Raw genomic sequence first — 125,846 nt, forward strand, 5'->3', positions numbered from 1 at the left:
GCATTTATCAAACTCCAGTTGCTCCTCAGCTAGTGGTGAGATTTTGTGCCCACTTCCCCACGCCCCTGGTGAGATTTTGTCCGGCTTGACTTTACACCGATTTTGTGCATACTGTCACAACTGCTGTGACTTCCTGTGTGCATCCAAAACAACAACAAAACACCATCTCCTTGATGCTGACAGGGTTTCTCTGTGTAGCTTTGGAACCTGTCCTGGATCTCGCTCTGTAGACCAGGCTGGCCTTGAACTCACAGAGTTCTGCCTGCCTCTTGAGTGCTGGGATTGAAGGCCTGCGCCACCGCCGCCTGGCTGACGCTATCTAGTACTTTTGGAAACCTTTCTGTCTCCTCTTTCACAAAGATCCCTGAGGCTCTCCAGGAGGGGTAGGATATGTATGAACCATTTAGGCCTGGCCTTCCACTCTCTTATTCTCTGTGGATCGGCCAGTTGAGAGTCTCTGTGTTAACTACCATCTACTACAAGGAGAAGCGTCTCTCATGAGGGGTGAGAGACGCCCTATTCTGGAGTCCTGAGTTGAACTCCACCACTCTTGGTTTTGGTGTGGTCTTAATTTTATTTAATGTGTATGAGTGTTTTGCCTGCCTGTATGTCAGGGCACCATTTACACGTCTGGTGCTTACGGAGGTCAGAAGAGGACAGCTGATCCCCTGGAACTGGAGTTACAGACAGTTGTGAACCACCATGCTGGTGCTTGGAATCGAACCCAGGGGTTCTGCAAGAGCAGAAACTGCTGACCCCTCTCTCCTGCACCCACTCTTTTTTTTTTTAAAACCAGAAAGTTTGCCCAACTGTAAGCCACATACCAAGCTCAGAAATGTGAAAATCAGAATACACACATCCTAGAATCAACCAGCTGATTGTGTACTTTATTCCCAATTCTGTGAACAGTTGAGCTCATCCCTCAAACAGATACCTAAATTGTTTTTATTGTGTGTATTCACTGTACATGGTTCTGTGTTTCATGAAGAGGATGCTTATCTAATCACTTACCTTTGTGTATATTTGCATGTCCTTGTGTGCACACACACATGTTCTGCAGATTGAACCCAGGGGCTCATGCGTTCTATACACACACTTTATCATTGAGTTACCTACCCACTCTCAGGAAGCACCTTCACAAAGTTCTGGGAACAGGGACTGGAGAGAAGACGCAGCAGTTAAGAATGTTTACTGCTCTTGCGGAGGACCTGGGTTCAATTCCCAGAATCCACGTGGTTTTGGTTTCCAGCACCCATGTTGAGTAGCTCACCATAACTGCCTTTAACTCTAGTTCTAGGGCGTTAGACACCCTCTTCTGGCTCACACTCGTGTGACACACACTCTCACAGACACACTTATACACATAATTAAAAATAACATTTTGAAGTTTGGGGAACAGATTTTTCTTCTTGGAAGTAATACTTTCTATACAATATAAACTTTGATATGTTTGGAAATGTACTGTTTTCTCAGTATTCATACCAACAGCACAATAAAGTAAGCATCACTGTGTGTTAACTAAAAATCACACTGTAGCCCTTACTCTAAAACTGGGGGCACAAATGTGAAGTATTTAGTAATAGTAATTGATTGTTCCCCTACATTTACTTAACTAAATGTCTTACCCATAGCCTCCGATTTGTACAAATAAGGGTCTTTCTATGTCCTATGTCTTACAAAATCCTTAAACTTGTTTTTCAGAATATTTTTATTTTTTAAAAATTTATTTTATGGGGTCTGGAGAGATGGCTCAGCAGTTAAGAGCATAGGCTGCTCTTCCAGAGGACTGGGTTCAACTCCTAGCACCCACATGGCAGTTCACAGCTGTTTGTAGTTCCAGTTCTTGGGGATCCAACGTCCTCACACAGACATGCAGACAGGCAAAAAAACCAAAGCATATAAAATAAAAATAAATAAATCATTCAAAATTCTTTTCAAAATTCACTCTATGCTTTAGTTAGCATATAAAGCAGCAAGTTTCCTTATAATGTTATAATGTTGCCACACACGCTCAGTTCAGCTGATGTTCTTTAGACCTTCTTTTTAAGTTCTCTCATCTCCTCTGAGAGGTCTGTGTCCTTAGTAGCCTCCGTTATTATCCACCCCCACCATTGCTGCAGGCTAAGAACGTCGTTACAGACCGGGTTATTAAAGTCGACCTGAAAGAGCAATGTGTTCTAAGCGACTGTCCCTGGATCTGCAACGGAACCCTGTAAATACCCTTCATTACTCGGGCTGGGCTGTATCACATTTCCTCCATGCTACTTTTGTGGCCGGCACAAGTCAGGCTGTGAGAGGCGAGCTTTAGATGATCCTAGTTGATTGATATGGGGATGGCACCTCTCCTGATGCAGGTAAGGGCGACTTTCCTGTATAGAATCATGTTCATAAACGGGTGTTCTGTTTAGCTTTGAGAAAGGATTGTTAAGGCCCGGAGAGATGGCTCGGCGGTTAAGAGAAAGAATTGTTAAAAGCTCTTATAACTAAATGAGTTTGGAATTGATGATTTTTAGATTTTTTTTCCCTCCAGGTTAATGCTTTTAGGGTGAAAAAGAAACTTCTTCAGAATTCTATCGTATTTCTCAATTATATCAGAGGGTTGTACAGAGGTTTATGCTCCACCACTTAGCTTTTGTTTGGAATGGTCAAGAACTTGTCTCTGGGGTGAATATTGTTTTCATTACAAAAAAAACCTGGAGGATGAATTTATGTCATTGGTCTTTAAATATGATGCCAGAGGGGGAAACTTAGTATAAAATCATCAACTGTCAGCCAAAGTTATTAAAACTTTGGTATGTGGAGGCAGTTCCTTTTAGACAGTAGAGTTTATGGCAATATAGAAAAAAGCAACTCAAAATGGTATATGAATCTCCTGGTACGGAGACTCACGTCTCTCCTCCAAGTGAGGACAGATTCCTTGGCATCCCTGTGGCTCATCTCAGTGTGCCTAAGCTGTGTTAAAGGAACAGCTGAAAGCAAGCTGAGAATCAGCTCAAAACACAGTAACATAGGAAGCTGGTCTGCACTGCTTTGTGAGGAAGGCTTAAGACATGTAACTTACATTTGCTTGTTGCTAGTAAGTTAATCTATGACTATGTTAGGTTTTTAAAAGCTTTAAGAATCTTTCTACACATCAACAAACTCTGGTTAAAAAAAAAACCTAAGAGGTCTGTGGTGTAATATTTGCTTAATTATTACTGATAAGCCAGGGAAGGACTAAGACAAAATCTAGAAAAAGAGCTTGAGATAGGATAAGCAAAACACTCATCTCATAATTGCTGAATAATACCTACATACCTAATACTTAGCTTTTTTAAAGAGCCTAAAAATGTGTTCAGTATTTGTTTTTGAAAATGTCAAAGAGAGAGAGAGCAGAGATTCTTAGTTTCTTCTGTAATTCTTTCATATTTTGAACAGATTCTAATATTTGATATGTATTTGATAAATATTCTAATATTTGATAGGTATTCCTAGTTTCACTATCTTACAGATGCTGGTCCATCTTTGAGTGTGGGACTCCTCCCAACTCAGTAGTTTATGCATAGAAAAGGGTAAGATACAGGCCTGTCGTGGCAGTTTTCAGGGAAGTTAACATGTTCAGTATGGTTCCTATAAACATTTCCCCTCGGTACACCAATTTGTGGTACACTTTTTAGCTCCTCAATATAGAAGTTCCACTTTCCCATGTCTGCACCTAAGGCCCAGCAACATGGGAACTGACTGATTATGGCTTAAGATTTAGTCGGGATGGTGGAGGAAGGTCTTCGTTTCTTTTGCTGATGCTGAGGATTGAGCCCAGGGCCCTGTGAATGCTGGGTAAGTGCTGTGACGTTAACCTGCACACCTCACCCCAAACCCACTTTGCCGTCGTTGCTTTTCAAGAGAGGGTCTTGAATTCACAGCAATCCTCCGGCACCAAGTGCTAAGAGTGTCCAAGAGGGGTTGTGGTGGCGCACGCCTTTAATCCCAGCACTCGGGAGGCAGAGGCAGGCGGATCTCTGTGAGTTCGAGGCCAGCCTGGGCTACAGAGTGAGTGCCAGGACAGCCAGGGCTACACAAAGAAACCCTGTCTCAAAAACAAAACTAACCAAACAAACAAACAAACAAATAAAAGAATGTGTTACTACACATAGCAACATCCTCTTTTTAAATAAAAAGAAATTGCTGGAGCATCCACATAAACAGAAAATGTAGAAACAAAATTGGGTAACCTTTTCTTTTTTAAAATGTAACCCAGGCTAGCCTTCAATTTATAATCCTCCTGCCTCAGCCTCGGGAGTGGTAGGATTACATGTGTGTGCCACCATGATAGGACAGAGTTAAATAGTCTTGATGGTCAGTGAGCGATTGGGAAGGATAATAGATAAATGTGATAAGGAAGTGGAATGGGAGTCTCTGGGGATGGAAGGGTTTAGGGAGGGATGGGGTAGCAGAGAGATGGGGGAGAGGAGCAGGGTGAAGGAGAGGACCAACCAAAGTGAAGTGGGTGGTAAAATGCCATGCAGAAGTCTGTTCCTTTAGATGCCAATATTTTAATCCCACTAGAAATTTCTAAAAGCAATCTAACCAGGTAACTGGGCTCTTTCTGTGTTCCTTTCTCTCTGAAATAATAGTTCTTTTCCTCCCCCCATAAGACCTGGTAACAAAAGATAACAGCGACACCTCTGACGTGACCACAATAAACAAATTCCGTCTCTAGCCAGTGTGCCACAGAAAGTCTCAAGATGGCTGAAGAGAATGAAGATCTCTTAGTAAGTTCCCCGAGGACAGGAAGATGTGTGCATTTTGCACACTTCTTTATGCATACTGGACGACACAGGACACATGATGAGAATTAAGTAAATATTTATTGAATGAATGGATGTAAGGAAACTTGTCAACAGTTGTGTGATTTCTCAACAGAACTAACATTTTAACGGATCTACTTCATGTCCCAAGATCTGAAAACAATCCTTGAGAAAATAATTCCTGCCTTTAATCCCAGCACTTGGGAGGCAGAGGCAGGTGGCTCTCTGAGTTCAAGGCCAGCCTGGTCTCCATTGTGAGTTCCAGGACAGCCAGGGCTACACAGAGGGAAAAGGGGGGGAAGAGTTGGGGGAGGGGAAGGAAGGAAGAAACAAAAATTCCTGGCATTCAAGACTGAATTTCAGAAAGTAATCTTCTGACCAGACAGTAGTATCAAGCCACCACTTAATCTGTACTAAAGGAGCTAATGTTTTTCAAGACTCATATTCTAAAAGTACATGAAATTAACATCAAAGAACCTATACTCCCCCCCCCCCCCCCCGAGACAGGGTTTCTCTGTTTAGTCCTTGCTGTCCTGGAACTCACTCTGTAGCCCAGGCTGGCCTCGAACTCAGAGATCCACTTGCCTCTGCCTCCTGAGTGCTGGGATTAAAGGAGTGCACCACCACCAGGTTAAGGATTTTTTTTTTTTCTTTTTCTTACTGATTGGTAATGCATGTGAGTACAGTACTGGAGGAAGGCATAGGCATCTCCTTAGAGTTGGTGTTACAGGCAGTTGTGAGCTTCCTGACCTGGGTTTTAGGAACCAAATTTAGGTCTTCGATAAGAGCAGTCCATGCTCTCAACTATGAACCATCCTTCTAGTTCCCCTTTTAAAAGAACATTTTTTGAACGTCGAAGTTATATTTATCTCTGTGTGTATTGTGTGTGCATGTGTGTGTGTGTGTGTGTGTGTGTGTGTGTGTGTGTGTGTGTGTATACACACACAAAAATTCACTTTCTTTTCACCGTTGGTCCCAGGTCATCAGCTTGGTGGCAAAAAGCTTTACCCACTGAGCCATCTTGCTAAAACCTCATTTTAACTTTTAAGCTTATCCAATTTGTGGGGATTTATTTATTTATTTATTTATTTATTTATTTTCTTTTGGTTTTTTGAGGCAAGGTTTCTCTGTGTAGCTTTGGAGCCCATCCCAGAACTCACTCTGTAGTCCAGGCTGGCCTTGAACTCACAGAGATCTGCCCGGCTCTGCCTCCCAAGTGCTGGGATAAAAGGTGTGCGCCGCCACCACATGGTGGTTTTTCTAATTAATTAATTTTTACAGGGTCTTACTATGTAGCCTTGGCAAGCCTGGAACTAGGTAGACCAGGCTAGCCTGGCACTCAAGAAATCCACTTCCCTCTGCCTCCTGAGAGCTAAGAATAAAGGCGTGTGCCACCACATCTGACCTAACTTGTCTTTTGTGAAGACGGTCGTTCACATGTATTTGTTCTCAAGTTAGTGGAGTTTTCCTCTGTTTCTTTGTGCTTTGGAATTAGCTCCCGGTAGACAGTTTTAAGAAGCTCTTGGCTTCAAGTTATTAATTTCAGCTCCGTATTTCCTTTCCACAGACAGATTTCCTCAGTATCTTAGCAGTAAAATGGGAGTAAGTTTTCCTTTGATTAAAATGAAAGATGCCAGACATCAATGAGATGGTTCAGAGGGTAGAGGAGCTGCTGAGAAGAGTGAAATCTGAGGTTGATCCCTGTGTCCCGTATGGTGGAAGAAGACAGCGAGCCCCTGAAAGCTGTCCTTTTATCTCCACTCACACCCCGGGGTGCCCGTGTGGACCCCCCACACACACACATACACACACACACACACACATACACACGTGCACTCGTGCACCACACACACAAACTCACAAAGATAAATTATCTGTTTTTTTTTAATTAATAACAGTAAAAATGTCAAATTCTGATACTCTTTTAAAGTAATGCCATTGTCTTTGACGGGTGGAGTGTGATATAGTTCATTTACTACTAATTCAAAACATCAATCAATAAACACCTTGGGCTTCCAGCTGTAAATGAAATTCCGTAGGTAGAAAAATGCCACTGACCCCAGCTCCGGTAGGTGCTGTCCCGCAATGGAATCCCTTTGCTCAGTTTTCTCCTGTCCAATCAGGTGGAATGTTTCACAGGCACATGGTTTATACAGCTCAAAATAACTTGGGACCTGTGAGCCGACAAATGCTCTTGGCCGCGGTGGTGACAGGTTGCCCGGCTTCCAACAGCCCTCTTCTCCGAAACTAAGGTTAACTCGGCGTTCTCTATGGGCGGCCACTCTCTCCTTCCAAGGGCGTGAAGAAATTCCCCTTCTTCCCGTGTTTTCGTCGAAAACTTCTCCTCGGATAATCGTCATCTCAGAAGAAGCCTGCCTGGATCGGACATCCTCATCTGGGTCACCTAAAAAAAAAGAAAGGTAATATTCAGACTGAGGCTCGGAAAGTGTGTTCCGATAGTGGGTTGCGGACGGTGGGGAAAGGGGTATTTCAGGGAGCTAATTACTGTTCCTTAGAGTGAAAGCTAGGGTAGCGTTTTAATTATGTATGAAGAGATACACAATTAAATGGAAAAGAAGGCTTTCTAGTCCAAAGCTTTTGGAATGGGGGATGAGACTCGCGGAGATGGTATCCTACTTGAGTCCGTCTGAGTTCTAAGGAAAAGTGCTTTGACGGAGGAAGCCGTGACAAATAGTACTGACATTTTCGTCATACTCACCGATCACACTAATGTTGTTTATATGGCAAATGTGTGTGCAATGCCTATTTCCCTCTTAAAGGAAATCAAATCTAAAACAATGTGACTCCATGGTTGAAGACTTTCATTTAAAACTTTTTTTTTATCCTGTAAAAGGATCTGCTTGCTATATTTAGTGTTGGGAGATCTGCTCCCTGGATTAATGTACACAACAGCTGCAGAGAGCCTGCTCAGGAACACCTCTCTCTCTCTCTCTCTCTCTCTCTCTCTCTCTCTCTCTCTCTCTCTCTCTCTTTCTCCTCTCTCCTCTTTCCCCTCTCTTTTTACTTATCTCTCCCCTGTCTCTCTCTCTCTCCTTTCTTCCTCTCCCTCTTTCTCTCTCTCTCCTTTCTTCTCCTCTCTCTCTCTCTCTCTCTCTCTCTCTCTCTCAGATACTTGACGGTCACTGGCAAATGTTTGGCCCAGCACACTGTACTCTTAGCTCTTAGCAGCAATTAGATGCACATCTTGAATATTTTTAAAACTATACAAGCAAAGAGAAAAGGTAGATTACTCAGTGTCTCCAGTCAAAAGAAGTGAATGATGGGAAGAAATGGTCTCATCTTACCAACAAATTTTCATGTACTTAGTAAAGTTACTCCCATCACTCAATTTGAGAGAGATGAAATAGCTGTATAGCCTTTTCTCTCTCTCAAATCATTAAGGTAATTTAATCACTTTTATGTTAGTAATAATTTAATAATGAGAAAATGAATTTTATAGGCTATGAATTAAAATTTGTCATAACTTCTCAATTTCTCCTTATATATATAACACTCTCAGATTCATTTAAAAATCTAAAGTATTTTTTTCTAGGAAGTCAAGGGCCTACAGTTATAGAGACTGTCTCTGACATTCTGTTTGGTAACAAGCAAAACATTTAAAACCAGGGCCACCACAGGAAATCTGAGATGCCTGGAAATTACACTTTCAGAAATTGAGAGAGTAGGTAGACTATGAAACAAACAGTTGGACACTCTCCAAATTGTGGAATGTTGTCTATCTCCCCGCTGATACTATGTAGCTAATGATAATTACAATTCTGTGGACCACCACCTCCTTCACGGCCTGTAATTTACGGCAAAGGCTCTTCACGTATTTCTGTTACAACAGCAGTAACAACACACACTCACTGGGACAGTGAGACGGTGTGATGTGTAAGAGACGTGCTGCCAACTGTCCGACCTGAGGCCGATCCCCAAGACCTGTCTCCTGTAAGGAGAGAACAGACTCCCAAAAGTTTTCCTCTGACCTCCACACCATGTGGTGACACACACATACAATAATAATAACAACAGTGTTTTTAAAAAGTATCCACTCAGAACTACAATTTACGAGCACAATAAATTTAGAGGATTATTATACAAGCCAGTTTTGGAATTCACTGAGATAGCTTTTACAAATTAAGTTTTGAAAAGAAATGACCCAGAAAGGTGTTTTGTTTGTTCTGTTTTAAACAGCCTTTTCCCTTTGCTTGGAGATTAAAAACTGAGGCACTACAGGCATGTTTTCATGAGTTTCTACGATTGCCCACAGGACGCTTTTAAAATTTCTAGAATGTCACACATTTGCTTCAAGGGAACAAGCTGTGTGTATTTGTGTCACATGGTCACAAGGTCAGAAGACAGACAGCATTAGAGCCCCTGGAACTGGAGTGCTCAGGGTTAAACCTGGGTCACTGCAAGAGCAACAAGGCCTCTTGTTTTTTTGTTTTGTTTTTTTCTCGACATAGGGTTTCTCTGTGTAACAGCCCTGGCTGTCCTAGAACTCAATTTGTAGACCAGGCTGGCCTCGAACTCACAGAGATCCGCCTGCCTCTGCCTCCCGAGTGAGTGCTGGGATTAAAGGCGTGCGCCTCCAAGCCTGGTGCAACAAGTGCTCTTAGCCGCTAGGCCAGCTTTTCGGTTCAAGGGCATATTTTGGATAGGTAAATATTTTTGGTGCCAATGAATGTTAGTGTGGCTATACCTGTGGACACTAGAGAATTCCCAGAGCTCACACAGAACGAGTCACCTTGGCAAGCTCTGCACAGGCGGCCTGGCTCATTGCCTTCCCCTGGAGTCTCACTGCACCCCCTCCTCAACAGAGCCTCCAGACCCCACTTCATCTAGAACGAGATCTTGAGACCGCAAGCTCACCTGGGGCACTTACCTCCCAACCTTGTAAACATGTGCCAGTTTAATTAGGGAATTTACTGCTTTTCAAAGTCTTAATTATCTGATATACAAAGAACTGATAAAAATAGAGGTTGAAGAACATAAGGGGGTCCTTTTTCTCCTTACTTTTCTTAATTAAAAAAAAAAGTAAGTTTCAGTTTATAAGAATTGACAGAAATTTTACATTTATGATTCTCTATATCAGTAGTTCTTAACCTATTGGTTATGGCTCTTTAGAGAGTCAAAAAACCCTTTCCCAGGGGTCGCCTAAGACCATCAGAAAGCACATGTATTTACATTATGATTCAACACACTAGCAAAATGACAGTTATAAAGTAGAAATGAGAATAATTTTATAGTTGGGGTTACTACAACATGAAGAACTGTATTAAAGAGTTGCAGCATTAGGAAGGTTGAGGACCACTGCTCTATATACTAGCTCTGTGCTTCTATACCTGTCATTGGGACTACCATCAACCTCTCCATACTCTACATATTCTGTGTGTGTGTGTGTGTGTGTGTGTGTGTGTGTGTGTGTGTGTGTGTCTCCCTCTCTCTCCCTGTCCCTCATGCTGAGGCTAAAACTCAGGGCTTTGTATATGCTAGGTAGATGGTTGTACCATGAAACTACTTCAGCCTTCAAATGCCTTTCTAACCATAGATCCCTTCCATTGGCCTTTTGAAAGGCCCTGGGATTTTCTGATTATCAATTATTTACTGTGTTTCAGATTCGGTAATAACTGGGCTCTGGCACAGGTAACTCTTATATTAATCTCTTACAGTTTCTCGTTGGTCCTCTTCTGTGTACAAAATACACATGCTGTATTGTAAAACCAATCTCTCTCCCTTGAACATCAGTGAAATCTTTCTTTCCTATTTACTGGCCTTTATCAATTTTATGAAAACACCGAGAGAGTGGCCAGCCTGGCCTTGCCCGATGTTCTCAAAGTCCCTTCACTGTCCGACTCCGGCCTTCGGGGAGAAGTCTAAGTAAGAGACTCTCACTAATTCTCCTGTGCATGGTCTCAGCTTTGCCTCTGTCCCAACACATTCTTTTCATCTTTAAACAAACAACTTTTTAAAGCCCAGGGTCTTGCTGTGTAGCCCAGGCTGGTCTCAAACTCACAACCCTCCTCCCTCAGTCTTCTAGGTGCTGGGATTACATGTGTGTGCCTCGGGGTTCACCCCCAACATATTCTCTTACTGCGTCTGTTGTCTGGATTTATCTTTGTCTACTGTTTTTCTTCCTCCAGACTAGAAGTTCTTTAAGAGAATGAGTCATATTATTTCCTGACCTTTGGCCCTTTCCCATATCTCATCCCCACGTCTGTCTATATTAATACATTAAATTACCAATGCCATTCACAGTACAAATAGACTAGAAGTAACACAAAGGTCAAGATGATCAAGATGTAGTATTGAGGGACAGGCATTATAATGGTGCACAAAGTACGTCTCACTTGCAACACTCAGAAAGCTAAGGCAGGAGGATTGAGAGAGGCTTGTCTGAGATACATAGGGAAATTCAGTCTTAAGGGGAAAAAAAAAGTAGGGCCAGTGAGATGGTTTAATAGGTAAAGGTGTCTGCTGCCAAGCCTAATGGCCTGAGTTCAATTCCTGAGACCTACATGGTAGGAGAGTGCCGACTCCCACAGGTTGCCCTCTGATCTCCACATATAAACAATGGTGGTATGTTCTCTCTCAATGAAGAAAATGTAATTTTTATTTTATTTTTATTTATTTATGTACTTATTGGCTTTTTGAGACAGGGTTTCTCTGAGCAGCTTTGGAGCCTTTCCTAGAACTCACTCTGTAGCCCAGGCTGGCCTCGAACTCAGAGAGTGCTGGGATCAAAGGCATGTTCCACCGCCGCCACCGCCCAGCGAAAATGTAATTTTTTTTAAAAGCACCACTCAAGAGGTAGAGGCAGGAGGATCACAGTTTCAAGGTTACTCTCAACTACAAGTCTAATTTGAGAGTAGCGTGAGCCACAAAAGAACCTGTCACAAAGACACAAACAAAATCCCAAAGAGAACACTATCTTATTGTTCCCTAATGAAAATGTAATGACTAGGTGTAGTCATTACATATTGGCAGAAAATAATTATCTTAGATGTGCACAACACTCTATTTTTAAAGCCTAGGCAGTAAGCATGGGATTTGTGTGTGTGTGTGTGTGTGTGTGTGTGTGTGTGTGTGTATGTGTGTGTGTGTGTGTATGTGTGTGTATGTATGTGTGTGTGTGTGTGTGTGTGTGTGTGTGTGTGTGTGTGGCTGCAGTTGAAGGTAAGTTGCTTAAACATGACTAACTTTTCCTGTCCCAGCATCCTTCATCAACAGCTATTAAATATTGGGCTGTTTTTGTGTCGTCCTAGAAACTAGATTTGGGTTTTATGAGTTTGCTTTGTTTTTGTTGTGGTTTTATGAATGTGTTCCCCACACTGCAGTGAGTGGCCAGCAGTGTTTAAAGAGCTGTGTATAAAAGATGTTTCCTGTTTTACAGCTTTACTAAGGTTAATTGACAAGAGTTGTGCTTGTTGATGGTAATACCATAATGTTTTGCTTTATATATATATATATATATATATATATATATATATATATATATTACAGTGATTGAGTCAAGCTAATTAATATGCCTCACATACTTATACTTTGGCATACGCTGTTGTATTGGTTGTAGTTACCATATCTCTTCTGTCTAATTGAGATTCTGGCCTCTTGAACAACCTCTCCTCACCTCCAGTCTCTGTGGTTGTTTTTTTCTTTTTTGTTTTCAATTAAATATATTATAATGATAGTTGACATGTTTAGCATGTGCAAGGCTCTAAGTTCAGCCCCTAGCACCAAAAATAATAATGAAATAATAAACAATTATTGATATTTCATAGTCAGAAAATTCTAGCACTTATGTTTAAATTTGAGTTGTTGGGCTTTGCCAGTTCTCTGGGCAATACCACAGTTTTGTTTGTTTGTGTGATGCAGGAGATCCAACCCAGGGCCTCCTGTATAGGAGGCAAATGCACTACCACTGAACTAAATTCCCAAAGTCCTGACATAAATAGTCACCTTACAAGTGAAAGATTTATAGTGTGTGATCTTTGCAACAACAGGGTCTTTTTAGAGCCCGAAGAAGAATAGTACTGAGTTATAATGAGTCAAGAAATATGTCCCATTGGCTGGAGATAGAGCTTAGTAATAGACACTTGCCCAGCATGCCAGAAGTCCAGGGTTCAACCCCAAGCACCAGAGGGAGGAAGGAAGCAAGCAGAGTAGCATACACCTTTAAACCCAGCACTCCAGGACAAAGGTGGGTCTTTATGAGTTTGAGTCCATCCTGGTCTACATAGTGAATTCCAGGTCAGCTAGGATTACACAGTGAGACCCTGTGCCAATGGAGAAAGAGAGACAGAGACAGAGACAAACAGAGAGAGAGAGAGAGAGAGAGAGAGAGAGAGAGAGAGAGAGAGAGAGAACTCAAGGCATTAGCATCTAGTTTTGTTTTTTTGAAGCCTATAAGTTCTCAGGGCAGATTCTCCTCAGGAAAAGTCATAGAGGAAAGAAAACACAAAGAAATTCAGCTGAGTAAGTTCTCTGTGTGGCCACTCTGACTTAGGACAATAGCCAAGTCTATCCAGAGGATTGATGGGGATGCTTCATTTTCAGCATGGTCCAGTTCACAAATACCATAATGTCCTCTCGAGAGCAATTACTCCTCTTATTTTGAAAGTGGCATAAAGCTACATTTCAATTTACAAGGGACAGGCATGAGAATACGGCCAAATGTCCCAGAACACCCCAGTTGAAATGTCTAAGAGAACACTCATGGTCTCCTTTCCCCAAACCCGATTCTGCCAGCCACCCAGTTGCTCAGGTCATAAATACCCTGGTCTTTCTCTTGTCTCTCATTCTCAACCTATGAGCAAATCATTGGCCTCTGCTTTCAAAAGAGAGCTCAAATCCAACCATTCCTTACCACCTCCTGCTGCTATCACTCACTGGCCCACACCCCTGACACTTGCATAACACATCACAACTGATTCCTATTAATCTTCTCCATTCATAAGGTTAAAAAAAAAAAAAATTGAAGTCCTTCCCATGTCCTGCAAGGCCTAATATGATCTGACCTTCTACCTTTTTCTTCCTTCCTTCCTTCCTTCCTTCCTTCCTTCCTTCCTTCCTTCCTTTCTTTTTCTTGTTTTTAATTTTATTACTTATTTATTTATTTTTGAGACAGGGTCTTACTCTGTAGTTCAGACTGTTCTGGAACTCACTATGTAGTCCAGACTGACCTGGGACCCATGGCGATGCACCTGCCTCAGCCTTCCAAGCGCTGGGATTACAGGCATGAGCCACCACACCCAGTCTAGGCCTTGTACATTTCCAACCTCAGGGCTTACATTCTTCTTTTTCACTCGCTGGTGCCTAGGGTTTGACCCGACACACCCAACACGGATCCTTTCTGACCTTGACATTTCTTCCTTGGTAAAGAATAGTCTCCCCAGTTGGTCAGATTGCTGATGTCTCCAGAATAGATTTTCCTGTCCTTCCCAGCGAAAGTAACTCACCCTTCTTGACCACCCTCCCTGCTTTAGGGTGGACCACAACGCTTCCAGAAGTTAGACTTTCTCAACTCAATACATCCAGGAAGCATCAGCTGTTGAGTGCCTAGCACCCATCCTGGAGCATACAGCATTAAGCTGCTACGTAAATCCTTTATTTTTGAATACTTGGAAGTTTTATTATTGGAATAGTTTTTATTTTTATTTATTTATTTGTTTGTTTGTTTATTTTTGGGGGGGTTTTCGAGACAGGGTTTCTCTGTAGCTTTGGAGCCTGTCCTGGACTAGCTCTGTAGACCAGGCTGGCCTCAAACTCACAGAGATCCACCTGCCTCTGCCTCCCGAGTGCTGGGATTACAGGCATGCGCCACCACCGCCCAGCCAGAATAGTTTTTATAACCATAGACATAAAAACAAAAAAACAAGCACACATATCTCAGTTGGCTTCTACACACACACACACACACACACACACACAAAGAACCAAAAAAAAAAAAAAAAACTAGATAGAGAAATCAGTGACTATTCTTTTTTTTCCACTTCCACCCTATATATAAACTTTCTGGAATGTCGTCAACATTAATGTTTGTGCTGTTTTAGAAAGAAAAAGAAACGTCCATTTCTTTTTAAAATAATAATGCCAATGGTATCCTCACGGCCATAGGCCACGTGTGAAGGGCTTCACCTTCTGGAAGTTGTCGCTCCTACCTCCCAAAGAAAGAGATGGCATGGAATTAAAGATAAGGAAAACAAACCCAGAGAAGTCATTCAATGTCTCAGTCACCTGCTGAGAGAGGAAGCCATACTTTGAACTCTGCTTTCTCTAATTCTAAGGTCACTGCTTGCTCCTGGTTGGCTCAAGATCTAAGCCAACGCAACACACGGAGCTAAAGACAAAGTCGCATCATGACGTAGTAAACATTAGCAGCCCTCAGACGGAAAAGCATCTTGCTTTCTGAGGCAGCGTTAACTTTTCACCCTCACATTTCAGTGATTTGGAAACTCCAACTAGGCTAAAGAAGTAGTTGATAACAATTGGGTTTATGACAGCAATTGGTTTATGAATTCCTGATGATAGTATATTAAATAAGCTTTCAAATAGCATTTTTGAGCCTTACTTCATACATCTGTTCTTCCACAGAGTTCACGCACAAATGAAAATTTTCAGCTGAGATATTAGTTTTGCTTTCTCGTGCTACTCTGTATATTATCATTCTACAAAATTTAAAACTATCCTAGTAAATGAGCATATCGTAATTTGCTTAACTCAATCTTACTGGACATAGTTCCAGTTTTCATATTATGGTCCATACCGTAATGGCCATCTTTCTAGATTAAAGTGATGGTTTCATCCAACACCCCTGAATTTTAAATTCATCCCCTTGGAAAGCACAATAGACTTCATTGAAATAAACAACTCCAGTCAGAACCATGCCAGGCTCTGCTGGCAAGAGTGTGAAAAACATTTCACTGCCAGCCATCCTTCCCGAGCTATCTCTAACTGCCCTCTCAAGGTGACTGCCGACCTTGCCAACTGAGAGGTTAGTTTGGGATAGCACTGTGGAAGTTTGGGAGCCAGGGAAGTTCCCAGGAAGCCTTCGGTGTGATGTGAGTGAGAGGCTGCTGCGTCAGGCAGATGATGGCCGCCGCCGGGTCAGGCAGAGGAGGACAGATGGACTGGAACAGGCTTTGTCATGAGTCTTAAGGACAACTGAGAGTTAGGGTATTCCTTTCTTCCCCATCTTCCCAGGACAAGGCCAATACCTAGTAGCAAAGAATGGCCAATCGTCTTCATTCAGTCACCAGATCTGAGGGTGGGTGGAGCTAAAGGGTGGGGTGCTAAGCAAGTCAAGGTCAATGGGAAGGTTCTAGCCACCCCTGAGCACCTGTTCAGGATAGGAGAGAATTAACAGCCTGGGAGTTACAAGTTTGCTCTCCCTCTAGTAAGTGGCTGAATCAACACATGGGTGACATCACCAGTACAAATCACATTATGCTATTGTCCTTTCTGTCTGTCTGTCCGTCTTTATTTATTTTTAATTTTTTTTTTAGATTTTTAAATTTTATTCATATGAGTGCTTTGCCTGTGTGTATGTGTGTGCCTACACGTGTACCTGGTGCCTGTGGAAGTGGTGAGCATCCATGTGGGTGCTAGGGATCAAACCCGGGTCCTTTGAAAGAACAAGTGCTCTCTTAACCATTGAGCCAATTCTCCAGCCCCATACTATTTTCTTATGGTTTTAAAAAATACTCATTTTTGCCGGGCGGTGGTGGCACACACCTTTAATCCCAGCACTCGGGAGGTATGCCAGGCAGATCTCTGTGAGTTCGAGGCCAGCCTGGCCTACAGAGTGAGTTCCAGGACAGCCAGGGCTGTTACACATAAAAACCCTGTCTCCAAAAACGAAACAAAATATTTATTTTCAAAAGCTGATATATTCATTTATTCACAATTTACAAACTAAGACTGGCACTCAGGTATGTGAAGTCCCCTGCCAAGCGCTGCATTCAGCGACCTCTCATGTCTTCTCTTAACCAACGTTAATTTAAGATCCTCTTAAAAACCTCGACTTGGGGCTGGAAAGATGGCTCGGCCATTAAGAAAAGCCCACGCTGCTCTTGCAGAAGACCCAGATTTATTCTCAGCAGCCACATTGGGAGTTGACACCTCTGGTCTCCTTGATCCCTGGCACTTGTGTATATACTTTGCACAGACATACAGATTTTTTTTTTATTTTAAATCTAAACAAACAAACAAAACACAAAGCCCCACAGCTTAGACTCAGCATGAAGGCCAAATTATCTTAGCTTTCAAGAATAGACTGAGCCCAGCACCAACACTAAATTTAAACAGCTTGACTATAGTCCAACAACATAAACATCCTTTATTTTTCACGAGCCATATATATAAAGACTACATTTTTCAGTAAATTAAAGGAGAACATGCTGTCAATGTCTTTTATTTTTCTATAATTCTATTATCATCAAGTTAACAAAATTGGCAAGAATGAGGAAAGGATGCAGAACAGATCTGTTTTGAATATGAAAACACATCCTAACCGAGAAGACCATTGCAACTGTTAACAAAATCAGGTGTAGATTGGTTGAGATGGGTAAAGGCGCTGGCAGCCAAGCTCAAGTGTGATCCCTAGACCTACATGGTGGAAGAAAGAACCTCCATGACCCATGTGTGCCTTACACAACAATGAATGAATGAATGAATGAATGAATGAATGAATGAACAAAAGAAAGAAAAAACATAATTTTATAAATTAGGCTTAGACATTTTTCACATTTTAGGGAAGCGTTCTCCCACGGAGTTCCACCCTCAGCCCTGACACTGTATAAAATAGCCATGGTTATCTCGTAGCTTGTACAATTGAATTTAATGTAAAGAAAGTACTGAAATAGTAATCCCCAGGTGTTTTTTGTTTGTTTGTTTTGGATTTTTGAGACAGGGCATCTCTATATAGCCCTGGTTGTCCTGGAACTGACTATGCCGATCAGGCTGGCCCAGAACTCACAGAGATCCACCTGCCTCTGCCTCCTAAGTGCTGGGATTAAGGGCATTTGCCACCATACCCAGCAGGATTTTATTTTTAATTTCAGAGAAACTTAATTGCGTTTCATTTCCTTTTTACAATGAGGAGTCATTGTTAAGTCTTTCGCTTTTATGAAAGTGCCAACGTTAGGTGATTTAAGCATTTCTTACATAACTGACGTCTGTGCTATAGTAAATACAGGCTTGTTATTCCGTGGCAGTGATCTGAATTTTTTTTTTCTATGCCCATCACTTTATTACAGCATGCAAGACGACAGCATAGAAGCGTCCACTTCCATCTCTCAGCTTCTGAGAGAAAGCTACCTGGCGGAAACCAGACATCGTGGGGACAATGAGCGAAGTCGAGCGGAGCCTTCCTCCTCCAACCCTTTCCACTTCGGCAGTCCTTCCGGGGCTGCAGAAGGCGGGGGCCCAGAGGACCTTCCGGATCTTTCCGCCTTCCTGAGCCAAGAAGAGTTAGACGAGAGTGTCAACCTGGCGAGGCTGGCCATCAACCACGACCCCTTGGAGAGAGTGGATGAAGCGCAAGCTCGGAAACGCCTGTCTTCCGACCAGACGAAGAAGCTTTCGCCCAAACCAACCTTCGAGCCTGCCTTCTGCCAGGACAGCCCTCGAGGTCCTGCCCGCTCTACAGACAGTCCCCCGGAGACAAAGAGGCCGCAGTACAGTTCTGAAACCCAGTCCAAGAAAGTCTTCCTGAACAAGGCCGCCGATTTCATCGAAGAGCTGTCCTCCCTCTTCAAGGCTCACAGCTCCAAGAGGATCAGACCTCGGGCCTGCAAAAACCACAAGAGCAAAACGGAGTCCCAAAACAAAGCCCTGCAGGAAAACAGCCCCACCTTCTCGGATCTGACAGAGAGGCGAGAAAGAGCCTCGGTACCCATCCCCATCCCCGCAGACAGCAGGGACAACGAGCTGAACCACGCGATCGAACAGCGGGAAGCCAAGAGGCGGGAAGCCGAGCTGGCTGCGGGCGGCGAGGCCGCTGCGGGCGACAGCACCCCAGGGTCCTCGCCTTCGTCCCTGTACTACGAAGAACCTCTGGGGCAGCCTCCCCGCTTCACACAGAAGCTACGGAGCCGAGAAGTCCCGGAAGGAAGCCGAGTCCAGTTGGATTGCATAGTGGTAGGAATTCCACCGCCCCAAGTAAGGTAAAAACAGCCAGCGCGGGGTGGTTAGCAATGCTATCTGTCTGCCGTGATTGTTGTTCCGGAAAATTCCATACCGCCTTTGAGGAAAGGAGCTAGGATGAAAGGGAGGAAGCTAACATTTGCTCCGTAAGTGATTCAAATTGTTCTGCGGCTGTGGCTGTAGTTGGCTTGGTGATAGAAGAGGACTTTGCTCAGCCTGTGTGAGGGCCTGAGATCAACCCCTCACTCAGCACTGCAATAAATAAAACGTCTGGGGCTGGTAGAATGCTTGTCTAGCTAGCACGCTGGAAGCCCTAGATTCCATCAACACCCCAGAAAAGCAAATGTGGTGGCACAAGCCTGTAGTCCCGCAGTCAGGAGGGAGAGGCAAAGAGGATCAGGAGTTTAAGGGCATCTTTGACTACATATAGAGTTCAAGACCATCTGGGCTACATAAGACCCTGTCTCAATTTTTTTTTTCTTCTAAAAGCCACATATTTTTAAGATTTTAAAAAATGTATGTATATGCATATGTGTGTGGATGCTGATGGAAGCCGGGTTGGAGTTCTAGGCCAATCTCAGCTACATGGTGAGTTCAGGGCCAGCTTGGACCACGTGTGACCTTGTCTCAAATAATGAAAACAAATGAAGAGGCAAGCAGTAATATAGCTTTTAAGACAGAATAACATGGTGGGTAAGGTCAGTTTTTAAAAATTCATTCCATGTATATAAAACACTATTCTCCCGAATTCTCAAGTCTTTCCCTAATAGTGGAGGGGATGTTTCTCATGTGTGTGTGTGTGTGTGTGTGTGTGTGTGTGTGTGTGTGTGTGTGTGTGCATCAGCAGGTCCTTGCATTTCCGGGAGCTCTCTGCCTTCACCTCCCATCTTACCCACGGAGCCCTGGAAGAACAGACAGACACTACCATGTCTGGCTTTTACAAATTTAGACTCTCATGCTTGCTAGTCAAGCTCTTGACCACTGTTCCATCTCCCCAGCCCAGAAGACACTCATCTTTGCTGTGCCTACCACAGTCAGCTGTTCGAGGCACACAGGCAAAAGCTTCAGGACTTACATACGCCATACCTAACTGCATGTCCGAACATTAGTCTATACTTTTAAATATTACCATCTCTGTGGTCCCATGGAACCTGTAACCAACCTTAGCTTCCCAGGTGACATTTGTACCCTCTCTTATTACCATATGGTAACATGTGAATAGTGCCACTAAATAGATTGGTTTTGTGGAGAATTACTAGTATTCAGAGTCCTGTAAGAGTTACTATGCTTCCCTAATCACCTAATCACTGCTAGAATATGACACTATCACCACGTGACCTTTATTCTCTGTAAGTCAACAGCATTTCATCTTTTTCTTTCATAATATTCATACTATAAAGCAATCGTATTAATATGAACAATTACATTTTATATACGCATACTGATGGAAGGTATTCTGGCCCAAAGACGTACTCATATATCAAATTTTGCTTTCAAGGGTAACATAAAGCATATCCAATATTATTTTCACAGTGATGTAGATGGTTGACTATCAGGTTACCCACCTGACCTTCAAAGCAGGATTTGGATGGTTTTGAGTCTTGAGCATCCAGCATCACTTCTGACCCATGCTGGTCACTAAGGAATGTTGAGTGAATCAATGAATAAATAGTAGGTGGGGAGACTATACTTTCAGGGACATTCTCCTAGTTAGTGACTGGAGAAGTCCCTTGGGGTGTGAAGAGTATTGAGAACCCTGAGGAGAGGGCACAGAGTGAAGCTGGTTCCTAGTGTGGTTTCCTTGCACTTGGCATGAGTGATTGATCTTGGTTCTCCTCATTTGGGGGAGTAGAAGGCAGAGGACGCCATCTGAGTGTTACAAACAAACAAACAAAACCAGAAAAGCAAGAGATTTGCCTTACATTTAAACCATGAGTTAGACAGCTGGCCAAAGACGCTGGAGGGCGTGGGAACGGCGGAGTTCAGCCTTCTCCTTTAACTGTGACGGATGACACTGCCTGGGCTCTGGTCAGTAAAGCTTGTGAGGTGTTATTCCAGCAGCATGACACGTGTCCCTCCATGGCTTCTGGTCAGTCTAAGTAAGCCGACGAGACCTTAGATTACAGAACACACACCTCAGAGAGGTCCAGTCCAAGTCACTGGTTTCTGGACACAGACCGGTTTCTTAAGAAAAAAGACCAAATCCCTCAAGGAGTCGTTCTTCCCTTTGCTCAGTGGTGACAGCCTCGGCTTTAAGGACCAATTCAGTACACCACCCCAAAAAATCAACCAGGATGATAAAGTACCCCAATCAACGTAATCCAGTAGCCACCCAAAACTGGTTAATCAGCCAGGCAAAAATGTGCAGATCTATACATTTCCAAGCCAGAGAGGTAGTTCTGTGGATTATAGTACAGATATGAGGGTCAGAGTTCAGCTCCCCAGAACCCACGTGAATGCAGGATTCGCAGGCATACTGATTAGCTAGACTAGACGGAATGGGCGAGCTCCGTGTTCAGAACAGACCTCGCCTCAGTAAATAAAGTGGAGCGCAATAGAGGAAGGCATCTGATGTGACTTCAACCTCCCCCTGACCCCATGCATGAACATGAACTCACACACATATGTGAACACGCATACACTCATGCTCACACACAAAGCATGTATGCGCACACCAAGTGAGAGTCGTGTATGTGGCTTCTATGAAGCAATACTAAATTCACCAGGGAAGAATTCCTCTACTGATAGAGTTCCTGTCTATACCAACAATTGTTCTGAGGCCAGGAGACCCGTGGGAATTCATTACATTCGTTTCTGAATGAACTTGTACTGAATTCCCAGACTGCAATTGCGTGAAGAAAACTATAATTTTCCTGGTCGGCTATCAGCTATCGCTGTTTCATTCATACAGAGTTTATACAAGTCTACTCAGAAAGCAGTATTTGTTTAGTTTTTAATTTGCTCACACCATTGTCAATGCAAATATACAAATAATATAAATGCCACCGGGCGGTGGTGGCGCACGCTTTTAATCCCAGCACTCGGGAGGCAGAGGCAGGTGGATCTGTGTGAGTTCCAGGCCAGCCTGGTCTACAAAGCGAGTTCCAGGAAAGGCGCAAAGCTACACAGAGAAACCCTGTCTCAAACACACACACACACACACACACACACACACACACACACACACACACATTTGCATACCTATGCCTTCCGGGAGGCTGAAACCCAATTAAAGCAGTCATCCTAATTTCTATAGTAATGACCCATATGTTTCAGGCTGAGAACCAGGAAAGCTGAAGAAGGCTGTGGTAGAGGCATTGTAGTTGTTGAACTTGGAAGACCAAACAGGAGCTACTTTGAAATGGACTTGCTCATCATTCGACAAACACCTAGTGAGTCACTAAAGCTGATCCCCAGGAGTTCAAAGCAGTGAGCTATGGGAGGCCAGTGACCTTGTTTTAAAACCACATCTAAACCATCGTGAGAGGGCACAACTCATAATCGAGTACAGAAATCAGACGTGTAATCAGAACGCTGCCGTATCATATAATAAGGGCTGTATAAGGAGTAGGGCTGGGGACGCCTGAGTCTGGTCCCCAGCCCCACATGAAACCAGACATGGTGACACACGCCTATAATCAGTACTTGGAAGCTAGAAGGGTCAGAAGTTCAAGGTCAGCCTTAGCTACATAGCAAGTTTGAGTCTAGACTAGGCTCCATGAGATTACCTTAAAAAAAAAAAATGATGCAGTCGTAGCTCAAAGGAGACATCAGTAAGCCTGTCTGGAGTGCAGGATAAAGCAAGCATTGGACCCTGGAGTGGGAGCGGGGGTGGGGGTGAGGGGTGGGGGTGGGCTAGAAAAAGCCCAGAGGCAACTGCAAAGGATGAAATCCTGCCCCACCAAGGAGGCCTGTTCACAGGCCACAGATGCGGGCATTGTAATATTTTTATCTGACAGGGAGGAGACTGACCTACCCAGAAAGGAGAATGGAGCCAGATGATTCTGAAGGGCCTGGAAAGCAAAGTCTAGAACACTGGAAACCGTCTAAGGTTGTGTGTGCAAGATCAAAGGGGCCATTTCGGGGTGGGGGTGGGAGGCTGATTCCAGAAGGCTAGATTAGATCAGGAAAGGGTGGAGTGCTGAGTCTGCTGGGGAAGCCGTGGAGGGTGTCCCAGGCACCAGATACTCCAGGGGGGTGGGTGCATGCCAGGAGAAGGAGAAGAGAGGGTGCCAGAGACCAGTGTTGGGAGGAAGCTGAACCCCGTGACGACAAGATGGGAGGGATGATTTCAGAAACTACTCCATATGAAAAGCCTGGGCAATATTGTACTGGGGAGGCAGGAAGCTGCTCCTGGGGGCTCCCTGGTGGATAGTAGGGTGCTTAGGCTCCAGTAACCGGCTCTGCACCCGTGCGCAGAAAGGCAGCACAGGTAGATTCAGGGAGAGTTGAAAAGAGATCATGAAGTCGGGAGGGAGGTAAGGCAGAGAAGGTGGTCTGGATGGAGTCTGGAGGGAAATGGGAGGCCTTATATGACCAAAACACATTGAATGAAAATCTAAAAAGTAAACTGGAAGTGAGAGAGAGGGAGAGAGAGAGAGAGAGAGAGAGAGAGAGAGAGAGAGAGAGAGAGAGAAACTAAGGAATGATACCTGATGTCAACCTCTGGCTTCCACAAGTGTGTATATGTATACCTGCATACACACACACACACACACACACACACACACACACACACACACACACACATACACACTGACTAAATTCTTCCACAAGTTGCCTGGAAAACAAAACAAAAGTCATCATGGGCCGGGACTGGCCAAGTGGAAGAAACAGTGGGTTTGTAGAGGACGTTGATGAGCTTTGAGTCTGAGGGGCTGGGCAGGGCACAGTCCTCAGTCCGAAATGCAGACAGAGTGAGGCCTGTGGTGTTGAACCCCTGTCCCAGCACTCCAGAGGTGGAGGCAGGAGGATGGGGATTTCATGGGCCAGCCTTAGCTACACATGTATTGAGACCCTGTCTCAAAGGAATTAGAACATCCAGAGTTAGCCTGGACATTGGGAAAAGTCTGCCGCGGCGCCCCTGTGCCCTATATAAAGCTAAGTTGACCTAACCTAAAAGGACGGAGGGAGTGATGTGTTTCCCTGGTGTTATAAAGGGACTGGTCACACAGTGAAGGAACCCAGGGCTAGAAATGAAAATAGTCTCCAACTTTCCCCAACAGCAGCTCCCCCAGAAAAAAATTCCCCCAAAATCCACTCCCCTCTGTCTCACTCTGTCTTTCTCTGTCTCTGTCTCTGTCTCTGTCTCTGTGTCTCTGTTTCTCTCTTTCTCTCTCTCTCTCTCTCTCTCTCTCTCTCTCTCTCTCTCACACACACACACACACACACACTTTTAAGATAAAATCAGTATGGTTAGTCTTAAAGGAGTTGGGCAGAGAGCGCCTGAAACCTGCTTGTTGCAGCAACTGAAGTCCCTGGAACATCTCAAAGGGCCCAGCAACACAGATTTCTGATCCATAGGGTCCTTCTAACAACACATCACAGTTGAGCTGGGGATGTACCTCGGCTGATAGAGTGCTAGTCTAACAGATGTCAGGCCCCAGGTTCAATCCATAGCAGAGCATAAACCAGGCATGGGCGGTGCAGACCTGTAATCCCAGAACTTTGGAGGTAGAGGCGAGAATGATCAAATGTTCATCCTTCCGGTCAAAATAATGAGTTCCAGGGCAGCCTAAGACTTTGTCTAAAAAAAAAAAAAAAAGGTAAGACAATAAGTCATTTCAGCTTGTAAAATAGGAGTATCATAGTCAGAAAGGAAACAGTGTGCTGGGCAGCTGTCTCCGGGCTTCTGTGTGTAATCAGTATTTTACCCACGTTCATGTCACTTAAGCTTAGCAAGCTGAAAACACATCTGTGCTTATATTCTTGGTTTCCAAGTTAATGGTGCTGAGATCTCTCAGCAGAAGCGAGATCCCATCTCGCTGAAACTAGCATTTCTGGAAAGCCTGTTAAGCTTGGGCAGAGATTCATTTGGGGTCTTAGAAAAATGGCATCTACTGGGGCAGTAGCTGCGGATGGACAAGTCTGCAGGAATTCATGGCAGGTGGTCCTGATGCCTTCCTGTGTCCCGACTGCAGAGTCTTTGCCCAGGAATGTACAGCTGGGTCCTTCCGTGTACACAGACTTCTAAGGCCGCACGTGTTTACTTCTCTATATCTATCCGTTCCTGCTATGGTTGTTAGGTTTCCTTATTGCTATTCCTGGACATTGCTTAAAAGTAGCATGCCCCCGGGCGGTGGTGGAGCACGCCTTTAATCCCAGCACTCGGGAGGCAGAGGCAGGTGGATCTCTGAGTTTGAGGTCAGCCTGGTCTGCAGAGTGAGATCCAGGAAAGGCACAAAGCTACACAGAGAAACCCTGTCTCGGAAAACAAAAACAAAACAACAAAAAGACTGGACAAACTGACAGAGCCAAAACATGGGGAGTGGAGAGTAAGATGGTTTTGAAGTCAGAGAGGACAGCTTCAGGGAGCTTCTACAGCAGGCAGAGTGGCTCGCTGGACCAGCAGCAGGAGCGTCACCCAGGACCAAACAGGCAGGCAACTTCCTAGGCTATATCTACCCAGGAGCTCCCGAGTCTGGGTCTTCAGATGAGGCCAGAAACTGTATTTTAACAAGCTGCTGATAACGTGTTGATAATTAATGACGTCTAGCAATGTGTGTGGGTCTACTCTGTCTATAATTAAAAAAAGAAAAAAAAAAGTTAGGGGTCAGCGAGATGGCTGGGCAGGTGAAGGTGCTTGCCACCAAGGCTGACCACCTGAATTTGATCCGCAGTGCGCACAGGGTGGAGGGAGAGAGCTGAACTCCTGCAGGCTGTCCTCCAGCCTCCACACGCACACCATGGCATGTGCATACCTCCCCCGCCCCTGCCCCCATGTGTAAGTATTAACTTTTAAAAAAATTAAGTGTGTAGTAAGTCGGTCGTGTAAAAAATTTAGATGAATGTGCCAGGTGGCAGTGGCACACGTCTTTAATCCAAGCACTCGGGAGGCAGAGCCAGGCAGATCTCTGTGAGTTCGAGGCCAGCCTGGGCTACAGAGCGAGATCCAGGACAAGCACCGAAACCAGATGAATGCAATGAGACTGTCGATATTCTTTTGCTCCGTGACTTTGCTTCCTTAAGTATCTATAACTGTTCACTCATTTCCATTGCTGTGCAGCATGTTATCGCATGGCTAGATTGCTGTGTTACCCGTGTACATCGGGTTTGTTCAGTGTTTTTTTTTTTTTTTTTTCCCACACGAATAATGGTATATACTTCCAGTCTATCCCATGAATGAGTTTTACCTGTTAGGTTAGTGTGGGTAGGGATGGGACTGTAGGCAGTGCACGCATAACTGCAACTTCATAATAGCAGCAAATTATTTTCCCAAAGAATTGTCCTGGTTTATGTTCTCACTAAAATAATGTAAGGATTTTGGTTATTCTGCATCGTTGCCAATACTGATGCTACCAGTTTAACCATTATAATGGGGATGAAGGTGCTGTCTCATATTATTTAGTCGTTTCATTTTTTTTTTTTTTTTTTTTTTTTTTTTTTTTTTTTGGTTTTTCTAGACAGGGTTTCTCTGTGTACCTTTGCGCCTTTCCTGGAACTCGCTTTGGAGACCAGGCTGGCCTTGAACTCACAGAGATCCACCTGGCTCTGCCTCCAGAGTGCTGGGATTAAAGGCGTGCGCCACCACCGCCTGGCTAGTTGTTTCATTTTTAACTTTATTTATTTACTTTGTGTATTCCTACGCCATGGTGTCAATATGGAGGTCAGAGGATAACTTGCAGGAGTCAGTTCTCTCCTCCCACTGTGTGGGTTCCTGGGACAGAGTTCAGGCCTTCAGGCTTGTCAGCGAACGCTTTTAGCCGGAGCCATCTTGCTGGCCCTAGGTGTTCTTATTGTTCTATGGAATTGCTTAGTCTTTTCTTTTTTGTAAGATTTTTTTAAAAGTAGTCTGGACATTAGCTGAGCTTGGCGGAGCAGGCCTGTCATCCCAGCTACGTGGGAGGGTGAAGCCGAAGGACCAGGAAGGACCACCAGTTCCAGATCCCCCTGAGCCACAGAGTAGCTTCAGGTCAGTCTGGGCTATGTGGTTAAACCCTGTCTCAGAAAAGAAAAGCTTTAATGTCAGAGACACAGTGTATTTTTCCATTTCCTTAGGTATCCTTTAACAAATTTGTTTTGTTTGGTTTGGACTTTAGGTTTTTTGGAACAGGGTTTTGCAGTTCCCACTGGCCCGGAACTCCCAGGCTGACCTTCTCATGAGCTCCTCCCCCTCCCCGTGTCTCTTGAGTGCAAGGATTACAGGAGAGACTGTGTTACTGGGAATGGAACCTGAGCCGTGTGCTAGGCAATCACTCCACTGAGCTGCCTCCCGGGCCTGTGACAGTTATCTCAGTGAAGATTTCAAGTCATTTCTGTCGGTCTTACCAAATCTCTGGTAACCTTTATTCACAGGTATTTCTTTCTTTCTTTTTTCCTCTTTCTTTCTTTTTTTTCTTTTTTTTTTCTTTTCTTTTTTCTTTTTCTTTTTTTTTTTTTTGACATAAGGTTTTTCTGTGTAACAGTCCTGGCTGTCCTGGAACTCACTCTGTAGACCAGGCTGACCTCGAACTCACTGAGATTCTCCTGCCTCTGCCTCCCAAGTGCTGGGATGAAAGGCATGTGCCCCCGCTGCCCGGCTGAGTTTCATTTTTTTTAATGCAACTATAAATGGTATCATTAAAAAAAAATGGCATGTTGTATTTGTCGTGTGTAGAAATACAATTGACTTTCACAGCCTTGCTGAATTCACAAAATGTTCTCATTTGGGAGACTTCCCTCATTCCCCAACTGCTGAAATGATGAAAGTTTAGCTATGGGTTTGTTCACATGGTCTTTCTTTCTGCCTCTGTCCTGTCGTTCCTTGCTTACCTGTTGATCAGAATGGTGACCGTTACGTAGAAATCCCGTTTAGAAGACAGATGCCAGTTTTGTGAGTCTTTATGTGTACACACACACACACACACACACACACACACACACACACACACAAACCGGAGGTATCCTCTTTAAGATAAATAACGCTACCTCCTAAATATACAGTAATGAGGCCTCGGAAGGGTCTCGAGGAAACCTGAAGCTTCACTGACATATTAGGCAGAACCCTGACTGGCAAGGAAACAACATATCCAAATCATAGGAAAGATGGCCTAGGTACTAGGGTCTCTTCTGGGCATGCTCCAGACCCAGAGGGGAAAGACCCAGTGACGAGGAGAGGACTCAGGCAGTCAGCGTGATTAACCTGGGACTACACTTAGTGCAGCTGTGCGGGTCAGGGCTTCCCACTTTCTGTGCTTGGGCTGAGCACCAAGCGCAGCCCTGAATCCAGGGGCCAAGGCAGCGAGCGTTCTGGAGGGACCGGGCAGTGGCCCAGATGGCTAACAATAGTCAGGAGGATTGAGGCACTTCTGGTACACAGTGTCTGCCTAGCTGAAATCTCCACGGCCTTTCCCCGGCAATCACCAGAAACCATTGTCTCCTGTAATCAGAGCCGAGAGTCCTGAGCAGGCCAGGATTTCAAACAACTCGGGAAAATCAAGTCGGAGACGGCTCCCCCGGGGAGCAAACACAAGAGTTCATTCTAGAAGATGTAACCTAGCAGGGGCCAGGGACAGCCCATTTGGTAAAATGTTTCCTAAGCCTGAGGGCTTGAGTTTGGCTCCTCGGCGTGCATGTAATAACCTAGGCACGGTAGTATGCTGTGGTCCCAGAGCCCGGAAGACGGAACAGGGTGACCTCTGGTGCATGCTAGCCAGCCACACCACCCGCATCAAGTCTGTGAGCGCCAGGCCAATGGGAAACCCTGCCCTGAATAAACAAATAAACAAACAAACAAATAAATAACTATGTAGGCAGAGGGGAACTGGGGAAGACACCTACTGTTTGACCTCTGGCCTCTACCTGTGCAAGCACAGAAGCATGTATACACTCTCTCCTCACTCCACCCCACCCCCAAAAAATCATAGTGGACAAACAAAGGAATAAATTATACTTTTAAACATGTGACGCAGGAAGACTCCAGTACACCAAATTAATGAAAGCAAAAACCTGAAAATCTGTCTGTTTGCTCTTTCAATAACAATTACTATGTATCAGGAAATGTTTCAGGGTCACTGGAGTCCCTTAAGGAAAGGGACGTTCTCTGAAATACCACATTCTGTGAAGGAGAAGAGATAATAAATGATAACTTTAATAAATAAGCAAATTGTGTAGTAATTTAGACATAAAAGCAAGGGGTTGAAGAAAAGAAAGTTTCTAGAAAGAAGCAATTAAAGTTTGGGGCAGGTGAGCCCTCACCACAGTAATTTAGTCTTTAAAATGTATTATTTTAGGGGATGGAATTCAGCTGGTAGAGCTCTGCCTGGTAGGCACAAAGCCCTGGCTCTGATCCCCAGCAGTAGATAAACTCAAAAAGGGGGAGGCAGGAGGGTCAGACACACAAGGTCATCCTCAGCTCCGGAGGGAGTTAGAGGCCAGCCTGGGATATACGAAACCCTGTCTCAAAAAAATAAAAAATACTGGGAGCCAGCTATGGTGAGCACGATCATAATCCCAGCACTGGGGAGGAGAAGATGGGGAATCCAAGGTCAGCCCAGGCTCAGGAATTGCGTTCCTCCTCCTTTTTCAGTCTCCTTTGTTCTCGGTAAATGTAGCTAAGTGGCAAGAGGTGGGCTCAGTGTCTTCAAATGATACATCAGCTTAACGCGATACATTGTGCTTCCCTTGTGTTGCCAACCAGCTCCCACCTGGAAGAAGTCACACAGAATTCTATTCTTTCTTGCTTCTTTTTTCAAGACAATGTTTCTCTGTGTAGCCCTGGCTTTCCTGGAACTCACTGTGTAGACCAGTCCCTCCTCAAACTCAGAGCTCTGACTGTCTCTGCCCCTTGAACTGCGGGGATTAAAGATGCACGACCCCACACCCAGCTAAACTGACACATTTTCAGTAACCTTAAAGCTTGGTCTTTCCTCCCACAGACACGCTGCCTTCTCATGAGTGGAAGTCCCCCCCCCCCAACTGCAGTCAGTGGATAAGGGAGACTGAAACTTATTAATTTAGGAGTAAACAGTAAACATTGAAAACAAGTTATGTCACAAATCGAGTACAAGGCTAGGAAGATAGCTTAGTCAGCAAGGTGCTCACCACGCAAGCCTGAGAGCCTGAGTTCCTTTTCTAGAGTCTGCATTAAAAACGCTAGGCATGCTGGGGCTTTGTAACCCCAGTGCTGAGACGGTGGGGAGACATGGTGTCCCCAAGACTCCCTGACCAGCCAGTCTGGCCTAATTGGTGAACTCCAGGACAGTGAGAAACCCTGTCTCAAAGGAGGTGGATGACATTCCCGTAGGTGATACCCAAGGGGTTGGGTTGCCCTCTGACTTTCACACATACGCATGCATGCAAACTCACATACACATAGAATTTTAAAGTGAGAACATAGTGCAACCCTTTAATCCCAGCACTTGGTTTTTTTTTTTTTTTTCCGGTGTTAAGGACCGAACCCAGGGCCTTGTGCTTGCTAGGCAAGCGCTCTACCACTGAGCTAAATCCCCAACCCGTTAATCCCAGCACTTGGGAGGCAGAGGCAGGCGGATCTCTGTGAGTTCGAGGCCAGCCTGGTCTACAGAGTGAATTCCAGGATAGGCTCCAAAGCCACAGAGAAACCCTGTCTTGAAAAAACCTAAAAAGAAAGGGGGTGGTGGTGGTGGTGGAGAATGTAAACTGTTTGAAAATACAACATAGCTTCTAGTCCTTGATAGCTCTTGTGGTTTTCACATCCAGCTAAGGAAAGAGACGTTAAACACATGAACCTTCAAATAAATATGGAACTATACATCATCTGTAGGTCCCAGGAAGGAAAAGGAACAGGCTAATGAAATAACAGAAGGTGAGATGGGGACTTTGGAAGGACTAGGGCAAGGGTAAAAGAGGACTCTGAGCAATCGCTCCCATAACCAGCGCTATTACTGGTGAGTCAGAGCAGCACATTCAAATTATACTTAGAACTTGTTAACGTGCTAAAATGACAAGTCACAATATTTACCCAAGGCATGCTTTAGCTGCACTAGTAATCTAACAGTAGAGTGGCAATTGGTAATGATAGGCAGCCAAGAGACAGCTAGAGACAGAGAGACAGAAAGAGAGAGTTAAATCTGGAAAACTTATTTCTTGAGTGCCTCCCTTCCCTGGCTTGGTAGCTGGCCGAATCAGCAGGCTTGGCAGGTGACTGCATTATGTAGAAGGTAGGTTTGGATCTGCCCTGTTTCCCCAACCCAGTGACTCATTTCTTCTGAGTCATGAATCACGCTGGGCACCTCCTGCCATTCTGTGACTGTATTAGGATTGGCATTCTGAAAACCGGGGGTGACTGAGAGCGTCTCTACCAAAGCGTTCACTAACATAGGCAGTTTCCAGGTCAGACCTCTCTCTCCCACCCTCCGATGGCTGCAGGGTAGCTGGGTATGTTACCAGCAGCCTTTCGGGAGGCAGCCTGAGCACTCTGGTTTCTGAGTGGATCTCGATGTTAAAGTCAGAGATAAAGGGACTGGTCTTTGGCCCTGGACGTCTGAGTAAGGATGACAATGCTCTGACAAAGGGCTCAGGCATTCGAACCCACCCCACTTAACTCCCTCTGGCTATCGAATTACTGGACATGATCCCACTCTCCTTTGGTAAGGAGAAATCTTACCTAAAGAATTGAGACAATCCTATAATGTTTATGTAAAGGAAGGCATTTATTTGTTTGAAAACAACTACTTTGTTTTAGAAAACAACAACAAAAAAAAAACCCCAGAAACCCTGATGCATTGCTTAAAAATTCAAATGCAGACACTAGAGAGATAGTTAAGTGGCCAGGAGCACTGTGTGCTCTGCCAGAAGACCCGGGCTAAATTCCCAACACTCGCATAGCAGCTTACAGCCCTCTGTAACTCCAGTCTCAGGAGATCCATCCCCCTCCATGAGTACCAGGCATACACATGGTACACAGATATGATAGATTGCGCTCAGGGGGGACCCCGGGGCCAGGGTGTCCCACGCTTGGGGGAAAACATGCTGTGCAGGCGAGGCATGGCATGTGGGCACGGCGGTGGTGCTGGCTGCAGGGGCGACGGCGGGTGGACATTCATTCACAACCCACGTGGAAATGAGTTTATTATAATAGAGAGATGAAGAGAAAGAGAGGGAAAGAGGGAAAGACAGAAAGAGGAGAGAGGAAAAAAGGGAGGGGGAGATGGGTCGAGGGTGCACATCTCATGGGAATGGAGAGGGGGAGGGGCGGGTTTTCCTTTTAAAGTGGACTTTACATCAGGATGCTGAGCAGGTCTCCAAGGGACGGATCAGAAGTCAGAATACTAGCTGGGCGGTGGTGGTGCACGCCTTTAATCCCAGCACTCGGGAAGCAGAGGCAGGAGGATCTCTGTGAATTTGAGGCCAGCCTGGGCTACAGAGTGAGTTCCAGGCTCAAAGCTACACAGAGAAACTCTGTAGGGGGGTGGGGGGGAGTCAGAATACTAACAAGATATACGTGCAACCAAAACACCAATACACATAAAATGTAACTGTGAAAATTGAAATACTGCTCAGGGTGTGGTGGCATGACCCCAGTGGCAGAGGCGGGTGGTTGTGAGTCTGAGGCCAGCCTGGTTTACAAATTGAGTTCCATGCTATCCAGGGCCATTCAGTGAGAAACTACCTGAAAAAAGAAAAAAAATGCAAATATAGCACAGACTGCTTTCAGTTCTCCTTGGAGTTTCCTGTTAGTTTCTCACAGTATACCAGTGCTTCTCAATCTTATTGTTATAATGCCCTTTATAATTTTTTTTGTTTTGTTTTTTTTAAGACAGGGTTTCTCTGTGCAGTTTTGTGCCTTTCCTGGAACTCACTTGGTAGCCCAGGCTGGCCTCGAACTCACAGAGATCCACCTGCCTCTGCCTCCCGAGTGCTGGGACTAAAGGTGTGCGCCGCCGCCACCACCACCCGGCGCCCTTTATAATCTTAAAGATCACTGAGGTCTAGAAGGAGGGGTTTTGTTGTCTCTTTCCCCTCCTTCCTCTTCTTCCTCCTCCTCCCTCCTTCCCCCCCACACTCCTCATACCCCTCCCCTCCCCCTCCCTTTCCCCTTTCTGTGCAGGAATTGAACTTGGGTTATCAAACACGCTAAACAAGCACTCTGTCTCCGGACCTACGGCCTCCAGTCTAGAAGTTTTGTTTTTGTGAGTGATAATTACATCTCATGTTTGAAATTAAAGCGACAGAGTGTTTCCAATATTCATTCATTTTAAAATAACAATGCTAATAAATATGTCACTCTAAACAATTTGAGGAAGAATAACTATTTCCCCAAAAAAAAGGTTAGGCTAGAAGAGCGCCATCGCTTTAGTTTGTGTTTGTATGGTTTGTATGCGTGATACACATGTGCTACCCAGCCCTGCTGCACGTATTTTTACAATTCTCGAATTCGCTTTTGCACTGGCCTTACTGTAATGTAATGCACTGTTTGGGCTGAAGTCAGCGAGGCTCTGACTGACAGGGAGTCGGAAACTGAAGTGTTCCGCAGCGGTTTCCGACTTCAGCTTCCTAAAGGTTAGCCGCAGTGGGAAATCCGAGCCCCGCCAAAGAACTTTTGTCCTGCGATGGATTAAAACCCAGTGGACTGCCGGGCGGTGGTGGCACACGCCTTTAATCCCAGCACTCGGGAGGCAGAGGCAGGTGGATGGATCTCTGTGAGTTCGAGGCCAGCCTGGTCTATAAAGTGAGTTCCAGGAAAGGCACAAAACTATACGGAGAAACCCTGTCTCGAAAAACCAAACAAAAAACAAAAAACAAAAACCCAAAAAACACCAACACCAACAAAAAAAAAAAAAACCCCAGTGGACCATTTTGAACTCTGCAGGGACAATATCTTCCATCTGTTCTTTGGAAAATGAGTACAGATCTTCCAAAAAGTAACATATTTCTCATCTGTCATTAAAAAAAAGCAAAACTCGGGGTTTGGGGATTTAGCTCAGTGGTAGAGCGCTTGCCTAGCAAGCGCAAAGCCCTGGGTTCGGTCCTCAGCTTGGGGGGCATGGGGCGGGGCATGAGACAAAAATAACAAAAAAAAAAGCAAAACTCAGGCAGGCAGGGGTGGCGCACACCTTTAATCCCAGGAGGCAGAGCCAGGTGGATCTCTGTGAGTTCGAGGCCAGCCTGGGCTACAGAGGGAGTTCCAGGACAGGCGCAAAGCTACACAGAGAAACCCTGTCTCGAAAAAATAAAAACAAAAAAAAGCAACACTCTTTTGTTAAGTCATTAATTTCAGTAAAAACAAAAACTAAAAAATCTTTAAGATAGTTAAGAAACCTAAAGTCACTGTGGGAGACACAAAAGTTTTCTAATTTCTCCTGGAAAACACATTTTTTTTTTTCACCCATTAGCAACAAATGCCGTCCGTTATTTTTACTTAAGATGACAAGTTTGCTTCCTTTGATTTGTAAGAAAAATGTCTGTGAATACCCACGTCTGAGCCTCCATAACCTGTCTATCAGTCTTCCTTCCAAGTTAAAATACCACTTCATGCATCAAACAGTTTAACCTTCAATTCAAGCCCAGCACAAGGACCTTCCCACACGCAGCAGAAACGCCCTATACCACGTCCCATTCCATCACCCAGAATACTAAAAAACACGCACTCAAGGTTAATAAAAAGTCGCTGGCACACAACTTTCATTCCAGCAGCTGGAAGGCAGAGGCTAAGCTGGTCCACGTGGTGAGTTCTAGGCCAGCCCAGACTATAGTGAGACTGGGAGGGGGGGCGGAAAGAGCTGATAAAATTTAGTCATGATTTCTGTTGCTTTGACTGAGCTTGCTCTTTGTGGGTGTGGGGGGCCCAGCACCACAGTCAGCTCTGTGACATGCTTCAGCTCACGTGGCTCAGCCACTCTGAGCTCTCTTTACTTTTGCCTCATCAGTAGAACCTCGAACACAAAGGGCAAATAATCTCGCTTTTGTTCTCACAGAAAGTGAGAGACGCCGGCTCGTCGATGTGCTGACCATGACATTGCTTGCTTAGTACTCTACTTAGTACTTTACTTAGTACTCTACTTAGTACTCTGGTGTAAGCTGTTCTCTACTGACTTCCTTGTCTGTTGACGGTAACTTAGCACCTGGATGTTACTTGTTATGTTTCTCAATGTATTGCCACGTTGTTCTACCAAAAAATATTCAGTGCTTCTTTGCTTGTTACTGGGAAATTGTCCTTGACTCCCCCTTGCAGGGAGAAGAGTTTTTCTTTGTTTACCCAGCACCCCACTGTTACCAGGGAAGTCCCCTGTGGAAATCAACATCTATGATGCTCAAGTCCCCTATATAAAACTATGTGTTTTATTTATTGTTGGCACATGATTGATGCATATTGTCCCATATATACCTTTTTCGCTTTAGGGTCGTGGTGTTTGGGGCCAAGGTCTCATGTGTGGTAGGCAGTCACCTGGCCACGGAGCTATGACCCCAAGCCTTCCTGTGTGCTTTAAAATACATCTAGATGATGTGAGAGGGGAGGGTTGCATCTTTCAGGCTGGAGGGAAAGAGAGGCTAACAGAACAGGTGTGACCTGACAGGAGGTGTGGGGACAGCTGTCTGGGAGAAGAAAGAGAGAGCTGCAGAGGGAGATGAGGGGTGGCATGGCGGAAGCACACATCAGACAAGGGACGATGTCACATGGGTGTGACAAGGCCACAGTGAAACCAGCGACTCTGGTTGCTAGCTTAAGAATAAATTTTAGCCGAGCAGCCGTGGCGCACACCTTTGATCCCAGCATTTGGGAGGCAGAGCCAGGTGGATGTCTATAAGTTCGAGGTCAGCCTTTTCTACAGAGTGAATTCCAAGACAGCCAAGACTGTTACAGAGAAAAATCCTGTCTTGAAACACTAAATAAATAAATAAAAATTTAAAGGCTAGGCATGGTCGCACATATTTTAATCCTAAATCTTGGGAGGCAGAGTCAGGTGGATCTCTGTGAGTCTGAACCCAGTCTGGTCTATACAGTGAATTAGAGGCTAGCTGGGAATACACAGTGAGGCCCTGTGTTTTAAAAAAAAATTAAATAGAAAGCTGTGTGTGTGTGTGTGTGTGTGTGTGTGTGTGTGTGTGTGTGTGTACAGACAGCAAGAGGGCTTAGCTGAGATAAGTGTACTTGCTACAAAATTTATCCCGGGGGCCCCACATGATGGAAGAAAAGAACCAAATCCCACAAGTTGTCCTCTGGCCCCCACACATGCTACAGTACACACCCAAAAATAAATAAATGTAATAAAAAGTTAAATGCATAAGTGAGAGGATGCCTGACATAGTAAATGCTATGATGATGGTTGCTGTTGTATACTGTTGGGAAAACACTAACCCACAAAGTCTGCGCATCTCCATGCAAATATGATTCCCGCCCCTGCATTCATGGATTCCAAGCCCGCAGCTCCAGAGGACAAGACGTGTTGTTCGTTTAACATAATCTATTCTTGGCCTGGCTCTTGGTGGTGGTGATTTTGCCCTTTCTTGTTTGAATGTGAAACAAATTTGTCTGAATTCTACCATCAGTCTGTGAAATTTCAAGTCTGTGGGGTTAAGCCCTTCCCCTGATTTTTCCCTGCTTTCTCGTGTTCTCTTCTGGGACCGAGGCTCCCTCACCCAGCAGTTTGGCCTTCCTGGGAGGACGGCCCACTGCTCAGCTGAGGGGCAATGACCTGGGGTGCAGGCTCATGCTCCAAACGTGTAACCTTTCCCCCTGTTTTACACCCCGTGTCCTCTCCTCTGTTGTCAGCCATCTCATGTCTCCATGTCCCAGATTTCTGGGGTTCGGCTGCATCAACTCCTGTCACTGACATCCCCAAGGGAGTGCTTGGTTTGCCCCCCTCAACTGCCTGCCCTGGTGTCCAGGTGTCCGTGTGAGCTGTCTGCCTTCCCACCGAGCCCAAGGGCTGGTGTCTGCTCTCCGGGTCCTCCTCATTCTCTTAGCTTTTGTGGCTTTGTGGCTTATTCTGTAGTCTCGGCATTCAGGAGGTGGGGTCAGAAGATTGGGAGATTCAAGGTCGCCATTGTCCTCTATCAAGTTTTAAAACCTGCCTTGGCTACAAGAGACTTGGTTCTGACACCCCCCACAGCGGGGGTGGGGTTGGGGGGAGGTATTTCAAGTGAAAAATAATGGCAACAAATGTGCTCAACGTGCAGTGTTTAATTGGAAGCTCAGTGTTGATACGTGTTTCCGGTTCGTCTACAATGGTCTTAAAGTGTGCTGAGAGGGGGCAAACAGGGACAAAGTAAGTTTATAACATTTCAGACGGTAGGGAGTGCCGAGAGGATGACCGATGAAGGCACCGTGGTTTGGATATAAAATGTCCCCCGCGGGCTTCCGTATTTGATGGTCATCCAGCTCCTGATGCCATGTTGGAAGATTAGAAACCTTAGGAAGCAGGCCCAGTTGGAGGAAGTAGGTGGTTGGGAGTAGTTTCGAAGGTGGCACATGATGCTAACTCACGACCTTGTTGTCCCTGCTTCCTGTCTGCTGTGAAGCAAAAGGCTCCTTCTAACTCACTTTCCTGCTGCCATAATGCTCTGCCCAAGTGCATGGGGTCAAGTAACGGAGGACTGAGCCCCCTGAAACCGTGAGCCAAGGCAACCCTTCTTCCTTTATGCTGTTATCTAAGGTATTTTGGTCACAGCTACACAAAAGTCACGAATGCCTGGGTTAGCATGATAGAGTGGCTGTAAAGAGGCCACTCTGGGAAAAGGATCTGGGAATCCTCTCCCAGAAAGTGACATTTGAGCAGTTGTCTTGCTTAGCAAGACTTATCTTTGTGAAGATCTGGGGCAGATGATTTTAGGGATCACAGAAGTCAGGTGTGCGAGTGCATATTTGTAATCTCAGCACTCAGGAGGTAGAGGTAGGACCAGAAGTCCAAGGTCAGCCTGGGCTACAGAACAAGTTTCAGGCCAACCTGGGATACCTAGTAAGATCCTACCTATCTCAAGGACCTGCAGGTATAGGCACCTGCCACCAAGCCTGATGATGACCTGAGTTTAATCCCTGGGGCCTACCTAGTGGGAGAAGAGAACTGACTCCCACGTGTTGTCTTCCGACCCCCACAAGCATGCTGTGGCAGGAAATCATTTTTCTAAATATCATAAGACCCCCTATCAATTAAAAAAACAAACCAAATAATGATCCATGGTAGAGAAGGGCTCAGTGTGCTCACAGAACAGAAAGGCCAATGAGTCTGGAACAGAAGGAAAGAAAGAGAGAGATGAGAAAAGAGAGTCAGGGCTGAAAAAGCAGATGTTGGGGTGGAGGCGTGCTTGACACTGAGGGCTGAGATAAGACCCTGAGAAAGCAGACAGAGCTGCCCTGGGCTCTGTGGCTGCTTCAAGAATGCATAAGGCACTGTCCTTGATGAGACAGACGCTCCTTGTGGAGATAGAATTCTAAGATTTTACAATGTTTCCAGTGAAATTAGCGAGACAAACAGAATTTCAAAACAGAGACTCAGTGAAGATCCTATATCATCAAAGCCTTCCTGACATAAGATAGATCTTTTCTTTTTCTTTTTTTTTTTCTTTTGGATTTTTTGAGACAGGGTTTCTTTGTGTAGCCCTGGCTGTCCTGGAACTCACTCTGTAGCCCAGGCTGGCCTCAGACTCTCAGAGATCTGCCTGGCTCTGCTTCCCGAGTGCTGAGATCAAAGGCGTGTGCCACCACTGCCCATAAAGAGTCCTGTCTAAGGCCGGGCGGTGGTGGCGCAGTCCTTTAATCCCAACACTCGGGAGGCAGAGGCAGGGGGAATCTCTGTGAGTTCGAGGCCAGCCTGGGTCTACCAAGTGAGTTCCAGGAAAGGCACAAAGCTATGCAGAGAAACCCTGTCTTGAAAAAACCAAAAAAAAAAGAGTCCCATCTACATTGACACCTGGTGCTTCTTCTCATCCTCATTTTGGAGCTCCAGTGTTCGGTGTGTGGCTGTATGTCAGCTTGGAGAACAGCAACCTAATGGTGGATAGTTAGTTTGTTTCCAATCATTTGCTATTCCAACGAGTAGCCTGTATGTCTATCGTTTTGTGTGTCTCCAAGTCTCTCCATGCATAGATTCCAATAAGCTTGTTGGTTCCAAGAATAAAAGGTATCTGTAATTTTGCGTCACTTCCAGAGTCCTTTTGTAAGAATGATATTATCTTTCATCATCACTAATATATATGAGAGTGCTCAGTAGATTTTTCCAAAACTGTTATGTGATAAATTCTATTTCTGTCTATTTTCAATGTTAATTTTTCTTATCTTGCACTTCCACATTTTAAATATTTTTTCTTTTTCTTGTTTTTTGTTTGTTTGTTTGTTTGTTTGGTTTGGTTTTGGTTTTTTTCAAGACAGGGTTTCTCTGTGTAGCTTTGGAGCCTGTCCTGGAACTCACTCTGTAGACCAGGCTAGCCTTGAACTCACAGAGATCCACCTGTCTCTGCCTCCCAAGTGCTGGGATTAAAGGAGTGCACCACCACTGCCTGGCTATTTTTTCTTTTTTTAAGGATTATTTTTTTAATTATGTGTATGTGTCTGTGCATATAAATGTAGGTGGTCATGGAGGGCAGAAAAGGGTGTTGGATCCCCTGGAGCTGGAGTAGTTATAAGCAGTTCTGAATCACCTGATATGAATGTTGGGATGGAACTGCAATCTGCTGCCAGAGCAATATGCACTCTTAACCACTGAGCCGTTTCCCCAAACCCTAAAAATTTCATATATTGTTTTGTAGAAACTTTTGGGCCCCTTCCCCCCAAAAAACCCATATGCTACCTGTAGTAAAAGGTTCTAATTTTTTGTTTGTTTGTTTGTTTGGTTTGGTTTGTTTTTCGAGACAGGGTTTCTCTGGGTAGCTTTGCGCCTTTCCTGGATCTCGCTCTGTAGCCCAGGCTGACCTCAAACTCACAGAGATCTGCTTGCCTCTGCCTCTTGAGTGCTGGGTTTAAGGTGTGCGCCACCACCACCCGGTCAAAGGTTCTAATTTTAAGTATATAGAATTAAACTAAAAGACCAGCCAGGTGTGTGGCCCACACTTTTAATCCTAGCACTCAGGAGGCAGAGGCAGAGGCAGGTGGATCTTTGAGTTTTGAGGCCAGCCTGGTCTTAGTGAGTTCCAGGCCAACCAGAGCTACATAGTGAGACCCTGTCTCAAACAAACAAACAAACAAACAAATAAACAAACCATGCATCACCCATAGAAACATTTAACTTGGGCTATTTGCTATGGCGAGGCCAGTCCTGGGAGAAGCAGTAACAACATGAATTAATTTTCTTATAGTGTCAGACACAAGGTAAACGCATCTGACATCTGAACACTGTCTTTTTGGTGCCTTCCGGATAAGATGAAGTAGCACTTGGTGCATGCTACAAAACTTTGGGAAGAAATGAACACCTGTATCATAGTCCTAGCTTTGTGATCCATGGTGTCTGGTCTCTCATCATCTCTCAGCTGTGTAATTCTTTTTTTTTTTTTTTTAAATGTGTATATGTGTGGGTTTGTATGCAGAAGTGTAGTGCCCCTGGAGGACAGAAGAGTCTCAGATCCCCTGGAGCCGGGACCCCAGGTGGTTGTGAGCTACCTGACTCCTCGAATGCTCAGAACCAAACTGGGCTCCTCTGCATACTCAGTAGAAACTCTTCTCTGAGCCAGCTCGCCTGTATAATTTTCAACAGGAATCACTTTCCGGTTTCCGGAGTAAAATATCAGTGTGGTTTGAATATTGCCAATGCTTCTCCCTGTGGCAAATTGAACAATACCAAAACGAAGGATTGTTTAATATTCTGACTTATTGTCAGTTTCCTTCTCAGAAAATCTCTGCTACTGAGGTTTTGATGTTATTTAGTTTTGTTTGTTTGGTTTACTGTGGTGTTTGCTCTAGTTGTTTTGAGGCAAGGTCTGCTGTAGCTCAGGCTGCCCTCTGATTCACTGAGTAGCCTAGGATGACCTTGAACTCCTGACTCTGCAACCTCCAGCTCCTGAGTGCTGGGATTACAGGTAAATCCCACCCTGCCTAACAGCTTTCCTGCTTTACTTGTGTCTGATGGCCGTATCCTCCTCCCTGCAGGTGGTATTGTGAAGGCAAGGAGCTTGAAAATTCTCCAGATATCCACATCGTGCAGACTGGCAACCTGCACTCCCTGACCATCGCCGAGGCCTTTGAAGAGGACACGGGACGATACTCGTGCTTTGCTTCCAACATCTATGGGACGGACTCGACTTCTGCTGAGATTTACATAGAAGGTAAAGCTGACTGCTTCCGGAGCATGATGTACACTCTCAAAATATCATGATGTGTAATTAAATAAGCATTTGCTGAGGGCCTGTTCTGCCCACCTAGACACTGGGGATAACAGGTATGAATCAAGTAGACAAAACTCTTTAGATGGATGATGATGTGCCAATGAATTTACATTATAATAGGAGAAACTGCAGACGGATGAGATAAATGGTGATAAATTATAACATTACAAAAGAAATAGAAAAAATGAATAGGAGTGTGTGTGTGTGTGTGTGTGTGTGTGTGTGTGTGTGTGTATGTGTTGGCTGTCATTTTTGATTAGGTGGTCAAAAAAAGACATTACTAACCGGGTGACATTTGAAGGAAGACCTGGAGGAGGCTAAGTGGTGGTCACAGGAGACTCAAGGGAAAATCACTCTAGGCAGAGAACTCAGCAAATGCAGTGTCCCTGAAGTGAGAGAGCATCAGTCTTGAGGTAGAAATAAGCCAGTGCGTTGGGCCAGCGAGATGCTTCACACTAAATATAAAAGCCTGGAACCAGAGTTTGGTCACTGGTACCCACAGTGGAAGGACAGAACCAATTCCCAAAAGTTGCATTTGACCCTCATGCATGCTTACACACACACACACACACACACACACACACACACACACACACACACACTAATAATAGTAATAATGATAAACATAAACAACTTAAATAAAACAGGAAGAGCTACTGTGGCCAGAGCAGAGCAAGCAAGGCCGAAAGCAATAGGAAATAAAGCCTGAAGTCCAAGATGAGGTTAAGGTGGAGGGAGGTGGGTGAGCAGATGCTAAGTCCTTATCTGTCCTTGCAAGGGCTTTGCTTCTGAGCAACACAGGCAATTCTGGAAGGTTCTGAACAGAGATGTGCATAATCTGCCTTCCCCTCACTGCTGGTTGAGAATATACATTGTGGGGAGTCAGGGATAGAAGTCTGGTGACCCCTTGAGCAGCAGTACCCAAGAGGAGTAATTTTAGACAAGAAATCAATCTCTAGTCCTCGGTTATCTATTAAGCTTCCGTTCCTATTTGCTTCATCCTCTGAGTTTTATCTGGAGGACCACTCTCTAGTACTTTTTCCTGCCTCTATAATACCTTAGGTATGCCTTGCCTCCAGCACCTACATATCATATGATCATGGACTAAACGCTCCTTTGCCGAGAAGATCGCGAGGCCCAAATGGTCTCATCCCTCTTTATCTCTGATCATTTCCACAGAACTAGGCACATATTGAATATTCGACAGACATTTAATGAGTAAATACGTGGATAGGAATGTGTTCCATGTTTTTAGCCTCAAGTTTTTGGAGTGCCATAAACAGCTCCAGGTTTAGCTCTCCTGGATATTCCTGGAATTTCCTATCTTGAGAAATAAATCTAGGACCTGGGAGGAGAACTGAGATTGGATCACACTGTTGGTTTGCTTCTCCATTCTGGCATCTGGACATCAAATGCTCCCACTCCCAAGATGGAGGATGACTTGTTAATATTAGGGCAGGACGGAAGAGCGCCCACCTACACCTCCAATGTTTGGAATCCGGAATAATCCCCCCTTTCACCCACTCAGTGAGGATTTATGAGGCCAGGGAATGCCTGCAAAGACTGCCCTGTGAGTCCAAAGATCTCAGCAGGTGTTTTACACACTGGGATGCAGAATACGGCTCTATTCTTTTGAGCTGTAGCGCTCACTGGGCACATGTCCTTGAGTGACTCCTTAGGCTTCTTAGAGTCACTGTCCCTTTGCCAGACTGCATGTTCATGTGAGGATCCACAAGGTTCCTGCCTGAGCCCGAGACTCTATTCCAGGTCTTCAAAATGCCTAGGAATTTGTTTAGTCAATTGTCGCCTTAAAAACCCCATCTCTTGGGTTGGGGATTTAGCTCAGTGGTAGAGCACTTGCCTAGCAAGCGCAAGGCCCTGGGTTCGATCCTCAGATCCAAAATAAATAAATAAAATTAATAAATAAATTAATTAATTAATAAAAAACCCATCTCTTGTCTTTCTTTCTCTAGGAGCTTCTTCCTCTGACTCAGAAGGGGACCCTAACAGAGAAGAGATGAACCGGTAATTCCAATGGCCCCAAGAAAACCCCTAGCTAATGTCTAGAACTTGAAGGAGGTGGTTCCGAGGTAGATCCTAACACTATAAGAAAACATGTATGTACGTATACGTAGGAAGATCTGGGCAAGACTCATTTGTTTTTGCTTAATTCCTGTCCAGCAAATTAATTTAACTCTTCCAGATATTTAAAAAACGAAACGCCACTTAGGAAATATTATCATACTTTTAGCTATAGAATTAAAAAAATGTAAGCCAATAACTTTTAAAATACATTTTTAAATAGTACTTATAAAACTAGGTGTGGTGGCACACACCTGTAATCGCAACACTTGGGAGGCCGAGACAGGAGGATTGCCGTGAGTTTCAGACAATATAAATGCCTTGGCATGTCATAGGTTTTTGCTAAACAGTGGTACCGAATAAAGCTTTATCCATCTAGTTATTACTTTTTACAACCTTGATTGAGCCCCTACTGTGGCCCAGGTACTATGTGAGGTACAGCGGACACCAAGAAAAATCACAGGCTTCCTGCCTGTTCAAGATTTAGGGCCTAGCCAGGTGGTGGTGGCATATGCCTTTAATCCCAGCACTCGGGAGGCAGAGCCAGGCGGATCTCTGTGAGTTCGAGGCCAGCCTGGTCTCCAAATCGAGTTCCAGGAAAGGCACAAAGCTACACAGAGAAACCCTGTCTCGAAAAACCAAGAAAAAGAAAAAGAAAAAGAAAAGAAAAAGATTTAGGGTCTAGCAGAGGGACATATACAGGAAGTACAGCAGGAAGTGGACAAGGGTGACAAGGTGCAGTGGAATACGACCATGTGTAGGATATGCAGGACTCAGATAGTACACCATCGGTCAAGGAAGGAGGAGAGGAAGAGAGAGCAAGAAAGGCTTCACAGAGCTCTCCCCACGGAAGGGACACTCTGGGAGAGAAGAAATCACGTTGTGTTCCTCAAACGTTCTGTGCATCTTCCCTTGCAATAGCTTGCTTTTAGCTCTTTCATGCTTATGAACATTAGTAAGTAAAGGATTTCTCTTAGCCGGGTGGCAGTGGTGCACGCCTTTGATCCCAGCACTCAAGAGGCAGAGGCAGGAGGATCTCTATGAGTTTGAGGCCAGCCTGGTGTACAGAGTGAGTTCCAGGACAGGCTCCGAAGCTATACAAAGAAACCCTGTCTCAGAAAAACAAAAACAAATTAAAAAAAAAAAAAAAAGGATTTCTTTCGCCGTTCACCTCTTTCTACCATCATTCACAAGGCCTTCGTCCCATCCTCCTCTGTGTGCCTGTACGACATCACCTCCTTAGAGGTCTTCCTTTCTGCTCCAGTCTCTCTCTTTTGTAGACTTTGAAGTGGTACCAATTGTTCTCAAACAGATCATTCTGGTCTCTTCCTGTTCCAGGCTTAGAAAAGATTATCTGAAGCCAGTTTATGGTGGCACACGCCTTTAATCCTAACACTTGGGAGGCAGAGGCAGGTGGATCTCTGTGAGTTCAAGGCCAACCTGGTCTACAGAGCGAGTTCTAGGACAGCCAAGGCTATACAAAGAAAACTGTCTTTAAAAAAATAAACAAAGGAAAAGAAAAGATTATCTGTAGAAAAACAAAACCAAACATGAAACAAATAACATTTAAAAAAAATCTTCAGTGGCCTCCATCCAAAGCTGTACTAAGGAGAATGTCAGCCAGGCTACCCTCTGTCCCTGCTGCATCAGGCTCTCCAAGTGGCTGGCACCTCATTCAAACAGCACAGCATTCATTTTCATCTTTTCTTCAAACTGTGCACTTTGTGGGATTTCCTGTTGTGAAATTCCTACTCATCAGCACACCCAGTCTGAATGGTCCCTCTCTGGATTCCATAATAAACTCCTGCTCAGCCACATGCTCATCGCTCCTCTCTGGGGGCGGGGTGTGTGTGTGTGTGTGTGTGTGTCTTGGGTCCTGCTACAAAGGCTCATGGGTATGAGTTTTTAATCTACAAGTTTCAATAAGTGAAAGAGATCTCATTCATTTATTTGCTTTAAATTTACTTGGTACCCACAAAGATTTTTCAGTTGTACATAACAGAGACCAAATTAACTGTGACTTAAACAACACAGATATTTACTTCTCATGTACACACAGATCAGGATTTGTCTGGCACATGGGCTTCTCAGTTTACTAGGTACCAGTATGGGACATCGTAGGTCTCCGGTGGCCAGATCCAGCTTTCTGCTTCACCTCACGCTAACACAGAGCCCCATCTCCTCAGTAGGAAAGGAGAGAGTGAGGAACACACAAACCTTTTGAGTCATCTCTCTTAAGCTGCACACATCACTCTCCCTCGTGGCCCATGTCCAGAAAGTCGTCATAGGGACACACCTAGCCACAGTGAAGGTTAGGAAATACTCTTTATGTGGAGGAGCCATGTGATAAAATAAGTGACTCTCCTACTGTAGAGAGTAGGACATGCTGTGGAGACTATGATAGGTCCTGTAATTTCGCTTCTTAGAGCACATGCTGCCTGTCTGGGGAAGGAATTCCTTCTGTGTCCTTATGTCCTCAATTGTACAGAGACCCCACAGGCATCTGTCCTGAGCACAGTGGAAGCAGGGACGTGCTAAGCATCTGATGGGAGTTATCTCTTTAACCCTCCTAAAAGACTCACGGGCTATAAATGATTATTTATCGTTAGCTGGAGAGTTTTCTCTCCAGCTCCCGCCAAGGCCCAGCAGTCTGATAGCCCACTTATAAAATAAACACACAGATGCTTATATTATTTAAACTGTATGGCCGTGGCAGGTTTCTTGCTATCTAGTTCTTACATCTTAAATTAATCCATTTCTATAAATCTATATCTTGCCACGTGGCTCGTGGCTTACCGTCATCTTCACATGCTGCCTGTCATGGCGGCAGCTGGCAATGTCTCCCTCCACCTTCCTGTTCTCTCCATTCTCCTCTCTGTTAGTCCCACCTATACTTCCTGCCTGGCCACTGGCCAATCAGTGTTTTATTTATTGACCAATCAGAGCAACACATTTGACATACAGTCCATCCCACAGCAATTCACCCATTTTAGGGTTGAAGAAACTGAGAGGCAGTATCCAGACCAAAGAAAGGGTAGCCTACTGTGAGTGGTCATGTGTCCCCAAGGGCCAGAGGTGAAAGGCCCAGGTTCAAGATCTTGAGGGCCCTTTAAGCCCAGCACTTCCTGTTTCCCAGTGTTCTTTCGGCCGACCAGAATTTTCTACCCAAAGGGCTGCCTTTTCCTCTGCCTTAGGCTCTCTCTCTTGCCAGGCTCTCTGGCCAGATCCTCAGACCTCTATCTTTCTCGCTCACAAAACTAGTTTTCCTTCCGCATCCTTCTCAAGAGTACTTCCTGGTTCAACTCTCTTTAAGTTAAGTTGTATAAATTGGAAGAGCTTGTCTTCAGGATAAATCTACTTTACGCCAGCGCAAAATGGCAGAAATAAAGATGTATAAATCCTGGCCTCTTTATTTTATTTTTTCCTTGCTCCAAATGGAAAGAGGAGGAGCTGGGGATGTAGCTCAGATGATGGAGTACTTGTGCCCCCTGTGCACAAAGCCCTGGATTCGAGTCTCCCGTACCACATAAAAGAGGCATGGTGGCTCACACCTGCAATCTGAGCACTCAGAAGGCAAAGGCAAAAGGATCAGAAGTTCAAAGTCCCCCTCAGCTACATAGCCAGTTCAAGGCCAGCAGAAAGACAGAAGAAAAGAAACAGAGAGAGAGAGAGAGAGAGAGAGAGAGAGAGAGAGAGAGAGAGAGAGAGCCAAATTTAGTGGTGCAGACCTTTCATCTCAGCACTTGAGAAGTAGAGATGAGTGGCTGCAAGGTCAGCCTGGCCTACAGAGTGAAACCCTGTCTCCAAAAAGAAAGGAAAAAAAATAAAGAAAGGAGAGGGGGCAGGAAGGGAACGAAGAAAAGAAAAAGAAATGAGAAGTACAGTAGAGAGAGCGGCAGCAAAATGGAGCTTAAAAAATGATCTCCAGCCCGGGCTTGTGAATCTCAGGTCACTGTTGGTACATCTGACTCACTGGTTGTACCCCAGGCAAAGAATCCAAGGCTAAGAATGTCGTCTTCATGTGTGTATTGCCCAAGAGGATGTGTAGCAACGAAACATTGTTGAATGCGTGTAGAATACTGTCAAAGACTTCATAGATCCGGCCGTGAGCGGTGCTGACATCACTGGTTTTGCTGACCAGCAGCGATCGTCCTGTTTTATAATCTATATTTTAATCATTTCTCAGCATCCAGAAGCCCAAGGAGTTGTCATCTCCTCCCGCCACCTCTGCAGCCATTCCTCCAGCAGCCCAAGGCCAGCCCAGAGTGTCCACCGTCCAGCAGGTACATGAAGCTAGGTCGAACCCAAGTGACCATGACCACCTTGCGTGGCAAGGTCACGCTCCTCTGTTGTAATCTGTCGTTACGATAGCCACTTTGTCCTTCTGCCGCACGAGCTCATGGCTTCCGGTGGCTTTGGGAACCTAGTCTGCTCCTTGGGAAAATATCGTAGGCAAAAGGGATCCTTGACAAGTTAGTCTCTGGCACCCCCACTTCGTAAAAAGTGCCAATCATATGTGAACCAATGGGTGTACATCTTAACTTTACTCCATGGAACTTGGGATAATTATACTTCCTAAGGCAAGCAGGAAGTTGGTGTTTTTGAAAAATAAATAAGACTCACCCCTTTCAAGTTGATGATAATGTTTATTGTAAAACACTCAATTTATAGAAGCATATAAAGTAAAAACTTTAATCAGAGCTGGAGAAATGGCTCAGTGGTGAAGACGGAGGATTGCTTTTGCTCAGGACCCAAATTCAGTTTCCAGAGCCTTCTTTGGGCAGCTCACAACCAACCATAATTCTAGTTCCTGGGGATCCAGCTGCCTCTTCTGGCATCCATGGGCACCTACAGGTGTGTGCACAAACAGAGATACATACCTATACATATAACTAAAACTAAAATAAAATCTAAAAAAAAAAATCCACCAAATTTAGTCAAGTTTGTATCTCTACACCTCTATCCTCAGATATCAATAGTAATCATTGCTAGGAGAGACTTCCAGGCACTTTCTATTCATATATAAAAATATTCATGTATGCATGTACTTTACAACATGAAATTGTACTTTCTAAATGTATTGGCAATGTGTCAATGATAATCAAAATAAATATATTTTGATGTATTGATCTGAGCCTTAAAAAATATTGAGGATTACTTATCTAACCTCTTCAGTAATGCAGAGGGTCAACTTTGAGTCCAAATCCATTGGTCTTTAAACAGTGATTTGTGTAGCCCCAGGGACTTGATGAGCCCTCTTCAGATTAGGGCTGGCTACCTGGACCCATACGGTGTGAGGGAAGTGTAACTTTACAGCTAGCCTGACCTCAGAAGAAATGCAATCGGTACAGTCAACAATCTCAAGTCTAAGATTCATGAGTTTAGAAAACACTGGTCTTTTGATTTGAGATTAATTTTCTATAGTGAAGTCTGTAGATGTGTTATCTCAGCCTGTCCACGCAGCAACCTTGGTGACAATGAATGTATTGTTGCTTCCCTTCTTACAGTGTCAGAGTCCCACCAACTATTTGCAAGGACTCGATGGCAAGCCAATCATCGCCGCTCCAGTGTTTACCAAGGTAATCAAAGAAGACTTCTCTTTCTGTCGGGGCCTTAAACCCCAGGGAACCCAGACAAAGGACCCAAGAGCCTCTGATTTGATCTCAGGACTTGTCTTTTGGAAGTACAGTGGAGGGCTGAAGGGTTTCTGTGTTTGGGTAGTTTCTATGGTTTCATGTCTGGTCCCAGGTTTATTTTATTTTACTTTTTGAGATGGGATCTCACATGTCCTAGGCTGCCCTTGAACTTGCTATGTAATTTAAGATAACCTTGAACTTCTGATCCTCTTTACCTCAACCACTTGAGTGCTGAGATTACAGGTGTATACTGCTATACCCAATTTATTCATTGTTAGGAACTGAACTCAGAGCTTTGGGTATACTAGGCAAGCACTCTGTCAGTTACACTACATCCCCAGCCCCTCTCCAAGTTTCAGATTTCTTTTCTTCTTTTTTTTCTTTGCTTTTTTTTTTCAACTAAAACAGTTGATGATTTTATTTTTATATTTCACAATACAAGTGAAAGCTGTGCCTTTTTTTTTCAAAGACAGGGTTTCTCTGTGTAGCCCTGACTGTCCTGGAACTCACTCTGTAGACCAGGCTGGTCTGGAACTCACTCTATAGACCAGGCTGGCCTGGAACTCATGTAGAGCTGCCTGCCTTTGCCTCCTGGGTGCTGGGATCAAAGGCGTGTGCTTTTACCGCTACCCAGCTGCAAACTGCACCTTTTACCTGACTGCTCCCCTCCAGAACTGTTCTCTCCATTAGGAAGGGGAAAGTCTTCCTTGTCAGGCAGCTAGAAAACACTCAGGCTCAGCACCGTGATCGCCTGGTGAAACAGAACAAGAAACACAAAACTGATAGAGCCCTCCTGCTCTTATCTGTCTGGCTGAGTCATGCCAGGCCGAGTGGGCACCATCACAGGGCAAGCAGGAGGTCTCCTCATTGGAGGCCCAGGCATCATGGGCATGTGGCCTCCCATAGGTGGCCTCAGACCAGGAGCAGGAAGGCCTCACATTGGCATCATAAGTGGCCTCACATTTAGGGTGCAGGCATCATGCCAGGGCAAGGAGGACCCAGGAGACTGGGGAGAGGCCGGATCACGGCCCCAGCCGAGGAGCAGAGCATGGAACTGCTTTGTTGAAATGCAGCCGTCATTTTGTCTATCAGGCTCTAGGCCTGCTCTTCTATCCATTTCCAGGAAAAGAAGTCTTTCACATTCCCTTTGTGTTTCCTAGCACTGCACTGTGGCTTTCTCACCGATGGAGAATCATGGGTGAGATACTGATACTTTTGCTAGATCCACAACTGTCCTAGAAGAGGAGTTCGGCCATATTGGATGAGATCATCCAAGATGGCTTCCCAAAATCCATCCCAGAGTCTAGAGTAATCCCTGTCCACCCATTTTCACGTTGACTAGGCACATTTCCTTGTGTGAATAAGATAACTATTTTTTTAGATTCATTTAATAATCTGCCTCTGGTGTTTCAGCCTTACTGTTGTAAAGATACATATCACAGTAGTCACAAGAAAACTTAGGCATGTTGTTCCTCAGGCCATTGGCTACCTGATTCCTTATTGCCCCAAGTCTCAGGTTTCTAAAGACAGTTCTTATCATCAGGGAAATGTACTCACTGCTAAGCACACTGACCTTTATGGCCATTCTAAAGGTTGTTAAACAGTCAGTCCTGGAAATCAGCTGACAAGATTCTGACTACTTGTTCTTCTAGAGATGTGCCCTGACTTTCAGGAGGATCTGGTTGTGGGACTTGCCTCTGGTGCTCAAGGAAACAGAGCTAAGTGATCTTAGGAGATTTAACATGAAGCCTGGATTAGGACAAGGAGCTCAGCTCTTCTGTTCTGAGGTATTAGCAGCTATAGAGTCACCAAATTCTAAATCACCCAGTGTTTGTATTTTGAACTGGAAAATTCAGTTAGAGATCCTCATTTACAAAGGATAAAAACCAAGGGAGGGCCAGCGAGATTAAACCAAAATCCAGCCAACGTCCAGGACTGGTTAATGGTGAAATTAGGAATAGAAACAAGTTTTCCCACGTCTAAGACTATGATTCTTCCTATGTGCAACTCACACTGTTGCCCAAGACAGTGAGCTCAAAGGTGAAAAAATAAGTCACACTCGATTTTTTTTATATTATAATTTGTCTTCATGATATTCTTCTTCGTATGAATAGCAAATGTAAGCCCCAAGAGATTTTTTTTATTCTATAAAAAAAATATGGCTTGAGCCATGGATATTAATTGTGGTTGACGTTGTTCTCCGAGGGTCATTGGTAATGTCTAGAAACCCTCACATGAGAGGGTTGTACTAATGGCATTTGGAAATGAGGTTAAGCACAGTACAGTGCTCAGGGTGCTAGCCTCCCCGCCACCCTCCCCACGCCCCAAAGAATCATCTAACCCCAAATCTCCAGATAAGGAACCCTGATCTCAAGGAAAAATGGCAAACGTGGTCTTTTCTAGCAGTACTGATACTCTTGCTAGAGCCACAACTGTCCTAGACGAGGAGTTTGGCCATCTTGGATGAAATCATCCAAGATGGCTTCCCAAAATCCATCCCGGAGTCTAGAGTAATCCCTGTCCACCCATTTCCACGTTGATTAGGCACATTTCCTTGTATGAATAAGATAACTCTTTATTTTTTAGATTCATTTAATAATCTGCCTCTGGTGTTTCAGCCTTACTGTTGTAAATGACTGAAAGTAGGAAAATACTTGTTCTGATTTAGTAGATGCAAGACTATGAAGAGAAATTGTGGATGCACTGTGTGTGTGTGTGTGTGTGTGTGTGTGTGTGTTACAGTTAACAGACCTGTTTTTGTCATCTCTTATTGACACTGCTAAGCCATCTAGCCTTAAGAGACAGCATAAAAGTGTCACAGAAGTAAAGCATTTGTCATGTCCATTCCTCACAGGTTAGAGACAGTGCCGACTCAAAAGGTAGCTGAACCACCAAATACCCTGGTGGTCCCAACAGTCTCCTTCCTGCCCATTCTCGGCACCCACCACCACTAAGTTCCAAATCTTAAGTATGCAAAGATTCTTATGACCCAGAGCACATGCCTTGTACATTCCTCACAGGTAAAGCTGTTTATATGTTAGGTTTTTCCCAATCACCCTGAAAACTATGTGTAATGGGCCGATAGAAGTTTAAAAGGTGAAGTCTGGCACATTGATGCTTGCCTGTAATCCTAACAATCAGGAGGCTGAGACAGAAAGAGGCTGTTCAAGGCCAGCCTGGGCTACATAGAAAGACCCTCTCTCAAAAACTAAGTTCGAAAGCTTTCTTTCTTTCTTTCTTTCTTTCTTTTTAAAGTCTGGTTTCAGAGTGTAGTTCAGTGGTTAGGTATTTATCTAGAAAGTGCAAAGTCCTTGGTTTAGCCCTCAACACAAGAGGAGAAAGAAGAGGAGGAAGAGAGAGAAAGAGCCAGTCAGATAGGACCCTTTAATATTCTTTATATTTAATTCCCAAGGTCAATCAAAGCATCCATTTTAACTGCTTTACTGAGGTGACTGTGAGTGCCTCTCTCTGATTAGATATTCTGGTTGGCAGATACATATGCTTTTGACAAATAAAAATGGGAAAATGAACTGGTCATCAGATACGGTGAAATCTACAAAAATATTAGCCTGCTGGTGGGAAACCAGCTCTTGGTACACAGACGCAAACTGTGAGAAGCCTTTCTCTGCCCTCTGAATGCGAGCTCCTGCCTCCATAAATGGGATTGTCCAGGGACACGGGGCACCAGGATAGGCCGGGGTTCAGATTCCAGAGAGATTTATCAGCCGCAGCGTGCTTGCGTTAGTCCCCGTCAGTGAGGGCAGGATTGAGGTCACAGTCACTGCCAGTGTCATTAGCGAATTTCTGAGTCACCGTTACCAAGGATGGTATTTCGCCACCGAGCAATGAGAGCAGGTGATTTGCACACGTCTGTCCAGGTTATTCTGTCTCTGTTTGTCTCTTCAGGGACTCCAGGCTGCATGGCTCCTGTGACTCACTTTCTATGCAGCCCCAGAAAGCACTTGCCAACTACGGCAAGCCGTCATTTTTCAAAAGCACTGACCGGAGGGTTTTGTGTAACTCTGTTTTCCCTTCTTGGGTGACCTTCCTTTTAGAGAAGGTTTGCGTGAAAAGGAGACTTGCCCGGCCACACGGTGACAGGGTTGAGAGCGGACTGTGGGGTTCCCCTACGGGTTTACTCACAGAGGGTGCCTGTGCCCCCCTTCCTTTTCTTGTGGTGCATTGGGTAGGTGCTTGAGAATGCCAGGCAAGTGCTCTGCCCCTGAGCTACATCCCTAGCCACACTTTCGTGGTTGTTGTTGTTTTAGACAGAGCCTCATGTAGCCCAGGCTGACCTCGAACTCTGTAAGTAGCAGTGTTTGACTTTGAACTCTTGGTCCTCCTGGATGCCAGGGCCACAGGCATTCGTGACCACACTTGGTTTACGCAGCGCTTGGCCGTCAAACCCAGGGCTAGGCAGCCTCTCGACCAACTGAGTTACATCCTTAGCCCACCTTCTACGTTTGGTGTCTTTTAGTTTTGTTTTAGATTTCTTCATTTATGGGGGGTTGGGGTGTGTACAACACGTGCATGAGATTAGAGGCACGGTCCAGGCATCGGTTCTGTTCCTCGACCCTGTTATGCGCCAGGGGTGGGACTGAGGTTGCCAGTGTTGACGGTGGCAAGCGCCCTGCCTCACTGAGCGGTCCTCCAGCCCTCCTGTGTTTTGAAACACTCCGTGTGTGGTGCGAGACCACCCTTCCTCCTCTTGACAACATCAGAAACACTTCACGCGCCTTACCAAGAGCACAGCACTCACACTTCGGGAGTGGGGGGTGGGGGGGGAGGTGACCAAATTAGAATCTTGCTCCTGTCACCTCCCACTCAACGGCAGCTGCCCTGGCGAGTTTTCAAGGCTGTGGCAGCCCCGGCTCTGGCTGCTTCAGCAGTAATTTGAAGAGTGTAAGGGGGCAGGGGAAGTGAGACTCTGAAGAGCGCCACATTATATAACAGCAGAGGCAGGAAACCCCGAAATAACTGGGCCAGCAGCCAGGTCCAGATTTCTGAGGACTTCAGGGTCCCTCTTCCCAACCCACCAAACCCAGAGACTTACCTTTGCTGGGGTACCTGTGACGACCAAGTGACCAAGGGCCTTCTGTCTAGTTTTTTGTTACTTTTTTTTTCAGTGTGTGTGTGTGTGTGTGTGTGTGTGTGTGTGTGTGTGTGTGTGTTGTAGACGTCACAGCCCAAGCGTGGAGGTCATAGGACAACTTGTGAACTTGTGGGAATCAGTTTTTTCCTTCTATCAGGAAAGTCCTGGGATTGAACCCAGATCCTCAGGCTTGGTAGCAAGCCCCTTTACCTGCTGAGCCATATCGCCATTTCCCATTGGTCTATATCAGTAAACCTTCCCGGGCCAACTCTAGCCTAATAACAAAATGAACCTTGGAGCTACTCTTAAAATATTTATGTATTTTATTTTATGTGTATGAGTGTTTTGTCTGCATATATGTATATGTATCCCATGCATGCCTGGTGTCCAAGAAGGTCTGATCCCCTAGAACTGAATCCCCTAGAACTGGAGTTACAGACAGTTGTGAGCCACCATGTGGGTGCTGGGAATCAAACCCAGGTCCTTTGCAAGAACAAGTTCTCCTAACTGATCATGTATTGTAACCAACAAGGGGCATGATGTTTCTGAAGGTATGGTCGCATTGTGTCTGCCAGCCAAGAACCTCTGAGCAGGAACCCACCTTTATAACCCCCGACAGAGGCAGGGCAGGGGCAAAGCAGGCACGTGGTTGGATTTATTCTGTGGTAAATACTTCTATTTCTGGAAGCTTCAGGAAGAACAGAAACAATGGCCCCTTGCTGACTGGCCACGGAGCCCCTCCAGATGGTCGGGTCTGTAGTGAATGAACTCCAAGATGATCTGTATGGTGGCAAATGTGGCAGATTTGTACTTTGGACACTGTTTTTACCTCAGGAGGCTGTGGACTTTTGACTGTAGTGACTTCAGTTCAGATCCATAATTTCCAGTAAAGATTAACTCAGCCTTCCTCAGCTGAGAACTGACTGATTCATCCTCCTCCTCACCTTTAGTGAACTGAGATGGACATGATCGGAGTCTGGGCTGTTAGGATATATTACTACCCCCGGGGGACCCCCGTGGGTATCCCGCGAGTGCAGGGAAGCATGCTGGGCAGATGGGCTGGCGAGCAGGGCAGCGGGGCGGCGGGTGGACGTGCACAACCCAGACGCTACATCCGCGTGGAAAGTCTATTATAATAGAGAGATAAAGAGACAGAGAGACAGAAAGAGGGAAGGAGAGAAAAAGAGAGAGAGAGGGAGGGAAGGAGGGAGGGAGAGAGAAGGAGGAGGAGGAGGAGGAGGAGGAGGAGGAGGAGGAGGAGGAGGGAGGGAGGGAGACCGGAACAGGGTCGAGTGGTCCACACCTCGTGGGAGCAGAGGGAGAGGAGAAATGGGCGGAGTTTTTCCTTAAAAAGAGACTTTTATTTCAGGACACAGGGCGGCGCCAAGGGGCAGGATCGGAATATTAGCATGGGCACTGTCTGTGTATTTGCTTATGTTTCATAACAAACTACCCAAGGCTGGGTCCTTTCCACAGGAGAGAGGTGTGTTTATCTTACAGTTTGGGGGTTCCAGGCTTAACTCTGGTGAAGATGTTGAGGAGGATGGTAAGACAATGGTCGGAAAGAGAGAGAGGAGAGAGAATCCTGCATCCAGACAGGAGGTGGGATTTTAAAAGGAGAAAGAAGAGGGCTGGAGAGATGGCTCAGTGGTTAAGAGCACCTGCTGTTCTTCCAGAGGACCTGAGTTCTATTCCCAGCACCCACACGGCAGTTTGTAATCATTCCTAACCCCCTTTCCAGGAGATCCAATACCATCCTCTGGCCTCCCTGAGCACCAGGCAGACATAGATTCAGGCCAACACCATACTTAACAACTTTTTTGAAAAAGAAATAAAGAGAAAAGGAGCCAGTAACACAGGTCCCATTGCCTCTTAACACTGGTAAACTGGGGAACAAGCTTCCAACGTGTGAACGTTTGGGAAGACACATTTTTTAAAATGTATCTATTTGTTTTACATCCTAGCCTCAGCCTCCCCCCAGCCCCATCCTCTCCTCCGAGTCTCTTCCCCCATCCCCTTCCCTGCTCCCACCCCCTAACCCCCTTCTCTTCCATCTCCATCCAGGAAAGGGCAGGGGGGGACACATTTTGATCCAAAATCAGTACCACACCATTAGAAGACACCTGAGATCTACGGCTGTGATAAATGAAGCGTCCTCTGCACTGCGTCCTAAGGGCTTAACTCATCCGAATGTATGGGGAGCCACATCCTTATAGAAGATCACAAATTTTCCAGGCATAATGGTTCATGTCTCTAACCCCAGCCCTCAGGAGATGGAGGCAGGAGGATCAAGAGTTCAAGGTCATCCTCAGCTACCCAACAAGCTTCAGGCCACTTTATCTGAAAAACAAAAGCAAACCCAGCAAGCTGTCTTCAGCTGTGGGGGCTGAAGAAATGCCTCAGCGGTTAGGGTCCAGATTCAGAGGACTGCATTAGGCAACTCCCAACAGCTTGTGACTACAGCTCCAGGGGCTCTGGTGCCTCAGAGGCCACTCCACCCACCCACCCACATCAACGTCATTAAAAATATATTCTCAAAAGAGAAAAGAAAAAGATGCCTCCACAGGCAAAGGCGCTTGTCTCCAAGCCTGATGACCTATGTTTGACCCTGAGGTCCTACATAATGGAGGGAAAGGGCCAACCCCTGCAAGTGGTCTTCTGATAGCCACGTGTGGGCCATGATACTCATAACTCATAAACACACAGTACATAAAAATGCAATAAACTTTAAGAAAAAGAAAAAACAAAAACTCCACCATTTGCAGGATAATGACAAACTTTCAACTTTTTCTTTTTTTTTTTTTTGTCTTTTTTTTCTTTTATTTTATTTTACAATACCATTCAGTTCTACATATCAGCCATGGGTTCCCTTGTTCTCCCCCCTCCCACCCCCTCCCCTTACCTCCAGCCTACCCTCCAATCCCACCTCCTCCAGGACAAATCCTCCCCCGAGGACTGCGATCAACCTGGTAGACTCAGTCCAGGCAGGTCCAGTCCCTTCCTCCCAGACTGAGCCAAGTGTCCCTGCATAAGCTCCAGGTTTCAAACAGCCAACTCATGCAATGAGCACAGGACCTGGTACCACTGCCTAAATGCCTCCCAAACAGATCAAGCCAATCAACTGTCACACCTATTCAGAGGGACCCCTCAGCTTTTGGTTCATAGTTCATGTGTTTCCATTTGTTTGGCTGGTTTTTTTTTTCCAATAATTGAGTAAAACTGAAATTTATTATAAGCCACAGTCATCCTAGGGACCTCCATGCTGTATATATAGCCTCCATGGTTCTATGGGCTGTGGTCTGATTGTTCTTTATTTTATATCTAGAATCCACTTATGAGTGAGTACATACCATGACTGTCTTTCTGGGTTTGGGTTACCTCACTCAGGATGATTTTTTCTAGTTCCATCCATTTGCCTGCAAATTTCATGCTTTCATTGCTTTTCTCTGCTGAGTAGTACTCCATTGTGTATATATACCACATTTTTTTCATCCATTCTTCCGTTGATGGGCATCTAGGTTGTTTCCAGGTTCTGGCTATTACAAATAGTGCTGCTATGAACATAGCTGAGCATGTATCTTTATGGTATGAATCAGCATTCTTTGGGTATATGCCCAAGAGTGGGATGGCTGGGTCTTGAGGTAGTTCGATTCCTAATTTTCTGAGAACCCGCCATACTGATTTCCACAGTGGTTGTACAAGTTTGCACTCCCACCAACAGTGGAGGAGTGTTCCCTTTGCTCCACATCCTCTCCAACATTGACTGTCATTGGTGTTTTTGATCGTAGCCATTCTGACAGGTGTTCAACAACTTTTTCTAAGTGGCTTGTAAGATAACCCTTGGTTACCTTCCTCCTGAGTGTTGACACTTCTCTTTCCCACCCTAGACATTAGCAGGCCTACTCTGCACTGTGGCATTGTGGGAGTCTTGGCTGAACAGCCTCTCTAGAAGGTTCTTCCTTCTTTCTGCGAGAGTGCTTCGAAGACCCCCCCGCTGAGAACTGCTTTAGCAAATGAACTGAGCCACACACCATGTTAGAACGCATAGATTGGCTTCATTCTCCATATATCCATCTTATGGAAATGCCAAATATCATTTCCACAATCACTCTGCCACCACCATTTTGTTTGTTTGTTTTTTGTTTTTCAAGACAACAGCATTTCTTTGAGTAACAGTCCTGGCTGTCCTGGAACTCAGAGATCTGCCTGCCTCTGTCTCCTGAGTGCTGGGGACTCAAGGTGTGTGCTGCCATGCCTGTGGTTTTTGTTTGTTTGTTTTGTTTTTGTTTTTTCCCACCACTATTTTTACTGGGGGGGGGGAGGTTGTTGACTTGATTTTCTAACTTGTTTACCTCAGAAGTCATGAAAACTCCCTTACATGTTAATTCCAGAGAGATGTTGAACTGCCACTCCGGTTTTCAATAGGCACCAAAGTTGATATTTTAGCACAGAATTTTCTCCAGAGGTCAGGGAGGGCACATTGCATTCAGCACGTGGATGTTGCCTGTCTTCTACCTTGTCATTATAAGATGTACTGGGGAAATGAGGAATAATTAGATTTTCCAATCCAGTAGCACTTTTACTAATTCATAAACCACTCCGTGTTATTCAGGTCACGAATGATTTCAGCAAATTTGACACCTCAGAAAGAACCAAATAGTGATGTTGAACTACAGCGCCCCCTGGCGGCCACTGCTGTGCTCGGTCGGGCCAGAGTCCTGCCCTTTGGACTTTGGGACAAGACCTTGTCATCTATAAAACTCTGCCGTTGACCAAAATCACCCCACTTTGTAATATTTTTAAGTAGGTTAATCGTTTTTTGTGTTAGGCATTTCTCATAACTGTTTGCTGGGGTGTGTCTCTATGCAGCCCACATCTCTAGAAAAGGGTTATAAATGTGTCAGGGCAAGGCACAAAATATTGTAAGTTTTGTTTAGACAAGAACTGAAAAAAAATTAAAGGAGCGAACGACAAAAGAAAAAGAAAGAAAACTAACAAATGAAAAAGAAATTGCTAAAAAAAAAATGATCTTGGGGTTGGGGATTTAGCTCAGTGGTAGAGCGCTCTCTGGAAAAAAAAAAGATCTTTACTCAATATGTTTGACCTATGCTTCATAAATTTGATTATCACTTAAATGGAGGTAAATGCAAGAAATAATGAAGAAAGTCCTGGAAGGGCTGGATGGTGCCGTCTTCCAAACTAGACTCTGTGTATACTCACTGAGTTGAAGCCGTCGGAAACGTAGGAGATATGGAAAGAATCCAGGGGTGGAGACGGTGTCCCTAAAATCCAGCAGTAGGATACAGTCCCCAAGCACATAGGTGATAACATACTCCTCTTGTCCCAGATGCTACAGAACCTGTCAGCCTCTGAGGGGCAGCTGGTTGTCTTCGAGTGCAGAGTAAAAGGAGCCCCGTCCCCGAAAGTCGAGTGGTACCGAGAAGGGACCTTAATAGAGGATTCTCCGGACTTCAGGATCTTACAGAAGAGTGAGTGGATGCTTTTCTGATGGTCTTACATTTTTAAACAAGTTTTTCATATGGGTTTGTTTTTCCTGTTTTTTTAACAATAAATTGAATAGATAGTAGAAAGCTAACATAAAGGGGCTGGAGACATGCCTCAGCAGTTAAGAGCACCGGCTGCTCCTCCAGAGGACCCGGGTTCAGTTCCATGGGGAGGCTTACAACTGTCTGTAACTCCAGTTCCAGGGCATCTGACGCCTTCTTCTGGCCTCTGTGGGTACTGCAAATACAATGTACACAGACATACATACCTACAGGCAAAACACACACACACATAAAAGAGCTTTTTAAATTTTTTAAACATAAAAATCACTTTAAGAATAAATTGTATTAATATATTGGTATATATCCTCCAAGATTTCTCCATACATATTTTTAATTTAAAAAAATGAGTCAAATATATATATTTTGTAATTGATTTTGCTTTTTGAGACAGGGTCTCACTGTGTAGCTCTGGCTGACCTGGAATTATATAGACCAGGCTGGGCTTGAACTTAGAGATTCTCCTGCCTCTGCCTCCCAAGTGTTGGGACTAAAAGCATGTTCCACCATGCCCGACTATAATTGATTTTTTTTTTTACACAAAAGCTCATAGACATCTTTCCATATTAATCAAGTTTTCTTACTTTTATTATTTTAAATCTGAGTTTCACTTATTTATTGTATGTGCATCTGTGCGTGTGGATATACTTACTACAGCACACCTGTGAGGGCAGAGGACGATTTGCAGGAGGAGTTCTCCGCTGTCACCGTGTGTGTCCTGCGGATGGAACGCAGGTGACACAACCAGCCTTGGTGACAAGTGCCTTTACCCACTGAGCCATTTTGTCACCCATAATTATAATTTTTCTTTCTTGCAGTAGTAAGGATTGAACCCAGGACCTTCTGCGTGCCAGGCAAGAGCCCTCCCACTAAGCTATATACAAGTTTTGTTACCTTTAAAACTAGTATAAGCCGTGGACCAGTGAGATGGTCAGCAGGTAAAGTCTCCTGCCTTTAAGCCTTAAGACCTGAGTTTGATCCCAGGATCCACAGGATGGAAGGAAAGAGCAGATTCCTGCACATTGTCCTCTGACCTCCGCGTGAATGTTGTGGCTTATACTATAGATAGATAGATAGATAGATACATACATACATACATACATACATACATACTAGATACATAGAAACATAGATAGATACATAGCTAGGTAGATAGATAGGTATAGATACATAGATCCTAGTCCTTCTGAATCCTGGCTCCCTTTGGCATTCTTCCTTGTCTGGAGGCCTGAAGCTTATGTTCACTGTGTGAATCCAGGTGTGCTGCAAAATGAAGCATCAGTTATCAGTTCTCCAGCTGCCCTGCCCCTCTGTGGCCTTATTGAGGTCACTGGTACTTGGGTCACTACTTAACCTTGACAGATTGTCCTTATCACATCACCCCCAAGTAAACGAGGCCCTGAGACTCTACAGGGAGGCTTCAGATGGAGATACAGCTTTTCAGTAAAGTAGATGCTCACGACCTTTTGTTTTTTTCTCCCTTTAGAACCTCGATCCATGGCAGAGCCAGGTAAAGATCGTCCCAACTGTAACTTATTGATATGTGATGAGTGGTTTGAGATACACAAATGTTGTAATTGTTCTAAAATTGTTAAAAATAGTCAAGGAAAGGTGAAAATTAAAAATTCTAGAAAGATCCAAATGAACTCAAGCTGTTATTGTTGAAGGGGGAGGAAGGAGCATGTTCAAATTTGCATACAAATTTAATATCTGATACGAATATAGTTAATTCGTTAACATTTTCCTGGGGATGTTTTCCCTTTGAACATTACTCCCACTCATTTCATGCCCTCCTCAAAATTGGTCTTGGAATTTCTCTGACGACAATTCCAGTCCCACAGTCTTTGTGTATCAAACTTAATGGGTGAGAGGCTGGGAATATCAATAATTGAGAACACTTGTCTGGCTTACTCAAAGCCATGGGTTTGATCCCCAGAACCAATCAAAATAAAGTAAATAAAGAAAGAAATGTATGGAGATTAAATAAAATGTGTATGCTGTTTCTTGATTTGGTTTTGGAGAATACCAAAATAGAAGCGAGAGCCATAAAGCATTTTCGAGTCATGTACACACCAGAGCCCTCAGGCTGTATTTGTAACTCTGGGTGGGGAGATAGTTTGAAATTTTATTGCAGTTCTCTTCAGACAGCACAGATATTCCAGAAGCAAGTACAGAACATCCATATTGCACACCTATGCTAGACCTTAGGGCATATAATAAAGACAAGGGTTCTTTCTTGTAAGGACTAACCAGTATTGCTTGCCATGGCCTCCTGGGAATTCCTTCTACAACAGTGGTTCTCGTCCTTCCTGATGCTGTGAGCCTTTAATACAGTGACCCCCCCCAACCATAAAAGTATTTTCCTTGCTACTTCATAGCTGTAATTCTGCTACTGTTATGAATCAAATGTAAACATTTGTGTTTTCTGATGGTCTTAGGGCACCCCTGTAAAAGGGTCATTTGATCCCCAAATTGCAACCTGTAGGTTAGAACCACTGTTCTAGAAGGTTCTAGTTGACCTAACTCAGTCATCACGAAATACTGAGATGCCAAGCTTCCCCTAATACTACTGCTCTAGTAATTTCGTTTTAATGACCTTGCTCTTCTCTGGTTTTCAGAGAGCATCTAACTGTATTAATTTTAGGTTCTAGTCATGTCTGAGAATTCCCTGTACTGTCACTCTCAAGACTTCATGTCGTGTAGCAGGCTAATCCATGGGAGTGACGATGGTGTTACAAAGGGAGATTCACTTTGATCTCCTCTCGCCTGGAGTTTCTACTGCTCTGTCAGCTAATTGTTACTGCCTCAACAAAGCATTCATACACTGTCCAATTTTTTGTGCTGCTGGGGATCAAACCCAGGACCTCATGCATGTTAGGCATGAGCTTTCCCGCTGAGACATGCACCGCCCCGAGCCCTTCTGCCCGACTTTAAACTGTGGCCTTTCTTTAAAATCATCTCACTGTGAAATTTCCCCATGAAAATAATGAGAGACTGGGGTTTGGAAAACTATTTCATTCGTTTTTTTCTGTTTCACACACACTTCCTTTGACGCCGCTAATTTGTGTTTGCGACTTTTGACAAGTCTATTGTGAATCTAACTGTCATCTGGGTGGACAGTAGAAACAGAATGTGCATTATGTGTAACCACTGGTCCTCGGCTCCCCCTCGTAGGCAACTGCTGAAGAGAACAAGGAATCGGGAGTTTGAGGCACGCCCGCGCTGCAGCTTTGGAGAATGTAGCTCAGTGGTTAGAGGGCGCCCCTGGTGTTATATGCAACACATTATCACAAAACCTTCATGAGCTGTTGGTTTTATGTCTTTGGGCATTTTCAGCCTCCTAACGGGTCAATCTGATCAAATAGTTATCGGTTGCAGCTCTTTTGAAAGAACTAATTAAGTCAACTCCTTACATCAGCGTTTAAGAATCGTCATTTGGCGTCACTTAGTCTCACTGTTCTGTCCCCGTGGTTATGTCATTAACATTTCTGTCTTACTGGCATACAGAGGAGATCTGCACGTTAGTCATCGCTGAGGTGTTTTCGGAAGATTCCGGATGCTTCACCTGCACTGCCAGCAACAAATACGGCACAGTGTCCAGCATCGCCCAGCTGGACGTGAGAGGTAAGTGCTCCCCGGCAGTCAGACCGTGAGTGTGAACTTCAGAGTCCTTTTGTTTGCTTGTCTTAAGACAGGGTTTCTTTGTGAAGCCTTGGCTGTCCTGGAACTTGCTCTGTAGTCCGTAGTCCAGGCTGGCCCCTCTGCCTCCCCAGTGCTGAGACTAACGGTGTGCACCCTCACGGCCCGGCCCAGAGTCATCTTTTCTTCCAGATTCATGTATGAATCATAAAGATTTAAATTACTCACCGTGGCAAGTACGCAGTCAAGGTCTGATGTGGAAAGGCAGTATGGGTAAGACTGGCTGAAGAAAAAAAAAAAAAAAGATTTAAATTGGGGCCCCGGAGAAATGACTCAGCGGTTAAGAGCACTGGCTAATCTTCCAGAGGACCCAGGTCCAATATCCAACACTCACAAGATGGCCTCACAACCATCGGTAACTCCAGGCTAACCACCACCCTCTTCTGGCCTTCAAGGGTACTGCATACATGTGGTACATACAAGCAAAGCATTCACACATAAAGTATCTTTGAAAATTTCTAAATTATTGAGAAAATTGTTCCCGGGGGCTGGTGAGAAGACGGCTCAGCAGCTAAAGGTACCTCCCACCAAGGCTGACTAACTCACTTCAGTCCCTGAGACCCACACAGCGCAAGAAGAACGCCGATTCCAGCAAGCTGTCCTCTGACCTCCACCCTCCTGCCTTGGCATGCCTGTATGACTGTACACACACATGCACAAACATAAAATAATAACAACAGTAACGAGAAAAATGTCCTTGTGGCTGGAGATTATAGCTCAGCTGGTAAAGCGATCACCTATCAAGCATGATGCCCTGGGTTCCTTCTCCAGCCCCGCCTTAACCAGGCCCTAATGGTGCACACCTGTAATCCCAGCACTGGGGACATGAAGACAGGAGGACCAGGAGTCCAACGTCATTGGCAACAGAGTGAGTTCAAGGCCAGCCTAGGATACATGAGACCCCACCTCCAAAAAAGTTTATGGACAATGTCCAGTTTTTCAATTCTTTTTGTTTGTTTGTTTGTTTGGGGTTTTTGTTTGTTTGTTTGTTTTTGAGACAGGGTTTCTCTGTGTAGCTTTGCACCTTTCCTGGAACTCGCTCTGTAGACCAGGCTGGCCTCGAACTCACAAGAGATCCGCCTGCCTCTGCCTCCCGAGTGCTGGGATTAAAGGCGTCCAGCCAGTTTTTCAATTCTTATTCCACTTATAGCCACAGACAGCCTCCTCAGGGGCCTAATGTCATTCCACACTTCCCAAGAAAGAGGCTCCCTGGCCTTCTCAAGTTCTTAAGAGTACTTCAAGGGGCTGGAAGATAATTCAGTAGGCAAGGCACTTGCTTCATAAACTTGAGTACCTGAGTTCAGTGCCCTAAATCGACATAAAAAAATCAGGCATGGGAGCCTATGCATGTAATCCCTGGGCTGGGGCAAAAGAGGCAGATCTCTGCAATTCAATGACCACAAATACCTGGAGTTGTCCTTTGGCTTCCACATGAATACACACACACACACACACACACACACACACACACACACACACACACGCTCATGTAAAACACACAAAATGTAGCCAGGTGTGGTAGCACATGCCTTTAATCCCAGCACTCAGGAGGCATGGGAAGAGGCAGACAAATCTCTGTGAGTTTGAGGCCAGCCTGGTCTACAGAGTAAGTTCCAGGACTACACAGAAAAACCCTGTCTTGAAGCAAAACAAAACAGAGAAGAACTCTTGGATTCCAGAGGTAGGGGATTCAGGGAATCAAGCCCACATCCTTGAATAAACTAAGCATGTATCCCACACTGCTACATGCACGGTTGTGTACTCCAACGTTCAATTCAGTTTCCCCCACATCCTCACCACCCTTGAATGCTCCAGATTTAGCCTGTTTTGGGCAAGCATCTTCCTGTATGCGCCTTTCCATGGACTGATGGTTCCCTACTTGTATGCACACCCCAGCTCCAGGTGACAGTTCCAGCTCAGTCCTGTGGGAGGTCTCCAGCTCAAGGTCTCTAATTGTCCTTTCAGGAAACGATGACATCAGCGATAATGGGGCTCTTCCCCCAGCCAGCTCAACCACTAGCCTGGCTGGGACTGAGCCCCAGCCCTCCCCACCCAACCCAGAGCCTCGTTCTGAGGAACCGCCCCCAAAACCCAAACTGGAAGGGGTCCTGGTGAACCATAATGAGCCCCGTTCCAGCTCCAGGATCGGGCTACGGGTGCACTTCAACCTGCCTGAAGATGACGTGGAGAACGAGGCTTCCTCCGGGAGTGGAGTCGCCAACACCAGCCAGGCCAGACCCGACTCCTTCCCCGAGAGGTTCAACAATGGACCGGAAGCCCGAATCCCAGAGCCGTCCTCACCTGTCAAAGAACCCCCTCCTGTCCTGGCCAAACCCAAACTGTAAGTAAAAATAGAATGGATACCTGGGAGCGCCTGGGAGCCTCCTGGGAGCCTGACCTTAAAAATTAGAGAGGTTGGGGCCGGCAGGATGGCTCAGTTGGATAAAGGCGCTTGCCTCACGAGCCTGAAAACCCAGGTTCAATCCCTGGGACCCGTGTGGTAGAAGAAAAGCAACACTCATGAGCATCCTCTGGCCTTCACGTACACACGTGCGCACATACACACACATGAACACACACGTGCACACACATACACACATACACACAAAATTAAATTTAAGAATGTTAATAGTAGAGTTGGGCTGGGTCTGTAGCTTGGTTGTTAGAGTGTTTGCCAAGGATGCAGGAGGTCCAGGGTTTGAGCCCCAACACTGGAGTAGGTGAAGTAGGGCACACCTGTGAACACTTGGTGGGTGGAGCCAAGAGGATCTAAAACTCAAGGTCAACTTCACAGGGAGCCTGAAGCCAGCCTGGGCTACATGAGACCTTGCCTCAGACCAAACCAGACAAAAGATAGAGCTGAAAAACACAGTTCCAAGTGGGAAAACATACTTCGAGTGCAACGCTGAATGTACATCTTCACATCGCCGCAAATGGATGCGCCCCCACGGCCGTCCTCGGTACTAACATTCTACCCAAGCAACATGACACCTAAATTCAGGACACTCCTGTCTAATGTTAGAGTTCTCCAGCTAAAGCATGTCTGGACTCCTCCCCGAAGAGCGTGCTCTTTGTCTCTTCTTCTGTCCTCGTGTGTCTCTGCATCAACTGGAGCTTGTGCAGTCACTAGAGACGCTCTTCAGTAGGTGTCCATAGTTCTTTGCTACCGCCGAGTACAACCCAGCACCATGTGTCTGAGTATGATGGGATGCAAGAAGTCTTGGTCTTCTGTCTCAGGTGCATGTTCAGTGCTCCTGCGGCCAAGCAAGTGCAGAGCATGACCTTAGCGTGTTGATCTATTGCAGCTAGGGATAACGTGCGTTACAGCTAGTGATAGAAGCTGTATTGATAATTCTATAAACCTTTCATGTCACCGAGCAAACCTTCAGCAACGAACGGGTCCTGCGCTTTGTCCTTCTGTGGTGACGGGAGATGCTCACCAGGTGCCACTCGAGTTATTGACTTTGGTCCTCACCCTGCCGTACGCCCGACTGACCTCAGTAGATTTCCTTAGTCGTGGAGGGAGATTCCATGGCCCCTTTCTTGTGTCCTTGACTCTCAAGCCAGAACCACGTGGCCAAAGCTGCCAAGTTCTGCTGCTTGCTGGGGCTGGAACATGGCCCCCTTGTTCAATTATATCTTCACCAGCTTTCTGTTTTCTTAGTGCTCTTAGCCGCTGAGAAACCGCCATCTCTTCAGCCCATCTTCCTTGCTTTTTAAACTTTAAAAATAATATTACATTAGCCAGGCATGGTGGCGCACGCCTTTAATCCCAGCACTCAGGAGGCAGAGGCAAGTGGATCTCTATAAGTTCGAGGCCAGCCTGGGCTACAAACTGAGACAGAGGAACCCTTTCTGGAAACAAACAAACAAACAAAAAACCAAAACAACAACAAAAAATTATAATTTTTTATTTGTGGGGAGGGAAGGGCATGTGCCCTGGCATCCATATAGAGGTCTCACTTGGAAGTCTGGCTTTCCACTCTGTCTTTTGTTTTTTGGTTGGGTATGCTTCTCAGAGACGGGAATTTGGAGATGGGTCAACCAAACAACTCCCTTGGGACCCGCCTTCTCTCTGCAGGGGGTTTTCTCCTCCAGGGACTGTGTCAGGGTGGGTCATTTAAGATTACGTGGAGCCTGTTGTTACTGAAAACCCTAAAGTAACAGAGGTGAAACACCTAAGAATTTATTTATTTTTTTTTCACATAAAGGGAGTCTGTGGGGCTGTTCTGACGCTAGGATCTAGTCTCCTTCATCTGCTCTGCCATCACCAGCATGTGCTTCCTTGCTGGGACCTCTCATGGTCAAGATGCCTCATGGTCTAGCCATTGCATGGTCATTTCAAGAGCAGAAAGAGGGCTGGAGAGATGGGTCAGTGGATAAGAGCACTGGCTGCTCTTCCAGAAGTTCAATCCCCAGCAACCACAGGGTGGCTCACAACCATCTGTAATGAGGTCTGGCGCCCTCTTCTGACCTGTAGGCAGACATGCAGGCAGACCGCTGTATACATAATAAATAAATAAATCTAAAAAAAAAAAAAAGAGCACAAGGGCAGGAGTCACAGTCTCGGTGTTAGAAGCCTCTTTTAGGTGCCTTCTAAGAGGTCTCACCCAAACTCTTCTCATTTTCTCTCTTGGGCTAGGATTGAGTCACCTGTTGTGCTAGCTGCAAAGGAGGCTGGGAAATGTAGTCTCTAGTTACACACATTGCAACAATGAAAAAAACACCAAACCCAGCCCAAACAAAAAGCATGTTCTTAGCCAGGGACGGTAGCAGGTACCTGTGATCTTACCACGAGAGTGGAAGCATGGGGTTGGGGATTTACCTCAGTGGCAGAGTGCTTGCCTAGCAAGTGCAAGGCCCTGGGTTCGGTTCTCAGCTAAAAAGAGAGAGACAGAGACAGAGACAAAGAGAGAGAGAGAGAAAGAGACAGAGAGACAGAGAGAGAGAGACAGACAGACAGACAGGAGGATCAGGAGGTCGGGTTGTCCTCAGCTATATAGCAAGTTCAGGGCCAGGCTGGGCTCTATGAGACCCTGTCTCAAAGAAATTCAATCTAATGACAAAAAATAAAATAAAATAAAAAAATAAGCTTCCTTACTAAGCAAAGAATTAAGTAGACAGTGATGTCTGTCATATGAGACATCCAATTAAGAAAAGTATTTTTGCAATGAGTGACACCCTCTAAAAATCTAATTCTCCTCACTATATATTCATTTAGTATTCCTTGCCTTTTAAAGTTTCCTCTTAGTTGTATTTCTATGTTTGTATTAGTATAGGTATTAATATACATGCATATGCACAAACATACACACCCTCTGTGAACTCACAAGCCTACAACCTTTCCTTACTAGCTTAAGATTTTACTTAATGTGTATAGGAATTTTGCCTGCATGTATATATGTGTGTGTGTGTGTGTGTGTGTGTGTGTGTGTGTGTGTGTGTGTGTGTGTTGTGTATGTGCAGTGCCCACAGAAGCTGGAAAAGGGTGTGGGATCCCCTGGAACTGGAGTTACAGACGGTTGTGAGCTACCATGTGGGTACTCACCTCCAGAAGAACAGCCAGTGCTCTTAACTGCTGAGCCAACTCTCAGGCCCCTAGCGTTTTGTTTTTTTTTTTTTAATTGACACACAGTAATTGTACAGTGACCAGGTATTGTGTGGCATTTTGATACAGTATATGCACTGTATAATTGTCAATCGTATAAATCCCAAGGTCAGGGCTCAGTTATCATTTCTCTATTGGGATTTCTCATACTAGTTTTAACCTGCTTGGTTTTCACTGCATAGGCCGGGCATTAAAATGCAGGCTCATTCTGACCAATGCAGGTGTTTCTGTTCCTTTCTTATTCCATCGGTTAGCTTTTCATGTGGAAAACAGAGATAACGTTCATCTTTAAATTACTACAGAAAGGGGGGGGCTGGCATTTTTCAATACTGTCTACCCAGAGCCAAAATGATTCTCCCTTTTAAATTTGCAGCTTGAATATCAAGTGGTCTGAAGCAGTGTTTCTGTGTATGAATGGTTTTTTTTTTTTTTTTAAGATTTATTTATTTAATGTACACTGGCGTGTACAGCCAGGTCGTTTTACAGTCCCCAGCTGGGAGGACTGGTCGAGCGGTGTCCATCTGCTCAGAACTAGTTGTCCTGATCAGCTGGGGAAACATTTCACAACTGACTGGGTGAAAGAACCCTAATGGTTAGAGTTGCCAACTTCTCCCACATGAATTTAGGCCACCAAGAGAAGGCCACTGAGCGGGTTGTTGGGACTGGGTCCATCGCAGATGTCCTTCAGTGCCAGGGAAGAGTTATCACTGGCACACAGTATCCAAAACTGTTGCTAAAGCCACCTTCAAACTTGATACCCAGGCTTATAATTTGACTAATACTTTAATCTCAAAAATTCAAAATCCACAGGCTATGATGCCAGTACACTTGTAATCTCAGCACTCAGGGGACTGAGGCAGGGGGATTGAGAGCTCCAGGTTAGCTGGGGGCACATAGGAGACCCTGTCTCAAAAAATTAAAAAGTTAGTATTTTGCATTTTCGCATCACAAGAAAAAGCCAGCACCAGTAGAAACTGTTTATTCTTTGTGGAGGAAAACGCAGCAAAGATATTTCTGCTTCTTAATTTTAATACAATTATTTATTATGTGTATTTGTGTATGTAAGTGTGAGCATACATGCGCCATGGCATGCCTGTGGAGATCAGGAGACAGCTTTGGTAGTCTGGTCTCTCCTTCAGACACATGGATCCCAGGTATAAAATGCAGGTCATCAGGTCTGGCAACGTGTGCCTTTACCTACGGAACCATCTCTCTTGTTTCTTAATTGTTTAATCTTTCAATGATGAAGAAATGAAACCAAAATCTGAGCGTAGAGGCACCTGTCTTTAACCCCAGTGCCCTGGGGGGGCAGAGAAGTGGATCTCTACATGTTCGAGGCTAGCTTGGTCTACATACATGAGTTCCAGGCCAGCCAGGAACTATATAAGGGAGAGGCTGTCCTCAAAAAGAACAAAATGAACAAAAGAGAAATGAAAGTCTTTAATGTTTGTTTGCTTTTCGAGACAGGGTTTCTCTGCATAGTCCTGGCTGTCCTAGAACTCGCTCTGTAGACCAGGTTGGCCCCCAACTCAAAGAGATCCACCTGCCTCTGCCTCCCGAGTGCTGTGATTAAGGGTGTGTGGTACCACAGCCCGGCTAGAGACTTATTCTTAATTATGAATGCCCGGCCTTAGCTTGGCTTGTTTCTAGCCAGCTTTCCTTAACTTTAAATTAACCCGATTATCTTCTGCCTCTGGGATTTTCCCTTTCTCTATTTTTGTATTCCTTTCTTTCTTACTCCATTGCTGCTTGTGTAGCTGGGTGGCTGGCCCTGATGTCCTCCTCCTTCTCTCGCTTCCTAGATCTCTCTTCCCAGATTTCTCCTTCTATTTATTCTCTCTGCCTGCCAGCCCCGCCCATCCTTTCTCCTACCTTGCTATTAGCCATTCAGCTCTTTATTAGATCATCAGGTGATTTAGACAGGCACAGTAACACAGCTTCACAGAGTTAAACAAATGCAACATAAACAAAAGTAACACACCTTAAAATAATATTCCCCAACAGTTTTTTGTTTTTTAAACAATGTCACGTGGCCTGGACTGGCAGGAAACTTGACACAAAGCTGAGGCTGGCCTTCAACTCCTGATCCTCCTTCATCAAGCACTCAAGTGCTAGGATTAAGGCACGCCCCACCACACCCAGCATCACAGTAGGACACTTGGGAGAGTGAAGATTAACCTCTGTAATAATTATAATGCTGAAAAAGGTTTAGAGAAAGACTGCTTTGACTGAATAGGAACACAGGACCATCTTATGCACAAAGCCTTGCCTGCCAGATCTCTGAGTTCAAGGCCAGCCTGGTCTACGGAGTGAGTTCCAGCACATCCCGGGCTATACAGAGAAGCCCTGTCTCCAAAATAAATAAATAAATAAATAAATAAATAAATAAATAAATAAATAAACAAACAAACAAACAAAAATACCAAAAACCCAAAGTCTTGCCTGGAGAGGATGGGAAGCATTCAGACACACTTGGATCCCTCCTTAAGGCTGGCTTTGAAGGAGGGCTGAGAGTGTAGCCCAGTGGTAGAGCATTTACTTAGCATGCGCCAAGGCCCAGATTCCACCCCCATCACAGGTGGAGCGGGAGATATTCTTTCGGAGAATTCAGTGCTTACAATAACTCACACCTGTGTGCTGTAGCATGCATTCTAATTAATTGGTCTTAATAATAAAAATCTGGAGTCAGATAGCAGGGTGAAAGCTGAACGATCAGAGAACTAAAGGAGAGGCCACTAGAGAGACTTCTCACCTCTGCCGAGTCATCAGCCTGAAAGGGCCAAGCTCCTTTCTTCACCCCACCTTATCACTTCCTCTCTCTGCCCAGCCATATCATTTCCTGTTTCCTCCTCCCAAGTGCTGGGATTAAAGGCATGTGCCTCCCAAGTACTGGGATCAAAGGCATGAGATCCCAAGTGCTGGGATTGGAGGTGTGTGTGTGCCACCATGGCCTGGCCTCTATGGTTAACTAGCGGCTAGCTCCATGCTCTGATCTCCAAGCAAGCTTTATTTGTTAGAGCACAAACAAAACATCACCACGGTGTGCAGCTAGATGCCTTCCGTCCAAGCTGAGAGCCAAGGCCATTGTAACTTGCAACAGTGGCCACACGAGTAACACTGTCTCAATTTCTTTTCTTTTTCAATTCATAAACACTCACTGTTGCACAGTTGACCAGAATATTTGAGATTCCCTTAGCAAGAGGGAAAGACAGACCACCACTCCTTACTAGGTGATGTCTTGCCAGTTTGGCCCTCTCTGTCTTTGTTATTGTCTCTCTCTTACTCCCTCTGTGCCCCTCCCCCAACCCAATCTAAAATAGCCAGCTGTAGCCCAGGCTGGCCACAAACTCGCTGTGTAGCTGAGGATGGCCCTGAACCTCTCACCCCTATGCCTCTACCTCTTGAGTGCTGGGATTATAGGTGTGTGGGTACCATGATGCCTGGTTTCTTCAGTGCTGGGAATTGAACCCAGAGTTCTGCACATGCTAGGTAAGTGCTCTCCCAACTGAGCTCTGTCCTCAGGGTGAGGTTGATGGTAATGTGTCTCTCCTCTCTCCCTGCTCTTTTTCACTTAGCGACTCCTCTCAGTTACAACAGCTTCACAACCAAGTGTTGCTGGAGCAGCAGCAGCTGCAAACTGCATCTCCCTCATCACCCAAGGAGTCTCCTTCCAACTTCAGCGTCTTGAACTCGGCTCCCCCGGCAGTGACCATTTCCAGCAAGCAGGTCAAGGGTCCCGCACCACAGACGTTCACCTTGGCCAGGCCGAAGCATTTCCTCCCCACTTCAAGCACTCCCGCGGCCGCTGGGTCCCCGTCCAGTTCCCCAGTGTTCACCTTGAGTAATGCTCCTCACACAATTCAGAGGACAGTCAGCAAAGAAAGCCTGTTACTGTCTCACCCCTCTACGCAAGGCAGATCCCCAGGGGGGCTCTCCATCCAAACCGAGCCAGCTCCTCCAGGGCCAACAGAGCCAGCAGCGCCGCCGCCGCCGCCACCGCCGCCGCTCCCGTACCCCATGCCCAGTGGACACCAGTTTCAGCCTTACTGTGTGTCCCCAACTCCCGTCTCTCCGACCGGCCGGATTCAGAACCCAGTGGCTTTCCTCAGCTCGGTTCTGCCTTCTCTCCCATCCATTCCACCCACCAATGCCATGGGGCTGCCTAAAAGTGCACCGTCCGGGTAAGTGTCTCGAAGGTTTGGAGATGCCAGTTAACAGGGGCGCATGCCCAGAATAGCCTGGTCTGAGTCAGGACTCTTAGTGAATGGATTCTGAAAAAAATCTTATCAAATAGATACAAAACGGGTATTGAATGCCTCAGGACAAGGGACATTCTTTCCTTCTTCCTTTCTTCCTTCCTTCTTCCTTTCTTCCTTTCTTCCTTCCTTCCTTCCTTTCTTCCTTTCTTCCTTTCTTCCTTTTTCTTCCTTCCTTCCTTTCTTTCTTTCTTTCTTCCTTCCTGCTTTCTTTTCTTTCTTCCTTTCTTCCTTTTTTCTTCCTTCCTTCCTTTCTTTCTTCCTTCCTTCCTTCCTGCTTTCTTTTCTTTCTTTCTTTTTTTTTTGTCAAATTTTGTTTTTTGAGATAGGGTTTCTCTGTGTAGCAACCCTGGCTATCCTGGAACTCACTCTGTAGACCAGGCTAGCCTGGAACGCAGAGATCCAGCTGCCTCTGGAGTGCTGGGATTAAAGGTGTGTGCCACCCTACCTGGCAATTAAAAATTTGCAGTTGATTTGGTAGAGCACTTGCCTAGCTTGAATGAAGCCCTGGGTTCCGTGCCTGGCATCTTATAAACTGGGTGTGGTTGGCACACCTATAATTCTAACACTGAGAGGCAAATGTGGGAGGATCAGAAGTTCAAGGGTCATCCTTGACTACATAGCTAGTTCAAGGCTAGCCTGGGCTACCTGAATTCTTGTCTCAAAATAATAAAATTAAGCAATAAAATAAAATGCCTGTACATGCAGTATTTAATCCCCTGAGCGCTGAGGCCAGGTTGTCCTTCTCCCCTCTCTGACCTGTGGACCCTTATACACTGGCTAGTCCTTTCATAGGGGTGGGGATTTCTTTTACAGACCGCCCCAGGGTCTGATGAAGAAAACCACGAAGGCTCCTCAAGCAGTGAGTGACGATTACATCCGAGAGACTAAGAACTCGGTGATTCTAGACTTGGGGAAGAAAGTGAATTTCGGTGATGTCAGATCACACCAGCAGGTAAGAGTGTCGGACTCAAATGGTTGCTTTAAGGATATCACTCTGTTTGATACAGTCTTTGAGTGCTGAGGTCGTCTGCTCTCAGGAGGTTGATCACAGCTTCCGTGGTAGAGCACACACTCAGTCAGCTGGGGAGCTTGTTGATGGAGAAGGTAGCTCTGAACCACCCCAATCCAGTAACTCAGTTTACTTGTTTATAGGTGTTTACCTGTGATAGACTATTGGGTGGTCCTCTGCTACCCATGGGGGACATGTTCCAAGACTCTCAATATATGCCTGCATTCCACAGGTGGTATCTCTATACAGACATATGGATATATTAAAGCCTAACTTAAAAAGAAGACATGACAAGGGCTGAGACTGTAGTTCAGTGGTAGAATGCAGGGTTAGTCATGATCAAGTTGGGAAGCAGACAAGCAGGGTATTGGAGAAGTAGCTGAGAGCTTTAAATCCTGACACAAAGGCAGCAGGGAGAGAAGGAGAAGGAGTGAGAGAGAGGGGGAGAGGGAGAGGGAGAGGGAGAGGGAGGGAGGGAGGGAGGGAGGGAGAGAGAGAGAGAGAGAGAGAGAGAGAGAGAGAGAGAGAGAGAGAGAGAATGGGCCTGGCTTGAGCATTTGAAACCCCAAAGCCTGCACCCAGTGACACACTTCCTCCAACAAGGCCACACCTCCTAATCCTTCCCAAACAGTTCCACTAACTGGGGTCTAAGCATTTAAATCTCTGAGCCTGTGGGGCCATTCTCACCCAAAGCACCACATCTCCCTTCGGAGGATTACACTTTAAAAAAAAAAGTTATAGGTTCAAGTAGCATCTTCTCCTGAAATTTTAGATTTTCATTTTCTTTTGTGCACAACAGCTGTAATTCCATGGGACCAGAAATCTAGAAAGGACAGGTCATTTATCATTGATTTGAGTTCTCTACTGGCCATATTACACAGAAAGGTGTGTGTGTGTGTGTGTGTGTGTGTGTGTGTGTGTGTGTGTCTGTTTGTGTCTGTGTGTGTGTCTCTGTGTGTGTTTACCACTCTAGTTGGCAGTAAACCTGGGGAGTGGAGCCTAAAAAAAAACGAGACAGACTAAAGTCTCATGCAATAGTCAACTTTATTCAGAGCATCAGATATTTTTTTGTGTGTATGTGTGCAGGTTGTTTTGTTTTGTTTTGTTTTGTTTTGTTTTGTTTTTCGAGACAGGGTTTCTCTGTGTAGCCCTGGCTGTCCTGAAACTCACTCTGTAGACCAGGCTGGCCTCAAACTCGGAGCTCCACCTGCCTCTGCCTCTGCCTCCAAGTCCTGAGATTAAAGGCGTGTGCCACCACTGCCCAGCAGAGCATGAGACAATTTATACTCAGGGTTAGGAGGAATCACATGAGTAAAGTGTACAATCACAAGGACAAGCTGCACATGGCAAAAACATGTTTGTTTTTTTTTAAAGATTTATTTATTATGTATACAGCATGTATGACTGCAGGGCAGAAGAGGGCACCAGATCTCATTACAGGTGGTTGTGAGCCACCATGTGGTTGCTGGGCATTGAACTCAGGACCTCTGGAAGAGCAGTCAGTGCTCTTAACCTCTGAGCCATCTCTCCAGCCCCCAAAAACATGTTTTATCCACAGAGACCTACAAACAAATAACAATAACCAGCTGTAATAATAATCCAAAATAAACTTACTGCTATCTGATACACCTGGGAGGGGCACGAAAACACATTCCAAGAACAATTCCGTGTTTTTGAAGAAACTAAGATCACAAGACTCTTACTTTTTCACAAGCACTCAGAATTCTCTTCGCACAACTCCACTCTTAAATTGTATTCAGGTGTGTGTGTGTGTGTGTGTGTGTGTGTGTGTGTGTGTGAGTGCTCTCCTTGGATTGCAGATATCACTGAAGGCAGCTGATAAAGAAACATCCCTTTTTATTCTCAAAGTGGATAAAGCAGCAGAAAGTGAGAAGTGGCCTAAAGTCAGTGAGAGTTCAGCCTGCCAAATGTTTACTCTGTCATGGAAGCAACTCGGCCTTTATATTCTCACTTTCGTGCTCGTCTTCAGTTCATCCATTGTATTCCATGGTTGGGACACTGATCAGCTATATCGGTGTATTTTATATTTCTAATTTTATAAACTTCGCTGTAAAAAGCTTGCAGATAAACCAATCACACACCACAGTGAACCAGACCCAAACTACACACTTCTGTGAAGTTCTCTACAGTGTGAGCAGACTTTCTGAAGCGTGACTTTGACACTTTCGCTCTCGGACATATTTTTATGTATTTATCCTCCACAAGTTTAACAGCCGGAGTTTATCCCCAGAAGCCATGGCAAGGGAGAAGCAGAGGTGTGCCGGTTGGTTTTCCTCAACGACACAAACCCAGACCTATCTGGGAAGAGGGAATCTATCTTTTTATTGTTGTTTTTTTTTTTGTTGTTTGTTTGTTTGTTTGTTTTGAGACAGGGTTTCTCTGTGTAGCCCTGACTGTCTGGAACTCACTCTGTAGACCAGGCTGGCCTCAAACTCACAGAGATCTGTCTGCCTCTGCCTCTGCCTCTGCCTCCTGAGTACGGGGATCAAAGGCATGCACCACCACCGCCCAGCTGCCTCCCATCAGATTGGGCTGTAGGCAAGTCTTCGTGGTGTTGTCTTGATTAGTGATTGATGGGAGAGGGCCCAGCTCACTGTGGGTGATGCCACCCTGGGCAGGTGGTCCTGGTTTGTATAAGAAAATAAACTGAGCAACTACGAGGAGCAAGCCAGTAAGTAGTATTCCTTCCGTGGCCTCTGCTTCAGTTCCCACCTTCGGGTTCCGGCCTTGAGTTCCTGCCCTGACTTCCCACGATGATGGAAGCTGCAAGATGAAATAAACCCTATCCCCCCAGAGTGATTTTTGGTCATAGTCTTCACCATAGCAATAAAGCCCCAACTAAGGGGCCAGAGAGATGGCTCAGTGGTAAAGAGTACTGTATGTCTTTTCAGAAGACCTGGGTTCAATGTCAAACCCCCACATGACGGCTCAAGGCATGTACATGTTGCACAGACATGAGTAAGCAAAACATCCAGACGCATAAAGTAAAAATAAATACATATTTTTAAAAGAAACCCTAACTAAGACAAGAACCAACTCCAGAGAGCTGTCTGGGACATTGGCATGGTGTCCTGGCATGCATACATGGCCCCCCTACATACTACTACTAATCAAGTTTTTCTGCATAGACATTTCAACATACCCTTCCGTTTGGCAGGAATATAAAATTTCGAGCTTTGAGCAGAGGCTGATGAATGAGATCGAGTTCCGCTTGGAGCGTACTCCTGTGGACGAGTCAGATGATGAGATCCAGCATGATGAAATCCCCACGGGCAAGTGTATCGCACCCATCTTTGACAAAAGGCTCAAGCACTTCCGGGTGACGGAAGGCTCTCCAGTCACCTTCACCTGCAAAATTGTCGGGATACCTGTTCCAAAGGTAGGGAAGGAACATGGGCTTCCAGTCGATCAACAGCGTGGAACTATACACAAGGTCTTCAGGAAAGTCTCATGGGGCTGGGATGTAGTTCAGTGCCAGAGTGCTTGCCGCTCATGGCTCTGATATGTGTCTTCTGCACCGGCGGGGGGGGGGGCATAATCTGAGGGGGCTAGAGAGATGGCTTCTCAGTCAAGGGCACTTGCTGCTTTTACAGGATGGGAGTTCAGTTCCTGGCACCCACTTTGGGTAGCTCACAAGCACCTGTAACTCCAGCTCCCGGGCATCTGATGCCCTCTTCTGGCCTCCTCCTGCACCCTCCGCCCACCAGAGACACATCAGGCTTAGAATGCAGCATGCATGAAACCCTGGGTTTAATCCCCAAAACCATATTTTAAAAAAACAAAAAACAAAACAAAACAAAACAAAAACTTGGCTGGGTGGTGGTGGCAGCACACAACTTTAATCCCAGCACTTGGGAGACAGAGGCAGGGAGATCTCTGTGTTTAAGGCCAGCCTTTATTACAAAGCAAGTTCTAGAACAGCCCGGGCTACACAGAGAAACCTTGTCTGGAAAAAAACAAAAACAAACCAACAAACAAAAGCAAAAAACAACAAAACCTGGACATGGTGATGCATGCTTGTGATGTCTGTAATCTCAACACTCAGAAGACTCAGAAATTCAAGACCACACTTGGCTATATAGTGTGTTTGAGGCCAGCCTAGGCTACATGATACCCTGTCTCAGAAAAACAAACTAAACCAAACAAAAAACAACTTATCATACTGTAGTGAAACATATACAGAATGAAAGTGAAAGACAATACTCAAAAATGAGCAGAGCCCAGGAACAGGATCATTAGGGCAAAAGGAAACTTGTTTGTTTTTTGGACAGGTTCTCATTATGTAGTCCTGACTGGCCTGGGACTCACTCTATAGACCAGGCTGGCCTCACAGTCACAGAGATCCACCTGCCTCTGTCTCTGGAGTGCTGGGATTTAAAGGTGTGCACCACCACATCAAACCTTGTTAGAATTTTAATAAAAGTTTAGAAGAGCCAGGCAGTGGTGGCACACGCCTTTAATCCCAGCACTCAGGAGGCAGAGTCAGGTGGATCTCTGTGAGTTCGAGGCCAGCCTGGTCTACAGAGTGAGTTCCAGGACAGACTCCAAAGCTACAAAGAGACCCTGTCTCAAAAAAACAAAAACAAAACAAAAAGTTCAGGAGAAATTTCTTAGTCATGCTGTCTTATTTTGGATTATTGGCTCTCTTGGCCATCAAACTCATCCGTTAATATTTTTCATTGTGTTTAGTTTCCATTGGACACCCACAGGGTGCCTTCCGTGGCACAGAGAGAGCTATATTGGTGTCCTTACCGTTAGGTTAGTCAATGCCAAGAATGTTCCCGTGCTTGTCACCGGCTGCTGACCACGCCTCTGAGTCACCACATTCCTTGGCAGTCAGGGAAGGATTTGCACCCGGGGTGGCTGTGGCAGGGGATCTGTTTTCACAAACACGAGTGCAGTGGTGCCACACGTGGTTAGGTAACCAAGGAAGAGGCGAAGGGGATACCTCCAACCAGCGCTTTATCCCCCCTGCCTCGAAGAGCTCACCCTCCCATGGGCAGGGCTGACCACCGAAATAATTGCCCAGCAAATCTGTATATTTTAATCTTAGAGTTTGGCTTTGGGCCTTGGGAGTAAATTTAGCAAGCTGATCCTAGCCTTATTCTTCTTGGTCCAATAAACCGTGCTAGCCTTTCAAGCACGGTGAGCCGTCCCAGGTGCTCAGACCTCCATCTGCTCAGAGACTGACATAGAGTAATGGGGGATGATCCAGTTTTCTTGTGTTCATTATGTTGCCTGTGAAGAAGACATATTTAGTCCTCAGAGTATCCTTAAGTTAATTATGAGGTGCTATAAAGATGGTCAAAAGCTTTACCACAATGCTAAACTGTATCATATTTTTTTACTTAAGTATTATATAGGTACAGGTGGAGGTGCACAGTATACTGTCGTTTTGAATGTTCTACGATTTTTCTAAGTGTTTGCAAAGGACACGTCTGGTAACAGGGATGGCGTTTGACCTTTGCCTCATCTTTCTGAAGATACGGAACAGAACGTCCTCACCAAGAGTTCCTTGAATACTTTTCGCTCCAGGTTTATTGGTTCAAAGACGGGAAGCAGATTTCCAAGAGAGATGAGCACTGTAAAATGAGGCGCGAAGGCGACGGGACCTGCTCTCTGCACATTGAATCCACCAACGGCGAGGACGACGGCAACTACACCATCATGGCGGCCAACCCCCAGGTTGGTGGCAAGGCTCCTGGAGGTCAGCGGGAGCGACTGATGTCACTGTGAGCAAGTGCCGAGGAGAGGGCACGGGAAGCGCTGTGATTGCGCCTAACTAGAACACAGGGTCGAATTGAGACTAGCCTGCTACTGGCTGCCCTTGTCAGGAGGGTATTGTCAGAACTATATCCTGGGGGATATAGTTCAGTTTTTAGTGTGCTTGTCTAGCATTTGTGAGGCCCTGGGTTTGATCCTCAAAGCCACATAAAAACAAGCAAGCATAATGGGGTGGGGGGGTCTCAGGAAGCAAAGGCCAAGGAGGATCAGTCCAAGGGCACAGTGCATTGAATTTGAAGACAGAAAACAAATCAAAATGAAAAAGGGGCTGGAGAGATGGCTCAGTACTTAAGAGCATTTGCTGCTCTTGGAGAGGACCCGTGTTCAGTTCCCAGCACCTGCCCACAACCATCTGTAACTCCGGCTCCATGGGCTCCAGTGCCCTCTTCTGGCCCTTGAAGATACCTACACCCCTGGCAAGCACAGATGCATACACATTAATACAAATTAAATAAATAAACGAGGGCCTGAGAGGTCCATCAGTGGTTAAGAGCACTTGATGTTCTTGTAGAGGAGCAGGGCTCAATTCCCAGCACCCACACGGCAGCTCACAACCATCCGACCAGGAGTTCTGGCTGCCTCTTCTGACTTCCAGTAGTAAAACACACACATGGTGCAGAGATACATATTCCAGCAAACTACTCATGTACATAAACAAACCTTTAAAAAAATTACAATAAGCCAGGCGGTGGCTACAACAGAGAAACCCTGTCTCGAAAAAATAAATAAGTAAGTGAATGAATAAATGAATGAATAAATAAACAAATATAAAATAAAATAAAAAATTACAATAAGTAAACCTAGAGAACAAATTACTTCAAAAAGGCTTTAAATGTCTCTCAAACTTAGATCAGATTTTTCTTTTACTTTGTCTTTGTGGATAAAAGTTGGAGAACTGAAATCTTGCACTTTTCTTTTCTGAATGAGGCCAACTTTCAAAATTCCCCTAAAAGACAGGACAGCCTATTTTCAATTACCATTCAGATGGAAAATATAAAGCCATAGTTTCTGTTTTCATGCTAACGCGTCCGTTTGGATGGATCTCTGCTGAGGGAAGCAGAAGAATCTTTGGCTATGCTCTTTGCTTTATTGTGCACATGATGTCAATTCGGGGAGAAATGGTCATTTTTAAAATATGTGTGTCTTGCCGGGCGTTGGTGGCGCACGCCTTTAATCCCAGCACTCGGGAGGCAGAGCCAGGTGGATCTCTGTGAGTTCGAGGCCAGCCTGGGCTACCAAGTGAGCTCCAGGAAAGGCGCAAAGCTACACAGAGAAACCCTGTCTCGAAAAACAAAAAAAAAACAAAAAAAAAAAACAAAAAAAAATAAAATAAAATAAAATATGTGTGTCTTGTCACTTCTCGGGTTAAAGTGGAAATATCAAAACACTCCTAAGAACTCTCCCCTTGAAATAGTAACGGTAGCTTAAGAAGTCATTTTTGGTTGGGTGGTGGTGGCGCACACCTTTAATTCTAGCACTTTGGGAAGCAGAGGCAGGTGGATCTCTGTGAGTTCAAGGCCAACCCCAAAGATTCACAGAAAAACCCTGTCTCAAAAAAAACAAAAAAAGAAAGAAAGAAAGAAATCCTTTTGGGCCTGGAAAGATGGGTCAGTGGGTAAAGGCATTTGTCACATGAGTCCAGTGACCTTGAGTTTGAACCCCAGAACCTATGTAAAAGGGGCAGGAGAGAACTGACTCCATGAAGTTGGCCTCTGACCTTCACCAAGAGTGTTGCATGGCATGTGCACACACACACACACACACACACACACACACACACACACACACCTGATAATAATAAATAATAGAAGTCATGTATCTATATATTTTAAGGATTGTGTGTGTGTGATGCATATGCCCTCAGGGACCAGAAAAGGGTGTCAGGTCCCCTAAAACTGGAGTTCCAGGTGGTCATGTGGGTGCTGGGAACGGCTCTGGTCCTCTGAAAGAACAGTAAGCTCTCAACTTCTGAGCCATCTCTCCAGCCCCAGAAACCAGATTTTTTTTATTTCTTTATTATGCATGTAGTGTTCTGCCTGCAGGCCAGAAGAGGGCATCAGATCTCATTACAGATGGTGTGAGCTATCATGTGGTTGCTGGGAATTGAACTCAGGACCTCTGCAAAAGCATCCAGTGCTCTTAACCTCTGAGCCATCTTTCCAACATCTGGAAGCCAGATTTTTGAAGCACTCATTGTACAAGTGTGGGGATCATGGCTCCTGTGAATGCTGGGTGGGTGTGGTGGCCTACCTGGAATTCAAGTCCGGAAAGGCAGAGATAGGGGACCCCCAGTGCAAGCTACTAGCCACACTGGTCATATCTGCAAGTTCTGGGTTCAACTGAGAGATCCTACCTCAGTGACCAAGGTGGAGGGCCGTCTAGGAAGACTCCCAACATCAAGGCCTCAGCACACACAGGTAAATGCACCTCAACACACACATACACTAAAAGTTGCATTGTTTTTAGCTGGGTGGTGTTATCATGCACCTTTAATCCCAGTACTCAGGAAGTAGAGGCAGGCAGATCTCTGAGTTCAAGGCTACCCTGGTCTACAAAGTGAGTTCCAGGACAGCCAGGGTTACACAGAGAAACCCTGTCTCAAAAACAAAACAAAACAAAAAGAATATTATTTTCATTGCTCTTGAGCAAAGAAAATCTCTTCATTGTTAGAAAAAAAAATGTATAATGCTTTGGTGAAGAAAACATTTATATAAATTGGGAAAAAATGTGGATTTCTCCTGATTTAAATCTTGTTTGTTTTCTGCTTCTCAGGGGAGAATCAGCTGTTCTGGCCACTTGATGGTACAGAGTTTGCCCATTCGAAATAGACTCAACCCTGCCGGTCAGTCTCACAGGTAAAGCGGGAGATCCCCCTTTTCTGGACTCCTCCCACGCCTCCACTCACCCCAGTGAATCACTGCTGAAGTGTGCCACACATGCCGCAGCCTCACCACCAGGGGGCTCTTTGGAATACAGCCATCCAGCCTGGCCCAGAGCATCCAAGTCAGAATCCGCACTTTAACAGAATCCCCAGGACATGGGCCGGCATGTTTACATTTGAGATACTCCAGGCTTTGACACTTTCCCTTTTTTTTTTTTTTTTCTTAAGACAGGCTCCCATGTAGCCCAGGCTGACCTCAAATATAGCAGAGGATGACTTGAAATTGACACTTCTGCCTTCACCTCCTAATTGTTGGGATTAGAGGTGTGCGCCACCACACCCAGTACTTGTGAGTCTGGGGAAGGACCCCGAGCTTCATGCATGCTAAGCAGGCACCAGCCCATTTGAACTGCATTCCCAGCCCCTTTGGTACAATTGTAACGGTTCAAAACATTGTAACCATTGGTAACACCCACGCACATAATGCGCCATGAGACCCTTTGAAACTACCCACTTTTCCATCACCAGGCTGAAACTTGGGGGCTGAATATTTCCACTGTCATCTTCATGATACCTGGTATTCTTCTCAGATTTTATGAACTACTAATGAGAAAGAGCCTGGCTTTTTTCCCCCTTGAGTCTTAGGGTGCCACAAAGTCTTAGCAGATAGTTGCTGAGACTGATGAATTAAATGACTTACCAAAGAAATGAAAATAGAGACTTAGGGTTCACACACAATGTTTCACGACTTCTCTGCCCCCTCCCTTATCTTGTTTTGTTTTCAAGAACAGCTGTTACTGTTGGTCACCGTGACTGAGTTCAAGTTCATGGTCATCTTTAATTATCAGCCATAATTTATTGGCAGGCTGCATTTTATTGTGGTCACAGCCATCCTGTCCTGGGAGATGGACAGACCTCTCTTTGGGCTCTCAGATGGAGTACTGATTTATTTGTTTACTGTGATGACTTTTCAGCAAGTGCCAAAACCCACAGCAAGGGAGCTAAGCCGATTAATGCTGAATGACTTCAGAGAGAAAGGAACTAAAGCCTGCTTATGTTATTTCCATTATTTTTAATTATGTGTATGGATGGGGTATGTGGGGTATGTGCACGTGAAGCCGAAGTCGAAGTCACAGGTGGTTGTGAGCCATCCAGCACAGGTGCTGGGAATGAACGTGGGTCCTCTAGAGGCACCAGCCCTGAGCCTATTTCCGTAATTTCAGAGTTTGCAGAGATGATACTACAGTGTATAGGATACTTGCCACAAGGAGTTTTGGTTTTATTTGGTTTTGGTTTTGTTTGGCTTGTGTGTGTGTGTGTGTGTGTGTGTGTGTGTGTGTGTGTGTGTGTGTGTTCTAAGCTGTGGTTGGTTGATTGATTGATTGATGATTGATTGACTGCCCAGCAAATCCTTTCTATTCTAGGCTGCGGCTCATTTGGTGCTTACCTAGCATGCACCACGTCCTGGGTTCCATCCCCAGCACCACATAAAGTGGGCCTAACAATGCATGCCTGTAATGTAGCACTCAGGAGGTAGAGAGAGGAGGGCCAGTTCAAGGTCTTCCTGGCTTACTTATTGAGCTCAAGGTCAGCCGGAGCTACAGGAGACTCTGTCTCATTATAGCCATTTCTACATGCATGTGGTTATTGTTACACGTTTGTAAATGCTTCTTGTAGGGGAAGGTCCAGAATGCAGGAAAGAGACAAAGAACCTCTCCAGGAACGCTTTTTCCGACCACATTTCCTGCAGGCCCCAGGGGACATGGTGGCTCACGAGGGCCGCCTCTGTCGGCTGGACTGTAAGGTACTTCCCAACACCTGTCCTTAGCTCCAGGCCTGTCCAGGGTTTTCATCTAGTTATTTGTTTGCGCTCCTTTTTGTTTGTATTAATTTTGTGGGGTTTTCTCCCAGATGAAAAGGTCCTAGGGAAGGGAAGGAAATGGTTCCCTCCATAGGCTCTTTTAGAGCATTTGATCTTTTTAATTCCATTCACAAATATGTCACTAAAATCTTAAATCACTGTATCTTAATAAAAAATTGTGTAAGCATAAACATTTTAAAGAAAAAACAGTTTTGTGTGGGTACCATATAAGTCAATTCTTCATTGTGAGACGATAACCAGAGAGGGATAAATTGTGAACTTTTCCATATGGTCCCTGGAATCCTCCAGTACTGTGAATCCAGAAGTTTGAAATTTTTTTTTGCATCTTTGGAACTTTGGGATGGGAGGAACTTTGGAAAATCATAGGTGTGAGAAGATAAAGCCAAAGCATTTAGAGCAAACAGAGGTCATTTTCTCACCCTAAGCCACCTCGGTCACCTTTTGTGACTCTGCATTCTAAGTTCCAACCTGCAATGAGGCTTCCTGTGGGCAGGGCAGCGGCCTCTCCCTACAACAAGACACTGACGTCACCGCTCTACCCCAGGCAGCCATGAAGGGTGCCATGGGAAAAGTGGGTGCAAGTCAGTGAAGGCTGGAGGTTAAACATGTGCAGGGAACCCCGTTCTGTGCACGGCTCTCAACCCCCCATTGCTGTCTAAATAACACTCAGGCTGTACGCTCTCCTGCCTCTAAACTTCAAAAACTACCAGTGTCCGGCTCCCATCTCCAGAAATTCTGGTTTAATATTATAATTAGGCATCAAGATTCCCCCCCCCCCCCCCCCCCCCCCCCCGATAGTCCGGCATCAAGATTCTTTTTTAGATAATCCGTGAGCAAAACTTGAGAACTTTGATTTAATATCTGACTTTTCTCTAACTCCGGTGTCTAAGCCGACGTCAGCTCTCTTACTGATGCCATGGGCCTCTTTTCTCTACTACCATTATTCTGCTCTGGGACATAATCACATGGATTAATCGTGACTGAAATGGGGCCAGGATTCCACACAGTTCAAACTCACAGCACCATTTACAGATTCCCTCCTCCAAGGCCGCTGCAGAGTCCCCAGCCCTCTGTGTTTTTCTTTACTGATGTAATTGGTGCCAATAAGGACAAAGAATTCACTCCCCAAATCAACCTGCCTGTCACCAGTGTGTTACCTGTTCTCTTGGTTGTTAGGTGAGTGGCTTACCGCCCCCGGAGCTGACGTGGCTGCTCAATGGGCAACCTGTGCTACCAGACGCCTCCCACAAGATGCTGGTCCGAGAGACGGGAGTCCACTCTCTGCTCATCGACCCGCTCACCCAACGAGACGCAGGGACCTATACATGCGTGGCTACCAACAAAACCGGGCAGAATTCCTTTAGTTTGGAGCTCACTGTAGTAGGTAAGGTTCGCTGTGGGACTGACTCCTAGGCAGAACTCCATTGGAACTGACTGTCCAAACAGTCAGATGCTCTGACAGAATTCCAGAATCCTTCGGACTACTGATCTGTTTCCCCTTCACTGTAGTAGACTCTATTTTCCTTTTCTTTCTTTCTTCTTTTCTTTTTTTTTTTTTTTTTTTTTTTTTTTTTGGTTTTTTGAGGCAGGGTTTCTCTGTGTAGCTGTGTAGCTTTGGTCCCTTTCCTGGAACTTGCTCTGTAGACCAGTCGGGCCTCAAACTCACAGAGATCTGCCTGGCTCTGCCTCCCAAGTGCTGGGATTAAATGTGTGCACCACCACTGGCCGGCTGTAGACCCTATTTTCTACACTGTTTTCTGAGATTCATCGTAATCTAGAAATGCAATACGGTTGCTTCTTCATTTTAATCATACGACCAACGGGAGCAATTTCAATAATTGACTAAGCAATCAACGAGTTATTTAATTAGCTGTCACTGCATTCCAGTCCTTTGCCCTTCAGTCTGTGATTCCTGGAACACACTAGGCTCTTTTGTCCCCTGAGTTACAAACCTTTGCATTACACCAGTGGTCCTGGGAACTGGAATGTTCTTTACCCAGCACGCCTCTATTCCGTAAAGCCTAGCTTCAGGACCAAGGATTTCTCAGCTCAGTTGAGAGAGTGCCCGAGAGCACACAGAGCCCGCTTAGACCAGGTGTGGTGGCACACACCTGACACCCAGCGCTAGGGAGGTGGGCTAGGCAGTCACCCTACAGGGTGAAGTGGAAACCAGCCTGAAGCCTCCTCTCAAAAATAAAAATAGGAATGAATAAAACGTAAAGGCCAAAGTCTAGTGTCACCACCACCCGGGCACAGTGGGTTCTCCGGGCAGCCCCTTGCCACCTCCTCTGAGTTTCCATGGCACAAGAGCGGTCAATATTCACAGAGGGCCCACAGACAGCCATGTTGATTGTGGGCTGCGCTGTCTCCCTGCAGACCCTGAGCTGCTGAGGCCAGAGGCTCGGCTCTGCTGTGTTGTGTTTATACTTATGCAGAAGGGGGTGGGCGTGCGTGTGGTGGTCAGAGTACAGCTTGCAGAAGTAGGCTGACTTTTTCCGGCATGTAGACCTGGGGGGTTAAGCTCAGGTCTTCGGGCTTAATGGCAAGCACCTTTACCCATGGAGCCGTTTCCCGGGACCCTGGTTTGTTGTGTTTCTCGGATGTGTGCCTCAGTGGAAGGTGCTCATCAAATGTTGAATCGCAAAACCAATGAGCCTTCCCCTGATAAGACGATGTGAATAAAACACAGCAACGGCTACAGAAAAGGGCAGGAAGACATCATCAGCTGCAGGGCCATGGGCCACTGGGAACACTAGTGCTAGGCTTCCTCCCACGGGGGAAGGGAAACCATTAAGTAAACCAACCCAAAGTAGGCAGTCCCAGCACTCAGGAGGCAGAGGCAGGCGGATCTCTGAGTTCGAGGCCAGCCTGGTCTACAGAGTGAGTTCCAGGACAGCCAGGGCTGTTACACAGAGAAACCTTGACTTAGGAAAGGAAAGGAAAGGAAAGGAAAGGAAAGGAAAGGAAAGGAAAGGAAAGGAAAGGAAAGGAAAGGAAAGGAAAGGAAAGGAAAGGAAAGGAAAGGAAGAAAGGAAGGAAGGAAGAAAGAAAGAAAAGAAGGAAGAAAACAAACCAAGTCAGCACTGCTGTTGCCCTTCTCAGTCAGTGGCTGCTCTCCTGTAAACGCTTTCCTTTCCCTCTTAATTTAGTCTCACCAACAGAATAGGAAACCCTCGTTCTGCTGTGGATTTCTCCCTCTTTTCCATATTTCTAAAACAATGACTTTGATAGACGAGGCTACCTTCTTGGGATGCATGATTTCGTAAAGGTTTTTATTCCAAATACATTTATGGGAGGGAACATGCAAAACAGAAAAATGACAATGTGACCAGATGGAAAAATGTCATTGATTGGGAGCTGGAGAGGTGGCTCAGTGGTTAGAACACTTGTTGCTCATGGCCGAGGACTTGGATTTGGTTCCTAGCACCCACGTGGCAGCTCACAATAGCCTATCGCTCCTGTTCCAGGGGTTGTGAAGTCCTGCCTAACCTGCCAGGGTTCCTGAATGCACATGGTGCACATAAACTCACCCAGACTCACATTCATATACATAAGTAAGAAATAACAAAGAATTTTAAGTTGGGGGAAAATTTACTTACTATGAAATAAAGTCCCCCTGCTCCCCCCAAAAAAAATCAGTTTCAGTACGTGGATTATGTTCTCAAGAGTCATTATTTGACTATGGAGATGGGTTAGAGGGTAAAGGCCCCTGCTGCCGAGCATTGTAACCTGAGTTCGATCCCTGGGACCCACATGATGCAAGAGGAGAAAAAGTGACTCCTGACAGACGTTGTCTTCGGACTCTGACGGCAGTTGGAGGCTTGCAAACACACACACTCACACATGCACTCACACACATAGACACACAAACCCATGAACAGGAACACGTCCACAGGCACCCAAAAACATACACACAAATATACACACGTGCACACAAAAGCATACACACACAAACACCTACTTGCAAATGAATTAATTAGATGTAATTTTGAAAAACTTTTTTTGTTGTTGTTTTTTGTTTTTTATTTTTCGAGACAGTGTTTCTCTGTGTAGCCCTGAGTGTCCTAAAACGAGCTCTGTAGACCATACTGGCCTCAAACTCACAGAGATCCGCCTACTTCTGCCTCCTGAGTGCTAGGATTAAAAATCGTCGAGTTTTGTTTTGTTTTAAGTCACTATTTCTGGATGGGTATGGTGGCGCATGCCTTTCTTCCCAGCATCTGGAAGGCAGAGGCAAAGTTCAAAGCCAGCCTGGTCTACAAAGCAAGTTCCAGGACAGCCGATACAGTGGGACCCTGTCTCAAAAACTATAATAAAGAACGCGATGAGTCGGAGGCAGAAACAAACCTCAAGGCACTTGCTACTGCTATTCAAATAGAAAACTGATTTCTCTTGTGTAGCCAAAGAGGTGAAGAAAGCCCCCATGATCCTGGAGAAACTCCAAAACAGTGGCGTTCCCGAGGGTCACCCGGTGAGACTGGAGTGCCGCGTCATAGGCATGCCCCCGCCCGTGTTCTACTGGAAGAAGGACAACGAGACCATCCCTTTCACCAGAGAGAGGATCAGGTACAGCGGGCGGGCGGGCGCCGCCTCCGTGGAGCATCCACGCTCCCAGAGGCCTGGGGGGCGGGGGCAGCCGAATAAGCCTGCAGCCTTCTGCAGCTGGTTTCCTTCATTTCGTACGGTGCTCCCCGCTCCCGGGTTTCTGTCCGTCGTTGTACATGTTCCAAGCCTGCCTGGGCTAGAGAGTGTGCTCCAAGTCAGCCTAGATCAGAGGGAGACTCAGTCTCAAAGCGGGGGGGGGGGGGGGGGGGGGGGGCGGGGAGGCAGCGGTATTCTTCCCTTGGAGCCCCTCCCACAATCAGAAGTCTTTTTTTGGGGGGGCGGGGGATTCGAGACAGGGTTTCTCTGTGTAGCTTTGCGCCTTTCCTGGAACTCACTCTGTAGCCCAGGCTGGCCTCGAACTCACAGAGATCCACCTGCCTCTGCCTCCGGAGTGCTGGGATTAAAGGCGTGGGCCACCATGCCCAGCGTCTTTTTGGTTTTTTTTTCCTTCTCACTTTGCCTTAATAAAAGTACGTTTACCAGAGAGAGAAAGAGTAATACTGACTATGAATGTCCAAGGTGTGGTCGCACACCCACACTCCCCCTACTCAGGGGAAAGGAATATGGAGGTAGGATCAGGAGTCCGAAGGTATCAGCTTGGCTGCATGGCAAGTTTGAAGCTGTTCTGGGCTCTATGAGACACTGTCTCCAGAATGAAAAGAAGTTTTTAAAAATATTCGGGGTGGGGGTGGGGGTGGGGGTGGAGGCTGCAAAGACGGCTCAGCAGTTAAGAGGACCCGAGTTCAATTCCCAGCATCCACACTGGGTGAATCACAGCTGCCTATAACTCTAGTTCTAAGGGGCCCAACACCCACTTAAGGCCTTCACAAGCTCCTGTGTATACACGGAGAACATAAACATACAGAAGCACACACACATATAAGATCTGGCATATTTTTGTCATATTCCCAATCATATTAGGACCTGGAAAAGTTGTAATTTTTTTTTTTTTAATACGCACAAAGCTGTGTTAGGGGCTGGGTAGGATGGCATATTCCAGCGTCTGGGAGGTAGAGGCTGGAGGGTCAGGATTTCAAGTTCTTCGATACCTGGTGAGCTCAAGGTCACTCTGGGCTCCATGAGACCGTCTCAAAAAGGCGTGGTGGTGGAGAGACGGCTCAACACTTGAGAGCAGTGGCTGCTCTTGCAGAGGACCCAGGTTTGATTCCCAGCACCCACAAGGTGGCTCACAGCCCTCTGACACTCTAGTTCCAGAGCATCTGATGCCTCTTCTGGCTATCAGTGTATATGTGGTGTGCATGCATGCATACATACATACATACATAATACATACTCAAATTAATAAATCTTTAGGAGGGGGAGGAGTAGAGGGCTGGATTCAGTAGCAAGAAGAGGCAGGAGGATCTCTGAGTTGAGGCTAGCTTGGTCTATCTAGCAAGTTCCAGACCAGCCAGGAGGCTCTGTCTCAAAGAGGGGGAGGGGGCCGAGGGAGCAAGGAAGAAGAAGAAAGTGAGGGGCAAGGTGAAGGCTTTTCCAGGCTTTGGTTAAGAAGCTAATGTCCCCTGTTCCCTCCTCTGAGAGTATCTCCAGGCCTAAGGTTGACCAAGATGTTTCTGGCGCGGAGTTAAAGGTGAATCTGCTCTTTCTCTTCTCCAGCATGCACCAGGACACAACAGGCTACGTCTGCCTCCTCATTCAGCCAGCCAAGAAATCTGACGCCGGGTGGTATACCCTGTCAGCCAAGAACGAAGCTGGCATTGTGTCCTGCACAGCTAGGTTGGATATATATGGTAAGTATGATGTCAGTCAAGGAACATCTGTGCATGGACAACAGTTTGAAAATGATTTTTAAAGATTATCGTACATTGTTCCATGTGTAAATTAGATAGATTACATTATCTGTCATGCTTGGAAGACGGCTTCTTCCTGCCATTTGCTTTTGGTTTTTTTGTTTGTTTGTTTTTGTTTTTGAGAATCAAGTAGTCAGACTTGGCATCAAATGCCTTTACCAGCTCCGCCATCTTGCTACCTCCTTTTTTTCTAGGAATTCCAGCAGAAACTCCATTTACAAGAAAGGGACACATAACCGGGCGGTGGTGGCGCACGTCTTTAATCCCAGCACTCAGGAGGTAGAGGCAGGTGGATTTCTGAGTTTGAGGCCAGCCTGGGCTACAAAAACAAGTTCTAGGACATCCAGGACTACACAGAGAAGCCCTGTCTTGAAAAGCCAAAAACAAAGGAAAAAAAAAAAGGACATGTATTATAAATTCCGTGTTCAACCTTAGTGGCTCACAAATTTACTTTATCAGATTATAAATCTGAAGCCATCTCCAGAGCCCTTCTATAACCTCACTTATTAAGAAGAGGGAGAAGATAGGGTTAGAAATTGTCTTTTTTTTTTTTGAGATTATTTTTATTTATGTGTATCTGTGTGTGCCAAGTAAGTGCGCGTGCCTGTCTGTGGAGGCCAGAAGAGGGAGTCCGATCCCTGGATCTGAAAATTATAGACTTCCAGCTGGAAAGGTGAAAACAAAATAAATAGTTATTAATTGTATTAATTATGCTGGATTTTGTTGTTGTTTGGTTGGTTGTTCTGAGACAAGGTCTCACCTATACAACCCTAGCTGGCCTGAAACTTTATGTAGACCAGATTGACCTTGAACTCACATAGATCCACCTGCCTCTGCCTTCCAAGTGCTGGGATTAAAGGTGTGCTCTACCATGCCTGGCTGTTTGCTGACCATTTTGCCTCCCAGCTGGTGAGAGGTTTTGTTCCTGGATAAGGGGCTCCTTTCTCTTCTAATGTCTCCATAATTCTCCCTGTCTCTCTGTATGACCTCCATTTTAGACAGGGTCTCACAAAGCACAGACTGACCTCAAACTTGTTATGTAGCCAAGGCTGGATTTGAACTCGTGATCCTCCTGTATCTACTTCCCAACTGCTGGGATTATAGGAGTACACTGCCAACCTGGCAGTAGGAAGGCTTTAATGTTCCTTTTAGAGATGGGGTATCAGTGTTCCTCCCACTGATTCCTTTGACCATATTTTTTTAAATATCTTTTTATTTTATTTTTTCTATCATCAGCTTAATACAGTACAAATTCTTAAATAGTGAAATGTTTCACTGAAGTTTGCCCAGTGATTGAGTAAAACCAAAACTTATTATAAGTCACAGTCATCCTAGGGTCCCCCCTGCTAGGTAGCTTCCCTGGTTCTATGGGTTGCAGTCTGATTGTCCTTTGTTTTATATCTAGAATCCACTTATGAGTGAGTACACACCATGTTTGTCCTTCTGGGTTTGGGTTACCTCACTCAGGATGATTTTTTCTAGTTCCATCCATTTGCCTGCAAATTTCATGCTTTCATTGTTTTTCTCTGCTGAGTAGTACTCCATTGTATGTATATATGTACCACATTTTCTTAATCCATTCTTCAGTTGACGGGCATCTAGGTTGTTTCCAGGTTCTGGCTATTACAAATAGTGCTGCTATGAACATAGTTGAGCATGTATCTTTGTGGTATAATTGAGCATTCCTTTGGTATATGCCCAAGAGTGGGATGGCTGGGTCTTGAGGTAGATCGATTCCCCAATTTTCTGAGAAACTGCCATACTGATTTCCACAGTGGTTGTACAAGTTTGCACTCCCACCAACAGTGGAGGAGTGTTCTTTTTGCTCTGCATCCTCTGCAACATAGACTGTCAGTAGTATTTTTGATCGTAGCCATTCTGACAGGTGTAAGGTGGTATCTCAGAGTCGTTTTGATTTGCATTTCTCTGATGACTAAGGATGTTGAGCATTTCCTTAAATTTCTTTCAGTAATTTGAGATTTTTCTTTTGAGAATTCTCTGTTTAGCTCTTTAGCCCATTTTTTAATTGGATTGTTCAGCATTTTTATGTCTAGTTTCTTGAGTTCTTTATATACTGTGGAGATCAGTCCTCTGTCAGATGTGGGGTTGGTGAAGGTCTTTTCCCATTTCTGTAGGCTGTGTTTTTGTCTTACTGACCGTGTCTTTTGCCCTGCAAAAGCTTCTGATCCTCCTGTATCTACTCCTGATCCTCCTGTATCTACTTCCCAAGTGCTGGGATTATAGGAGTACACCGCCAACCCGGCGGCAGGAAGGCTCTAATGTTCCTTTTAGAGATGGGGTATCAGTGTTCCTCCTACTGATTCTTTTGGCCATAACATTTTCTTTGGTTCATTTCCCAGCTCAGTGGCACCAGCAGATCCCACCACCCATGTCCATCCGGCCCAGTGGCAGCCGCTACGGATCCCTCACCAGCAAAGGACTTGACATCTTCTCTGCCTTCTCCTCCGTGGAAAGCACGATGGTGTATTCCTGCACTTCTCGGAGTGTCGTGGAGAGCGATGAACTTTAAGGACGTCTCGGGGCCTGCCCTGTGAGAGGGTGGACTGTGGAGGGGGAAGGAAGACTGGTCAGACGTGGTGGTTTCCAAACAACTGGGTTTGAATGAGTTCCCATCCTGCTGGACCGGGGGCAAGAAGGGCTTTAAGTAAGTTGGCTGGGGCTTTTTGGGCCTCGGCTGAGGAAGAGTTCTAGGGCTGTGCGTCTTAAAAATGCAAGTAGGCAATACACACGAACCAAAGATATCATGCCCCTGCCACCACGGCTTGAGGCGGGAGCTAGTGTGCTCCCCCATCCCGTGTGTTAGGGGTGTTAGGCCCAACTAGGAGCCATAGCCAGAGCTGAGAGAAGTTAGCAACTTTAGAATAGATACGGAGCAGAAAAATGGGGAGCCCATCATCACCTTTCATGGGTTACAGCCATAGCAGTCATCTTGGTGAATTCATTAAGTGAGCTCCCATTTAACATTAGAGGATCTTGCCATACACCCCTCCTCCAAAGTGGTGAAACCCTTGGTTTGCATATCCTGCCTGTGGGATCACATAAGAAGCCAAGATGTGCCTGAGATTTCAAAACCAACCCACCAAACAACAAAACCAACCAGGACACTCAAGATTTCCCAGTGCACTTGTTATGTGGTCAAAACAAGGCTCCCACCAGCCTATCATCACCATTTTAGGCAGAGAGTCACACCCACATCCACCCCTAGTGCCTAGATGGGTGCCAAGCACAATGGAGGCCTTGAATATACATCTGCTGGGGAATGACTCTTACTCAGGCGTCTACCATCCTTAGGCCAGTCCAAACATGGCCCTGGGGATGTTTGTCACAGCAGCTTGCTTCAGGCAAGCCAGGGGTATGAACTGGAAGAGTCTGTTATCAATTCCCTTTGCTTAAATCTCCGGTGTTCTCCGTGCCCGGTCCCCCTCAGCTGGTGATTTTTAGCTGGAGATAGCAATGGCTTAGAGAGGCTTGAAACTTCCTTTGCTTCAAGGCAAGGATTTCCAGTATAAAAATAAATTCATTTACTCAAAAAACCAGCTGTGTGTCTCCTCTGTGTAAAATGCTGTGCTAGGTGCCGTGGGAGACAGAAAAGTATGAATGGGGGGCGGGGCTGGAGCGTCAGTTCGGCAAATAGAGGTGCTTGCTGCCAAGCTTGAGAGCCTAAGTTCAGTTCCTGGAACCCACGTGGTGAAAGGCGAGGACTCACTTCTACAAGTTGTCCTCTGGCCTACACACACACACACACACACACACACACACACACACACACATACACACACACACACAAAATGGCACCCACATGCCCTCCTCCCCACCCGCACCCTCCCACACCGCTCTAAATAAGGAAATGTAAAAAAAACCAACCAAACAAACAAAAAACAACTGAAAAAGACACAGGCTCTGCCCCTCAGAGCTCCCGATGTCATTAGCGGGGAGATAATACTTAAGACATCTGTAATCCTGCTTCTTGAGTCAAAGATCTGGTCTTGGGCCAATGGAAGATTTCAGTGTTCTTCATCCTGTTTTTCACAACTAACGAAGTCTTATCAAGCCCAAACTGTGTTACATGCCCATGGTTCTGGCACTTGGGAAGTTGAGGCAGTAGATCAATCGTGCAAAGTCGGCCGGGCAGTGGTGGCACGCGCCTTTAATCCCAGCACTCGGGGGAAGGGGAGGCAGAGGCCGAAGGATTTCTTCAAGTTCGAAGCCAGCCTGGTCTGTAGAGCAAGTTCAAGGATATCCAGGGCTATTACACAGGGAAATTCTGTCTCAAAAAAACAAAAAGAAAAGAAAGAAAGAAAGAGAGAGAGAGAGAGAGAGAGAGAGAGAGAGAGAGAGAAAGGAAAGAAAGAAAGAAAGAAAGAAAGAAAGAAAGAAAGGAAGGAAGGAAGGAAGGAAGGAAGGAAGGAAGGAAGGAAGGAAGGAAGGAAGAAAGAAAGAAAGAAAAACAAAGAAACAAAGAAACAAAGAAAGAAAAAGAAAGAAAGAAAGAAACAAAGACAGATTGGAGAGATGCTCAATTGGAGTACTTGCTATGTATACATGAGGATTTGAGTTCCATCCTCCAGAATCCATGAAAAAAGTAGATTGAGGCAGCATGGACCTATAACCCCAGCTTGAAGAGGGGGGGATGGACAGACAGACAGACAAACAGGAGAGGCCCTGCAGCCTGCTAGCCAGCCAGTCTAGCCCAGTTATCAGAACTCTGGGTTCGGTGGGAAACCCTGTCTCAAAAGGAAAATAAGAAGCTGGGTGGTGGTGGCGCACACCTTTAATCTCAGCACTCGGGAGGCAGAGGCAGGTGGATCTCTGTGAGTTTGAGGTCGGCCTGGGCTACAGAGCGAGATCCAGGACAACCAGGAGAAAAAGCCTATTTCAAGGGGGAAAAAAAAGAAAGGAAAATAAGGTGGAAAGCAATTGAAGATATTACCAGTGTTGACCTCTGGCCTCCTCACACAGATGCACACACACACACAGACACACAGACACAGACACACACACACCAACATGAAACACATTCAAGCACACTCAAAGAAAAATCTTATCACTCTGTTTTCAGTTTTGAGTTGTTCTGTTCTATAAAAGGTTACATCCACTGGGCAGGGGTGGCAAGGTCTTTAATCCCACCCAGTGCTCGGTCTGAGGCCAGCCCGGTCAACGACTCAGCTGAGTGGTTAGGTCTTCTTTCCTTTGTCCTGTAGGCAGGGACAGGAAATTGTATTTTTATAGAGGGTGAGACATGCCATAACATGCATGGAGACATCAGATGACAATTTGGGGGAATCGGTTCACACTGTCCACCACACAGACCCCGAGATCGAACCCAGGCAGTCAGGCTTGGTAGGAAGTGCTCTGACCAGCCTCAGGGGCAGCTTCAGTCTCACACAGAATGTAGTCAAATGTTTCCACCGTGGCATTTGTTACAAAATATCTTTTTTGTTTTGTTTTTTGGAGCTGAGGATCCAACTCAGGGCCTTGCACTTGCTAGGCAAGCGCTCTACCACTGAGCTAAATCCCCAACCCTACAAAATATCTTCTAACCGAGAATCACTTTCTAAATTCTGAGACTGCCTCTGGAATATTTTATTTATATATATATATTACCATCATTGTGCCATTATACGTATTTATTCTAACTCTTATATTAAAATGTGTAATATGTATGATACCACCATTCTGCCCACTTATGTAAAGCGTGACCAGTTCGAGAATATCCTTCATCTCTGATACCGGCTCATTGAGTATTTTTTAAATCTGGTCTTTTGTTCAAGAACGAAGAGAAATATTACATTTTGACACTAGGTGGTGCTGTCTCACTCAAAATAGAACAATTCTCAACTCTCCAGTTTGAGCTACAGGCTTATGTTGTAAAAGAGGGTTTCTGAGTCTCCGTACTGCTGACATTTCGGGGCTTGGTAATCATTCGTTGTAGGGGTTGTCTTGTGCACTGTGTGATATTTGGCCACAACCCTGGCCTGTTTCCCTACCCCAAGCTGTGGTGGTCCCTGTCTCCAGACAACTGGCTGTTGTTCCCTGAGAGGCAGAATTTCTATGCCAAAACAAAAACAAAAACAAAAACCCAAAAAACAAAACCAGTGTATTCGAATCCTATTGTAATGGAGGATATTTGAGTAAAAGATCTCAGGTCCTGTGGTTGTGTTTATATTTGTTTTCAGCACACACCCACCATCAAATCGACCGTCTTCCGTTTCCTAAGCCGTTGCTCAACCTGGTTTAAGGATGTGTAGTCCTCATCACTCAGTAAGAAACAGTCAAGCCATTTCTTCCTCTTCTATACAGTTTGCAAGTCCTTTTCTGGTTTTTGTTTTTTATGTGTATCTGTGAGTATAGACAATTGTGTGGGAGCGCCAAGGGAGGTCAAAGATGTCGGATCACCTGCAGCTGGCGCCATGGGCCATTGTAAGTGGCCTGGTGTGGGAACTGGGACCAAACTCAGGTCCTCTGAAGGAACAGCAAGGGCTCTTAACTGCTGAGCCATCTCTCCAGCCCCTTCCCTTGTTTTTGTTTGTGTTTGGTTTTTTTCAAGACACGGTCTCACTATGTAGCTCTAGCTGTCCTGGAATTCACTATATAGACCAGGCTGGCCTTGAACTCACAGAGATCCGCTTGCCTCTGCCTCCCGAGTGCTAGGATTAAAGATGTATACCACTACACCCAGTTTTGTTTCGTTTCGTTTTTTAGACAAAAATCTCACTCTGTAGACTAGGCTGTCCTATAAGACAATGAATTCTCTTGCGACGGCCTCCTGAGTCCTGGGGTGAGATCACAGCCATGAGCTGTCAGGCCTGGCTGGAGTTCTGTTTGTTCTGATTCTTTTACTCAGGCCTTCCTTTCCACTCCCCTGAGGTCCTGGGTTCGGACTTCCCTTCTTCCTTCCCCGCGATACTTCTGACTTCAGCTCTAGTAGCCTTCTGTCTGGTCTTCCTGGCTCTGCTCTGGCTGCTGCCTCCCGCTGATCCAGATCTCACCATCAGATCACTCATCCCAGAATCATGCTCATATTACTCCCTTCCAAACGCCCAGAGGCCACCTGAATCAGCTTTTCCAGATGTGCTGTCCCGGAGTCTTCAAGCTCACCTCAGTATGACCCAAACCTTTGTGCCCAAGACTCAGAAAACATTGTGTGTGTCCCACATAGGCCCTGCCCTCCAGCTGTGGGCCTCTCCTCTGCCACTACTTGTAGCTGGAGTTATCTCCAGTCCCGCCAGGGCAGGCAGCCACTCAGACTCAAATAAACACACAGATGCTTATATTATTTAAACTGTGTGGCCTAATGGCTCAGGCTTCTTGCTATCTAGACCTTACATCTTAAATTAGCCCATTTCTATTAATCTATAAGTTGGCACGTGGCATGTGGCTCGTGGCTTACCAGTATCTTAACATCTTCTTACGGCGGCTGGCAGCATCTCTCTGACTCAGCCTTCCACTTCCCAGAATTCTCCTCTCTCTTTGTCCTGCCTATACTTCCTGCCTGGCTACTGGCCAATCAGCACTTTATTAACCAATCAGAGCAACACATTCAGAACATACAGAACATCCCACAGCAACTATCAGTCTCCACCATAGCAACTTGGTAGTCCTCTAAGCCCATCAAACGCCACTGCTTCTTTGAGATCATACCTCACCCCCTACCCTCACAACAACCAAATTAAAACACTTTCTTTGAAACCTCACGGCAATTGTCTTGAGTCTGGAGGAACAGAAAACAGCTTTGTACACAGATTTATATAGCGCGCAGACTCTGTGCCCTGGCTTGCCTGCCCTCAGTGAGCCCACTCTTGGCCGAGGTTACCCACTTGCTGATGTGGACTATGTGATATGGACAATAGCAGGCATTTACTTTTGTGCCTCATACAGAGTAGGCATCAACAAATATTTACTGACTTAAGATTAATTTAAAATTCAATGTAGGTGTGTTACTGTGGGAAGCAAATTGAGTCTAAGCAGACAGTCTCACTCTTGGCTGCACATTAGAACCTGCCAGAAAGCTCTTTAAAATTCCAGCACCCATCCAGTCTTTAACCCCAGCATCAGGAGCAGAGGCAGATGGATCTCTCAGTTAAAGGCCAGCTGGTGTACATATTGAGCTCCGGTCAGCCAATGCTATACAGTAAAACCTCGTCTTAAAAATATATATAAAATTGCCAACACCCCAGTCCACACTCCAGATCAATTAAGTAACTAAGTATCAGGGTTGTGAGACAGGTGCCCATGGCTTGGGTTTGGGTTTTATTTTTCATTTGCTTGTTTAAGACAGAGTCTTGGGTAAATCCCTAAGAAGATCACCCTGTCCTACCTCTCAATCTCCATTTGGAAGCCATAGTTTTTAAAGTTTCTCAGGTGATTCCAATGAGCAGCTAAGAGTGAGAAAAAAATTGTTTTCTTGCCATGATTTGATCCCCAGACTTACTGCAAGACATCCAAAGGGTACAGGTAGCTCACACCTGAAGGGTTGGCATCTGTGCAGAAAGCACCCTGATTGCACATGTGGTGTGTACCTGGAAAGAAGGAAAAGGGGTGCATTCGCTTGTCTGTCTGTCCTCTGTTCTTCAGACAAGCAGCATTCTTGGAGCCCCTAGAGGAAGCTCAGAGATCTACGAAAATGAGCAAGAGGAAGTCTCCATTGAAAAAATCCACATCCCCTCACCAGCACCCTTCTCTCCAGAAGATGCAGGGGCTCCCCATAGCTTGGTTAATGTGGGAACGGGCAGCAGAGGTGTGCTGGTTGGTGTTTTTGTCAACTTGACAGCAGCCAGAGTCATTTAGGAGGAGGGAACCTCAACTAAGAAAACGCCTCCATCAGCTTGGCCTGTAGGCAAGTCTCTGGGGGTGTTGTCTTGATTAATAACGGATATGGGAGGGCTCAGCCCACTGGAAGTGGTGTCACCTCTAAGCAGGTGGTCCTGAATGGTTTAAGAAAGCAGGCTGAACTGGGCGGTGGTGGGGCACGCCTTTAATCCCACACCTTTAATCCCAGCACTCGGGAGGCACAGGCAGGCGGATCTCTGTGAGTTCAAGGCCAGCAAAAAAAGAAAGAAAGAGAGAGAGAGAGAGAGAGAGAGAGAGAGAGAGAGAGAGAGAGAGAGAGAAGAAAGAAAGAAAGAAAGAAAGAAAGAAAGAAAGAAAGAAAGAAAGAAAGAAAGAAAGAAAGAAAGAAAGCAGGCCGAGCATGCCTCAAGAGCAAATTAGTAACCAGCATTCCTCCGTGGCTTCTGCTTCAGTTCCTAACTCAAAGTTCCCGCCACATCTTCCCCCTTTGTGATGGAAAGACCAGCTACCAGGAAATAAACACTCTCCTCCCCAAGTTGCTTTAGGTTGAGGTGTTTATTACTACAATAGAAAGCCAACTAGAGCAAGAGAGAGACAGAAGTCATCAGAACTTCTCAGTGTGTAGACACAGCCTCCTCTTTCTCAGGGTTCCCAGGGAGTGGCCCGGAGGCCAGCAGTGGGGAGAGGTGGGGCTCTGGGTGACACCTGTCACGGAGAATTCTTCCCCTAGGGGTAAAGCTGGCTTTTAATAGGGACAGGTTCTCAGCGGACTCCTCAAACGATTCATGTTTGCTTTGCAAATGTTTACTTTACATAGCTTTGTTCTAACCGCAGAAGAGGGTTAGGGCTCCAGCCCAGGAACAGAGCACTGAAATGGACCAGATTCTTTCCGTCCCTCCTTCCCAAGAGCAAAACAACACAGACAACTGAGTCACCCCCGACGACGAGCTAAGCTGCCAAGACTCTGAGGCTAGACCAGCTGCCCAGAAGAGGCTTAGACCAACTGAGGCACCCGGAAAGGACGCTTTCCAACCTGCTGAGCTGCCCGCAGGCTGTGCAGTGTGCTCCAGGTTCCCAGCTCTGTGAGCTGTCAGTCATGCTGGGGTGGCCTTGGTGATACTGCTGTCTCTGAGTCTGCTCCTGTAAGTGACCCCTCTGCCACACTCCTGTAAGTAACTTTGGTCTGTCGTGGGCTCCCTATCTGGGGTGAATAGATGTGTATGTGGCACCTCACCAGGAAACGTCTTGTTGTCACACAATAAATAAGGCTGGCAAGATGGTTCACTGAGTAAACACCAAGACTGAGTTCAATTCCAGGGACTTCCATGGGGGGAAGGAGAGAACCAACTGCTTGGAATTGTCATGTATATACACACATTCACATAGTAAAACGTTTGTTTTTTGTTTAAAAATAAACCACAGAATATATTGTCTTGCATATGTCCCCTTATCCTAGATTCCCAAGAGAATCCAGAACAGCTCATCAAATTCATAACTGAATTCTGAATGTCTCCTCTATCTCTCTAGAACTGTGGTTCTCAACCACCTTAACGCTGCAACCCTTCAATACAGTTCGTCATGTTGTAGTGAGCCCCAGCCATAAAATTATTTCATTGCTACTTCATATCTGTAATTTTGCTACTGTTATGCACCGTAATGTAAATAGTTTTTGGAGACAGAGGTTTGCCAAGGGGGTCTCGACCCACAGGTCAAGAACCGCTGCTCTAGATTGAGTTAGAATCAAGCACTGGAAGCCAGGGCAAGCAACCCAAAGAGATGAGAAGGTCCATTTCCTTGGTTTTTGTGTCTATAATCTGTAATGCTCACTGCTCTCACTGGTCTCATTTTGCCCTTTCCCAAAGCCTGCCCCTGAGCTTCATGCACCACAATAATCAAAGCCTGACTCCGGGATTCCTGGCTTGGTATTCCAAGGAGCCCTTCCAAACAACCACCACAGAATGAATGATTGAGAGTCCTTCCTTCAAATACATTTTTAAAACCTAGTTACTGGAGAGGGATGTATGTTTCACAGCATGCACATGCAGGTCTGGAGAGGACAGAGAACAGTTTGCAGGAATCGGTTCTCTCCTTCCACCACGGGCATCCCAGGGATTGGAATCGGGTTATTAGGATTGACCAGAGCCTTTACCCTCCGAGCCATGTCATCGGCCCCACCTGAGAGTCCTCTACGGTCCCAGAGAGCTTCATTTTCAAAAGCAATTTTGAAATGTGATGCCGTTTGTTCCTGATTAATAGAATGGCTGTGGAGACTTGTGTACCTGAGCGTGTGAGAAGCCAGACCGTCGTCGTCGTCGTCGTCGTCGTCGTCGTCAGATGTCCTTCTCAGTCGTTTGAGACAGGATCTTTCTCTAAACCGGCAGCACACTGAATTGCCGAGACTGGCTGATGAGCAAGCCCCAGGGATCCCGGGCTCCTCCCCAGTGCTAGGATGTGTCTCTGTACCTAGCTTTTAAAAATAAAAAAATTAAAAGGCTGAGGTGAGATTCAGGAAGCTGAGTCCAGCACCCTGTTCTCCCTAATGGTAGCATTTTCCTACCTTCTCCCTCCCCCAACATACTCAATAAATTGTGGGAGACCTGCCCCCACTTTTTCTCCCAGGGTACTCTTGAGGAGGGAGAAGTGAGAAATATTTAGATAGAAATATAGAGAGAGACAGATAGAAACACAAGATAGCTTTGGGAGGACCTGGATCAAAACCCAGGCCCTTTCTGTCTTTGCTAAAGGGCTTTTAAAGGAATGCCAAGGGGTGGAGCAAAAGACCCCCCCCCCCAGCACAGCCAAGTGTAGACCATTCCAGGCACCTGGTAACCATGCCTGTGGTCAGTCCATCCCCTTATGCAGCCCTGCTGCGTAAAGCAAGTTCAGCTCTCACTAGGAAACCTCTGTGGACCCCCAACAGTAAATGCTTTCCAAGATGAGATCTCTTTAATGTTAATTATGTGTATTTGCATACCTGCCTGGCTGTACGTGCATGTGTGCTTTCCGTAAAAGGGCATCAGATTTCCAAGAACTGAAGCTACAGGTTGATGCGAGCCGCCCTATGTCGGTGCTGGGAACCAAACCCGGGTCCTCTGCAAGAGCAGCAAGCACTCCTAACCACTGAGTCCTCTCGCCAGTCCCACAAGATGGAATCTTGAGCCTGTCTGCCCATGGGCTATTTATAAGTTGGTTATAAACTCAAAGCTGGGGGGGGACAGGAGGAGGGAGAGGGCGGGAAATGTGGTTGGTATATAAAATAAACAAAAAGTTTTTAAATAAATAAAAATAAATTCAAAGCTGTTAGAGAAACCAAAGTAAAGGCAAATTCCTTCATAACTGACTCAAGTCCTTCCAGAGTCCTTGGGTAACCTGGATGGGAAGCTACTCCTCCACGAGTGACTGAGTTAAAAGGCGTGTCCCTTACCAGTAAGGTGGCCAGTCACCTGGGCTCCACCGTATTTGTGGAAACATTTTCTACCACAAGCTGCCTTTTCTTGTTCAAAGTGCATCCATGTTCTAGAGAGTTAATAACCAAAGCACCTTACAAACTGGACAATGTGGTGCTCATCAGGATGCTTAAAAAGTTGCTAATATCATTGGTTTTTTTTTAATATAAAAATCTGTACCATGCAAAAAAAATTGCATATTAGTTAAAAATATGTTCACCTCTGATTTCTGCCTAATTATATTAGTTAACATCCTTGACGTTTGCAGAGAACTGCACACACACACACACACACACACACAAACACACACACACAGCCTTTTGTTAATGTGGAAGTAATAGCCGCTTCAGACTCTCAGGAGCAGTAGCCTCAAAACTGCAAGAAATAGGCAAAGAGCAGACACTCCAAATCTCTGAGGATTGCACAGTAAATGCTGAGGGCAGGCATAAAGAAACAGCTGCATGCCGTTTAAACACGGCTTTGCTAGAAGATTTTTTTACCATGAGTGAAGAGAGAAATTAAAACTGCTAAACATCATTTGACAATAAACAATTTAAGGCTGAGATATGCGTACATTTTGTTTTATTTTATTTTTGAGACAGTCTTGCTCTGTAGCCCAGGCTGACTTAGTTCTCATGAAGTAGTACAGGCTGGCCTCAAACTCCAAGTCCTCATGCCTCAGCCTAGCCTTCCAAGTGCTGGGATTATAGGCTACCGTGCCTGGCTATGTTTTGTTGTTGTTGTTGTTGTTTCCCCCCCTTGGTGTGTGTGTGTTATTATTTGTTGTTGTTTGTTTCGTTTGGTTTGTTTGGTTTCTCTGTGTAGCCCTGGCTGTCCTGGGGGGACTCACTGTAGACCAGGCTGGCCTTGAACTCACAAAGATCTGTGTGCCTCTACCACTGGAGTGCTGGTCTGGGAGTCTCCATCTTTAACTGCTCAATAAGCAAAATAACTTCAGCTTTTCCTGAGACACAATAAAAATAAGCAAGTATTATTTATTGGGGGGGTTGCTGAAGAGACACCACCACCACCCGTTGATGTTTTATTTCCAGGGCCCCTCAGGAGCTCTCTTACCACACATCACTGGTCCTGCACCGCTGAAGGGTTCAGGAGCCTGAGCCCTGCTGGGATCAGCACAGGCAGGCATGATCCTTCTTCCAGCTGTATAGGTTAGGGAAAGGCTTGCGTTTCCTAAGCCTGGGTAGAAACAGGCGCTTGACTATACTGATGCATTTTTCACCATAAGTGTTGTGTCCCCTGGAACTGGATTATACAGACAGTTGTGAGCTGCCATGTAGGTGCTGGGAATTGAACCCGGGTCCTCTGGAAGAGCTGCTTATGCTCCTAACCTCTGAGCCATCTCTCCAGCCCTATACTGATGCTTTGTGCTGTGTTGTCATATAAGAAATCCATGGATTTTTTTAAAAAGAAAGAAAATTATTTTCAAACGTGAATAGTAGAAAAAGTGCTGTAGCTGATCGTCAGGTCTTCCAAGAGTGAAGTTAAAGATAAACCCGGTGACTGATAATATACGAATATTGACTTCACAAAGGGATGTGTGTGTACATGAAAGGTCAGAGGTAATTAATCCTCAGGAGTCCTCTCTCAACCACCTCAGTTTTTTTCTTTCGTGTGTGTGTGTGTGTGTGTGTGTGTGTGTGTGTGTGTGTGTTGTCATAGCATCTTCTGAGAGTTGTGGAGTCAAGGGGTTAAGCGTTTTGCTCTGTAATCTGCACTGAAGAATCAAAGTCCTGAACCCTCCTTGGTGTCCTATTAATGAGCAGCGGATGAAAAGGAGACCAGCAGTCTTCCAGTGGGGGCTCATGATACCAGACTTTTTTTTTTTTTAAGATAGACATGTTCCCTCAGTGGTTTTGTTGTTGTTGTTTTTTTTTGTTTGTTTGTTTTTTTGTTTTTCGAGACAGGGTTTCTCGGTGTAGCTTTGCACCTTTCCTGGAACTCACTTGGTAGCCCAGGCTGGCCTCGAACTCACAGAGATCCGCCTGGCTCTGCCTCCCGAGTGCTGGGATTAAAGGCGTGCGCCACCGACGCCCGGCTTGTTGTTGTTGTTTTTAAGACAGAGTCTTAAGTAGTGCAGGTTGGTCTCAAACTCACCATGTAGCCAGAGATGACCAGGAACTCCTAACCTAACCCTCCTGGCCCCAACCTCCTGAGTGCTGTCTTCATAGGCACTGCACACCACACTGAGAAGAGAATCCAGGGCCAGGCCAGGCAGGCACTCTACCAACAGAGCTATAGCCCCAACTTATGCTAAGCCAAGAAAATGATTTCCGTGGAGATGTCCTATAGATTTCTCTCATACACAAGGCTGCATTGGTAGTGAGGCTTTGGAACCCCTGGTCAAAAAAGATGCAGGGGCTGTTGCTTTTGTTGGCTTGTGATAAGTTCCTCACTCGTGGAAAACTTCAGGGCCCTGATTTTCCTAGCATGCACAGGTTATGCTCCAAATTCATGACTCCTGTTGACCACAGCCACTCTAGATGAAGGGTTGCTTGGTTCTTGGTTAATCAAACCTGTGAAAGCAACTCAAATCAATCCCACTTGTTCTCTTTTGACGAGTCACGATGGTAACGAAGCCCGCATTTTACCAACTGTCCGATTAAAAGGAAAGCACCTCCACAAGCAACGTTAAGTTTTCTGTTATGGAAATGGGAATATTCTTCTGTGTGGGTATGTACCAATGTGTATGAATGTGAATAATTATGTGTATAGATGTTCCTGCCCACAAGTTGGGATGCATGTATCTGGTTATTTGTAAGGAAATTTAGTAACTGGCTTAGTAAGGAAACTAAAATGTTGGACATTAAATATCTCAGTACCCGAAAGCTACACGTTATTTTAATTTAGTTTAAGATCACCCATGGTGATTCTCCTGCCTCAGCTTCTGAGAGAGCTGGGATTATAAAGTGAGCCACCACATTGGATAGGGTGGGATAAAACACTCCTTGTCTATATCCGGGAACACTCAGCAGCAGCACCACCACCCCACAGGCCTTGAGTGTCTCCTAGTAAACATGTAAGTTTAAAACACACTCACAGTAGTTGTATTTTACAAAAAATCTATATTTTAATGTGTACACAGTTAAAAAAATACAGAGCGCTCATGTCCAAGTACTCTACCAGGCCCCTCCCCCCTGAAAAATAAAAGCCTGGCTCCACCTACCACATGCACACACAATACACGGAGCATAAATGCATTTACACGACAGGGTAGCTGTTCTGAACATACACGAGACACCCAACATAACTCCACCCGATCAGAACAAACTTGCAGAGCTTAAGAAGCCATTTGTCCCATGACTCAGTACCAGCCTAATGCAACCCAATTCCAATCAATAAAGGATTGTTTTCCCCTTGAGACAGGGCCCCATATATATTCCCTCCCCCTCCCGAATAATGCTAGGATTACAGGTGTGATCACCGCCCTCTCTCTGCTAGGATTACAGGCGTGATTACCAACCTCTTTCTGCCCGTTAGGTGCTGGGCTCGAACCCACAGCTTGGTGCATGCTAGGCAAGCACTCGACCAACTCAGCTAGACTCCAGCCCCATGTCTTAAACTAAAAGCGGTAGGGCAATTATTTTCACAGCAGCCCCAAGTCATTCACAAGGTCTATTCACGAAATCTACAAAACGCAAGAAAAGCGGAGGAAGGAGGGCAATGAAATTATTTCATCCACGGGTCTGAAAGGCGAAGGACATTAACCTTAAAGGTGACTAATTTTTCTCCCTAAGACTCATAGGCCACTCTAAAAAACCCTGCAGCTTAGCTGGCCATGGGGAAGGGCTCGGGCTGGAAGCCGAAGAGCCTCTGGCCGTAGGGCTCCGACTCTGCCTGCAGCCTGGCACCCGGGAACGGGAGGTAGGGCTGGTCTCGACCCCGCTGCTCGCAGCGCAGCCCGACCCAGTCCCGTTCGGCCTCGGCCAGGATGCGCGTGAGCGCCACGATGTAGCTGAGCGCCATCTGCAGCGTCTCGTACTTGGACAGCTTCTTGTCCTGGCCCCACTGCGGCACCACCCTGCGCAGCCGGTCGAACGCCGTGTTCAGCCCTTGCATGCGGCGCCGCTCGCGCGCGTTGGCCGCCAGGCGCCTGCGCGCCGCGCTCTCCAGCCGCCCGGGCCCCGTGCACGGGAGCGCGCGCTCGGCCGCAGCCGCGCACGGAGGCGCGCCGCGCGCTCCCGCCGGAGAGCCGTGGGGTTTGCAGGCCGACTTCATCCACGCTGCCGCTCCGCGTGGCTCCCGGGAGTGAATTAAGTCACAGTCGGAGTGACTCACGCGCAGTCAGTCAATGCACAGTGGGCAGTGTGGGGCCCTGGCTTCCGTCCTGCTGGGTAGCCAGGCTGATGTCTCTTCCCTTGCCCAGACGCAGTTGCAAGTGATGCTCAGGGAAAAGTCATTCCCCCCCCCTCACACCAACCACGGGAAGTTGAAAGAGGAGGAAACTTCCTTGCAGTTTGCTGCGGGTGGTTCCGAGGGTGGGGGGAGAAGTCCCTTCCAATTCTCTGGGAAAGCCTGAGGCTGCTTTTCGGGATGATGAAATCTTCGAATAAGCTCAGCTAGGTCAGGACCGCTTGGACCGCACGCAGTAGATGTCGGAGAGCGCTGGATGAAGCGGGGAGGGAGGAGAATTTATAGCCCAGGGCTCAAGGAGGGAACAGGTGGTGGCAGGTGGGCGGGCGTCCCTCGCTTCCATCTCAGCACCTTCCTACCCTGGGAACTGCAGGGGGGAGGGAGAGCGACGCACAGCAAAATCCTGACATTACTGCCTTCGTCTGTTGAAGTTTCTCCAAAGCTATGTCCAACACTAGCACACCATCTGGAGTGGCCTGGCCTGGCTGTCCCCAATAGAATAACAAGGTGGGGGTGGAGGGAGAGCGCGGTCCATCTTTTCCCATACCAGCGGGCAGCTTACATATCAAAAACAAAGCCCGGGTTTTTAAACGATTAAGTAGAAATCACTTGAGTGAAGATGCTGAATTTGACATTGTTAGGTGTATCTGAAGTCTAGCAAGATTGTGCTTTGTTGAGAAGTGGCAATTTTACATTCTAAAATATCAACATTTTCACTTAATTTACTAAATCAAGTCAGACAAATTAGGAAGTCCTAATATTATAGCAGACCTGGAATGGGACTCTGCAGCAAATCATTTCCATGAAACAACTTACAGTGTAGTCAAAGATATGAATGTGCCTTTTTTCAACTTGATACTGTTTTCTAATTATGTGATTGAGTTTTGCAGGTTCCAAGGCCTTGGCAGATTAATTCAGCATCTCTATTTCATTTCCCTGCTCATTAATATTTGTGGGGCACACACCGAAGTGATAACCGATCACTTCACTATTTAGCATTTAAACGCAATATCTTCATGTACGTGTACGTGCAAAATGGAAACATCTAAATAATTTGGGAGTTTCAAAAATAGTTTTTTTTTTTTTTTTTTTTTTTTTTGGTTTTTCGAGACAGGGTTTCTCTGTGTAGCTTTGCGCCTTTCCTGGAACTCACTTGGTAGCCCAGGCTGGCCTCGAACTCACAGAGATCCGCCTGCCTCTGCCTCCCGAGTGCTGGGATTAAAGGCGTGTGCCACCACCGCCCGGCTATCAAAAATAGTTTTTAATGAATTTCAGTGTTTTAGTATGTCATCTGTCCTCAGAAACAGGAACAAAACATGATTTCCACCTCTGATTATTAGACTCACACAGAGAAACCCATAATTTTCTCTCTCTCCTCTCAGCTTGTTTCTTGTGTTTCAGAGGAATCTAGAGGAAAAGAAATGGCCCCAAATAGCTTCAATCCAGCAATCCCTTCTGAATATTTCAGGAAGGGCCAGGCAAGATCTCTCCTTTTGAAACATGGGCATGTCAGCAATATCCTCAGATACTTTTGTTCGAGTGAATCATCTACAAGCTCATACAGATCAAGAGCCTTTCTTTTAACTTGGACTTGGTGCCCCACCAGCATCTCAGACTACAACCCCGTCACCCTGACTTCAAGCCCTGTCCTCCCATAAATAGTTTATTAATCCCCAGCTGAAGGCACTGACGCAAAATGAAGTTGACCAACTTGAACACAATGGGATGCAATTGAACATTAATAATCTTCTGAGCGACAGATGTTGGACACAGACTTCTGCCCAGAGCCACTCGGCTCTGTCACTCTTCAGTCCTAACAGTCGTGTTGGGAACAGCAGTTCTGTGATGGGAACCACTGTGTTAGTCTTCAAAATGTCAAAGTATGTCTTTTAAGGTTTTCACAGAAGTCTGCGTTATTAGTGCTATTGTCCCTCGTATTCATTTAGCTCACTCTTCTCCCCGGAAGAGTCCGTGCTTCACTGTGGATTATCCCCCTGCAAAACAGCCCCTTGGCCCCTTCAGCCCATTATTATCCAAAGTAGTAATAAGATATGTGGTTTTGCAAATTGTGTATCCAGGGTAGGTAAGATTTTGGCCCACCCACCAGAGAATCGAAAGCACATTATAAAGAGGAAAAAAAAGAAACACTGGGACCCAAAGCCATATGTGACATGAAATTGTCCCAAAGTTATCGGGATTTAGTTAAAATAAAGGGTCTCAGGGGGCATCTAGTAATACACTTTCCAAATGTGTCTTGGAGAATACTGCTATCCCACACTTGAACAGTTGTGATGAAAAAAAATCATCATAGGAAAGTTTCTGAGACCCTGGCGAAAAGAGACATTGGCTTCAGTCTTGCCTAGACCTGTTAGAACACAGAATTCTGCTCTACATAGTTATTAACATCCCTTTGTATACCCTTTCAAAGGTATACCTGCTCTAGCACCTTCTATGTTATTTATTTATTTATTTATTTATTTATTTATTTATTTATTTATGGACAAGATCTTCTGGGTTACAGGCTGGCCATGAACTTGATACACAGCTGAAAATGACCCCCACCTCTCAAGTGCTGGGGTTACGGGTGTGCACCACCACACTTAGTGTGTGCTGGGAATCAAACTCAGAGAGTCTGGCGTTCAAGGCAAACAATCCTCTGGCTCGGTCATATCCCTAGCCCAACCTTCCATTTGTCTTATAGAGGAGAAGACTTCAGTCCAGGGACTGATCACTATGCTTGGAAACTGGGAAAGCACGTGGCTGGATTAAGAGAGGAAGTCGAGTCCCCTGAATCCTTTCATCTTGGAGGCTTTAAAATTATGAGATCACTTAATTATGCCCCTCACTTGACGATGGGACAAGAGAGGTCCACCAGTGACTTCCCAAAGTCAGGCAAAACACTGGTAAAAGTTTCAGGAATATGTTTAGCCTTGCTGTTCTTAAAGGTCTGTATCATTGAAATTGCAACCCTAGTGTCTAGGACAAGACCCAGAAAATACTAAGAACTCAGTAAATGGCCCAGAAGGAGAGACCGGGCCAATAAATTAGATAAACTGATCTAATAATAAGTACATTTCTAGTGAATAACCCATAGAATGATTTACAGCCCTCTTCCCCGAGAGAGAGAGAGAGAGAGAGAGAGAGAGAGAGAGAGAGAGAGAGAGATTCATGGGATGGGGATGGACACAGAGAAGAGACAGACAGATACACACACACTCACATCTGCAGGGAACACAAGCTATCTCTGAATTTTGCATTTTGTTTTTGCTTGAGACAGGGTTTCTTTGTGTAGCTTTGGTGCCTTTCCTGGAACTTACTCTGTAGCCCAAGCTGGCCTCAAACTCAAAGAGATCTGCCTGCCTCTGCCTCCCGAGTGCTGGGATTAAAGGCGTGCACCACCACGATGGGCTATCACTTCTGTTTTCTATCCACACAAACTGCCCAATGAGGCTGCTGGCAAAGTGCTTTGAATCTGTTGTGATTCAGAAAGCTGCTTTATTATCTTTATATTTTAGGTGAGGAACACCTTCAATCCAGCACTTAGGAAGGAAGCAGAGGCAGGTGGACCTCTGTGATTTTTGAAGTCAGCCTGATCTACATAGAGTGTTCCAGGCCAGCCAGGGCCACATAGTGAAGCCCTGGCCTTAATTTTTTATTATTATTTTTGTATTACTATTTGTGTGCATGTGTGCGCGTATATGTGCACTGGCACATACCATATGTGCATGTGTGTGCAGGTGTAAATGTCCATGCCCATGAAGAGGCTCAGGGAGGACAGCTGGTGTCCTGCTCTTGTACAGGACTATCCTCGGAACCACCACCTTCAGGAGTTCAGCTGGGCCTGCTCAATAAAGATCATCCCAACTGGGTTAATTGACAGCTGACGTTTTTTCCCAGAGGGAGGGGGCCATGGGACCCTTACCTGAGTATCCAACTATCCCTCCAGTTATCTATGCAATTCTGCCCTCATTGTCCGAGTCCACAGGGTCTCTGGGAGGGGCTAGAGTGTATAGGTGGAAGAGGACTAGGGGAGAGACTCCATCTACACAGCCATGGGGAGTCACCATCCCTACTGTGTGCAGACCTTCCAGTGGGACTGCTCCAAGGTCACCCACATCCCTGCCCATACACTCTCACCCATTGCTCTGTGAGCCTCATGAAGTCGTTGGTTCACCAGGGTGAACTGTGGGGGCATCGTTCCTTGATCTGACTTTGGGGCCGTAGGAGGAGAGGGTAGACGGTGTTTACATCTCCCTGGGAATAAATGTCAACCCCTCCAGCTCTGTCACACTCCTCCTTACTCCTGTGCGGCTGGGTCTCTCCCTGATCCTTGAGCTAGGCTGGCAGCCAGCAAACCCCAGACAGTGTTTCTTCCCATAACAGCCCTGGGGCTGCAAACACATGCAGCCACACCGTGTGGGTGCTGGGGATTTGAACCCAGGTCCACAATGCTTGCACTGTATGTGCTCTTATGCACCGAACCATCTCCCCAGAGAGTTATACCATGCTGTGCTGACTTTCTGTCCTTCTCAGTACCTGGCCCCTACAGGCTCCTTCTATACCAGACTAAATCACATGGTGTAAAACCTCCAGCATACCCTGAAAGCACATAAAAGCTAGATAGTTTGTCTGGAGGACTTGTCTGACTCTTCTCTGGACTCCCTACCATCATCCTGTCCATAACAGCTGTCTCTCTTACTTTTTCGTTTTGTTTTGTTTTTGAGACAGGGTGTCTCTGTGTAGCTCTGACTGTCCTGGAACTCGCTTTGTAGACCAGGCTGGCCTCAAACTCACAGAGATCTACCTGTCTCTGCTTCCCTAGTGTTGGGATTAAAGGCGTGGGCCACCAATGCCTGACTCTTTTACTATTTAAGCTATTTTTTTAATGGCATGTTAAGCCAGGTTTTGTTTTTGTTTTTGTTTTTGGCGTGTGGTGTTTTGATGGTTTTATTTGTGTGTGTATGTGTTTTGTGTTTTTGTTTGTTTGTTTGTTTTGGTTTTATGAGATGGGGTTTCTCTGGGTAGCCTCAGCTATCCTGGAACTCGCTCTGTAGATCAGACTGGCCTCTCGAACTCACAGAGATCCACCCGCCTCTGCCTCCCATGGGGCTACTCCAGGTTTCGAAGGGAAACTTCTCTGTCTCTGATCTATTGTATGGTTTTATTTTGTTTTGTTGTTTTCATGCTTTACCTCTGTAAGGCCTATCATAGCTCCCATGGTCTTGAGACCATCTTTCCTAACCCAGCTCATTTCCTGAAGGGAAATTTTGTGTCCTCTGCTTTCCCAAACCAACCCACCTGCTGTCTTCGTCATCCTTATCTGACATAAACAGCGTCACCTCCAACAGCTCTCTGCCATCTGACTCAGGGCCCAAAGGTCTGCTTGTCACCTCTCTGCCCTGCCAAAGCTGGCCTCCAGCTTGAGTGTTCCTCATACTTGTTGCTCCTGCAGCTTCAAGTGCAATGTCCCCAGATCCCCAGCTGGCTCCCTGTGTCATTCTGCTCTCTCTGATGTTCTCTTTCCCTCCTTTTGTGTTCGGAAACCCCTGCCATTCAGGAGCTTCCTCTGTATGGCTCCTAACTACACCCTCAGCACCCAGACTTACGTCTAGGACAAAGCAGATGCACGAGAAGTATTGTTGGAAGCTGGACACGCTGTGCCGTTCTGCAATCCCAGCACTTGGGTGGCTGAAACAGAAGAGCCCTGAGCTTGAGGATAGCCTGGGCTACCTAGTGGACCCTGTTTCACAAAGCATCTACAATAAATGTGGCCAGGGAGAAGGCCCTACAGGAAAGGACTGGCCACCAAGCTTGATGACGTGAGTAGGAGCCACATGGTGGAAAGAGATAACCAACTCCCGAAGGCTGTCCTCCACCCTCCACACACATACACAAATAAACAAATTAACGTTAAAATAACTAAAAACAAGAAATAAGTAATAAACGGAGAACGATGGATGAAAAAGAAGCCAGGAAACAAGAGACCCAGAGAGTGGTCCTCGTTCCCATAGCAACCCAATTCTTCTTCCTTCTGCTAACAGTCACTTTGTGGGGGAACTGTGTCCTCCAAGAGCCACGGACACAAACCTGATGCCTTGTTCCTGTACTGAAAACATGACATCCGCGGTTTTCCAGTGAGCAGGTGGCTCCCTTCCCCAAAGGATGCTCTCAGGACCATCCAGATTTCAGGCGGCTCCTGAGTCAGCCGGCTCACACTAAAGGCCCAGGCTTCACTGAGGCCAGCCACTGATGTCTACTCCCAGCCTGTGGGAGGGGGTGTCTAGTCACCTTATTGGTGTTGTTTCTTTTGTCTGCAGTGTTAGCACCTTGGCTGAAGTTATTCTGAATGTCTAGACACTCTGGTCCCCAGAGTCTGAAGCTGGCCTGCTAAAAAGCTTGTCCTCACCATCCTGTGTGGCTTTTCCCTGGCTGTGCCTCCCTCAGCCTCCTCCAGCAAGGAGAAATGAAAACAATAAGATCCTGTAGCATAAGTGAAACCCCGTTAGGAGATGTGCGAGTGTCTCCTCTCTTGTATTCCCTGGCACAGACATACCAACCTGATTAAGTGTTTCACACGGATTTTCGTTCATTCAGTTGTGATTTATCGACTTGCTGTGTGCCAGGGATTGTTCTAGGCATGAGAAGCAGAACTGAATAATTTAAAATCGGTGTCATCGCCGTCTTTCCGTTCCTCCCTGTGTATTGTAAGTTCTCTGGGGGAAGGGTCAAAGTGTACACATAATAGTCTTGCTAGAGTGTTCAGTAAACCTGCATATGCCGCTTGGTTGGCTGAAGCTCTTAATCGAAGCGGATGTTAAGCTAAGGAGACCAACCTCGTCACCATAGACACCTTCAGGGTATGTATTCCACATGAAGTGTGGCATGAAGCACTTTCAAAACATTAGTCACAGTGAATCAAAATGTAGCAAGATAGTAGCGGCTTCACTGCTCTGATTTAAACAAACAAACAAACAAGAAAGGTAAATGAGGATGTTAAAAATAATGTTTTTGAACAATTTTTTTTTTTTTTTTTTTGGAAGCTGAGGATCGAACCTAGGGCCTAGCAAGTGCTCTACCACTGAGCTAAATCCCCCACCCCTTGAACAACTTTTTAAAATGTTTTACTTTTATATTTATATGCATGAGTGAGTGTATGTATGTGCACCCCATGCATGGCTGGTACCTGACATGGCCCCAGTTAAGGACACTGGATCCCCTGGAACTGGAGTTGTGGGAGGTTGTGAGCCACCAGATGGGTGCCTGGTACTCTGCAGAAGCAGGAAATGCTATTCACTGCTGAGCCATCTCCCGAGTCCCCAAAATCCAAGTTTAAAAGATTACATTTATTTATTTGTATGTGTCTGGGTGTGTACACCACGGTGCGCCCGTGGAGCTCAGAGGACCGCTCTCAGGAGCCGATTCTTCCCTTCCACCATGTGGGACCAGCGGATCAAACTCAGGTCGCCAGGCTTGGTGTCCAGTGCCTTAACTCCCTGAGCCAACTCAAAGAATGCTAAAATTTAATATTTTAAAAACCACTGCTGCTCATTCAAGTCATCCGTGCGTGCATATTTAAACTTGCCTGCCCTGTTCATATAGAGTTGGGTAGGGGAAAGTTTGAGACTAGGGCTCATGTTTCTGCAACTGGCCTCTAGCTCACTTGGAGCCAAGGGTGACCTTGAACTTCTGATCCTCTTTGTTGTCACCTCCTGGGTGCTGTGGGTATGTGGGTTTCTGCTGGACGTTGTAAACCCTCAATTTGATGATGTCACCTTTTTGCGCTTGCTCTCTCTCGATTAGGCTACTCCAACCATCTCTACCTATTTGCCACTTGCTATTTGTTCTTTTACTTTTGGTTGCACATAAACTCACTCATTGAAACCAAATGTACAGCAATCTCAGGTCATTCTCTAGACCATTCAGACTGCTGGGCAAGCACCCTAGTGGCAGAGCTATTGCCCCAGCCCTTGCTGGATTGTTTTAATTATCTTTGTTTGTTTGTTTGTTCTTCAAGACAGAGTTTCTCTGTGTAGCCCTGGCTGTCTTGGAATTCATACTATAGACCAAACTGGCCTGGAACTGAGAGATCCACCTGCCTCTGCCTCCTCAGTGCTGGGATTAAAGGCATGCAGTAATAATTTCTAATACTTGAGATTTATTAAAAGTTCATGAATGGCCGGGCGGCGGCACACACCTTTAATCCTAGCACTCAGAAGGCAGAGCCAGGCAGATCTCTGTGAGTTCGAGGCCAGCCTGGGCTACAGAGTGAGTTCCAGGACAGGCACCAAAGCTACACAGAGAAATCCTGTCTCGAAAAACAAAACAATAAAGTTCATGAATGATCCAGACACTATATTAAGATTTTTCAATAAATTATCCTATTTCATCCTCTCAGCGGCTCAGGGAGGTGGGCACCATCACTGTTGCCGTGTTATTTGATTGTGTTTTAGTGTGTATTTGTGTGAGAGTGTGTGTGTGATATGCGCACATATATATGTGTGCAGGTGTATGAGCCTGTATGCACACTACAGGGGCCAGAGGAAGACATTTGAGTGTCCTGTTCTGTCACTCCTTTATTCCTTTGAGACAAGGTCTCAGACATGAACCCGGGACTTGGACGTTGGCCAGCAAGCCCATCGATCCTCTCCAGCCTTGCAGCCAGGCTCCAACACTAATCCCTAACAAACAGACTCAACTTCAGCTAGTCCAGGGACTCCCAAGACATCACACCCCACCAGAACAATGAGAGGATGCTCTGAGGTCCTCCCTGCCCATTAGGAGAAGTAAGTTTGTGCAAATAACCATAAAATTAAACCCACCCAGGGAGGGCCATTGATTGACAATTGGCACAGCTTGCCAGATGCTATCTAGTCTAAGAACTGCCCAGGCTTCTCCTGCAATGCTGTCCGTCCTTGGCTTTGCAGGGAGTGTTCCCAGCAGGGAAGGCCTCTCCGCTAATGGTAGCTGCTGGAACTTGAGCCTTGGCAGGTTTCCCATATGTTGCAGGAGAGAGGCCAGCCATGTCCCCCGGTGCTGGAGTCACCCTCTTATCTAATTCTGGGGCCTGAAGCCACCCCCAGGAGATTAGAGACGCTCCTACCCTCAACTAATTAACAAGGTGGCCTTCTGCTGCAGGAAGGGAATGAGAGCGGAAAAACAGAGAATGCCTGATTAAACTGGGACCCCAGAAAGCAGACTCAGAAATCACTGATGCATGCCGAAGACATCTCTAATGGGTCACGCCGGTTCTACGCCTGAGACCCAGAGTTCTGTTTCTTCTCAGCCCCTCTGTACATCCAATCTGATAGCCATAGACACCACGCACAATTTAAAACGCTGCACATGGATGAGTCTAGCTGAACAATTATTCCCACCAATCCTTATGCTCAGACGGTAAAAACACAGGGACTATTCCGAGATGCTTTTCTTTTTCACATGGGACAACCTGAAGAGGATTAGATGCTCCCCACCCCTCACGTGCACAGTGCGGAGTAAGCTCCTGGATTCAGAGCCCGGTGTTGGCTTCTACTATCAGCTGTGAATCTAAATATTTGAGCTGCTGTCCGATTACGTAGAAACAAAGTTGCGATTTTGGCTAAGGAACTGCGCTCAGAATTTAGCCTCTCCGGTTACCAGTGGCCGGTTAGTCTTTGGAAAGGAGGGCGGGATTTGGCCGACGACGGTTGTACTGAGGGGAAATTGAATGAAATTAAAATGATCGGAAGTCAGAGCGCCACAACACCTCCGTGCCACCAACTTTTGACATTCTAATTAGGATACATGCTTATGCAAATCAAGGCTGTCACCCTTCCCCACCAGCAGCCCAGCGCCTACAATTGTTCCTGAGACGTTCAAGTGACGCTGGCTGGTGACATGATTAAAACTCCCCCAGAATCTGAGAGCGGACTGGGAGGTAGTCTCCAGAGATGCCCTACTTTGTGGGCAGCCTGGCACAGCTGTGCTTTTGTCCTGCTAGACACCAGGACGCCTTGGATTTCTCCCATCAAGCAAAATAGAATGTGACACTCAAGTGTTCTCAAGCTCCGGTCCTGGAGCGTGGAGTGGGAGAGGACAGCCAGGAGGAGTCCACCACACAGGCCTGGGGAAGTGGGTTGGCAGGGCGAGGCCCTGCAAGGAGACAGAACGTTTCTCTTTGGGCATGTAGGAAACAAAGTTGGTTTGTGGGTTGATAACTGTTGACAGTGCATGTCCGACATGTGGCTGGGAGCGGGGCATGTCTGAAATAAAACTAAAAAGTGAAGCATACACTACCAAGAGAGCACCAAAAGTCAACTTTTAAGACTTTCAATGACTTATTTTTATTTTATGTGCATTGGTGTTTTGCCTGCATGCATGTCTGTATGAGGGTGTCGAGTCCCCTGGAGCTGGAGTTCCAGACAGTTGCAAGCTGCCATGTGGGCTCTGGGAATTGAACCTGGGTCCTCTGGAAGTACAGTCCGTGCTCCTAACTGCTGAGCCATCTCCTTTCCAGCCTGCAAAGGTCAATTTTTTAAGATGCCAGCATGCACAAAAGCACAGCTCTAACTTTAACGATAATAAGGGATAGTTTATTCTGGAGTCAAATCTGAATGAACATGGACCAGAAACACACATTCAGGCTATCTCAAATTCCAACTTGGTTAACAACTTCATGAAGGAAGCCAGGCGGCGGCGGTGGTGGCGGTGGTGGCGCACGCCTTTAATCCCAGCACTCGGGAGGCAGAGGCAGGCGGATCTCTGGTCTGCAGATCTGCAGAGCAAGTTTCAGGATAGCCTGGGCTACACAGAGAAACCTTGTCTCAAAAAAAAAAAAAAGAACACACACAGAGGAGGGGAGAAAAAGAGAGAGGGAGGGGGACGGAGGGAGAGGGAGAGAGAGGGAGGGAGGGAGGGAGGGAGGGAGGGAGAGAGAGAGAAGGGAATCAAGTGAAAGGCAAAAGAGCCTCACATAGGGAGACTCTCTTAGGTGAGATAGGTGAGTTCCCCACACTAGCTTCCAGAGGGTAACCTGAGGTAAAAGTCAACTAATCAATCACTCCATGTCATAAAAGAGTAGCACAGACTGACAAGATGACTCTGTGGATAAAGGTACCCATCACCCTGCCACCAAGCAGAGACTTGAGGATCCCCCAGGTCCCACATGACAGAAAGAGAGAGCCAACCCCTGCAATGTCCTCTAACCTCTTCCACGTGTGCATGGACACACACACACACACACACACACACACACACACACACACAAATAAACAAATAAATGCTTTTTTATTTGAAAAAAAAAAAAAGTGAAATCCCTTTGACTCCAAAAGAAACATAAGTGAAACTCCCACATTTAAAAAACAAAGAGTTGGGGGCTGGAGAGAGGGCTCAGTGGTTGAGTAGGAGTTGCTCTTGCACCCAGAGAACCTGGGCTCACTTCCGAGCACCCACATGATGGCTCACAACCATCTGTAACTCCCAGGCACTAGTGTGGTACACATTCATACATATAAAATAAATCTAAAAGAAAAAAAAATGTATAAAGAGCGATAGGTAGCTATTTCCCTCATGAGAACCTGGCAGCCATGGGTTGGGATGGGATGGGAAGCATGGCTGGTAAGTCCAGTGCTTTGGACGGAAGTTTTTAAATATGGGGAGCCCTGCGGCACAGCATTCAGCACAGGAGAGCTAGCTGCAGGCCTTGGAGATCACCACTTCTCCGTGGTGCAGAAGGATGCTTTCTCCTCCATCTTCTAGGAGTGCCCAAGTCCGGTCTGACAGTAATTAATGAACTTGTATGAAAGCCACCCCAGGCAGGCTGAGCCAATGCGTCCTAGCTTTGTTAGGAAAATGGAACAGAATCGGTGTGGGCTAATTAATTGGTCTTCAGGTAGTAACTACATCAAAGATATCTTGGGTACCCTGGGAAGCCTGAGAGAGTCAACCAGCTCAAGATTGATGAAGGGCTACTAAGGTCAGGCTTCGAAACATAAAACCATCTGCCGACTCTCTGGGGCTGGTACCTGCAGAAAAGCAATTTTAGAAGAGCAGGTGCTGGCTTTTAACTTAGCCCTTCTTTTCTTTTCTGCTGAAATCATGGCTTTAGCTGGGAAGAGCCTCCAGTTGGCTGGTAAGATTCACAAACTGTCTATTGTACCTTAAAATAACCTGGCCCAACGGGAATGCAATAACCTCGGCTGGCTACTGCCCAAAGTCACAGGCCACACATCCCTAGCCACAGCCACCCTGGCCTCCCCAGAGTGTTAAGCAGCATCAGGACACAGCGAGTCCTGGGCACCGTTCCAGAAGACTGAAAGCTAAGGAACACTGTTGTCCTCCAAACCGTGCACAGCTACAAAATAAAGCGTGTGGCCCATCTCATCTGCAGAGCATGGGTGAGAGCCTACAAAGTCCTTGGAAGATGGCATTTACATGTCCCTTGAAAGTTTCTCCTGGCTCAGTGGGCTGACTATTTTTAATTCTCTCTAATAATGATCCATGTGTTTGGTGATGATGGTTCAAAGACATCTTTGCTCCTTTAAAAACAACATAAGAGCCACCAAGATGGCTCAAGACCCACTCCCAGTGACATCCTTTCTCCAACAAGGCAAAGCCTTCTAATCTTTCTCCAAACAACTGTAAGCCTGGCTGTCTGTGCTTTACCCCGAAGCACTGACCCTGGCAGGCAGCAGGTAACTGCTAGGTACCTGCCTGCCCCCTCGCCAGGACGTGGCCAAGGGGGGACCCCTTAAGACCTGGGATGCGCACATGATTGCTCTCTTGGCTACCTCGTGGTCTTGGATGCTGGATGCTGGTGCTGCAGATCAAGGCAGAGTTCTCCAGAGAACCGTGTCGGACCACGCCCCGCCCCTCCTGGATCCAGCAACCATCTCCCTTATGCTGATTGTGAGTAAACCCAGAATAAATTCCTTTTGATCGTCAGACAGACTCTGTGGAATTGCTTCGCTAAACAGTTCCACCAAGTAGGGCTCAAGTATTCAAATATCCGAGCCTATGGGAGTTATTATCATTCTAAGTACTCCACACCTTACATACACACACACACACACACACACACACACACACACACACACACACACACACACAGAGGCACTGGCTTACACATTTACAAATAAAATGTAACAAGTTAAAGAAAGAACTTCCCTTGAGAAGAGAGACCGGCTAGAGCCCTGGGGAGGGCCGCCCAGGGAGTTGCTTCCCTGGGATTTGACTGTGCTCAGTCCTCAACACTTAGAGGTTGCTACACTCTCCTATAAGGAGCTCGGGTAGCAGTAGACCTCATCACTGTTCACATGATGCTAGTTTTGCAGGCTCAGAGGATGCCAGCGTTCTGGGATATGGAGGCTCCTACCAAGATTTCTAACGAAAGCCTGGCAAGCGTTCTTATGTGACAGGTCAGGGTCCCTGCAGACAGCCCCTCAGGCAGTCACAAGAAGCCAGAAATGGGCATGCCAATAATGTGAGAGGACTACCCAGGAAAGCTGCCACCAGTGAGGGGGCAGCCCAGGAGAGTGGCCACATGGGCTGCACACGGCAAAGCCATAAAGGTGGAGCAGCCCGAGTCCTTTCCAGCTCACATCATGCCGCTGTGTCCACATAGACCAGATGCTGGCCATGGGGCCACGGGATTTAATGTTTGCTCAGCTGCCTTTCAGTCTTGCTTTGGTTCCTGTCTTTGGGGAAGTTTTTCAGAATGTCTATACCAACGGCCCCGATGTACTATGGTTCCACTTGATACTTTCTTGGCTTATGGTGGTGTGAAAATGATATACATCTGGTATAATATGTACTTCAGATCTTGAATTTGGATTTTCCCCCAGAATAGCAATGTGTGGTTCTACACCCATGTTGTTGGTTGTTTTTGCTCTTTGGGGGGCGGGGGGGAGGCTGCCACCCAGTTCCCACATAAATCTCACACGCGGAGCCTTATTCTTAACTATGAATGCCCAGCCTTAGCTTGGCTTGTTTCTTGCCAGCTTAATGTTCTAGTGGAAGCCCCACCTGTCTGCCCAGACCCTGCCCCTCAGAAAGTCCCGCCAAACACGGCTCCTCCCCCAGAGATGCTCAAGACCACTCCCACAGAGTATTTAAACTGCCCCCCCCCCAAAAAAAAACAGACAGGTGGTTTTTCGGTCTCTTGTCCCTTTTTCCTCTCTGGGGGTAGGGGTGAAGAATCACCCAGGAACGCTTTACCCATTAAACTGGGACTTTTTCTAATTTGGTCTGATTTGGACTGCTGCGTCGGCAGAGAGGTGGGGTCCAAAAACTTTTCACTTTCTTTAACTTAAATTATCCCATCTACCTTTTGCCTCTGGGCTTTTTCCATTCTCTTACTTCTGTAAAATCTTACTCTTACTCCGTGGCTTGCTGTGTAGCGGGGTGACTGGCCCCTGGGTCCTTCTCCTTCTCTGGCTACTTCTTTTTTCCTCCCAGATTTCTCCTTCTGTATATTTTCTCTGCCTGCCAGCCCCACCTATTTCTCTCTCCTGCATCACTATTGATCATTCAGTTCTTTATTAGACCATCAGGTGTTTTACACAGACACAGTAACACAGCTTCACAGAGTTAAGCAAATGCAACATAAACAAAAGTAACACACCTTAAAATAATCTTCCACATCACGCTCACGTGAAGGTGGCAGCAGTGACAGATGGAAGTGCCCAGTCAGTCACAGGCCTTCACTAGACAATGGACACACTACAGTGCACTGCGTTCCTAAGTGTGACGTTGGCAGGTCGGTGTTGCTGTGATAAAACACTTGATGGGGAGCCCGTGGAGCTGGCAGACCTGGACTTTTTATCTGAAGGAGTAAAACCTAATTTTCTGAGGCTGACGAGGGAGGGGGAACTAAACTTAACTCTCTGGGGCCAGCGAGAGAACACACACACACACACACACACACACACTCTTAGGGTCTCTACCATCTTCCATCTCAGTTCCTTATTTCTTTTCTTACCTCTATCTAAATGTTTCCCTTCTGTCTCTCTTGATGATTTCCTTCTAACTAACTTTATTCTTTCCCTTGCAGCTTACATACCCCAGCAACATCTTTTAAGCAATATAAAAATTACAATGTGGTTACATTCTATTTCTCAAGTGAATGATTGTAATGCATACAGGTAAGAAACCGCATGTTTTCCATCTCCCTTACATGATTAAACATTTTATGTATTACAGGTTAAAAACAAGTTATCCCGGGGCTGGAGAGATGGCTCAGAGGTTAAGAGTACTGGCTGCTCTCCCAGAGGTCCTGAGTTCAATTCCCAGCAACCACATGGTGGCTCACAACCGTCTGTAATGAGATCTGGTGCTCTCTTCTGGCCTGCAGGGATACATGCAAACAGAACACTGTATACATAATAAATAAGTAATTAAAAAAAGAAGAAAAATATTTTAAAAAAACAAAAAACAAGTTATCCCAAGAACCCACCTACATTCATACCCAAGCAACTTGTTATACTGTAACAGAGTGTGAGCAGGCAAGGTATTCTCAGCCAGTTCTTTTGCTGGCAGGCTGCATTTTATAGTTACAAAGAAAGGACCAATCGCTTCTTTTTATAATTTTATCATTATTATTTTATTTATGTGCATTGGTGTTTTGTCTGCATGAGGATGTTGGGTACCTTGGAACTGGAGTTACAAACAGCTGTGAGCTGTCATGTGATTGCTGGGAACTGAACCCGGGTCCTCTGGAAGAGCAGTCAGTGCTCTTAACCGCTGAGACATCTCTCCAGCACCAGGACCAATCATTTTATTACTTATCTCAAAGGGCAATTTTATAAGAAATCTTAGACGAATCACAAACCTAAGCTGTTATATATGAAAAATGATCAGTCATCTCCACTTTAACTCCTCAGGGTGCATACCCACTCACCAACAGATTTTTACATCAGGAAGCTGAGGGCAGAAATGGGTACAGGAATTAATCATCACCTTTGATCACCAACCAATCCTAGCAAGAAAGGTATGTCAGCTAATAATAATTAGGCTGTTTTGCTCTTGTTCCCTGACCTTAACGAGTCCCTCACCCAACTATGTGCCTTTTTAAAACTTTAGATGGTTTCCTTGGATTTTTCACCTCAAAGCTATTTAACAAAAACATCTTAATCTAACCTTAAGGTTACTTTTTTCGAGACAGGGTTTCTCTGTCGTGTTTTGGTGCCTGTCCTGGATCTCGCTGGCCTCGAACTCACAGAGATCCACCTGTCTCTGCCTCCAGAGTGCTGGGATTAAAAGTGTGCGCCACCACACCTGGCTACCTAAAGTTATTTTCAAAGCTTTGTTTCAGCTGTGATGCACTCTGAAACCTGTGAACACATCTCCCAACATGATTAAGAGTTTAAGCTAGCTAGGCTACTGGGACTCCATTGTTTTCTTTTCTTTCTTTCTTTTTTTTAATTAAAAAAATTTTTTTTTTCATTTTACATACCAACCACAGATCCCCCCTCATCCCTCTTCCCACTCACCCTAACCTCCCCCCACGCCGCCTGGCCCCCATCCCCTCCTCCAAAAGGGTAAGGCCTCCTATGGGGAGTCAGCAAAGCCCGGTAATTTAGTTGAGGCAGGGCCAAGTCCCCGTCCCCTCAATTGTTTTTCTTAAGCCACAATCTATACGGCTCCTCCATAGAAACTCCTGTGTTCTCGCTGTGTGACGATTCCTTGTTTTATGTCTTCTCCTCCGCAGCCTCTGCTCTGTCAGAAGCAGGGGCAACATTTTATCCTGCCTCTACCTATGTTTTGTCCACGAAACTAACCTCTATCGCGACCTCTTATTATGTTTATTAAAACCCCTCAATCATCAAAATTCTATTCAAACTGGCACTACTCCTGTATCAAATCATCGCTTCAGTTCTTCAGTACGGCTGGGATAACAGGTGTGCACCATGGCATCAGTTTTTAAAGTGGTACGGGGGGTGTGTGTTGGGGGGCAGTAACACAGGGCTGCATGCGTGCTGAGGGGGTCCTCTACCAACTGAGCTACATCTCCAGCCCTTTCACCTACATTAGAAGGCCATTGACAGTGTCTACACTAAAGATGCTAAAGCCATTGCTCAGTAATTCCATTCTAAGGGGTAGTGGCCACAGTGAAAAAGTGTGGGAGTCTAGAAAAAACAAGCATACAACTTCTTCAAGATTTATTTTGATGTAGTCATGTGTCTGTGAGTGTGTGTGTACATGTGTGGTTGCACATACCTGTGCGGGCCAAGGCCAGAAGAGCATGTTGGATCCCTCAGAGTTGGAGTTACAGCTATTTGTGGGATTCCCAGCCTGTTACTTACTGGGAGTGCTGGGGTCCAAATGCCATCCCTCATGATTGCACAGGAACGCTCTTAACCACTGAGCCATCTCTCCAGCCCCCCGTTCATATCAATTTTATGCATAGCCCCAAACTGGAAACCAGGGAAATCATCACAAACAGAAGAAAGCATAAACAAACTATAAACCACACAGTCCCCCTTCACAGAGCCTAGCCAAAGAACGGTACATACATTGGTGTATGATCCAATCCCTGCTGGAAAGCCTGACTGTGATTAATTAACACAGCCAAAGGAACTCCTTAATGTTGCATAAAATAAAGTTTGTTTTGGTTCCCCTTTAAAAATTAGTGGTGGTTTTTTTGTTGTTGTTTTTTGTTTGTTTGTTTTTTGTGGCCTCAGCAACCCAACTTGTCCTGCATACAGTTTGCATGTTTAATTAGCGATCCTCTGTGTCTCCAATTAGCACCATGACAACTGTTAAAATAACGCCTTTAGAGCTCCATTTAGCTATCAGAAGTGCACAACCAGGTATAATTAATTCTTCATGAATAAATAATGGCTGATTGACTAATCTGTTTGTTGCTAGCACATTACAGAAGAGCTCCCACCTGAGCACAGCTAATTTTTCTCTGCTGGACGGAGCCGAAGCCGACACAAACCCAGG

General features: G+C 45.8%; 2 protein-coding genes and 1 pseudogene across 2 annotated transcripts; 1 reads left to right on the plus strand and 2 right to left on the minus strand.

Moving 5' to 3' along the window:
- Positions 1–6,946: 6,946 nt before the first annotated feature.
- Positions 6,947–94,473, plus strand: Mypn (myopalladin). The gene is made up of 20 exons (XM_028881088.2): positions 6,947–7,207; positions 18,047–18,955; positions 41,131–41,306; positions 43,340–43,391; positions 47,635–47,731; positions 48,956–49,027; positions 59,524–59,665; positions 61,227–61,250; positions 63,248–63,364; positions 65,405–65,780; positions 72,623–73,228; positions 74,120–74,258; positions 77,494–77,715; positions 79,872–80,021; positions 82,893–82,975; positions 84,679–84,805; positions 86,060–86,267; positions 89,284–89,449; positions 91,106–91,239; positions 93,660–94,473. The coding sequence occupies exons 2-20, from the start codon at positions 18,048–18,050 to the stop codon at positions 93,827–93,829; spliced, it is 3,969 nt and encodes a 1,322-aa protein (XP_028736921.1). The 5' UTR covers positions 6,947–7,207; position 18,047; the 3' UTR covers positions 93,830–94,473.
- Positions 49,884–50,549, minus strand: LOC114701130 (annotated as a pseudogene).
- A 12,187-nt stretch (positions 94,474–106,660) lies between the features above and the next one.
- Atoh7 (atonal bHLH transcription factor 7) lies at positions 106,661–108,169 on the minus strand. Its single transcript, XM_028881073.2, has one exon. It carries the CDS (start codon positions 107,790–107,792, stop codon positions 107,343–107,345), a length of 450 nt encoding a protein of 149 aa, XP_028736906.1. The 5' UTR covers positions 107,793–108,169; the 3' UTR covers positions 106,661–107,342.
- Between the last annotated feature and the right edge of the window lie 17,677 nt (positions 108,170–125,846).

This window comes from Peromyscus leucopus, chromosome 16_21 (genome assembly GCF_004664715.2).
Source record: "Peromyscus leucopus breed LL Stock chromosome 16_21, UCI_PerLeu_2.1, whole genome shotgun sequence".
Classification (NCBI taxonomy): domain Eukaryota; kingdom Metazoa; phylum Chordata; class Mammalia; order Rodentia; family Cricetidae; genus Peromyscus; species Peromyscus leucopus.

Bases quoted from the DNA above. Each gene is read 5' to 3' on its own strand.
- Atoh7 (XM_028881073.2), bottom strand. From the start codon at position 107,792: ATGAAGTCGGCCTGCAAACCCCACGGCTCTCCGGCGGGAGCGCGCGGC.
- Mypn (XM_028881088.2), top strand. From the start codon at position 18,048: ATGCAAGACGACAGCATAGAAGCGTCCACTTCCATCTCTCAGCTTCTG. The intron at 43,392-47,634 runs GTAATTCCAATG...ATCATTTCTCAG, and splicing joins AACAGAGAAGAGATGAACCG to CATCCAGAAGCCCAAGGAGT. The intron at 82,976-84,678 runs GTAAAGCGGGAG...TGCTTCTTGTAG, and splicing joins CCTGCCGGTCAGTCTCACAG to GGGAAGGTCCAGAATGCAGG.